The sequence below is a fragment of the Gymnoscopelus braueri genome, assembly GCF_963280865.1.
Source record: "Gymnoscopelus braueri genome assembly, chromosome: 10".
NCBI lineage: Eukaryota > Metazoa > Chordata > Actinopteri > Myctophiformes > Myctophidae > Gymnoscopelus > Gymnoscopelus braueri.
In genome coordinates, this window is record NC_137611.1 from 32,956,103 (window position 1) to 33,091,318 (window position 135,216).

General features: G+C 42.6%; 4 protein-coding genes across 11 annotated transcripts; 2 read left to right on the top strand and 2 right to left on the bottom strand.

The window, feature by feature from the left end:
• The first annotated feature begins 12,924 nt into the window (after positions 1–12,924).
• Positions 12,925–79,233, top strand: st3gal3b (ST3 beta-galactoside alpha-2,3-sialyltransferase 3b). 8 transcript variants are annotated; one of them, XM_080440894.1, is made up of 14 exons: positions 12,925–13,214; positions 16,952–17,099; positions 23,644–23,724; positions 24,190–24,240; positions 26,253–26,295; positions 30,556–30,648; positions 35,747–35,841; positions 39,593–39,656; positions 41,325–41,420; positions 43,596–43,782; positions 47,211–47,261; positions 66,748–66,894; positions 69,983–70,129; positions 74,279–79,233. In XM_080440894.1, the coding sequence occupies exons 2-14, from the start codon at positions 16,991–16,993 to the stop codon at positions 74,366–74,368; spliced, it is 1,254 nt and encodes a 417-aa protein (XP_080297020.1). In that variant the 5' UTR covers positions 12,925–13,214; positions 16,952–16,990; the 3' UTR covers positions 74,369–79,233. The 8 variants fall into 8 exon arrangements, with proteins under 8 accessions (XP_080297020.1, XP_080297021.1, XP_080297024.1 ...); XM_080440895.1 differs by lacking the exon at positions 47,211–47,261; XM_080440898.1 differs by lacking the exon at positions 41,325–41,420.
• Positions 79,234–90,792: 11,559 nt separating this feature from the next.
• On the top strand, positions 90,793–106,270 carry LOC308092734 (uncharacterized protein). The gene is made up of 4 exons (XM_080438834.1): positions 90,793–90,841; positions 104,143–104,234; positions 104,421–104,664; positions 105,411–106,270. Exons 2-4 carry the CDS (start codon positions 104,196–104,198, stop codon positions 105,926–105,928), a joined length of 801 nt encoding a protein of 266 aa, XP_080294960.1. The 5' UTR covers positions 90,793–90,841; positions 104,143–104,195; the 3' UTR covers positions 105,929–106,270.
• Positions 106,271–110,175: 3,905 nt separating this feature from the next.
• ptger4c (prostaglandin E receptor 4 (subtype EP4) c) lies at positions 110,176–112,079 on the bottom strand (the record flags this gene model as incomplete). Its single annotated transcript, XM_080439469.1, has 2 exons — positions 110,176–110,778; positions 111,225–112,079. The coding sequence occupies 2 exons, from the start codon at positions 112,077–112,079 to the stop codon at positions 110,176–110,178; spliced, it is 1,458 nt and encodes a 485-aa protein (XP_080295595.1).
• A 12,963-nt stretch (positions 112,080–125,042) lies between these two features.
• Positions 125,043–126,068, bottom strand: LOC308093520 (beta-1,3-galactosyl-O-glycosyl-glycoprotein beta-1,6-N-acetylglucosaminyltransferase 3-like; the record flags this gene model as incomplete). The annotated part of the gene is made up of 1 exon (XM_080439857.1): positions 125,043–126,068. The coding sequence occupies exon 1, from the start codon at positions 126,063–126,065 to the stop codon at positions 125,043–125,045; it is 1,023 nt and encodes a 340-aa protein (XP_080295983.1). The 5' UTR covers positions 126,066–126,068.
• Between the last annotated feature and the right edge of the window lie 9,148 nt (positions 126,069–135,216).

A 135,216-nucleotide genomic window follows, 5' to 3' on the forward strand; every position in this document is an offset into this window, starting at 1 on the left:
ATTCATAGTTTTAGCAACGGCTGTAAAATACCATTCACAATTTCATCACATATTATTCAACATGTACTCATCTCTAGTGTCATGTTTTGTCACTTGGGCAGATACCTTTTGGTGTCCACATGCTGACAACACCTTTTTCACATGCAGTGTAGAACACTTATGCTCTTTTAATAAAGGGCAAATGTTTTCTCCTCACGGAAGCATGTCACAAAACGGCCATAAAACATCTGACAACATAAAGCAAATGTCAATGAGTCCATGGTGAATAGTGAGTTGTTGTTGTTTGGCTACATTGGTCTTGAATGTGCCATTGTTTGTTATCACCCGAGTCGAGAACGTGTGGGTGTTTTCAATGGATCCTCATATTACATTTGAATAATACAGTATGCAAAATGCAATAGTGCATTCATGCGTTGAAATGGGTTATCACCAAGAATAATCTGATATGATGTTGGGGGGGGGACAGAAAGGGGTGTATGAATGAATGAGGACATTGGGGTCATGAGGAACTATTTGAGAGTTGTACCATTTTCGCTAGTAAAGAGTTCTTTAACTCATTTTGAAGTACAGCTCCTAAAAATGTAATCTAGTGTGTTATCTCATAAAATCCTCATAAAACCGCTGATAAAGTAGATAAAAGAGCTGATAAGGGTCGTAAATCCTGCTCATGGCAATTATACTGTTTTTTAGCACGCAAACTCCTCCTTTCCCTTTTACTTTGTGCCTTTACTTGCAACTCAATCTCTTAAAAGTCGTCTCTTTTATAACCTGTCTTCTTTCCCTATTCACCTCCCATATTTGTCCCCATCTGAAACCCTTTAATTTATGCTATGTGATTTACACGGCTGAGTTTCTTCGCTTTCTTTTTGTCTCTCTTTAACAGGGCAGGATGCAGACAAACAGGTGGTACATACTGTACAGTGAGCTTTTACTTCAAAGTATCCTGGACACAGACGGAGACGGATAAGCAGGCTAAATATCCTTTCTAGTCCTCTCTCTCTCTCTCTCTCTCTCTCTCTCTCTCTCTTTCTCTCTCTCTCTCTCTCTCTCACTGTCTGTGTCTCCCACCCTCTCTGCATGCCTTTCTGTTTCACCTCCCACAGCAGCTCAACCTCATGTAACCCTCTCTCCTTGGCCCTGCATCTGCCCTGGCAGCTGTGGCTCCTTGGGTTAGGAAGTCATGCTTTGTAGCACCTTCTTAAACCAAAGTTCCATTCCTAAGTTAGGAAGTCATGCTTTGTAGCACCTTCTTAAATCAAGTTTCATTCCTGCGTTAGGAAGTAATGCTTTGTAGCACCTTCTTAAACCAATGCTCCATTCATTCACAATGGGAACGTTTAAAAGGAAATGGTGCAAATATATACACAGTAAGATGCATATTATTATTATATATTATATTGTTATATAAGAATATTATAGGCTTTATGTTTGCTTTTCTTGTTGCCCTTGACAATGACTTACGTAACCGTTGATTTCCATAGTCAGACACAGCTTAAAGCCCAGTCCAACACCAATGATTCGCAATGCAACAAGTTGCCACTGCAAAATAAGACCAACACATTACAAGATAAGCTTTTTAAAAGAATCAACTGACTGTGTTTCTTATCACCAGGGGAGTTTTAAAAAAATTGGGCCACAACTGCAAAGGTTTGAATATTAGATACAGCATTTTTCCTCAAAACTAAACAGAAAGAGGCTTGGCATGGCCATGCCAATCTATGATGGGCAAACGCTAAACAAATGTTTCCAGACAGTGAGGATTGGTTGTGGTGAATCAATTACACTTGTTTCAAGATGAAAAATGGGATCAGTTTAAACCAGTGGTTTTCAACTGTGGTTCTCCTGGGAACCTCCGAGAACTGTTGGTTTTCATTCCAGCCATCAAATCACGAAAAGTCATTCCTGCTGGGACACAAAATTAAGACAACCATCTTCCTGACAGAAATGAGATGAGGACCACAAGTTTAAACGGAAAAAAGTTTAGAAAATGTTTCTTTTCTTTTTTTTTGCCTAAAATGACATGCCCAGAATAGGGACTCCAGGTTGAAAGTGGTTTGAGTTTCTGTCATCAGACACCTGTCTTGATGGCATCAAGGCTGGGTGAGTCGGATCAGTCAACTGGAGGCCATTCAGCCACTGGTCATTAATGAGGCCAGTGATCTTATACTGTAATGTCTGATGCAACTTCCTCCAGTGTCAGTACCGTTTCGTGTTCTTGTGAAAACTGGTTAACGCTGCCTATTACTGTAGAAATGGACTCGATTCCGCGTATTCGTCTAATGAGAAGAGTGGTCGGGCTATTAGAGAAGTCGATGGTGTCATGGTTAGATCATTAAGTTCCACCCTCGCCACCAGCACAACACACACTCGTACGTGCGCGAGCACGAGAACACACACACACACACACACACACACACACACACACACACACACACACACACACACACACACACACACACACACACACACACACACACACACACACACACACACACACACACACACACACACACACACACACACACACACACACATACACACACACACACCACCTTGTAATGTTGTAATATTTGTCATATTTTTCTGTCATGTTGTTGTTTTTTGTCACTTCTCTGTTCCTATGTAGAGATTATTATGTACGTGGGACCCCCTTGAAAACGAGATGGTATTTCTCAAGGAGTTTATCCTTATAACTAAATCACCCCCCCTCCCCACCACCACAAATGCAGGTGAAACACATCTCAGTGCAGCCAGAGAGCATCCTTGACCGCTCGACCTCTCTGACAGGAAAGGGTTTAACTCAGTTTCTCTCCTGTTTCCAGAAGGCCAGGCTGAAATTCAACAAAAGTTCCCTTAATTGGAGATTCTGACCCAGAAACACAGACAACCTTACATGACAATCTGGTCACTGGAAAAAGGTAGCAAACCTAATCATATCCTGGCCTCTAACTGTAGTCTTATCGGCAACGATGAACCATAATTTAAGTAACTTCAACCGCAAAGTACTGTTCAACAAGAAATGAATAAAACCTGCAACAACATCTCTTGATCTACATCTCTCCTTTGCGATATGACTGATTATGTAATTTTGACCTTGATTGTGAGCTAAGATAATTCATTGTGATAGCATGTTGATCAAAAATAATCTTCCCACATTCAGGACCGATGGGAACATGGACCACAAACTCTCATTACCTCTAACCACAGTGTGTGCTTGATACTTGCCTTGACTTGAGTTATGCTGTTGGTTTCTCACATCCTACCTCAAGGCTTGACAAACCTTCAGGGCTGCAGCCCCGCCCAACCAAAGACATAGCAGCTTCTCTGCAGCCACTCAGCTGACATCCTGTCATCGTACAGTGAATAGCAGCCCTGAAGGAACAAGTTGCACTGCGTACGTAGACATGGCAATGTGCCAATGTGTCAAGAGACACTAAGTCTATCTTCGTGCTTGTCTGTGTGTGTGTGTGTGTGTGTGTGTGTGTGTGTGTGTGTGTGTGTGTGTGTGTGTGTGTGTGTGTGTGTGTGTGTGTGTGTGTGTGCGCGCACATGCACGCATATGCAGTGGTGGAAAAAGTACTCAAATGTTTTACTTGAGGAAAAGTATCAATTCTGCAATGAAGAAATACTTTGTTACAAGTAAAAGTCCGGAATTCAAAATTTACTTGAGTAAAAGTGCAAAAGTATTGGTATCAAAATGTACTGAAAGTACCAAAAGTAGAAAGTACTAATTTTACAGAATGTCCCATTTCACAAGTTTTCAAATGTATAAAATGTATAAAAATCCTTTGAAAATAGCAGATGCGACGCATTGTGAGCTTGTAGATCGGCTATTTTCAAATGGCCGAAATGTATATAGGGCTGAAGTAGTTAATGTATGTTTTGTAATAATAATAAAAATCTACAAAGTAACTAGTAACTAAAGTTTTCAAATAATTATAGTGGAGCAAAAGTACAATATTTGCCTCTGAGATTTAATGGAGTAGAAGTAAAAGTATTGAAAATTGGAAATACTCAAGTAAAGTAAAACTACTTTAAAATTGTACATAAGTACAGTACTTGAGTAAATGTACTTCGTTACTTTACACCACTGCGCATATGTGAGCAAGAGACAGAGAGTCTGTGTGGGTTTGTGTGTAGGTATATACGACTTATAAAGGCATAAAGTGTGTGTGTGTGTGTGTGTGTGTGTGTGTGTGTGTGTGTGTGTGTGTGTGCGTGCGTGCGTGCGTGCGTGCGTGCGTGCGTGCATGCGTGCGTGCGCGCGTGCGTGCGCGCGTGCGAGTATGTGCATGTGTGTGTGCATGCGTGTGTGTGTGCATGATGTGTGAGTGTTCAAAAATACTTTTCATGTCCAGGCGCCTGTCCCTATGCACCATGCAGTGCAGCTCTTCTGTGTTTATTAGGAGGGTGGCCTCTTACACTGGTCCACATACATGTACAGTCAGCCTTCTCCTCCTCTATAGTATATTTGGGCAGGCGTATTGTATATTTCTATAATAGTATATTTCTTTTACTTGTAGTGGAGTAAATTTGACCAAGAGTACCTGTACTCTTACTCAAGTACTGGGGTCGAGTACTTGTACGTCCACTGCCATTGTAAAAGTCGATATTCCATAAGGTGGTCCCGCCACGGCCCATGATACATCAAGGGCCATGTGCAGCATGTGGCCTTGGTCGTGAGGGTCCACGTCTCTGAGTGGGACTGACCCAATCGTTGAGAGAAAGAGTGACCTTTTGTCTTGTGCTGAGGGACGACTTCCACACTTTCTTCATGCTGTGGACTGGCAGACCACGCCAGTCCAATCTGGTCCTGACCTGGGGTCCTTCTCACCGGAATTGATGTCGTATAGGCACCAAGATGTTTGAAGTTGGTCATGGTTTTTAGTGTTTTTAGCATGGTTTTGGTGTGGACAGTGGTGTTATATATGCCAGTACCTTGGTCTCACTGTGTTGAGACGCAGTCCTATCTTCAGACACTCATATGGGTGCGTTCCTGCTGTCCTTCCTCCACTGTATCTGAGACCAGGGCTATGTTATATGCAAAGTCAAGGTCAGTGATATTCACTGGAGGCACTTCCTGACTCTTGCGTGGTACCAGGTTGAAGCCTATAGCTCTCCCTCTCCCTTGCTGATGGCTCTCCTCACAGTCACACAGTCTAGCACTAGCACAGTGGTTCCCAAACTTTTTAGCTCGAGACCCAAAAGAGAAATTTGTCTCCCCGGGACCCAAACTAGTGAAAATAGCCGATATGCAAGCTCACAACGCGTCACATGAGCTTGTAGATCTGCTATTTTCACTATACTTCTTGAAGGTTTTTAAAAATGTATGGAATTTCTTAGATTTTGTTGAAATGTATTAAATTGAATATTCTTTTTCTGAAATGTTTTATTTAAAAAACAAATAAAAAGAAATAATCGTAGGAAACAAAAAGGGGATATTTACCCGCAACCCATAAAAATGGGTCTCAATCCATTGTTTGGGAAACACTGGTCAAGCACGATGACTGAAGAGGTATGGTACGAGAGTGTCGCCCTGCAGTACGCCCTATCAGAAACAGCTCGGTGGTACCAGACATGGTGACCCTGGACCGCGTGCATGCGTAGGACGCAGCCACTGTTTTCACAAGTTTCTCCCGTATCCCATAACAGTGTATCCCCTGTGGACAGAGTCGTTTTGCAGAAGTCATTAAGTTTTGGACCTCCTCTATGATTCTCTGCAGTGCAACGATTTGCTCTACATCAGACCTCTCACCAGTCACCACAAAGATAGTAAGACAAATGTATTGTCTACTGTACATTGTGACGTAGACAGAATGTGTGTGTGTGTGTGTGTGTGTGTGTGTGTGTGTGTGTGTGTGTGTGTGTGTGTGTGTGTGTGTGTGTGTGTGTGTGTGTGTGTGTGTGTGTGTGTGTGTGTGTGTGTGTGTGTGTGTGTGTGTGTGGGGGGGGGTGTGTGTGTGTGTGTGTGTGTGTGTGTGTGTGTGTGTGTGTGTGTGTGTGTGTGTGTGTGTGTGTGTGTGTGTGTGTGTGTGTGTGTGTGTGTGTGTGTGTGTGTGTGTGTGTGTGTGTGTGAGTGATAACCTTTAGGATATTGCATCACAGGCCTACAAACAATTCAGTAAAAAGCAAGGCATATCTTCCTACTTGTGTTCCATTTGTGTATTGTACATTGTCTTTTATGCTTTGCTGTAATCAACATGGGCATACTACAGAAAGATGCAGGGGCAGAAAGTACTGGCAAGCTAGCCAGATGTATGGAGGAACAAGGTGACTATAAACGCCACTGGAGGGCTGGTCCGAGGACGCACTACTGTACTTGTCCTGTAAATATATAGTTTCCCCTTTGCTGCTGACTCTCCACAAGTGGTCAATATAAAATCCTGACACCGTTTAATTATTAGTCATTATATTCTGTAGAAGGTTAAATTCGTCATTTGCCATAATGACTTCAATTTATACATCTAATTTTGTCTATATTGTGGTCCAGTTTTTTGGTTGGTGGTGGTGGTTCATGCCATGCTCTATTCTTCTGTTTCATGGTGGTGCTGATTCTTCCTGTTGTTCCCACTTCATTAGGCAGCAGACTGCAGCAGTTTAAGATAAGCCTATAGTGTTCCCCCAAGGCACCACTTCATCACATGATGAATCTAGCCCATAATCGTCTGAGCAATCTGGGTCTGCTGGCATGCAATCTCTCCCAGTCCCCAGACCCGATCATTGCTGGTGTTCTGAGGTTTGACACATGCAGACAGGTTTCCTCAACATCAAATCAAACTGGTGTGAAAAAGCCATAACAAAGTCACCAAACTGTTTGTGCGTTGGTTTGGAACTGCACAATCTGTTCCGCTCACGTGCAAGTAAAATGTTGACCTTTGACATGTCACATGTCCCAACAAAAATAACCTCAACAAAAGTAGATAGGGAAACATTATCCCAGAAGCCTTGCTCTTATACTATACTGAAAGTTTACTGAGTGTACAATAATAGCTCAAGTCCAGGATGCATACAGAAGCGTGTGTACAATTCAATACATGCTGAGCAAATAATTGAATATGTTTACTTACCACATATGTGGATGATCTATACACAAATGTACAGTAAAAACCTCCTGCTAGCAGCTAGTAGCTTGTTGTGCCTGATGTGTTTATGTATGTTGCCCATGTGTGTGCTAGTAGCTTGTTGTGCCTGATGTGTTTAAGGTGTTATGACTGGAGAGAAGATCTCTCAAGATCATAAACAGTCAAATACAATACACAGTGTTAATAAATCCATTTGTATTTCTGAGAGTTAAATTATCACTCAGGATTTGACAGTGTAAGCAACATGTGTGGAGTGAGCAGTTCTGTTAGCCAGCAGCATGCTGTACCTCCTTGCACATGCATATCTTTTATTCCTCTAAAATCTAGTCACCAGACAATTTGACCATATCCCTTTAATAGCCAAGTGTCTATCAATATTTTGTCACTCACAAAATATGAATTATGGCTTTACAGAAAATGCCAGAGCAGTGGTTTCAACTCTGAAGGATAACAGGACAAATAGATTGTTGTTCTTTTAGCCAACCTTCCCGTTACTGGTTAACCAATGTGTAGGTCACACTCACAGACAGCACTAAAGGGGACAGCCAAAATGGGCCTTTGGAATTGTCTCTCTTAGCTAGTACAGTACTCTCTTTAACAGAATCTGGTCTTTCTGGATCATACAAGGATCTGCATCCATTTATTCTCTAGACAACGTAACTGAGTGAGAAGGACAACAAAAAAGGTAAATTATATTATTATTTTTTTTAATCTCTATGCAATACTGTACAATCCAGACATCTGTGTATGTGTCTTCAATCCAAGTTTGCTTTTTCTTTTACTATAAATATTTTTTTATCTGGAAAACACAAACAAACACAAATGTATTACATTAACTACACAACTACACAAACTGAGAGTAAATATAGAGTGCATGTTGACAGTAGCCTACCATCAAATGTCTGAGCTTTGTCAAAATGAATAATCTATTAGCTTCAACCGCAACTGATCAAACCACTGTTTTACACTTGTCTGATGTCACTAAACCTCCTTGTATAATTTCCTTGTCATAGTTGACGTGCTTCATGAAATTCAAAAACAGAATTGTGTAATCTCTAAATTCAATCACAATGATGTGTCACACATTGAAAATAGAAGATCTTCAAGCTCACAATGCGTTGCGGATGCGACACGTTGTGAGCTTATAGATCGGCTATATTCAGCTCATGACTCTTTCTTCCTCCTTTTAGAAAGATGCGTAATTTCTTACATTATATCCTGCACATGTAGCCCACTGTACATTTCACAATGATGTAAGCTACACCACTGTTCCCCAAATGGTGTGACCAGGCACACTGGTGTGTGCTGTGAGACATATGTGCCTTGGGATTTTGTGACAACCACACCTTTTCCACTTTTGTTTTTACTATATCAATACATTCTGCACACTTGTTTCCCAATACAGAGGCAAATCTTCTATATACCCTAAAAATATAGATTCAAGATTTACAGGTACAAGCAGCCAAACGTTGTTGGGACTTGTCCCGCAGATTGTGCTACATACCACTTTCCACCTGGCTTCCCTATTTTGGGCATGCCATAGGCAAACCTTTAAAAAAAATAATGATTATAATTTCCCCCACACACATTTTCAAAAATAGCCAGAACAGCAGATATTCAAGCTCGTGCAATGAGCTGTGATCTTGAAGATTGTATTTATGAATACAGGTGTGCCGTGAAATTTTGACTTGCCCATTAGTGTGAAAAAACGTTTGAAAACCACTGGGCTACGCCGTAGGACTGCATGTGCTGTACAGTATGTGTGTGTACAGTATATATGTGCAGTGTTTGTCATGTCGGTTTGTGTTTTTCCTGTATCCGTTAACTTATCGCCACAATTGTTTGAGTCTTGACCATAAAACAAAACAGGAATGCTCAGGACCGTGGGACAAATATGTACCCGTGACCTTGACCGAAAACGGCTTCCTCATAAGGATAGTGTAGTAAAAACTTTCTTAAAAATGGCCTTGCAAAAAAACCAAAGAAACTCTCTGTTCTACTATGTTAAAATGGCTATTTTGGTGATAAATTAGCTATTGTATAAAAGTTAAAATCTGTGACATCTCTGTGAAAGCATGCACATCCAAAAGCTAGGTTCTGCACATAAAAGCACTATATATGGAAAGAAAGAAGCTAAGTCTGCACTCTAGAAAATGCTCCCGTATAAATTATTTATTACCACCACATCATTTCTATGGGAGAATTTGTGCAATTTGTACTTCTTTCTCAACCTGAGTACTGTGTGTTCCATTTTATATCAGGATTTCATCAGCAGGATTCATAGGCAACTTCTGAGCTGGCTTTGCATTTGACAAAATTATTGTTGACAAAATGCAAAGGTCACTGAGATGCTGATTTCAGGTTGCATAATGGTGCATGGTGCCTATGTCCATGAAAACTCATCCTTATAAAGGTTTGAGAAACACGCTATCACACTGAGAGGACCTGACCCAAATGGAAGGGAGAGTCAAAGGAATTTTGTTTCTTCTGATAGAGGCAGAGTGACGATTAGCTTCATAGGCTTTTATCCTGTCCTTGGGGAGCTACACAATAAGTGGTTGCAGTCTGGTCAGTTCCCAGTGCTATAGATGTAAATAATAGGGAAACGGAAAGTGTGCTTCATTCAAGCTTCAGTTCCGACTGTCTCCTTTCTTTCTTTTAGTGTCCCATTAGGACACGCTTATTTCCTGCCAGTGCGGTACCAAATAGTAGAATGCTTCATCTATGATTCAGATGACACTGGAATCAATTATTTATTTAGATCACTACGGTAAACCAATACTTTAGTGCTACATGTTTCCCACTGTGCTGTTATTGCATAGATATTAACATAACCTAGAGTTCAAACTTCAGAAAAGTCCATTGATACATCTGTGTTCCATGGCTCATTTATTCTGCTAACATCTGTGCAAAATTACAAAAAGATGATTTTCAAATGGTTATAACAGTAAACACAGTGTTCTAATGTCTCTTTGTCTGAATTAATCTCTATCGGTTCTGCACATTTGTTGTAGATTTGATCAGTTAGAAAATGCTATAGTGTTTAGACACAACACTCTTTTCCTAGATGGAGCTTTCCCCCCAGATTGGTATCTTATTTGCAATGCAGCCATTGGTGTGTGAAGATTTTCTTGAAGCCTCTGGGAAGGACTTCTAGAAGTCACTAAAACTCCATAATGTCAATAGTTGAGGGATTAGATACAAGCAAAGCCAAAAATAATACAAGAGTGCACCCCCCTAAGCATATTTTAACTGTCCCACCATGAAGGAAATGCTTCTCTTGTAAATTTAAGCTCCTGGAGTGAGCTTAAATGGGAGATTACACAAAGTATATGCCATGTGACTGCTTTGTGGAGATATAAAATGCAAATCCCTGTCACAGAGCAGATAGCGTCCCTGTTATTGACAGTGATTCAGAAAATCCTGAGTGAGTGAAGGATTTTCATCTTAACTTTAAAGTTTCTGTTGTCTTTAGACACCTGGCATTCAAGACACCATCATCTTGATATTTATTTTATTGCCAGTTTGAAATCAATTAAGGCAATGCACACAACAGACAGAGAGACTATGAATGGTATCCATTAGAGTATCAATACCATAAAAACAGCTTCTTAGAAAGCACAATTAAGTAACATTGGCATTCTCCCCCAGGTTAACCTCTGTGGATATGGGATGTGTGACTGTATCTTGGCAGTACATAACTTAAAAATATGTGTAGTGCTACACACAAAGTGTTTATGCTGTTAAAGGATACACCATCATAGTCATATCTACTTCAACCCTTCCTGCCAAATAACTCCATGAAAAGGAAATCTACCCACACAAGACAGAAATAACTCATGCTTTAGTTTCCTCTTGAACACCTCAAGTTGGATTAACAGGATGTCATTGTGAGTGTGAACAAAAACATCTGCAATATTTTCCCACATTATTACCTTCAACTTCAACTCAACTTAGACTTCAAGTTTATTGTCACATCGCAATTGTACAGGTGTAAAAGAGTGGGTGAAATTATTTTCCAAAAAGTACTACTGTGTGCAAAGGGCCATTCAATTGTTACCAGCTGCCAAAGAATACCAAGATTTGATTCTCATATAAGCTGACATGATGCCACTCTGTGCTAGTGTGTGTGGATGCGGATGTGTGTTTTGTGTACTCTTGTTTCTTGGCTCCTGCTAATCTTCTGACCCCAGATGGAGAACAGTAGGAGAGCAGATTGCATTTCCTGCTTGATTCATTTATAGATTGCTACGCTATGACACTACACTCACTATAATGTAAAAGAAGAGCCATTTCTTCCTGCCCTCCCCAACTTGGCATTCAGCCCATAACAGCTTATAGGATGTTAGGCCTCGCAAATATCACAATATGAGCAAGACCTTGGGTCCAAGAGGGAAATTAAATTAACAAAGCAATACGAGCAGGTGAGAGGTACAGGTCTATTGATCCACTGTTTATCCATCTGTTGTTGACAGCGAAATGGGGAACAGCACACCTATGATATGGGATGTGGCTACAATACTGGAAATATTAGAGGAAAGACCTCTGTCACTGTAGTTCTCTTATGGTTGGGTACTTTGTCTGGCAATATCTAGCCATTCATATTATATTTGGCAAGATCAGTGCGTGATGGAGACTGATCACCTGGACCTTCCAATATCACATTTCTCTCATGATGTCTCATGGTACTATGCTACAGTTTATTCAATTCATGCTCAAAGGAGATATGAAACTGTTTGTCTTGTGGCTAACACCATTACCACCGAAATAAAGGGCTTATGTTATGTATAGTGTCGAGGAATTCTGGATCAATCAGGATGTTGAGGCAAACAGTCCTTTATATTTCTGAGATAGAAGTTTAATACATGACATATATTCAGGAGGTCAAAACAAAACCTCAAGGCCAAGGGTGAACAACATGATAGCAATGGGGAATAATTCTACCACAATAAACATTGATGCAAGAAGTTCATTGGCCATGATTACAGTATAAGGAATTTGACCTGGTGCGGTTTCAAAAGAAGAAAGAAAAAATATACGGCAGAGCAGATATTAAAAAAAAGTATAGAATATAATTGTACGGTAGCCTATAAAAAGTAAATATGTAAAGGTAAGAATAGGAATAATATAATAACAATGAGTATTGGGTCGGATCACATGTGAGCTGTCAGTGTGAACAGTATTGGACATCTCATCATCATAGGGATGATACTAAGCAGTAGGCCTATTATATAAATTGTGTTTACTTTGATGGGACCTTCCAGACTACCCCAAACATATAAAACCATAGCTGGTCATGATATTTAGACTGCCGTTTGGACACGTTTGTCACACAAATATGGTCTCCTTTTGATCATGAGGGGACTTATAAATTGAGTTCATTCATTCTCAACTCCATGATGACAACATGCCATTCTGCCCATGCAACCAAGCCACAAAATAAAGTGCCAGCAGTGCATTAACTATTATGGTGCAGCTACTACTAGCATAGGCAATTGAACAAGTACTGTACATTATTACATCTCTATCATTGCTGCTGAATAAGGTTAACGACAATAGGGGGGATTTGATGGGTAAATAAAAGCATGCCGCAACATTGCACAGGCCATACAATGCAATGTAACAGCTGACGAAGAGCGAGCCACCACGTGAAGAATGAGCTGAAAAGGTGCATTCAGTTCAGTTAAAAGAGAGAGAGAGAGAGAGGGCATAGTAAATTCAACTGAAATGCCCATGTGACTCTGCTACTGACAAACTGAGCTGTAGGTCTGTGGAGGAGGAGGATGATGATGAGGGTGGTGGTGGTGATGATGATGATGAGGAGGATGATGATGATGATGATTAAATAGAAAAGGGGTGCTTGTTTCGTTGTACCGGTTTTGAGCGAGCTGAACAGGGATCAGGTTAATGGGAAACGGATAGAAAGAGAAAGCAGCCAGACAGACTGAGCTGAGAGTCTTGAGCTCACACTGCTTGCTTGGTGGAGACTTGATCGTTGGATTTCGACATGATGATGGTCGGGCAACAAGAGGGGAGAACAACACGGTCGTGTTATCGACCTTTTCAGTATTTAAACTAAGGCATATGTTTTTTCCCCTTCTCATCCAAGGACTGCAGAGCGTAAAGGGCAAGGTAAACTATTCATATTTGTTTTCCTAATCTAATCAATCAATCGAGGGGGCATTGATTACAAAACCGTCCACGTCGTCTCCCGTGTGTTTTAGTCGAAACAGCGATGGTGGTAGCGGTAGTGGAATTAGGCAAAGCAAGCGTCTGGTTGAACAGCAGCTTGTGTCGTTGTTGCTACAGTAAAAACAACAGTTGCTGTTCCGTTGCCAGGCGGAGGTGCGCAGCATGCTGTATTAAAATATAACGGTTGGTTGATGTTATCTAATGGCTCTGAAATGTTTTTGCTTTATGATACTGAACCCAAACCCCATCGCCACACTCATTTCATTGTGATGTGGTTCGTTCTGACTGCAGCAGCAGGCCCGCTGAGGACATCAGAAGACTAAACCACTCACCCCAACATCAGTCGCTTCACAAAATGACGTATTTTCAAATGGGGGGGGGGTGTACATTTGAAAATATGTCATTTTTGTTGAACAACACGGGTTCCCGCGACGAATGTAAATGAACCCCGTTTAGCCTAATACTGGCAACAACAGCAACTGTTAGCTAGGGTAACCGGAAGTCTCGCCCCAAAACACACTCGCCCCCTTTTCTTTCGCGGACCCGCTCGCCCCAGCGGTTCTTGTATTTGTTTTACTGAGGTGTTAGGAATAAGTTTAGGGCTAAGGCATAGTTTTACTGAGATTACGTTTAGGAATAATGTTAGGTTTAGGCGTAGTTTTACTGAGGTTACTTTTAGGAAATAGTTTACTGAGGTTACGTTTAGGATAATCAGGTGGCGACCCGTTCTGAGGTCACCCGGATTCGACCCGGGGCGACCGTGTTTTGGGGCGAGCGTATTGGTATTCTTAGCTACTAGCTATTAGCTGTATGTTCGTCATCCTCTCTGTAACGTTAGCCTATCAAATATAACTTGGCAGTTGGCATATCTGATGATGTAGAATAGAGTGTAGCGTTACTTCATTTGGACTGAAGCGTGGATGTCCGATGAAGATAGTGAAACTAGCGAGTTTCACAGCAGATGCAGATTTGTTGAGCTGTTGTAACATAAATACAGCTAGCACGACATTTATATGAGACCCGTTAACGTACCGTTATTTCTGTGGCTATAGCGGCTAAAGCCTAAATTAGCCAGTTAACTTCCCTGTATTTGTAAGCGAATACGATGCCACACAAGCTATATGGAAGGAAAGGGGACACGGGCACAGATTCGTTTTAACTAACATTAGAAAGGCTACTGAAATTTGATTCAAAGTCAACGGTCAAAGCGAGAGAGAAAGGTGACACTGTCGCTGTTTCCTGTTGCTTCATTGTGTCCTGTTTGTGTGTGATGTTGACGTTGTTGGCTGTTAACAATGTTTCATGTTATGTTTGATGCATGCTGTTAACAATGTTCATGTTATGTTTGTGTTGCTATACTGATGATGCGTACTATTATAATGTGACGTGTTATGTTGATGGCTGTTAAAAAGCTGTCCTGTTTGTGTTGTTGCAGTGTTGTATTCTGTTTGTGTTGTTGTAGTGTTGTTGTTGTATGTATGTATGTATGTATGATGATCAATGTGTTCTTCTGTTGTGTAGTGCAGTGGTTCTCAAAGTTGATTCCATGGACTCTCTTGGTTCCTTTGGGGGGTTCTAAATTGACTCTTAGAAGTCTGTAATTCTGACAGTATACAAATGGAACCACTTAAGGGGAGATCTTGAAATGTTAAAGTTTGAGAACCATTGGTGTATTGTTGTATAGTATAGTGTATGGCTGTTACAACAATGTGTTTTGTTTGTTGTAATGTTCTGGTGGCTGTTAAGATCCACTGAAATATGAGTAGCTAACCCCTCTAGTCAGTAATCACCAGTAAATGGATATACCTGTACATGCAACTGTCTGGCAGAGTTATGGAATTCAGCTATTCTGCATTCTTGAGTAATCTTGAAATGCCACAGGCTACTGTCAAAAGTATAGCTGGGGCTGTAGCTACAAGCCTGAGTAGTAAAGTTTCGCAATTTATTGACCACGCTGTGTTTTTATGTTCTTTTCTAGCACTGGGCAGGTGGAGTGACAAATCTATCTCTCTACTCTGTGGGTCATAATCAAGTTATGTTTCCTCCACTGTGATTTTAACCCTTTGGATTACACTTATTAGGTTTAAGCTCCTGTACCATTTGAAATGATATTGCATGAATTGATTTTGAGGCATTATAAGTGGATCTGGGATGGCTCTCAGTGCAGCTGCCAAGATTTTGCAAACCCTCATTTACACTCGCCTCCAGCTGTTCAGAAGACGAAAAACAAGCTACTACATTTTAGGTGAAATATGAAATGGGAACATTTTATTGCCTACAGATCCTGATGGCATACTGGGTTTCAACAGGTCTTCTGCAATGACACCTAAGAGACATTGTTGCTGTGTTACGTTAAACATAAATGCATGGTATAAACAATAGGGACACCTGATTCGGATGCTATCAATGCATTGAATGGGACATTATCACCTTTTATTAGACCATTGAATGGGCGAAGTAGGCGACATACTGACCTACCTGCGATTTATCAGACCATTCATTGGGTGTTATCAAGACATACTGACCTACCAACGGAGATGACTTAAATAGTTCAGTTTCGGGCAGTCTCAGGCGAACTGGAACCCTGTGAAGGACCACCGAGGGAGCTAAAGCGACCGAGTTGCCGTCCTGAACGGTGTGACGTTCGCCTGAGCCTACTCAGCCTGACTCAGCGCCGTTGGAGTTACTGTATGTACCGATAGGCACAGAATCGTAAATTATGTTGTGGGGACTGCTTCGCCTCCAAGTAGGTCAGTAGCTCCTGATTACGCCCAATGAATGGTCTGACAAATCGCGGGTAGGTCAGTATATTGCCTACTCGTCGGAGTCGTCGCCTACTCGCCCATTCAATGGTCTGATAAAACGTGATAATCTCCCATTCAATGCATTGATAGCATTCGAAGCCGGTGATAGGGAAGTGTATTTAGTGTAGATAGGTAATTTACTCTTATAGCAGACTGAGTCATAGATATTCCACACATAGATATGGGTCATGGTCTTATGTCATCTACCATAAGTGGCATGTAGGCTGGGTGTGAATCACAGCGCATAGTGGGTCATCTTTGGTCAATTTAAAAATCTCTTCGTCTACCAATGCAGTGTTTACCACCTGTTGCAGCAGTGGCTTCTATTGAATGCAGTAGATAGGACAACTAGGCAAACAAACCAATGGTTATTTTGTCTCCAGAATAAGTCATATTTAAGTAAATAAATAAATAAATACATTTAATTGATTTCTTGCTTAGCCTTCATTCTCAATGCCTTATCTCATCAAAATGCATAAGGACACTGCCCAAGCATGCCTCCTACCTTCTGACGACCTTGAATTTTGGATTGAAGGGAGACCCAATGAGAAGAAAATGCATTGAGATTAAGCCTCAATTCTACTCAAGTAAAAGATGAACTATCAAAACTCTGTCCTCATGGTCTGCGTTTTATGCCTGTAGAACTTTTATATTGGCTGACCCTTTACCTCCTTCCCTAGAGTCAACCCACCACTGCCCATCTATTCGCTCTCCTCCATGTGTATGAGTTTTCTTCAGTGCTCTCCATCTGCAATTACATTTCTGGTTACGTTTCAGGGTAATGTGTTTTTGATTGCTGCTGGAAGAGGAATCCCTCCACCACCCCCTACTTCCTGGGGGAGCTGTAAGGTGAATCTCTTATTGTCTTCTCAGGTGATGAGCCGAATGGTGCCATATCAATGACTGAAGACCATGATGCCCTTCCGCAAGCTGCTGTTCGTCCTGTGCCCCATGCTGGTCCTGGGCTTCATCTACTACTCTTCTGGGAAGCTACATCTGCATGTATGGGGCCAGAAGCCACGTGAGTGACACTTGACAGTTTTTAATGATCTTCCTGGTGGCTTTTACCTGTTTGTCTGTCCCCTTTTCTATTGCCAATCCTGTTCCATATTTCCTTTCTTTCAGTTCTGCCTGGTCATCTTGAGAGCCCTGTGTGTTTTTAGCCTGTTGTTATGGAGCAATTCCGTTTGATGCCTGTGTTTTTGTTGCTGTTGCCGTTTGCCTCTCTTGTCTTGTCAATCAGTTAATCTTTTTATGCTTCCGGTCTGTTTGCGTGTCCATCAGACAGTGTGCCACTGGCTCCTTGCTGGGTGTCTAGGCCGCACATGGGCAACATACGGCCCGGGGGCCGGACCCGGCCCTTTGACCATCTTAATCCGGCCCGCCAACAAAATGACCCCCACCAAAAATGTACATTCTAAAAGGCTGCCGTATGCTAATGGTTTTTAGAAAAAAATATGTAACTAGACTCCAATTAATAGTAATTAATATTTATCATTTGAGTACTATACCTACCTGCATTCCTCCATCCGTATGTACTCAAATGTTTTATGTTTATAATGTAACTGTGAAACAGTCAACCTTGAGTCCATATTTATGAAATAATGCAATGTTTTTGATCAGTGACCTATGGAGTGGTGCATATCAGATAAGATGCCACAAATTTAAAAGTTGATACGGCATTGACGTGGATTGTTTTATGCGTAAGTCATATAATAAGTCATCTTTTTATTGTAAGGCCACAATTCAGCACTATGTGTTTCAATTCAATTGCACAATGTGACTGTGGCCCCTCACTCACTTTATGGAAGTCGGTATGGCTCACTGGAAAGAAATCTTGCTCACATTACATTACATTACAGTCATTTAGCAGACGCTTTTATCCAAAGCGACTTACAATAAGTGCATTCAAAATAGGTAGGGAACGAAACTACTAATCACCAGAAGTCTTAAGTGCATTTCCTGCAAAAACAAGCAACCAAGAGTATACCTAGCGCTAAGGTAAAAGTGCAATATATCAGCTACCTACTTTCTTAAACAGATGAGACAAAATAGCTAAATCAACCCCTGGTCTAGGCCTGGTCTAGGCGCACTTGAGTTTTCTTCAGTTCATCTGCCAGTCCATCTTTCACTTCATCAGAGTGCCGGATGTTGTGGGAGAGCTTATCAAGGTTTCTTTTTTCATACATCCATTGCAAGGCAATATATCTCAGTTCTTTGAACTAATGTCAGTATGTTGTCATACTGACAGTATGGCATATTTTGAGCAAGTTACGTACTACGTTTTGCATTCGCACAAACTATGTCCAAGAAAACCGCAAGGCTGAATAAAATGGAATATAAACACAAGTTTGCTAACTAATTGAAACAGCTTATTGTGAAAAGCACTACACTTCCCAGTTCAACTGAAAACTGACGTAAATATTTTTTTATATCATGATTAGAATCATATTTTTGAATCTGAAGGTCAATTGATGCAGAATTAAAATTCAGCTGACATGCATCAGTGGATGATGTTCCACACAGGGAGTGAATAGCATTTTTTCTCACTTCTCCTCATTGTCTCCTTTTCTGAGGGCTGTAAATCCAGGATGGTGCAGGTTGCACCATGTGGCCAAAGTGGCCATAGCTGAATTGGTAGAAAGCCCGCCTAGGATGCAGAAGGTCCCAGGTTTGATTCCGGGCCCTGGCAAAGTGTCAAGGTGTCCTGAGCGAGACACTTAACTATGAACTGTTCCTCTGTGGGCAGCACTCAGCTGGGTGAAGCTTAAAATTAAATTCCCCCACGGGATGAAATAGGTCTAATTATTACTTAGTCTTCTGGCAATGCTAGGTGTTTTATTATCGGTATGATTTTAAGGTAGGGGTGTCAAACTCCTGGCCCGCGGGACGACTGCGGGATGATTTGGGGTAAATGGAAATTTTTAGTAAAAACATACACCAAAAATCTTTGAATTAAATAATTCTCGTTGTTGGAATCTGTGTGTGGCAGCCGCTCTCTCCTTGCTGCTACTGTGCCAGCAAAGCAGCTGTACATCAAAAACAATGGAGGCGGGTGCTGGCAGGTAACCCCCTGCTGTGTGTAAGCACCAAGCTCTTTGTACAAAATCAATAGTGGTGCAGAGTGCCAGACCTCAACAAAATGTTTCTGTACGTTTTATAGACCATCAGTCCTTCTGATAAGAGCGTAATGTGCACGCTACCCCCGAATGCACAGCGTGCATCATAGGCATACTGAAAGCAATTGGATGCTCTTGGATAATTCAGGGGGAAAGCTCCTGTATACACCTGACAATGTGTGTAATTCAAATAAAATAGTAGCCTATACCGTACATATTCCCATTTTAGTCCTGGACCTGAAATCAGTAGCATAGTAGGAATGCTATGCTACCCATAATACTTTGAAACTTTTGCCTTATGTGATCAGACAGAATACTACGACAGCATTCAGGCTTGTCAGTGTTGGGTGTGCACGCACGCACACAGGCGAAAGGTAACCTGGCCTGCATGAGGTCGCATTTTTACCAATCCGGCCGCCGACCTAAAATTTGTTTGATACCCCTTTTCTAATGCATATGTCATATTGAAAAACACAAGTTTTCTACTATTATGTCAGTTGTTGATTACATTTAGAAAGTTATCAGGTTGCTTAATGTGGCTGTGTGCTCATTTGACAAGAAAGGAAGAGGAAAAGTGACCCACGGTTGGGGTCTCTGAACCAGCCATATGAAACCAGCAGAGGGGGCTAGAAGAGTTATCTCAGAAAAGATTAACTATTCTGCTGGGGAACCAAAATGAGACGCTTTCATTGGCAAAGCCCCATTCTTGGGCATCAGTCACCCGTATGCTCCGTTCTGGTGGTATTTTCTCTGAAAACCTGTCCACAGAGCAGCTCCTGGTAACGTGAAAACAAACGTCAGTATTTTGAAAGGACTAGAAATGGCCTTTAAATAAGTGCCAACTTTCACTGTTGTTAACCCTGCTTGGATAGTGTTCTTCATGGCTGGCTGCATGTTACTTCAGGTTAGCCATGAATTGTATGTAGATGACGTAGAGAAATTACTATGGTAGAGCCTAAAGCACCCAGGAAGAGAGATGTACTGTAAGACGTGTTTTGGATGAAATTGTGAGTGGAAGAAGAGAAGCTTGATCAGGGCAAAGAAAGAAATTGGCCAAAATGAAACGATTATCTCCTCCATAGTTATTTCCGTTCTCTGCCTAGGTTGGGGCTTCACTACTCTATGGCATCATGGAGGACTGTTGTTTTGGCTGTTGTACAAATTCAAGCAGCTCCCTCAAGCTGTCATTGAGGGAGACATCTATAGATGCTAAAGGGGTACATTTCTTTGTATGCGGTTTAATCTACAGAAAACATTATCAGTCTGCCCTTGGTAGCAACAGAGAGAAATTTGTCCTTGTCTGCTTGTGACTGAAATTGAAACACAGTTTGAGTGTTTTTTTTCTTCATATGTCTGCAGCTGATTATTAATTCCCTTTGTGTGATTCATACATGGAAGGAACTGGGACTTGGATGCAGTCTAACCACTTCCATGCTGATTCCTTAACACAAAGAGTAACAAACCAGATCAGGATATTGTGGGAGAAGGGGGGGCCCTTGTACGAGAGATGTTGGGACATTCTGTGGTGCGGTGATGCCACCAGATGTTCAGATTTGGACGTCTGTTGGTGGAACGGGACAGAAGTGCATGTCTACAGTTCCTTCTTCCGTGAACCCTGGCTGGATAAGCCACAGAGTTTTTCATTGAGACGATCAAATCTGGATAATCTCTCTTCTTCACTATTTGATTTATTGTGCAGAGTAGAGTCAAAAACCAATGGCAGAGCCATGTGAATATTAATGTTTTTCCATTTCTGCGATTCTTAATTTCTTTTCTCTTTCTTTTGCCAAATAAAGTGGTCTGTGGATTGTATAGATCATGTTATTAACAGGCTTAATTTCACCATGGCCCATGTCCTCATTCGTCCCAAATGGGACGAATGAGGACATGGGCCATGCTGTAGAGAAAGTCCTTTGGCTGTTCTATAAGGAGGTTGAGTGCCCTCCCTTTTCTAAAACTTCCATACATTTAGTTGATCAAGCTGGTCCCCTGCACACTTGAGTCAATTATTGAGTGAATTATGCTCGCTAGCTACCAGTCAGACCATTTACCGTAACCTCACATTTCTGTATGTCGTCGAGGGTTTATCCGATTTCCACCGAAAATCTTGAGTCAACATTTTCGGTGTTTCTGTTCCACACTTTTGACATAGGCCTGGCACCTCAGTGTGCGAACTTCAGACTAGTAAGTTCATATGACTGTTGTCATTCCTGTGGCAAGCAGAGAGGATGTTTGACACTTTTAAGGCTGCTGCGCTGAAGGGGGCCCGTTTCAGTTTACAGTCAACAATGAGGGTCCACCTTCACTAGTTAATGCATTTTGTCCTGAGACTTAAGCACGATGGTGTAACCTATAGCACTTTTTAACATGTAAAGGAGGACAAAATGACTGACGTACAGTATACACACACACACCATGTCTATAGCATACAGGTGTTTCTCAGCACTCTCGTGTGGTCCTTTTGCATTATTACTATAATTAGTTCTGAAACTTCATGAAGCCCTGCATGGGCGAAATGTTGTTGTTTGGTTAAAATTTTGAAGAAAAGACGGGAGAGCAACCTATCATGTGCGTACATTTCCGTTTTCATTTGATATTTTTTTGGGGTCCAGCACCGTGTTTAAAGAAACTGTGGGGATGTGCATATCTTACTCCTTTTTTCATACGAGTTCTGAAACCACACATTATGGACTGACCACAAAAACACAATCTTCGAACATATTATTTTAAACTGAAAGTGTTATGTTTTCTTTTTATCTATTTAGCTAAGTATTGTGATCCTAACACATGTTTTCCCTAAATCTTCCAGCCCTTGCAGTTAGTAGGCTGTTAGATATTTGTCGTGACACCCAGCTTGAAACCGGGTCAATCCCGAACAAACCGGGACATCTGGTCACCGTAAGTTGGCACCCAGTTAGTCATTCACCTCCAGCTCTGTCACTTAGAGTGTGAGTGTACGCCGACATCCATTGTCTGCGTGCGCTGCTGTTGGTAGTGGAAATGACACCTCAGGGTGTCGCATCTCCCAGACCACGCCAGCGGGCTATGAAATTACCTGCCAACAGTCACAGCCACACCTTGTCTATTTTTCTTTTACCAGCCAGGAAGCTACACTGTTGGATGACTAGTAACATATGTGAAATATAGTTTGAGCATATTACTTGGCTTAAATATTCAACAACCTGCATGCCAAAACAATATTTAAATCCATTTAAACGTTAAGAACCGCTATGCTAATGCACAATGGTGAGGAAAGGTGTTATTACTCATGCCATGTTCAGCATTTGGCTGGTGATAGCTTACGGTACATTGGCCACCTGCTCTGAAGACACCTGTTTACATGATATGAGGGATTCTCTGTCCCTGTGCCTAGTATTGATGACGGCCTCGAGCGATCCACTTTCAGTGAGACGACAGGTCCACTGTTCACTAATTAGGGAATCCGATCCAACACATGGCTCTGACATGCTCAGCTTCTGAGGATCTGCAGTGTTTGCATTCTATTCTATATAAAGAGTACATGCTTTTACAGCGGATTACATTCATCTCTTGTCAGGATTTACGTGCTTTGCTTTTATCTACAGTGAGCAGTCTTTGTTCCTTCCTCTTTGGTTTAAAGAAAAGGCACTATAGGTTGGCTGTGCGTAATCATCAGCAGTTGGATGAAGGCATTCAACAGCTGTGTTGTGCTTATTTTGATAGTGGGAGAACATGAACCCAGATCTTCTTTATTTTGGTCCCCAAGGCCTAGTTTAGTTTGAACTCAGCCCTCTTGTTTTGCAAGGCTTCCCGCTTTTTATCTCTGTTGTACTGAAAATTAAATAGACAATTCTGCAAAGGGAAGTGGAAGGGAAATGTGCAATGTTTGCCAAAAGTTTAAACATAATAAACAATGCTTGAGGTACAATCATAGTGCACATACACCTGTTCATTAGCCATATTCCCACGGTGGCCATTTTCCTCTTACTCCACTAACCTTGAAAGACTTAGGCTACAGTTGGAAACTTCAGAGGGAGACGACATAACATGTAGGAAGGAGGTTCCGGTGGCATTTAATCCTAGGACAAGGGGGGCAAATGTCTGTTTTTGGAGGTGAACATCTTAACCACTCAATTCCCTTATTAATCTTTTGGCATTACTCTGTAATGAGCTCTGTGTCATGGGCCATCCACTGGGGTCTTCTCAGTTTAAGCTGAAGAGTATCGTGTTAGTTGACCCCCAAAAAAGACACATCAGTGCCGGCAAATGTGTGTTTTTGGAGGAAGTAAATGTGCGCTGTTTCCTGGCTCCCAATTTCTGCGTCTGTGTTTCCATTTTCATACTTAATTTATATTTGCCTCGTTTGTCCTTCTGCTCTGTCACTGCCTTCCACAGGATCAGCAGATCATGATGGTGTCTTCATCCACAACTGTGTTAACACTCCCCCCTCACCCTTTTTGTTTGCAGAAAAAGATGCAGATCCTACAATGGCAGTCCCTTTTAAAGGGACTGCCAAAGTGAAAACTACCACAGGTAGAAGAACCTCAGGTAGAAGCCCATTTACTTTGGGTGGTGGTGAAACCGGGGGTGCTTAGGTGCTCAGGTGCTCATATGGATCCTCGGTCTCTGCTACCTGGGCGATACAAGCCTTGCATTCTTTTCCTTCACTCATTTTTGCTTTATGTTTTAATTTGTTTTGCTCATTCACTCATTTTCCTCAGTGTTTTCCTGGTATTTCTCTTTTCAAAATACCTTACAGCCATAATAGCTACTAAAACAACTGCAATGGGTGCATTCAGGAGGTTGATTTGCCGCTACATCAGCCTGTTGTCTCTGATCGGAGACCCACATTATTGGTTATTAATTCAACCTGCGGGGACTAACATGACTAACCTCTCCTCTTCTTCGTCCTCCTCTGATTTATTCGTTATGGATTTGTCGGTGCTCTCAAGCTCACAACTGTTGCCTGGGCTGATGCTCCAGCAGCCTTAACTGACCCCTCTTGTCTTTCAGAGTCGGAAACGGACATTGCTCTCACCGTGGGACGTGGGATAGTAGGCTCAGGTACAAAGCTCTCACGCCACGCCCTGCCCATCCCTCTTTTCTCTCCACCTTCTGTAAGAAGCCTTCTGAAACACCTGAGACACTTCAGCGGCCATGTTTGGAGGGCTATTCAAAAAAACATTGCACTTAATATAAAAACTGTAAATGACTTTTTGGTATGTTTTTATGTCTTTCATCATAGAAAACATTGTCATCCTAGATTAGCTGTGTTAACCACAGAATCATTCCAGTCCTGCAGTATTAACGGCCGAGAACCACATTAGGCTTCAAAAGGCAAGCAGACAAACTGCAGAGCACAAAACGCTATCAGATGTTGTCTGAAAACAGATAGGACAGCTGAATAGTAATGTTTGTCTTTTCAAAGTACATTCAAGCTACAGTGGTGAAAACTTTGAACCCGGTGCCCATGACCCTTAGTTAGCACAGTCCAGACAAGGCTGTGGCCATGGCTCGTTGCCATTGGTCTGCGTCTCCTCCCAACATTGCGCCCTGCCGGACGCCTGCAAGAAACCCTAGCTCACTGCTTACCTACCTAGGCTATACAAGAGAAAGGAAAACGCAGTACTGGACATCCTTAAAATGTTACAGTTGCCAAATACATCCTCATTTTGTAATTTATGAAGAACTTTTCTCAATACTTAAATGTACAATCTATATATATAGTGCATATAGTGCCTTGTTCTCTGGTGAGTCAGCTGACTTTTATCTTGGAGAGCAGGGCATATGTTGCAAAATCATCAAATGAAGATTAGTGGTGGCTCTGGTGGGAATTACCCTCAGTCCCATTGTCTTTCTTCCCAATGTCTTAATGTGATGCAACAGTGCCCTCTGTTGTTCAAAGGTAGTGGTACAGCTCTAACTCACTGGGTTTGCACTTTGCAGCCAGGCAGACTGCAGGGGTCCTGGCATAATAAGACCGTTTCAGAGGTGAACATTTGTGCTACAGGCAGGGACCCTGCCCCTTTATTTCTGCCTAAAGCCTCGCTGCTGCTCATTTCTTTGGCTACCATGCGCCTCTTAACAGACAGACACAAATATTCTCACCCATCTCTGCTTCTATGGCTAACCAGCCATCTGCTCTCCCATACTTTTAATTTTTTCTCTTTCATTCTCTCTTTTTGTCCTCCAGCATTCCTCTGATGACAACAAATGCACCCACAGGAGAAACGTTGATTCTGTCGCTTAATCTCTTTTCTGTACTACTTCACTCATGCTTAATGTCTTTGCTGTGCTACTCCATTATTTTCTGTTAAGAAAACCACAATTATATGTGCTTCTAGCAGGCTATTCTTCGATTATTCCGAATTATTTCCAGAGATTGAATTTTCATGACTTAAAGTGAGATCTGTCACTACTGCAGTATTGTACAGTGTTCTACAATAATGTACTCGGCATACAGTACATATACAGGTACAACAGTATTACAATGATATGATTTAAGATTTTGGATAGAATTTTAAAAACTATTTCCTTTCACTTCAATGAAATGGCAGGAAGGTTTCTTGTGCTTTCTTGCTTCTATGAAAATGGCTTTGACTCTATGCTTCACTAGGCACCTATGGACCACCTCTCTACCACACCCCCTGATGCTTGTCCATAGGTGAACCGCAAATCCAATCGTTCACCGTACTTTATTTTCAGCTCAGCAGAATGTGTTTTGGCTGGCTTCTTTTCCTAATCTTTCTTGCTTAATTTTCCAACAAATGCTTTCTAACTTAACTTTTTAAGTTTTTTTTCCTCCCATTTCCATTGTTTCTTCACCTTTTCTGAAGAATGCACAGGCTGTATTTTTGTTGTTGTTGTTCTTGTTGTTTTATTTTACACAGCAACAGATGCACAACTACAGCTAATTGGCTGATAGTATCTTAGCGGTTAGGTTTTGGATACTTCCAAGTACTTGATGGTCAAATATGATGAGTGCACTACAGTCAGAATTCCTGATACCTTGACCCTGGTGTGGTAATTGGTCTGTCTCTCTCTCCTTCTCTTTCTTTCCCCCCTGCCGTTTCTAGTGTACGACAAACAGGGCTTTCTGCTGAAGCTGGACACAAAGCTGTAAGTACATCTCCACATTTCCAGTCTAAGCCCCTGTTATTTGATAGTGCTCATTTAAGCAAATGTCCAACACTTTGCCTCAAACCCCTCTGTCATTTATTGAGTGAGACCCTGGTGAGTTTCTGACTGTGGCTCGATTATGTTCACAGTTAGATAACAGAGAAATGGCTTTTAGGTCATCTTGCACGGCAGTGTTTCTCAGCCAGTGGTTGGGGTGAAGAAATGGCTCACGAAATGTTCTGACAGGTGCCAATCAATGTAAACATTGTAGTCCAGGCAAAGCCAGTTGAGAAACACTGCTCTACAGAAATAATGTTATTACATTTATGACTGCAAGAACCTCATCTTAGGACCTTTCCCTAAAATTCAGGAACCTTTCTCCTTTTGACCCCAGGAACCGAGCTCATTTTGGTTCCAGGTGCATAGTACCTGAGGGGAAAAAAAAACCTTACTCTAGAAGTAGTACCAACCCCCTTAAAACGGGTTGTGTACTAGCAGTACTGGCAATGTGCGTGCATGTGCTGTATTGTGTGTGTGTGTGTGTGTGGATTTAGTTTTGGAGAAGGCTGGTTCTAAAGTGGATGGCGCTGATATAAAATGGAATGTGGAATGGAATTTTGATATAATAGTATGTTTTGTTGCACTTAACTCATTCCCTGCCTAGAACGACTAAAACGACTTCTGTCCCATAAGCCCTGTCTGCCAAGAACGACTAAAACGACTTTAAAAAAAAAATTGTGACCCAAAGACCAAGGAGATATGATTTTTCGAAGATCTAGACTCCCATCCACTTCCTTGTTAACTTAAAACTTAAACATTTTGTATCTCTGCTCCTGAGTACTTTTTTTTTTTCAATGAAAAATTCTAGCAGTGAATGAGTTAAAATGCCTGAGCTTATGCTGCAATATAAATCTGCCCAAGGGGGACAAAGAAAATGTTGATTCTTTTTTAACCAGTAACATTGTCTCAATTACTAGGTTCCACAGTGTTTTAGAATGGTAGTACAATTAATTGTATCTAAAGGATTTTTACTTGATTATTAAAACAAAATCAGTTTTTGCTTGATAACTGGTAATTTTAGGTTGTTTAACCGAAAAGGTTAGGTTTGTTTAATATGTCCGGAATATAAACTTTCAAGCCGCAGAATCAAGGATTGTTCTCTGCAGAATCAGGATTGTTCTGCACAGAATCTATACTTTTTCTACGGAATCCTGGGGGGACTAATAAGACGGTCTTTATGACCACCAGTAAGGAGATTTCTATGGAGAGTAAAACCCTTAATGTGAAAAGGTTTACGTTCAATCGTAGTTTTTTTTGGCAGTAAATGGTGTTTATGACCAGTGAGGTGTGAGAGGAAGTGTTTTAGAATGTCCAGACTGAAAAACAGCAGCTGCAAATCACTTGCCGATGATGAGGTACTGCACAAACACTACTTCGCATAGGAGGAGATGAGACGGTAAAGCAAGATAAGAAAGTGTGTAAAAATCTGACTTCCTGATATGACTCCTGTGTTTTCTGTGTTTCATTAATTGGCTTAAAAGAGCATTAAAACACGTATTCTGTACAAATTAAATAATAAATGCTTAACTAACTAGGGTTGAGTTTCTTAAAATGACATGATTTGATGCTATTCATATCCTTGAAGGGGCACAATGTAAGTTTAAATTGTGTAGTCCAAGTATGACAAAGATATTAAACTCTCTGGTGTCCACATTTTGTTTTAAAATACAAAATGACTATCCTGTTTTGTGAGGGCTGTTATGGTAGACTTTAATGGTTTAACTAAATTTATATTTAGATCGCTGTGTATAGTACCTGATATCATTAAAAGCAATTATCATCCACACTGCAGGCAAGTACTAGATAACTAGATATGGTAATTTATAACTACAGTATAATCAGATTTTTTTTTTGCAAGTATGTTATAATTGCAATTACATGGAATTCGCCTTGGTGAAGTTGGCGCATTGTTGTGAATGACAACAAATATACAATAGAAACGATGCATAAAGGCTATGGGAGGATATGAAAATGAATAATACTGAATACTATTGAAATGTCACTGTCGTACAGCAGTAAATAAACATGTTATAGCATGTATGTTTGCTGTTTTGCAGTATTTTTCATTGCATATGCAAATAATGTGTTCTCACTGAACAGTTGCTTCATCCTAAATTACCTAATCTTCACTGCTCCTGAGGTGTGGCCAAAACTCAAACACAAATTCAATACAGGCAAGACGTTCAAAACCTCTGAGTCTGTAGTTCCTTGGTAAAAAGGTCCTTGAAATCTTTGGTCAAAAGGGAGCTTATGCTACATTTGTGACCAAAGGTGGAGACATTTTCTCTCTTTTGATTCATACGATTCAGACAGATGTTGGCCCACAAGCAGAAAATGAATGTGAAAAACCTTCTACTTATTTATCTTACTTGAATTTAAAATAAACATAATATCTCAGTGGAGCTTTAACCAAACTTGCCGACAGCTGCACATGTCAGATTTTTTAATGTTTTTGAACAGCTCTGATGGGACTAATGAAGTTTGAAGTGTGTGCGAATTGAGATGCAGCATTATTGCTTATTGTTTATTCCAAAGTAATTATGCTTTGTCAGGGTGAGAACATACATTATACTGTTAGCTGCCATCATATCAACACGTGTGTTGACGTGTGTATATTTCTCAGAATTGGTTTGACGCTCCTGTTGTTGACTGCGATGGTAAGGCCCCCCCCCCCTTCCCCGAACATACAAGTTCATAAGCATCAGCTATCAGCACCTCTGCTCTCACAGGGCATGTCTGTCTGCACTTGGCACTCACACTGTAAGCACAATGTTACACAATTTATGGTAGTTTTCTCATGGGATTGCAAGCATAACTGTGCACACTATCTAATGAGTTTCCCTTCATTATTATCTCCAGCGGTTTTCAGTCTGGTAATTGCAGCATCAGAGGTGCAAAGCGATTCATCTTAAAAGTAGCCTCAGATAACCTTGCCTGACCTTGACCGATCTTAACAATGATAACCTGTAGCCCCAAACCAATTGAAGTAGATTTACTGGTTAATAGTGACTGGTGTTTAATGGCAGAGAATTTGTTGCTTTTACCTGCTGTTGCTTAGAAAAACTTGGGTTGCTGATAATGTTCTTGCAGTTAAAGGAGAATACCGGACAAATTAAGTGTTGTCTTTGAGGTCTCGTTACTCACCGACCGACGTGAAAAGTGGCGTTCTTTTTTTCCATAGATTTCCCTGTCGTCATTTTTTAAACCCCCTCCGTTGTCAGAATGGGAGCGCGTGGGTTAGGGAGATTCGTCTATTATAACCGAGGCAAAGTTGTTTTTCTCTCTACTGCTAGTCATTGTGGAGTCTCATGATAGTCAAACATGCGTTGAAATTCGCCATTAACGGTGGCCTCGCAGGAAATTTCAACGCATGTTTGACTATCATGAGACTCCACAATGACTAGCAGTAGAGAGAAAAACAACTTTGCCTCGGTTATAATAGACGAATCTCCCTAACCCACGCGCTCCCATTCTGACAACGGAGGGGGTTTAAAAAATGACGACAGGGAAATCTATGGAAAAAAAGAACGCCACTTTTCACGTCGGTCGGTGAGTAACGAGACATCAAAGACAACACTTAATTTGTCCGGTATTCTCCTTTAATTACATTAAGCCTGGCATCTCTATTTCGGGCAAAATCTGCAAGCTCACAATACATTGCACATGTGAGCTTTTTTGTCATTCGCCAAAGTAGGGCTTTAGTGGCTAATGCCATGTCAGGTCAAATATGTGCATCTGTTTTTTTATGTAAATTTAGTATTTTTGAAAAGTGCTTTACAAATATAATCGTTATTAAATTGTGCACACCCACACCCTTGGTCAGACTGATTCCTCCCATCAACCCTGGCCCAGTGTCTCTGGTGGACAAGCCTCCCATAGTGCCTGGGCCTCTCTTCACTCTGTTTATTTACTCTGTATTCATGGCATTGAGAAGGATATTAATGATCGTGTTAGCAACAGGGAGGTTCTACTCTTTTTTTAGCTAGCACTGCGTGATTATTTGAACTAGGGCCCCCTGACTTGTCATGCCCCACACATAAGTGATGTGCTGAGCTGTTGAGTTCAACCTGTTTCCTGTATCTCCCAGGGTAATTGTTGGCCATGCTTAAAGCTCTATGGCTTTAGTAGCGGGCCCTTGTAATAGATCATCAGTTGTCACGCTGTTTCTCATTAATCTCTCTCTGTGTCATTAATCCGCAGGCCACCAGAGTTGGCGTACAAGTATGGCAACCTCAGCGAAGGAGCGTGCAAGCCGGGCTTCGCGGCAGCCAAGATGACCACCATCTATCCTAAGTGAGAAGAACCACCTCTTTGCTTCTTTGTTGTTATAGTTATTTTGGAGGGTTCTGTGGGTTGACTGTTTAGCACTCGTGTGTGTGTATGAGTTGCCTCCATGTCCTAATTTATCCTTGATCAAAAAAAGAACAAGGTCAATTCCTTCACAAGTGCCATAAGAATGTTAACCATCGACATAGGCATTCGGCAGAAGCTCCGCAGACAAATCAATTGAATCGAGTGTCAATATAAAAGGGCATTAGAGGAAAACGCTGTCACCACTTGAGCCAGCTTGGCCTCAGGGGTCAAGAGTCAGAACAGAGGAACTCCTACATTCCCACGCAACCCTCAGAGTTGTCAGTCACGTCAGAGTCATTCTCTTCCCCCCCTCACCACAAAACACAGGACTTTGTCCTTGCGAGTTCCACATCACACAAAAGAACCTCTGTCATGAGAATACAAGTGCGCCCATCTCATCCCACTCATGTCCTTGGGCCTCGGAGGCTCTCCCTGTGAGGGGCACCGAGCAACTTCCTGTCCAGCGTGCCGTGACTCATCATCAACTTCCTGGTCCCTCAACCCACACAATCCACGGAACACTCGGCGGCCCTCTATGATGTCACTGCCGCCTTTGATCTAGCTGTGGCTCCTCTTGCCACCCATCCCGCCTCAATCTATAGGACATTGTCCCATTAGCATTCTTGGAACTATAGCTAATAGAGGGGCAATTTTCCGCATTGCTGAACAATAGCCTGTGGCAGTGCTGTACAGTTCTTGACCTATTTATGGAACAAGAGCCCTGATGCCCCAATTCTCCAACCATCTTCCAAGCACAAGTCGCTCACACTAATTTATACGTTGTTCCAAGATGTACATGTACACTCACACTGAGGGACTCAAAAGCCATGCTATGACCTCTTGTACTGTATGTCAGGATGTAGGCCTTAACAATTTTCGGGGAGGGGTACATTTTGAGAGTTGAGGTTAAAACATTGAGAGTTACAGGGCCTCCTAGTCATGCTGCATAAAATATTCAATGATTGACTCTTAGAATGCCCTTTGACCTTTTGGACTCACTTACACAGACACACGCATGTGCGCACACACACAGCCAACTTCACGGACATCGCTTGTGGTAAATCTGTGGTTAAGGAGAAGGAGCATTGTGGGTTTTTCGAGAGTTGGCCTCTGCCCATCTGAGAGGCTACGTGTTAACGATGTACCCTCTCCCCTTTCGCCTAACGACTTCCTCTAATCAGCCGCACGTGTCGGATCAAAGTTGTGTACAACACAGAACCCCCAGTGGGAAACCACTGATTACTACCACCCTCACCTCAGTTTCACACAGGTCAATTAGCGCCATTCATACCTCAAAGCGACATCGTTTGTGTGTCCATCAGCAAGCATGAATGTGGGTGAACTTCTATAAATGTGTGTGTGTGTGTGTGTGTGTGTGAGAGTGAACCCATGGATATTAAATAAGGATATAAAATAAGTGTGTGTTTTGTACATGTTTGATGCTTGCCATTTGTTAATGTAAATGAAGATTATGTCTAATGTGAGGTTCTCGTGTATGTTTTGTCTACCTGTCAGGGGTTGTGTTCAGAAATGTGGTGTTTTGATTATACCAATGAGCTACTCTGGCTGTTACGGTAACCCAAATTATTAAACGTTTCTCAGATTCCTTTATTTCCCTGCTAAATGAGGCTAGCAAATTGACTAAAATGTAGACAACGTCTCTCTTTATCGGCCGTATTTCCGCTTGTCATTAACGTCCATGCTTTTTACAGTGCTAGGTGTAGCCTCAAGTTTGGCTATGCTAGAGAAATCCCTCTTAACCTCTAGCGGTGAGGTGGCCCCGTGGCCCTCCCTCTAATCATCTCCTGCTTCCTCCATGTTTGTCTTCTCCGAGGGGCCATGCCCCTCGCAATCCAATTTATTTTCAACACCTCCCCTCCACTCCGCTCTACCCAAACTGTTTGTATTGGAGCCCTAAATCATGTGTTGGCAGTGAACTTGAGCGCGGCGCGGTTATGAAAATAAGGCTCCGAGTGATAGACCTAGCTGGAGGAAATGAGCACAATGCAATCCCCGGCCTGCTGCTGTCCATTTTGGGAGCCCCATCTTTTACCTTTTTCTTCCTTTTTTTTTGCATTCTTGATTTAACGACAAGCAGCCGTCTCATCTCTGCTCTGGGATGTCTGTGACTTTCTGTCGATGTGGGCTCTGGGACTTTGGACTGGTCCCACGTTATTTATAGTCCTGTTTGGCCCCCTGAAGCTTCAAGTCTAATGAATCTCAGTTTGTTTTGGCAGGACAGGAGTCGCTGAGTGTCTGTGTGCTTCTGTCAGGTGATGTGAGGAGGAGAAAAAGGGAGCCGGACGTGACTGTTTCTCCTCCAGATCCCCTCCTCTTCCCCCTCTTCCTCTGCGACTGGGGGGTTGGGGATGGCGAGTGCATTCAAAGAGAGATTAGTAGGGGAAGAGAGGCAAGCTGGCCGCTAACCGGAGGGCCTTCCATCTGTGTTGGCCATGTTTGGTCATTGTGCATCCGAGGTCCTCTTGTATTTAATTTGTATTTGTTTGGCCAAATTTGTTTGACCACAAAGGTGCAAAGTACCCCACACTGTGTGGGCCAAGTACAACCTACAGTTACAGTATTGATGAACGGATGTGGATTGCGTTTCAAATGCATTCTCTTTCTAGCTGTTAAGTAGTGTCCGTTTGCTCATGGGCTGTGAACCATCTGTAGTGTTATTTAATTGATCTATTGCACACTGACATGAGGACAGGGACCACAAGGCACATAATTTAATGTGATTAATGATGCACTTGTTCATGCAATAGAAGGCTTAGCCAGTCTGCCAATTGCGGGAAGGCATGAGTTATTGTTGGTTTGCATAGTGTGTGTGTGTGTGTGTGTGTGTGTGTGTGTGTGTGTGTCCCTCAGTCAATTGTCGGGGTGATGTATGTTGGTATGGTCAGTGATGAAACGGGAGACCGACTTTGTTGTTGGGAAATCTCTCACTGTAAAGTACACAGAGACTATACAGTGTTGGCGCTATGCAACTCTCACCATGTGCAATGCACAGTACAATGTTTCAGTGTGATGGGGTATCGGGCTTGGCCTTGCAGTTGGCACCTGTCAAGGCTTAACACTGGTGCTGGAATAATCGTTGAATTTGGGTATATTATTCACGATCAGGAACATGCTTTGTGAATTTCTTTAAAGTGCTAGACGATGCATAGAATTGGGGTGTTGAATAAATTATAGGCTAATCATTGTGAAATGTTCTCATAAAACATCAGAGCAACGGATGAGCCTCATTCTGATCTGCACTTTATGGTGCTAAATACTAGCTGAGATGGCTTCACGGCAGGACATTTTCCACTAAGCTTTTGGTTACTTTTCTGTAACTTTATTACAATACTCATGAAATCAAAACTCTCCCATTTGTCCCAGCCTCAGCATTCAGTGACCATCTAGTATGTCGGTAGTGAAAACCATCACTGTGCGTCGTAAAATTATAGCGGCGGAGCAGCAGGCTTGTTAAAACCAGGGGGGCCCTGGCCAGCTCTCCTGTCCTGTCCCCCAGCAAGACAGCAGGTCATGAAAACACACATCCATCGCACGGCCACGCTCCCAGAAGCAGCACGTAGCCCGGGCACCCGGGGCCCAGCCCTGACCGAGGGGAAGTGGATCCTTTTGATAATGAGAGCTGTGCTTTATCAAAAGGACACACACAGGAGGAGGCAGAGCCCATGATGGAAGTCACAGTTCAATGAACATTAAAAACATAGTCGGTCACAGTGTGTTTTTGTGTGAGCCAACCTCGATTTACTTGTACCACAGTAGAAGGATTTGTTTCTCGCTGGAGGAAGCTAAGTTGTCTGTGTCATGCTGCTGACACACACTGGTACACTTTGTCTTGAATTTTTGTTGACCCAAAGAAACGCCCTGCAGTCCACATTGAATAACCTTTTTTGCTGGTACAGGACTATACACAGTATCTTCTGGCACACTGGGTCACTTTACAGAACTAATCGGTGGGGGGTGGTGGGTTAGTGGTCGTGGGGCCCAAATCATTTGAGGAAAAACATTCTGGCATCAATATATCGTCGAAGGCACGATTACCAAAACGGTGTGTCAAGTGTGATTTAGGCGTTTGTTCCCTGGGAAAAATTTGGCTGTTGACGGGTTATGTGCTGCAGGCGCCCCTGAACTCTGCTCTACTCCATTTTAACACTCTCTCTGCCTCTCGCCTCCCTTTTTGTTTCTTTACGTGTGTGTGTGTGTGTGTGTGTGTGTGTGTGTGTGTGTGTGTCAATAAGCTGGCTAACATGTGTGCGGGTCACAGTTGTATCTGGAGGAGCTGTGGTGAGGATGCAGTTTAGATTGATGACAATGGAACAAGAGTCTCCTTTTACAGCCCCCAATGTCTTTAACTTCACCTGGGACTTCTTTAACATGGATGCCCCCTGGGGTCAGAGCTGGGAAGACAGAAGGCCACAGGGTCCTTTTTTCTCTGGGGGGAAAGAGCAAAGCGGCGAAAGATACACAGACCTGTCAACTCTCAGTGTCTTATTTAGCGTCCAGAAAGTGTCAATTCGAGAGTGTGAGAGTGAGACTGTGTATGCCTTTGAGGTTTCACAGCGTTCTGTCTTGTGGCTTCTACTGGATGGTACTGTGGATGGAACTGTCACCGATGTTGGTAAAGGTCAAAAAATGCTTTGTGTGACAAGTGTCGAATGACTTATCGCAGTCAAGTAACGGAAGCGACTTCAACATCACAAAATTGTGTCACGTTGTGTGTATGAACATCGCAGAGGTGTCACGTACCTCTGGAAAAATGTAAGGTCTCATAAAATGTTGTATACTCTGATTGGTTGGGAATATGAAGTGAGCTCTGTTACCATGGAGATTCACAAGACTACATCTTACTTTATTGTTTACATTTTGTGGTGACGCTGTCGGCGAGTCGCATTTATGAATGGTCATAACTCTGAATGTGGTGACACTTGTTGTGCAGAGCATAAATTTACGGTGCCAAACTTATCTAATGAAAGTTTGTCTCTCTTCCCTCCCCTCTTTCTTTCAATTCTCTCTCACTTTGCAGGTTCATGAAACCAGCTCCTATGTTCCTTGACCGCAATTTCAAACGGCTTGCGAAAGTCAGCAATTATTTACCGCCGTTTGGCTTTAAAACGCAAGGTGAGGTTCCTGAGTGCATTTGACCTCGTAGTTGCTTGCATGATGTTGAGAGGTGGCATGTATTGAACCTTACTTGACAAAATGAATGTTTTTGAAATGCATGGTGTACTATAATCCAAATAGGAATGTCTTTGCATGTCTACAGTTCTATGATCTAAAAAGGTACAATTTAACCACCTGATGTCTTTGGCACTGTCACAGTAATGGTTTCTATTTTTATTTAAGAAATATCCACCGCACACACAAATCTTTACTGCTTTTATTTTTAAACTAAGACTGAACAATGCATTTCGCTGTGTGCTTCCTCAGGTCCGCACAATGAGCGGACCTGAAGAAACCTGTATGCTAGAAACCTGGCCCCTGGGACGCAGTAGTGAATGTTGAATAATACAGTACATTTAGACATTGTCTCAAGGTATAGGAAAGCTACATTCCTCATACAACAAGCTATTTTGTTTTGGCTATACTCTGCTCAAATTAGGTGATGACATCTAACAAGTCCTTAACCTTCTCAATAGGCAACTTTTAACTTCAGATACTGAATGTGAAATGATTAATAATCATGTGTGTTAAAAACACACTCGCGAGACCCACTAGGCAGCCATATGTCTGAAAATGATTAACATCCATCATAAAATGGTTTTGGGAAATGTAAATGTTAAAATGCTATTACTTATTTAGATTGTTTTTAAATACTTAAAGCCTATATACTTTGTTGACCGGATCTACAAGGGGTCTATACCAAATTCCCTACTTTTTTCCCTTCACTCAAATACCTCTTTGCTGAAAATAGCCGATCTACAAGGTCAAATGTCAAGAGTTGGCAGAATGCAACACGGTGCAACTTTTCGCACCATGAAACTGGAGCTTGGCCAAATTGGAAAAATACATCAAATAGTTCAAATGCACTTGATTGAGATTGCAAATGTCTGAGGGATCCTACCCACACCTCTGTTGTGTTTTGTCAGTTAAATTAGCTTTATTGTCCCCGCCAAGCAAATCCATGATACGCCTGTGTGCTGTTGCCGGGCAATGCTTATCTTAGGTGAGGGAAACCCCTGTGATCCATGTGTTGCGTCTTCACACACAGTGCCCACTTGTTTCCTAATCTTAACTTGCTCCCTGTGCACATCGAATATCAAGTAAACATGTCACGCCATGGGGATTGGAGAGATAGCGTTACTAAACAAAAGGTGGCTTCAGTGGTGTGTTCTAAAAACACTTTCCAATACTTTCCAAGTGTATGGAAAGGTACATTGAATGTTACCCTGTGTGCTCTGATCAAGTGTCTATCACACGCACACGCACACGCACACACACACACACACACACACACACACACACACACACACACACACACACACACACTCTGTCTCACACACACACACACACACACACACACACTCTGTCACACAGGGTGAAAGAAGCTCACCCGGTATGAAAGCTACACCTGGTTTCTGTTTTCTCCATGGAGTGTGTTGGTGTCGGGAGCTCTCTTTTAGTGGTGCTCATGTGGAGAGGTGATACGTGTGGTTTATGAATAGAAACACCACAAAAGATTTCAAGCAAGCACCAAGAGGGGTGAGAAGAAGAAGAAGAAGAAGAAGAAAATAACAAAGAAGGAAAAAGCACGAACATGAAAGTTTATTTTTACTTTTTATCTTCCCATGCACTATGAGGTTCACCACAACCGTGATCTACAGTTAAAACGTCCCAGACACAAAGATGGTCGCTTCGCTTTATTACCTCGTTGATGAGCCTCTGATTGTTCCAGAGTAGTTCACTTTGTCATTTGGCAATTATGCAATTTAATTCTCAGTGAGTTGATAATAAATCCAGCAAGTATTCAGTTTTCCCTGCCATGCCAATCTTCACGAAGTAAACATACCGTGACTTCAGTACAGGGCTAGCAAACGCTGTTCTCTCGTCATATGCCTCTTTACATTGTTTAGGCTGCACTCCACCCAACAATGTGTGTGTATATGTATTCAGTGACAACTTCAACCCTCCGTCTATATTTCAACTACAGATTTTCCCTCGGCCCCCTGGAAGAGCGGTGTACACTAGCCCAACGTCTTAACCCGTGGCCATTCGTCTTGGGCTGCACCTTGAGACATGCTTGTCTGAAGTGTTTACCCATCGTACTTATAACAATTAGCTCCCATGTTGTCCTCTAAAAGAGCTGCCTGTCCGTTGTGATGTTTCACTTTTCACCCTCTTGGATCCAGGTGTGGTCCGTGGGACTTGTGTGTTTATACACCGCACAGGGTGATGCTTGATGCCAGACATCGACACCACATCCAAACAATAAGCCTCTGGTCTCTTCTTCTCTCGCTGCAGTGTTAATCATTATGTTCGTTAGCCAGGGGTGAATGGGGCTGCAATATGTCTTCCAATTACTGAGAGGCCCTGTTATAAACTCACGGTGTATCACAGTGTCTTTTTCTGTCAGTGCCATCCGCCTCTTGGCATTTTTATTAGACCCACCAGTTAACATAATCATTCAATATTAGAAAAGGGCCAAGTAAGGATGAGTTGTAATTTTACGACTATGGGATGATGGTAAGGGCCAGACGTTTAGCCTGCTTCCAATGCAGTAGCACCTCACCAATCCCACTATGGCAGTCCAATGTCTGGACAGACGTAAATTCCGTATAAGTCGAGGATACTTGCGAGTTTGCATAGATGGAAGATGAGCTCAAAAAGCTCAGACGTATGAAAACCCGGGCCTAAAAAAGGTTGAGGGAAGAGGCAAATGAGTGTCTTCTTAATACAGGAAGCATGACTCCACCATAACACCCTGCGGAATATGGCAGGAATGTGCGCTATGGCTAAACAGCCCTGTTTCTCACTCCACCACCGGAGGTGTGCCTTCCTGGCCGCACGGGGAGGGCAAGCTCAACATTGCCCACTTCACCAGGAGAATGTGCTTGTTTGAAAATGGCATTCCTCTCTGAGTGCTTTTATGGGTTGTCTGCCTCTGAGTACAGACATATACCCTGACGTCTGCAGGTCTGTTTCTCCACCAAGCACAGAAACATTTTTTGGGGGGGGGTTTCTCCCCAAGCTGCTGTCACCACCTTGGTTGGCGGTCGATCGTTTGTCTCCTTATCTATAATTGAATAAACGGAGAGATGTTCTCTCCTCCACTTCTGCCTAAGACCACCTAGTCTGCCGGGTCTTTATCTGTGCTTTGAGAAGTCCTTGACAATTTGTTATTAAATGAATCCCTCTTAATCTCTTTTTCAAAGGCGAATACAGCTGAGTTTCAACTTTGAAATATCTTATTCGTATAGCCATAGGGCTATTCAATCAGGGATTACTGAACATTAACTACTGGCTCCTATAGCTAGAAACAGCGATCCAGCCTCCTCAACTTCGATGTGAAACTGGTTTACTGCTTTGTGGAGAAATAATTTGTTAACCACATAAACCCTAGCATCCCTATTCTGCGCATGTCATAATAGGCAAAATAGGCGAACATTTGGGTGACAATTGCAGATCTACAAGCTCACAGCGTGTTGCATGTAGATCATTTTAGCGAAGAGATTTGGTATAGAGGGGAGGAAAAAATAAGGTACCAGGTATAGACCCCTGGGGGACCCCAGTCAACAAAGTATATAGGGTTTTCTGTAGAAGTTTAGTCAATTTGTCAGTGAAGCATCTTCTGAACTCTCCAGAATCAGTCACTCATTTTGCTCAGCTTTACACTTCATTGATGCCTCTAACTTTTCTTGTATTTCCTCTGCAGAGCGAATTATAGATATCATTTTAACAGCCACCAAAAACTATGGGCTTGGAGAAGATCTGGACAGGTAATTACCACTATTAATTTGCTTTGTATGTTAATTTGCTCACACAAAGTGGTCTCTCTCACACCCATACTGTATATCCACACCGTTTTTAGGTTTTTCTTTTACATTTATGTATGTTTTATTTCCGTTTGTGGTCCATTAACTCTTTCACTGCCGAGTAAATAAATAAAGCCCAGACTGCGATTTTACGATTTTCTTACCTTTTCAAGTATTCACAGAATATTATGTATGATCGATCCCCTGATGGTTGCTAATCAGAAAGGGTTTCACTGTGCTTCCACGGAAAGAAATTCATCGAGACACTTTTCTTTTTGATTTCCCAAATACTTTAACCAGGAAGTGAATGGAGCAGTAAATCTTGGATCACGTTGTCTCCTGGTTCTGTGTGAGATTTTTTTTTTTAAAGTCGTCATAAGTCTTCCTTGGCAGTGGGGGTGTTTGGACGATGTCTCGTCATAAGTCGTCCTTGGTAAATTAGTTAATATAATTTGCATAATTTAAAACCAGCTCACTCGTTAGAAGCTATTAAGAAAATGACCAAGTAGAAAGATGATAGCGCAAGGAGAGAGAGTTGGGTAGGAAAGAATACTCCATGCAGATTCATAGTGCATATAGATCATACTCCTTAACTAAAACATTGGGTGGTTTATAGCAACATATATGCAGCCCAATGCAGTCGTCAGCGTCCCCTCTCGGAAGCACACAGTAAGCAAATTATTAACTAGAAAAGTGTGCTCCTCTCCGCCAGGCTGGGTTGCCTATCCAGGGCCCGCAAACTTTGGAAGGCAGTCATCGCCAATTGGAATGGGGGAAAAAACTGACTAATACATCTTGATCACATGACCCCAGCGATAATGTGTGCTGATTTGTGTGAGTTTTGGACAAAATATGAGTAGTTGCAAAATGGCAGAAAATGGCACAAACGGGGCCTATAAATTGCATCATAATCCAGGGAATTTTGTTTTTGATTGTACGACCTACGGTTCAAGAGTTATAGGCCACAGCGTTAAGTGGGCTGTTGTAGCGCCACCATGAGGAGATTTGAACAATTTGGGATGAAGGTTTTCCTTGGCTTAGTGGGAATGTGCATGCAAAGTTTCCCAGCAATCGGACGCTGCATTCATGATGTGTGGCATTTTGTGCAAAACGGCCAACCCTACAAACTTTGGAAGCAAAGCACAGCCGATTGGAATTTTAGAAATGTGACGTATGTTTTGATCACAACTACAGAGATAATGTATACCGATTTGCGTGAGGTTTGGACAAAATCTGTTGGAATAGTAACCAATAATGTGTTTCACAAAAATCTGTCTCATGATGGCGCTATAACAGGCCGATTTTGAAAAAAGAAATTGGGTGGAGATTCTTCCTTGGCCCACTGGGAGTGTGTGTGCAGGTTTCCTGCCAAGCACCTGACAGAGATAATGTGTACCAATTTGGGTGAGTTTTAGACAAAATTGGTTGGAGTAGTAGCAAAAACTCTTTTGCAAATGGAAATGGGTGTGGCTTATTTGGGGAGTTTCATAATGATCCAGGGAACCCAAGGGAAGAGTTATAGGCCAAAACGTTAAACGGCCTGTTATAGTGCCTCCATGAGTGTTACTCTTGTCTCTTCTGCTCTGTATATTCCTTGAGCCTTCTAACCTCTTGCCTTCTCCTGACTTCCAGTTTGAGTTGTAAGAGATGCATCATTGTGGGCAACGGCGGAATCCTGGCCAACAAATCTCTGGGCTCCAGAATAGATGATTATGACGTTGTAGTGAGGTGAGACCTTCTCCTCGATGCAATATAGCACCCAGAACATCTCCACCACACACACCAGCATTACAATGAGTATCCATTGTCAATACAAGTTATATAGAAAATCAGTCTGATACAGAGACCTGTACATTTCTTACAAAAACATTGCCCAGATGTGCCCAAAACGGCAACATTTTAATATATATATTTTTTGTCAAGACTCACTTCCTAAGTAAGAAGAACATTTACTGTGCCAAAAAAGTTAGCAAATTCAATGGCATCATTAACACATTGACCGCCGGGCCCGTAGTTCTACGGGCCGTTAAATCCAACGGTTAAGCGCCGATCCCGTAGCCTACGGGCTGTGGTGCAATTTTCTAGTACGGCACATTTCATTGTAACACCACCGGAAACAGAATTATTTGGGATCCGGTTTTGACGATCACGCCGGCTCCCATTCTAAAGCGCACACTGAGACGCCATTTTCTTCGATTGTAGTTTTTCTCCTCGCTGATCACTGTTTTTTTTTTCTTCTAAATTTTTATCCCGCGATTTTTGTAACCCATTTTTTTCACCCGGTGCCAATTTCCTAAGTGATCCTGGGCACTACCCCAGCCCTACACCAGTATTACACCTGTCACCCCACAGTAGGGAGGCCAGGGCCGAGCTCATGCTTCCTTCAGGCATGAGAGCCAACTGACCTTCTTGTCACCCGACAGGGGGGAGTTTCCCTGGTTGGACGTAGCGCGTGGAAGGAACACGTTATTCCAACCAGTTCCCTTCCCCTCCATCAGGCGCCCCGGCTGTCATGGGGGAGGCGGTATAGTGACCAGGATTACTACATGTTTTTGTGAGGGTATTAACTACCCTAGGAGACACGGGGAGAACATGCAAACTCCACACAGAGTAGGCCCTTTCGCCAACCCCACCTAGGGTATGGGCGCTGATGACGCGGAGGAGAAGACACGCCCCCAGTGCCCACAGCGTCCCCGGCGGGAATCGAACCCAGGACCTTCTAGCTGTGAGGCGACAGCGCTACCGACTGCGCCACCGTGCCCCTTTCGCTGATCACTGTTTAACATAAACCGTTCTAACTCAAACATGGATGCCCCGTTTGACACGTGGTTTGGACTGGTACACGCAGGGAGATGTCCGCGATGTTTACAAACAGTGCACAGATCAATCTTAAGGATTTTAACGAGGTCTATGGCGACGTGAAAAAAACAAAAAACAACAATAAAACGTTGGCACTGGTGAGTACATTATGAGATTAACCTCGGGCGGTCAATGTGTTAACGGCTTTACTCTGAATTATGAGATGCCTTTCCTCCTGGCACAAAATATGACAGATTTCACACACTCTCCTGTTCTACAGCCCCAAGCCAGGTAAATCTGGGCCTACCTAACAGAGTTGAAAGAGGAGTTTTCCCCCAGCTTTGTGAACATGAAGTCCTTGAAACCCCTGCTGGCATTTCACAGAGAATCTGTTTGCTTGTGATGTGCAAGCTACTTCACTGTATGTCACACCCAAGTTTGTCATTGAAATGGCTGTATTTGAGGACAAACTTGTAGAACTGCACAACAACATCCTCAAAGAAAGACACAAGGAGTAGAGTGTTGACACATTCTGGATGTTACGTATTCTGAATGACATGCCCCCTGCCTTAATCCAGTGTGCTCAGAATATCCTGCTTTGGCTCTACTTATCTCTGTGAAAGCAATGTTCCTGTGTAACTAACAGACATTTGGCAGACATCCTCAGAGCAAAGCTACCACTGAGCAACAACCAGATCTGAAAAGACGTGTATAAAGAATGCAGACTAGAGGGTTAGGTGCACAGGAAAGGCAATGTATTATGTATTGTTTTATTCATATTATTCATGTCTTGGCCCCGCTTATCGCTGCTTGTAGCTTTAATTCATATTATTATTATTTTCATGTTTGATGATGCAGGAAGGCAATAAAATCAATAGCAGGGCATATTAAACAGCAGTGAAGTAAAGTGAATAGAATTAAAAAATATATGTTTCAGCCCAAAGAATCTGATTAAATCTTGGTGAAAGTGGATGAGCAGTGGATAATGAGAGGTAGAAGGCAGAGAGCAGTGAAAGTGGGACAGGTCATTGTCACACAACACCGAAGCATAACTCTGGCTCGAGTGTCAATCACTTCCTACCTCTGTGCTTGTGCTTGTGACAGGCTCAATGAGGCTCCGGTGACTGGCTACGGCAGGGACGTAGGGACCAAAACCACCGTTAGGATCACCTATCCAGAAGGAGCCATCCAGAAACCTGAACGCTACGAGAAGGACTCCCTCTTTGTCTTCTCAGCGTTCAAACCCCTGGACTTCAAGTGGCTCCGGCAGATGGTCTTCAAGGAGAAGCTGGTAAGGAATAGGATGTTGTAGCTCAAGCTGTAAGGGGACAGGAAAGGTGAATGTTTTGATAATGTAGGGTTTCACAAGCATGCCCTCCTGAAAGTAAATTTATGATACCCAATCCAGATCATTGAAGTTGGGAGAGAAGTTTCCTTTATTTGTTTCTTCCTCTGCTCCTAAATGTGTTTTGCCCAGTCCGTCCGTCTGTGGACAGCTTATCTCCGATCAACGTGAAACTGTACACACACTCCCTGGATGCCAGAGCAGAACCGCTGCCCCAAATTTTCACAGCGGCCTGTTATAGCACCACCAGGAGACCGATTTTTGCAAAACGCATGTTATGATAATACCCCTACAGATTTTGTCCAAACATCATGCAAATTGGTACACAGTATCTCTATAGTCATGTAATCAAGATGTTGGTCTGATCTTTTATATTACATCCTGATTGGCTATTATTGGCTTCCAATGGGGGGGAGATGATCGCACCACAACGTGCGTTGGGGAGGCACGTGTCAGAATGTACATTGTTTGTGTTCGCGTGACCGCATGAGGATGTACCGGGGGGGGGGGGGGGGGGGGTGTGTGTGTGTGTGTGTGTGTGTGTGTGTGTGTGTGCGCGCGCGACTGCTTGCGCGTGTGTGTGTTGGCGACGGGGGACGGCTCCGGCTGTTAGATGTGTATATGCGTGGGTGTTTTCGTGTGTTCTGTGCCTCCACAACGCGGTGACGGGATGTGCGTGTGTGTACACACTACAGAGTACAAACTCACTTTCCATCTCTGATAAACTGTCTGTTCACAGCGCATAAGCCAAACTGCACACTTTGGGTGCTCATATCCCCCTACGCAACTAAATTCTGAATCCATCATGAAACTTACCTAAACACCCCTACTACAACACCAAAGAACGTCCACCCAAAGATTGTCTAACAATAACACTATAACAAGCCACTTCACATTAATCCTATTATACATTTTGCAATGGTGCGCATGCGTGGCTGACCATGCGTGGCTGTGCGTTTGCGTGTCTGTGTCGTTCATCCGGGTCCTACGCTGTACTGTCGAGTTAAAACCGTTCCTGTGCCTCTGTGTGTCTACAACGGAGAAGCCGCACAGGCCCAGGGTTGCCAGGTTTCCAGGTCGCGCGACCAACAAGCAATGCACACACAATTCGTTTGCATCTTTCCCTTTTGTTTTTTCGCCCTTTGTACTCCATTAATCTCAGAGCTAGACCACACTAGGTCTCCAGGGACCCCCAAGGGTCTCACACGAAAGTCACTTTGGCCACAAGCAAACAGCATGCACGCAAACAACCAATTACACGCTACTTCAAGAAGCGACCAAATAAGGCCAAAAACGCTTACAAAAATAAGCACACCCCTGGCAATGCAGTCTAAGCCAGTCATGTGCGAGAGATCCACAAGCTATGGGGCAGACACGCTATGCGCAGACACCGTATCTAAGGGGAGAGTCAGTGAGAGGCTGAGAGCTGAATAAATGAGGTAATGTGTCAAATGGAGTCTGTACGGCTGTCGCTAAATGAACACATGACGTCGGTGGGAGAGGAGATATTGTGTGTTTTGGACAAACAGCAGTGTGGTGTTGATGTTTGTTGTGTGAAGCTTAATGTCAGAGTGTTTGTGTTGGAGCGCCTCAGTGCGGCTGCAGAGTTCATGTGCAACCTCTTGCATGCGTGGCTATGGCTTTACAGTTTTCCGTTTTCCTTCGCCATGTCTGTGTCTGCGCGGTTCGCCATGTGTTGTCTGCCTCAGTCCAGGTTTCCAGGTCGCGCGACCAACAAGCAATGCACACACACACAATTTGTTTGCATCTTTCCCTTTTGTTTTTTCTCCTTTTGTACTCCATTAATCTCAGAGCTAGACCACACTAGGTCTCCAAGGGGGTCCGTGGACCCCCAAGGGGTCCGCAATGTTTTTTTTTATTTTTATCCCACGATTTTGTAACCCCAAAATAAGCGAGCCCTCACTAGAGCCCTGTGCGCGGCTAGGGGGCAGGGCGCCTGTAGGGCGCCCGGACCTCTAGTAACAATACAATTAACAGTAACTCGTAACTCGAACGCAAAACTATATTATATATTCCCACAAATCAACATATTGTGCAATAACTTCATCAACAGTAATCCCTCTACTTCTACAGATTCCATTCACCTATAATGACTGAATTCCGACCTTTGCTGGCTCAAAATAACCTGACCTGGCGGAGACCTGTGCTCCAAGGAGCACTTTTTACAGGTTGCCAAATCTGGCAATAAACAGACGCTGCAACTAGTCCTCACTTTCTCCTCATTGGCTGGCCTGGGTAAAAATGAGGGCTCGCCAATCGCTTCCCATGTCCGCTCAGAATATGGGATCTAAACAACTAGGCAGTAGCCGGCATATGGGATCTAAACAACTAGGCAGTAGCCGGCAGTAGAGCAGCAGAAAAAAAGGTCCGTTGGTCGCAGTTCAATAAGGTAAACAATAAACATGTGTATTGGATTGATGAATGGCCCAAGCTACAGTTTAACGAGACGACCCCCTTCCTTACCCCATCTGACGACGTTGCCAGCGGTCTGATACTAGGAGCTCTGCAGCAATTCTTTTTTTGCACAAAAAAAAAAACACATTCCCACTAGGCCAAGGAAGAAATGCCACCCTACATTTTTCAAATTGGCCTCTTTGAGGCGCTATAACGGGCCGAATCTCCACCGCATTTTTTTCGGTACACATTATCTCTAGGGTCATGTTATCAAGATGTATTAGTCCGATTTTTTAGATCCCATTCCAATTGGCTATGACTGCCTTCCAAAGTTTGCAGGCCCTGGGTAGGCAACCCGGCCTGGTGGACACCTGTGCTCCAAGGAGCACACTTTTCTAGTTAATAATTTGTTTTCTGTGTTCTGCTGACGACTGCATTGGGCTGCATATATGTTGCTATAAACCACCCAATGTTTTAGTTAAGGAGTTTGATCTGTCTGAACTATGAATCTGCATGGAGACGTTTAAATGTTATGAGTGTTCTTTCCTACCCAACTCTCTCTGTCATCACAGATGACACAACATTCATAAGATGGTGTAGCGCGCCAAAAGCGGACGTGACGTATCATATACAAACTTTATGGTGCATTCTTTGCATTGCACTGTTTCTTCAAATATTTTGTCAAAATCCTCTTCAAGTTTTGAATGTCGACATGATGTTCACATCCCTAAATATGAATCAGGCAAAAGCCTATTTGATCACATTGCTCCAGTTACATAATTCCCACTGGTTCTGACAGCTTGAGAACTTTGGATACAGTGGTTCACAGTCTTCTGCTTGGTCTTTGCTTGCCATGTATGAATATACGCAAGGGAACTACTTTTTTATTTTTAGATATTTTTATTTAGACAAACATGTCATACAAGTTTTCTTGTTTTTTTACAACAACTAAAAAACAGAACAGAGGACAAAAGACAACAAAAAAACAACAACCCACACACACATCCCAGGTACAGTACAAGTTCCATCTTAACATTCGCATGAATCAAAACATGATACAATATCCCATTTAGTTACAAGGACGAAGTGACGGTAATAAAGATATAAATTAACACCATATTTTCTCATATGTTGCTGGTTTCCTCTTTACATTGTATAATATATTTTCAGGGATACAATAGGAAGTCAATATATAGTATGGACAGCTTCACAGCATATGAAGAAAATCTCCATCAGAGACTTTGCATCTCTGGCAGTTGGGGGAATCATTATTGAATATTTTAAGTAATCTATGTGCAGTATTATTCTATTTTGGTATAATAGATAGTTCTGTTAAAAAAGTTAAACTGCATTTGTCTGTGTTTAGTGGAGATTAAGAAAGTCTGCAAACATTCAAGCATCTTATGCCAATCAATGTCATCATAGATGCACCCCAAATCAGATTCCTATTTTTGCTTTACAGGCATAATATTGTAGAGTCGTAGATTATTAACCATTATGTCATAAATGGAAAATGTCAGGCCTTTAGTAGTAGAACAGAGTTTGCTTTTAATGCTTGCGATTCTTGTCAACTTTTTCAATGACTGTGGTAGCTTCTCTTCTATTATCCTCGTTTGCAGATAAACAACCCTCCATCTCTGAGAAAGAGCAGATTTTAGTCAGCGAAGTCTAAATTCCAGCTATTTTAGTGTTGATTTGCTTTGTAATATCCTCTTTACTCTCTCGAATGGCCCTCATTATAGCGTCAAGCTTGAGGGTTTCTCCGTGCTCCGCTTCGGATGCCATCTTTGCAGGTTGAAGCGTGGTCGTTTATTCAGTCGACGACGACAAAGCAATTTTCTTGCTTCTAAGGTCTTATTGTGCCGTGCACCATTAGCAGTAACAGTGTGTATTAATGTTAGAAAACGTGGTTTTGGTCATATATTCTCAAAGTAAAGCTATCTGTTGAGGAATACCCGCGGAGCTCACGCTTGCATTTCCTTCCTCCTTGCCAGCAAACCGGAACTGTAGGCGTTGACATTTGTTTGAATCTTTAGAGGAATGTGTTTTTGTTTTTAGCTACCATGCATCGAATTATACCCATACCTTTTGTGTGAGTGTGAGGCCCCTTTTTTATTGAGGGTCTAAGAGGCCAATATGCATTTGAATGCCGACTGTATAGTGCAGATGTTTTGAATAGTTTGAATGCCTGCTGTGGGACAGTCTCACAAGGAGTGTTTAAAATAACCATCAAGGCTTGTAAAAAGACTTTTACAGGTGTTGTTCTCTCTCCATGTAGTGTCACTCATGGCACTGACTGAACTCAAATTCACCTTTTACTCATGGAGATGTATATACCGTATACTCTATATACGTATATATACTGCCACTGTGTTTGTGTGTGAATGGGGATGTTGGGGTTCATGTGGTTAATTACGCTTTCAAAGGTGATTCATTCATTTTCATTCAGTTGGATTGAAGTGTATGTTTTTTTTTTCCTTCTAAGAACTCTGACACTCCGCATTATACCCAATGAGCGCCACGCTTGAGTGACAGTGACAATTGCCCTCTTAATCGCCGAGGACTGTCCGACAGCCTGAATTGGCTTCCCCTTATCTCTTTTAAGGGACTACTGACAGCAGACATTTTAATGGTTCCTCTTGTCCTCTCAACCCACTGTCACTTGGAGAAAAAGAGCTCAGAGAGGCACTTTCCTTTCTCTCTTGTTAAACAGTCTCCTGTATCTCTATCACTCACTGTATAGAGTCCATTCAGTTCAAGGACAATGGGGGCAGACACTAAGCCAAGCCACTATTTAGAGTGAATAAAACAGCGGTAGTCTTAGTTACGGTGTTATTAAACATGTCCAACGCAGCAGAAGTGGTCCTGTTCTCGTGTGTGTGAGTGTACGCTTGTATTACTCGTGTCAAATGTCCCCACAAGTGTAGCAGAATATGACTTTTTGAGGACAATTTTCCTGTTCCACACAAGGCTTGTTTTGTTAGGCTTAAAATTAGGGAAAAGAGGTTTGGAGTTATGCCTGATTTATTTGTTTGAGTGCCGGTGTTGCTCCCTGAAAATTGTAGATCAACACGAGCAAGTATAACTGAGGCTTTAGGGGTTCAAAATGAAAAAAAAAGAAGATATAAATGGCATTTATAACATTAGCGTAAAATGTTGATGTCCTCACAGGTATAGTAATACAAACGTGTGTGTGTGTGTGTGTGTGTATGTGCACGTCTGTGTGTCTCATTGCTGGATAGAGGATTCTTCTGTCCAATCTGGCAACCCAGGGCTGGGGAAGCTGCACAGCTGTGAACCTTTCAGGGACTAGCAGCCAGCAGGAATTTTTACAGGGTTACATTTGTCATAATACTACACTCAGGAGAGGCGGGGAGGGAGAGAGAGAAAATAAAGAGAAAAGCAGCATAAAATAGAATAGAGGGTAAGGTCAGGAGATTGTTGAAGTAAAAGAAAGGGGGGCAAGGGTTGGGTTCAAGTCAGACTAAGGCAGAAGGGAGAAAAGAGGATGGAGAGTGTAAAGTGAGATGGGGAGTGTTGGACGGTAAAGAGGTAATGTGAAATGGAGGCAAATGGCTCAGTTGGCTCTGATGGCTCCTCTCAGCCTTTTGATAGGGGACAGGTTTTTTCTTCTGTTTGTGTCAGAGAGAGGGAAAGGACAGTGGAAATGACTGGTATAATTGATCTGGCCCCTGGCGACCAACACAACCCGCTTTGATCTGCTGAGGAAGGAAGAATGTCTGTCACGAGTTTCAGTCAGAAAGAGAAAAAAAGAGAAAGTCCTGTGCTCTGTGCCATGAAGACATGAGAATAAGAGACTGACACTTTTACACTGTAATTGTGAATTTGGAATGTTTACTCGTCCCTAGATTGGTGCCTCGGTTTTGACTATAATGCAGGGTGCAGCATCCATATTCATTTTCTAGGGCAAAAATGCTAATTCTAAACCGTGAGTCATGCTTTTTAAAACGATGTTATTAATGTTGAGAGTTCTCATGTTAAGAATAAAATAAAATAAAAATCGATGCACCTTGGAGGTGGTTGAAAGTATATACAAAGAAACAAATATACACTGAAAATTATTTCTGTTGCTTCCAATAGTGTTTTTCTTCTTTCTTTTTCCCTGGATATGATTATTGTTTTACATGAAGTCAAAGACCTGATGTGTCCCGATCCTAGCAGCTGTACTGAGTAGTGTGGAGCACTGTCTCTCTTGGTACTTGAATATGACCCTAGTGTGTATGTATTAAGTAGTAAGTGTATCAGGTTTAAAGTGCCTTTTTAAATGTTTGTCACATGACAAATGAGGCCCATCATTGCTGTGAATTCCTGCTGATGAAAAATGATGCCAGGGGCCCTGTTCACTTTAAGAGAACACAGACCTGTGCGCGGCTGCGCTCACACATGCACACAAACACCAGCTTGTTTACCGTTGGATGTGTTTATTCTTTTGCTGGTAAATAATAAAAAGAGCATCAAGTAGAATTTAGGAAAATCTAGTTTTGGGGGGAAGTAAAAGTGGGTGTTGTAGAGAAGGCAACCATACTTTTTCCAAACATATATGTTGCCCTGGTAACATTATGTTTACTATGGAAACTGAATGTTTAAGCCTTTTCATTAAACATCTCCAAAGAGAGACAAAGTCACGTTAAATGACGGTTATCCAAGTTTCATTGATACCTGACTTAGCATAAGCCCACTGCAGCAACATAAGTGCCCTAGACGAATGCAGTGGAAACAATTGCACTAAACGCCAACGCTCGAGACATAAGCACTTATGTGTTTTCGTCTGTGCATCTGTGTGTATGCGTTTACAGCAACCACCAGTCATCATCATTGTGCTGTCATGTTTTTGAAGCCCTTTTCACTGGGATAATACCAGTCAGCAGGTATGTACACCAATAAAGGAATGAGCCACTGTATGGAGACAATCGGCTTTACAGAATGACATGTTTACGGTTAGACTCCCGGCAGCTAATCCTCACCCCACACAGCCGCATGACCCCCCCCCTCACCCCCCATCCCAGTGCATCCCAGTAGGAGACTTAATGTAACTTTTAAAACAGTCGCCCCCACAGGAGCTTTGATGTCTGCTGTTCCAGTGGGAAGTTAGCTATTGTAAAGCCTGCACGCTTACAGGTGGAAGGAATGCTGGGCCTTTTCAGGATGCCCATCTCTCTCTGCTCCCCATCAGCAGCTGGTATACAAGGGAAGGTGTGTTATTATTTTTTTACCTGCCGCTTCTTGAAAATGTGGGTGGCGAGCCTACTCTGGGATTAATGCGTCCGGCCGTGACTCATTTCGTTTGCAGTCAGTGTCCTGGATTATCCTGGCCCTTTAGACTGATGTGTTGGTAGAAGAAAAACAAACTGATTGCTGGAGTACAGTCCAGTCTTGGACGGGTGAGCAGAATACAAATGAGCAAGGCAGTTTCCCCCAGAACTGTTAGTATTTTGTACACACTAGCAAACATGCGCACATGCCCTTTGACTCACTCCATCTCCCTCTCACATGCACATCTCATAATCCTCCCATGCCGGAGATCCAGTACAGACCTATGCTGGATTTTATAACTTGATCTCAGTTCTTGGGCTCCCAAAACATCGCTCAAAGTCACATTTGTGGCTCTGTCATGACATCTACCACTTTGAAAATGGAACCGAATGGACCGCAAGGGTCCATTTGGTTCCATTTATACATTCTTCGTAGTAAAGTTAAGTGTGGATTGTACAGTGTACAGAGAAATCACGCTTACAGCTTCTATAATCCCTCATGACCCCCAGGCCATGTTTTTGTCACCCTGACTTGAAAGTGTGACCGCACATGCAGTACAACTGTTTTGATTCATTGCCCAGTTAGATGATGTTTACACATGTACCCAGACATGATGTTAGTGATTGGGTTTAGTTTTTTGCCTTCCCATATCTGCTCGATTTAAATGTTCATCCTCATGCACTGCACATGCCCGAGGCACACTCACACACAGTTGTTTGTATATATGTGGATATTTTCAAACAGCGCCAGTGAAGGGTATACAGCTAGTGATAAACAGAGTCTGAAGGTGGAGCGATGGTGTTCTATCTCTGCTGTTTGTTTACTGGAGCTCTCACTGCTCTCCACAGCCTAGACAGACTCGGTAGATGGAGAGCGAGGCTACTCAACTCTGAGACGCTGACCCGGAAATAGCTGCTCTGTGAAACAAAATGGCATTCAAATATTGTGAAGAAATCAATATTGAGACTAATTCATCCATGTTAAATATAGGCCAGATGGCTTCCCAGTTCCCACTGCAACAAATTCATTGCTGTCAATCTAGAAATAGCAGCAGATTGGGTGTGTGGGGCATAACGTTCTGTAGCCAAGTCAGTAGAGGTTGGAGAGTTACTCTGGGACAAAGATTTTTTTAATGATGTTAGGAGGCATTTCTAATAAAAATCAAATTAGAACCTAGTTAAAGTTGTATAAATGTATTTGCTTTACTATCTATAGCTGAAGTTGTAGCCCAATGCTCCATTGTAACCTGATTGCTGAGGACAGAAATAGCATCTATATGGCTCGTTGTCAGCTAAACATCTGTGGTGAAACCCAAAGTAGCATGCATACGTGCGTTCATAAACATTTACATACTTGTAAACACAGATTTGGAACATGAACCGAGTGACTAACAGAGAGTCCGGATGTCACTGATTACCATCAGTGTCGTTTTTCATCAATGAGTCACAGGAGAGAGCCAACTGTGATTAACAATCAAACCTATACACTGGTCTTACTTCTGCAGTTGTCCATAGCAGTACTATACGAACCACTGCCAATAGCATTCTATGTATATTATCTATATATACATGTGTTCTGAACCCAACCCCATTTACACACTAGTTGGTACTTTTTGAAGGTATTCCTCAGACCAAAGATCTTCTCTTTGGTCTGGTCTTATCAATAAGGTAATGTCACCCCAGTCCCTGTTGATGTGAAGGCCCTCAGCTTTGTGATCTTCCCGGACGTCTTCTCTGAAAGGTCGGTAGCCATGTCTTGTATACAAGTCCTTCTCAGGGTCAGAAAGTTCCAAGTGCTCCTATTGTCTTCACTGTTTGCCGTCATGGGAGTGTGAAGACACAGGTTTCACAGACTGGATAACCTCGAAGAGGTGAGGGGGAAAGAAAACCGCTGTGACCCCACCAGGGTCATAGGTCATGGTGGTGTGTCAAGAAAAGCAAAGTTTAATTGGCGAATGCTTCAGATTCCTCTCGGGAAAACAAAAAGAAAATGAAGCATCAAAGTCATCACAGAATGAAGAGAATCACAGTAACCAAGAATCTGTTTGTCTCCCCCTCTTTTCAAACATTCTTAGTGAAACCTTTCCTGCTCTATGGAGCGCTTTTGTGGTGAGACGCTGCGCCCTGTAAACTCTTTAAAGTCCAACATATACAGTGCTAATGACCTCCAGAAAACCTTAATTGCGGATTGTTAGCAGCTCAGTGCTGCCGTTTTCGTTTCTAAATTGTCTAAAGTCTACCTTCCGGAATCCAGTCGACCTTTATTTGGTTACCCTGTCATGTCCACTCCATAAACATCAAACAAAACCACATCCTTAGATAGCATTTCCAGGTCTGAAGAAACTAGATAGCACCAAGGTGTACGATTAGCTGCATATCGGAAAGGGAAGCCTTTTTCTCTGAAGTCCATGACACCATCGCATCCACCTACAGCACAAAACATTTGTTTAGAATCTGGGGGAAACCCAAGATTAGGCAAAAGGTTGTTTTGAATTGGCCATATGTCTTCTCCTGGCACAGTGTTGTGGCTGAGGAAGGCCAAAGCGTGTTTGTGTTTGTTTGCACTGAGGGTCTTTATAACCACCAGTACAAGGCCTACAGATGGGGAACATGTTGTTGTTGTTCTCTCTCTCCCTTACTTTCATCCCTCCAGTCTTCTCTCAGATTTTCTCTATCTCTGTCCATCTCTTCTGGCTGTGAAAGTGTGAAAGCCAAGCTATCTCCTACATTTCTCCTGCGTGCTTTCTTCGGGTCCATTGACACATGCTTTATGCCTACTTGAATCCAAACCACATCTAAAAACAATAAAGCCATGCTTTATAACTCCAGGCTCTAACATCAAGCTGTTCCTCATTTAGGCTTTTCCATTTGTGCAGCAAAGTGCAACTGAGGTGGCTTCTATTCTGCTGTGGGCATCATACTGTACTATATAGCATAGATGGAATGCATGTCATGTTTATGCTCAGTCTGATTCCTAGACAGTGGTCTACGAGTATGGTGTTTTTAGGAGTCCAGCGCATCCCTTCTTATCTTAGATGTTTTGAATAGAGATAAGTTGGGTGGAGGCCTTGGCTGGTCATCGTAGCGATTACACATTGGTTAGGAATGTACAGCCCTGTAAGTGAGCTAATCAGACATATTTCTGGTGCATGGGTGCCTCTCTTGTCCCCAGCCATAGATTGTCTTTAACCCCCTTATTTCTTCAGTTTACATAACTTTTTCCATGGAAGAAAATGATCCCATACACCTTTTTGCTGCACAATGTGTCCATACTTCTTCACCTTTCAAAATGGTCTTGTTTTAATCCTCCTTTTTAAGCCCTTGTTGTGGTTCATCCTCAATGGTTAAAGTATCATTCATAGTCGGACGTAAGGAGACGTAACAAGCGCCAGCGCTCCTTGCGTTGTCGTTTTTGTCTCCCCCTCCGTCACTTACGGCTCCAGGATTTCCGTCCGTGCAGTCGACATTCACCGTCAGGCTGACGTACGTTCGTTTGTACGTTGGCTGTAGTACCAGTGGAGACCGTTGGCAGTATAAGGAAAAAAAGTTTTCCTCGGGCCCTCTTTCTCCAAAAAAAAAGACCCACGTTGGTTGGTGGAAGTACTTGAGTAAATGTACTTAAGCACTTAGACCCGTCGATCCCTATGGTCGATCCACGGTCTGTGACAATATATAGCATATATAGCACAGTGCAGTAGGGGTCGAAACTCACGTTTTGTAGACAACCATTGTTTTTGTCTAGTTTGTGTCTTTTATTGCGTTGTTTTGGCTAGATGCTACAATGGTAGCTTCATGTTGTTAGCTGCAGCTGGCTGTGTTGCCAGGTTTTGTGAGAGAAATAAGCAACCATGTCTATGAAAACAAGCCCAAAAGAATCGACTAAGATATAGCAGATCTACAATATATATGTTTGAGAATCACTGGTTTAAATAATAATTGGCCCAAATAAGCAACTACACTTTAGAAACAAGCCCAAATAAAACCGCAACCACCAATACAAAATTGCTTGTTTGTTTACAAGCAACTTTACAGAAAAATAAGCCCAAAGTCGCTTATAGTAAGCAGACATGGCAACATTATAGGTACCGGTACATACTCTCGCAATTGCCATCTGGTGGATGAATAGGTGTATTACGCCTGTACACTTTAAAAATAAATAAAAGAACCCCTAAATAACGTGAGCGACTATGCATGCGTCTGTAAAGAACGGACGGAATCCCTCACCCCCTGACGCACGTTTTAGACCCATCTAGGGACTATGAACGGGCCTTTACCTGTGTTTTCCTACTGCTTTTCAAATACACTCAACATGTCCAGAAGTTCTGTTGTACTTTGCCCCAACTTCTGACTTGGGGAGATTGTTAATATTTTCATGATATTAGTCTAATCTGAGATGTACATAAACAGCGATCTCTGCTATTCTAGGATCATTGGGAGTATTTAAGACGACGCACTTGACTTTTTTATCCCAGTATTTTCGAATTGGATCTAAGTAGGGTCTGTGTTATTGCTCGGAAGAGGGCTCTTTAGGACTCAGCGGTGTTGACAATCTGTACACACATCCTCTGACATTTTGGATGCGTGCATACAGACCGACACACACCCAGCGTCTTTTGCTCTGTGTGAGAACCCATGTTTACTTCAGCTACTTCTCGGTATGTCCTGCACCTGTTTTGTAGAATTTGACCAGCGGCCAGTTGGATTTGAAGGAGCTCCAGTGGAAATTACACAAGTGTGTCCTTCCCTCCATCACGAAAGCCCCTCTGCTCTGGCCTTAACTTATTTTACCTCGACATCTTACAGGCTAATTACCCCTCTAGTCCTGTGAGAGCTGTCTGGAGTGATTTGATACCAAGATGGTGTGGAGGCTTTTTTTATTGGTTCATTGAATTTAGTGACCCGCAGAGTGTGGGAGTTTTATACGCTTTTGAAAGGACCTAACCACCACCTCCATGCTGTGGTATAGTCTCAGTTACACATCCCACTGTGAGGCAAGGGACCGTGGCCATTGTTACCTTGACTCTCACGGTGCACCAGGTCCAGTCATCCATCAAGATACATTTACCTCCATGTCAAATGTGGTCTCACAGGCACAGTGGAGAACTCTCATGCTTGAAAAGATGTGGCACTGGGCATGTAAAACCACAGGACAATAATAGAGCCATATTACTCCAGAAGCTTTTGGACCCCTCCAGCTTGGTGGCCCCTCAATCACCTCCACCTTTATCCTTGACTTGCTGGGCTCTTGATGTGAGAATGAAATGCCGAATTAACATTGCCAAAAACCTGGCCACGTGCCAAGCAGAGCACACGGCTGAAGAAAGTGTTAGAAAATATTGCCAGTGCTACCAACAAAATAGACTGTAACATATACAATATATAGTATATGTTACAGTGTATTTTGTGTGTGTATATATATATATATATACACACACACACACACACACACACACACACACACACACACACACACACACACACACACACACACACACACACACACACTCTTTCAAAAATATTGTAGCTTCTCCTTAACTTACTGCCTGTTTAGGCTCATTACTACGAGCATGTTGAGATTCTAGGCTCTGAACAGCAGTTTCGGTCTAGTTTGGCTGCCTTATTTTAAGATCAGAATCACAGGCTGTTTATTTATTCATTATTTTGTAATATTGAGCATATCGTTGCTGTCCAGCAGAAACCAGCTAACTCCATTTTTCCTCTTTTGCATTTTTCCCCATAAATCATTGCTATTGAACACCCTTTACGTCTGTGTGTTGATTCAAAAAATATTGAACCAATGAAAAGTATTAAAAAGTGCTTCTGACAAAACCAGCTAACTCCATTGGATCCTCAAACTTTCTGCTAAACCAGCTAAGTCCAGCAAAGGGGGTGGAGTTAGCTGGTTTTGCTGACTCCAGGCTCCACCCTCTTTTGACCTCCAACCTCATTGTGAGCATGGATGTCCATTTAGCTGTTCTTATCAATGATGAACAAAACCTCCTAACTCCACGTTTTTATAGTTTTTGTCATTTCCTGAAAAATTAACATTTTGGAGTTAGCTGGTTGCGGCCGGACAGCAGAGATATACAATAGAGTATATGTTTTGTCTCATTGCTCTGTGTCTCTTAAGTGCTGAAAGGTTGTTGTCTTTCATAGCCAAGGTCAACACAGGTGGAATTACAATTGAGTTGGAAAGACCCCAGCTTTTAGGATCTCTTTCTGCAGGACGAAGCCGTACCTCAATACCATTTGGTCTCCTAGCTATGCAAACAATTATCCTTCCCAATTAAAGGTTGTTTTAACAGGTGCTTTATTGGAAGGCACAGCCTTGTGCACTCACTTAAATCTAATAATCCAGACCAATTTAACCATAAAACTGTCGCAAGAGAAGGGAAACAGTCATTTCCTCTCCGACCACAGCCCAGCGACGCCTCAAACCAGCCCAACTACTTACTCCCATTCGCTCTTTGCGTGCACGCGCATGTGTTTATGTGAGAGTGAGAGAGAGTGTGAGTGGTACATGACCACACTCTTCACCTTCCTGTTCTGTCTGTATTCACATGGTCTGTCAAAGGCACAGCAGTGCTTCTCCTGACACAGAGACACATTGTGTGTGTTTGTGGTCAACCCACTGCGGAAACCACATACTGTCCCCTAGGGGCATGTTGCAGGAACATTGGGCCTCATTCACGAAAACATAGATTTGATCGTAAAGTATACTTACAAATAATTCCATGAACAAAGTGGCATCCATCATTCTGTTTCTGAAATTGATTTGATCTTTCGTACGCTCAAAATGTACATGTTTGGAAACTTGCAGAAAGGTACAATGCTAACTTGGATTCTATTTAGAAGCCTTACTTCAAAGGCAAAATTACAGTATTGCTGAACTTTACAGAGCCATGTGCACACTTGCTCCTTGCACACATTTTGTACCATCGACATGCGAGAGTCTGTTAAATATGCTTGACATTGTGGGTAGAAAGCTCCTGTACTCAAAGTATTTAAATTAAATAAATAGTATAGTCTAAGCATTCCCCTTTTAACGGTACAGTATGTCTAAATCAGTAGCCTAGGAATGCTACCCTTTGCATGTTTTGTGTAATTTCATATAATACATTCTTTTCCATCTGCTATACTACTGGAGATGTGGAAGCCCATTTCCACCAATGTGATAGGGGAATAACATTTTGAGAAACCTTCTTGTAATGATGACTCAGTGTTTCTAAATAATGAGAAACCTTATTGACTCAGTATTTTAAAAAGTCATTTTGAGAAAGTGTCATTATTTTTTAGATACTAAGTCATTATTTCGATAACGTTTCTCATTGTAATAGCTTAGACAGTGGATCTTTTTTCCCCATCACATTGGTGGAAATGGTAGAGACCCTACAGTACAGTCTCACCAATTAAGTTTTTTGAATGTAAATTTTAATACACCCTTCGCTAAGCTCCCTAATATTTCACAACCGTTGCTAACCGCCATCTTGTCCAACAAATAGCCGACACATTAAGAGTTAACGTAAACTAGCATACATATACAAAATACATAGCAACATTAATAATATTATAAAAACACTATGATGAAACAGTGATTCTGGGGGACCTGCAACAGCAATTCCAGATTTATCCCTTTCCGCAAGCCGAAATCTGCTCTCGACAAGTGCAGGCTGTGGATCAGGCCTTGGTGCCGGCCCCACACACAGCATACATCATTAAAACTTGTTTTAAGGTAAGCTATTTAATGTTATATGTTTAACTATTGTGTACTAAGAAAATGGAAGCTGTGTAGTAAGAAAATGGAAGCTGGCATTAATATAATGTGTTTTGGTTGCAGGTAAGGTTAATATAAGCCATTGATGAAAACATTAACATTACTAGTTTGACCTTATCCTTAAGCATACTGTCTGTTAACTTACCGTAACTTCACGAATGTCAGTTAACACATTGTCATAGGTTCTAACTTCATAGTGCTAGTATATTGTTATCTAACGACGTCAGCGGATGTTAGTTCAGAAGTGGGAATAGCAAACTAATTAATTTGACATTAAAGTTAATCAATGATGTTTTTGTTTTTTTTGCACTTTGTTGGTGAAAAGCCAACAGAATTACAACAACATCAGGTTGATGTGCACATATAAACCATCTCCAAAAAAAGGTTAAAAAGGTTATGTTTTAATGTTGAAGGTGATTTAAAGCTTAAGGTTTCATGTCAGCTAAGTATTCAGTATGTACAACACCGGCATGGTGACTAGTGTGTTGCATTTATGTTTTCTTGTTTATGAACTATTGCATTATGGGAGAGTAAAAGATGCCTTTCTACATTGAGTGGAGATTAAGTCAGTGTGACAGTAGGTGCATGGTCCTGATATGTCAGAAGGCCAGTGTGTTCCTAATGCCAGAAAAGCTTGCAGCTTAACTCTTTTATTGCCAAAAACGGGAATTCCCGTCCGATGGCTCTATGGCTCTCATGGCCACGGACGGAAATGACAAAATTATTTTAATTTTTTTTTTTTTTTTTTTTTTTTTTTTTTTTCTGTCTTGTTTTTTTGGTCTTTTTTTTTTTTTTTATCTCAAAGGAACTAGGAGATAACGCTATCCAAAAAAATGCTGCTCCATTCACTTCAATGTTAAAAAACAAACGGAGGAAAAATGCACATTTTTCGTGGCACTGGGACGACACAGTCTGAAATAAGTGTGGCAATGAAAGAGTTAAAATGAGAAACCAAATATACACAGGCAAGACGTCCTTGAACATTTTACATTTTAACCACATCAGGTGGTCTAGAGGAGTAATGTTTAGTCCTTAGACAATTGAAAAACAGAAAAGTATAAGTAGAATCGTGGCACTGCGTCTTTAAAATTATTACAATTATCAAAATACTCCAGTATATTTACACCACACAAAAGCCACTCAGCCTAAACTCGGCAACAGAAAAATACAGTGTAACAACATAGCATCTCATTTCTTGCCAGTGAAATGTTTCACATGGAATTTGTGGAGCTGCACAATCATAAGATTGAGAAATGATATGTCCCTGTGCAATGGCTCATTGAACATGTCTCTAAAGTCACAGAATTCAAGGCCACTCAGTAGCAGGTATTCGGCCTTGAATCTGGTAATAGCATTGGTGAGTTTTAGAGATGGTGAAGATCTCTCCCTCTTCTACAGTGTAAACATTTTAATGTTTTTGCTGCTTTGGCCACGTCTATGTCCCTTGCAGCACAGGGACACTTAACCTCAAGCAACCCACTGCCACCGCTGCCATCGCCATAGGCAGCTTTGGCTGCAACAAAAGGCCACAGTTATGCAGGTGCCTTTCAGGAAATTGTGCAATATAATTTTGCTTGGTCAAAGAGTCATTGTGCGATCCATAATTAGTTGCTGTAGATTTGAATGCCCTTAGGATAATATATACCCTGCACAAAAACCTCTGTAATTTTTTTCCCCCCCATTTGTTCACTAGTTTGAATTGTGAGGCTGTGATTCTATCCTCCCACAAGTGATGCCACTTTAGACACAAAGTTTGCCCTTTTGTGCTTTCTTAGGTTTGACGGGCATCTTCCAAACTGAAGCTGGTGTTTTGGTCTGCTATGCAAACATCAGTGGGAGTGGGCAAGGGAAGGTTGGTCTAACCACATGAGGAAGATGTGTAGCTTGTGTATAAGGCAATGGCTCTGTTTCTTTGCAGGCCAAGATTGGGAGCTGAGAGATAATAAAAAAATATAATTACAAACAACACTCAACAGCAATGAAAACACAACTAAGATATTGCATTCAAATATTTACGTTATTTCAATTACCAGGTTACCATGCATAGATGGTTGGACAACCCCAGGACAGTCAACCCCAAGACAGTCAGAAGGCTGAACTTCTCAAATAAATTGAACAGTTAAAAATAACTACTATGAGTGTCCAGAGGCAGACCCTGAAAAATAGATTAATAGATTTGAAATGTTTATTGAAATAGGTGTAAATGCAATAAAATAGATACACACATAAATCAAAAGGATATAAACACAATAAAGCCCGAAGGCTTATTTCCATTGTGGTCCCTTGGTGCATTGATGCAGATAGGCACCAAGGGACCACAATGTAAATTCAAATTAGCCTTCAGGCTTTGTGTTTATCCTTTTGATTTAATCCATTCCAGAAACAATTCAGTTCAGTACCATTGCACATTTCTTCATGTATAATACAGGGTTTACCTATGAGCTGTTTAATAACACATGCACAGTATTCAGCCTTCCTACTTGTGAATCAGCTCAGCTGTAAATGGTACCCCTAATTTACAAAAGAGATGACTAGCAAATTCTTCTCATGCTCCTGCATCAGCAGCTCCTTCTACAGTAAGTTGTTCTCTTGAGAAAGTTTCTCATTTTCAGAATTCTAATTTATTACTTTGAAATACTAAGTAATTTTGAGAACGTGTCTCATAATCACTTACAGAATCTAGTATGCTGACATTTTGATCCGAAGGAGCTCGCATTCAAGTTTAACATTAGTGTTCAAAGTGTAAGCTCTTGAATTGATTATAAGTTCACCACACTCGGGCAACTTCCTGCATGGCCCCACAGAGATATAATCACAGAGCAAATGCCACCCACATGCCATTCGGAATTTCCTACCACATTTGCATTTGGTCTGCACAGTGATGAAACCAAGCTTGTTGGCGCTATAGTGCCAAAGCTTTTCAATGTACAAATCTACCAGAACACTCAAATCATTGATTGCTGTTGACCCCTCTTTACAGGTTGTATGTCAGACGGGGAGAAATTCGGACGGTGTGAAATGATACCGCTACTGAGAAATCAGATGGGCTGATGGCAGATAAAGGTTTCCTAATTGAGCAAGATGATTCCTCCCTTCATCTGATCAAACTGCCAGATGCCAGCATGTGATGTCAGCAAAACCAAGACCATTGCACACCATAGAATTCATGTTGATAGGAATATCACAATAATACAAAAATGGAAATGTTCTCTGGCAGAATCCCCAGCTCCCAGTTAGGCAACATAAATGAGATTTGGTACACTGTGAACATGCTCCCCAACTTCCAACCACTGACACTGAAAAATAGGACCTGTGATAGGCAACAATGGAGTAACAAATTACTGTATTGATATTACTGTTTTCACTGTTAGTCACCATTGTCACGTCTTTACATTGAATTGCATTGCAATTAATGCAATTCAAAATAATTGTGTCGTATACGGCGTGAACACATCTACAGAGTCAATTTGTACTCATCAGAGGCTATTGAGATAATGACATGTTCAATGAAAGGAACAGGTGTGTCAATCAAAACTCACTCTGGGAGTGAATTCTGGATGTGTGGATTTTCCTGTCTGACTAATGAACTGTGTGTGTGTGTGTGTGTGTGTGTGTGTGTGTCATTTATGATAAATTGTCTGCATACTAACTGAGCTTTGTTTAGTTGTACTTATATTGTTAAATACATGCAGGTAAATGTGTAAACATTAAAACAAATGTTTTAAAGTATAAAAAGCATTGTTTCCTCACACTCATTTACCTAGTAGCACAGCCTATGTCGTACATTTCCTCACCAATAGGTGTTATCAGGATTTTCTGGAAAATGTAGCTGATTAGTGTGTTTGTCCATTTTCTCCCTGACTGTATTTTTAGGTTTCCTCAGGCACCAAAGAATACTATTTCTAGTTGATGTGTGTATTTTATTGCCTGTTGCTTGTGTGAGTAATAAATACTGGCTTCCTTTTACGACTCAGTTTAGTCTTAGCCACGACAGCAGTAGCGACAGGCTGTCTCTTGGTTTTGTGCCATTGTTGTGATAGGCTGGTTGGGCAAACCGCCACCTCACCACTCAGGAGGGCCAGGGTGTGAAATTAACCTACACTGTGGGAGCAGTAACCCTCTGCTCTGAATAATTATATTGAGAGAAGATGCATTTTAAATAAGCCACAGTGATTGTGCTGAACTGTGTTTCAACTTTAACATTGCATGTTTATTCACTGTACTGAAATCTTGTTCACTGTAAATTCAAATCCTAGAGGTTAACTGTTTGGGTTTGTAGTACTCACCCAGGTAATGATGACAATAATGGTAATGGTTTTTAATTAGGATCACATGCACACGTACAGTTTCTAATGTTTATATTTTGATAGAGTATTGTGACCTCCATAACAGTGCATGCATAATTGTTTTGTAATTTACGTACTTCTTCTAGTCTTACTTATACTGCGGCACATGAACACTCATGTCTGGTGATCATTTTGCTAACTTCACTGTTACAATTACATGCGGTTTCTCATTTTTGGGAGTGGTAAACCTTTGCTTTTATGTTGAAATAGTCATGTCATTGAAAAACAATTAAATCATAAAAATAAAGTCATGCACATGTAATGTCATGCACATATTTTTCCAGTGCATATTGCAGGCCTTGTTGGTCAGATTTGGGGGATTTTGGAGCTCTGGGTCAAAAAATGTGCAATCATTTTAAATGTGGTAAATCTTTTGTCTACAGTATGTGCAAACCACTTGCCATCATAGGAAAAGCACATGTGCACTCGTCAAAACGAGAGTTGTTTGTCATACCAATGAACAGTAACGGGGGGGGGGGGGGGGGGTGGTAGCACCGCTGCTTATAACTAAAGACAGCATTAGTAATTTCTTGCCATGCTTCCGTTTCTGTTTGTCACTCCACTGCTTTTGAATATTACATATTTTTTTCAGCCACATATGACAATAATAACATTTCTAATCACCATGGCTTTTTGCCCACATCCTGCGTGCCTTTTTTGGTGTTGACAGGGGAGCACGTGCATCTAGATTAGGAACAATTGTCATTCATCATCTGGTACACGCCTGCGGCACAAAATCTAAGGATCTTGGTTCATCCTTTGATTTACTCAAGAACAAAAGTCAGAAGAATTTAATACATTTTGGGAATGAGAATGAGGCCTAGTGAGTGAATTCTCTAAGAAAACATTCTAGAAACTGTTATTTAACTGAACTTTACCATACATAATCATTGAGGTCCACAATTCTCTAAATGAGCCATGGATTAATTGGCCTACTACATACTTGGATTGCTGATGAGTATTGGAGAACCCTCAAATCTTTTGAAAGGATAAGGATTTTTTATCAGCAACACCATGGCATACCTCACATTCATACATTCAGAGATGAGAACTTTACAGCACCATCATACTGTATTAAATACCTTGCTCAAGGGCATCTTGGCGGTTGTTGCTGATGAGCATTACCCATCACTTACTGTACAGTGCCAATCCAAGCTGCTCTGAACATTCAAACCAGCCAAATCTTCACCTGCTAATTGTTTTCTTACATTTCTCAGAGCCACCTGTGCTTTGTCTTCCATTTGTTTGTGCCTCTTCAAAGTGATCCCCACCACTCCTTAAGACATACCGATATTGTCTCTGTGTACATGTCAAGTCATTCAATTTAAAGTGAGGGCGTGTGTATCATTACCGTCCCTTCCAAGGGGGAAAAAAAACATGCATTACTCTATTTACTTGACACACATGGCATACTCCCTTATAGAGAGAGAGGGAGAGACACACACACACACACACACACACACACACACACACACACACACACACACACACACACACACACACACACACACACACACACACACACACACACACACACACACAGCAATGTAGCATTGGCAAATAGGCTGCTGGCAAACACAAGCTGTGTTGACAGGAGAGATGAGCTGTAGTTCCTGTCCTGGCTTGCCAGGGCCACAGAGCATTTCCCTGGTTCAAAACACCACCGCCACAGTCGTAAAGCCAACACACTCGGCTACGACAGCCTCTGCCAAGACACACAGACACGCACACGCAGAAATACACACATGTGCACACACTCAGGCATTGCTGTATCAAAGGCGGCAGGGGTGGGTGCCTGACTATTTGAACAGGTGATTCCCATTCTGCATCTGCTGACCCCTTTGCCTATGTGCCTTTTATGAAGTCACTCTCTGTCAGGCGTGCCTTTTAAAGCCGTTTGTGGCAGACGCTGTTTGTTTACAGCATCACTCATGCGCTACAGGCATGTTGTGCATCTTGTTTCAGTTTAAGTGATTAGTCCTATTTGACTGGGCTCCGACACAATGCTGCAACTCGGACTTGTTTGCTGAAGCAGTATTGGAATTCGCTACCAGCGGTTCGTTCATATTGCATGTAGGCGCACAATTTTAGGTCTTACCATTCTGTAGCTGTAAGGATGGGCTGGGTTATATAACTTCATTAACCGCGATTACGGTTAATGAACTTTTTTTTTGTAATGGCTATTTTTGTACGCCACGCACCATTATACAACGAAGACTATTTGATTTAGTTGATTATAAAAAAATCTATTAGAATATGTTCATGTCGATTCGTTAATAATTGCCCAGCCATACTCGACGTGCAACTATTCAAAGTATGGGTTCATGTTCTTGAGTTAAACTAAGTTGCAGTTGAATAAGTGCATTGCTTAATTTCAATAATTCCATTCAGGTGTGTGTTGGTGTGTGCATTGCTTGCCTGTCTGTGTTCACCCTGGCGACTGATGATGATGATTGCTGTGTGAGTGTGTGTGTGTGTGTGTGTGTGTCTGTGTGTGTGTCTGTGTGGACCTGAGGTCTCCCAGAACCCCTCTCAGAGGTCATTGTGTGATTTATACTACTTCCTGTGGCACTTCCCGGTCTCCCCTCGGGGTGCATAGGGTAACCTTGACGGGCATACATGGATGGCCTGGTCTTGGGTCAGTTTTGCAATCTTCCCACTAACTGTGAAGTTTTGAAAACAGGGGCCCAGGAAACTGGCACCTTGTCAGCTGCTTAAGGGCAAATTCTCCCCCTGGCTGACTTCTTGGCTTCTTCTGCCGCTACTGTGGTGGCAATTACCCATGTCCTCAGAGTCACCCCCCCCTTCCCCCCTTGAGCCATTAAACGACCAAGAGCCATTTCACTAATCAGCGGTGGTAGCGGCCTGGCGTCACAGGCCTCTGTGTTCAATGTCAAAGTTCCGGAAGGTAGTGAGTGTCTCTTTGATGTTCAGCCAGTGAAAGGCTGAGGGCCTAACTGTCATCACATGGTTGTCAGTTTTGTTTTGCGTACCTTGTTCTGGCAATGCAGTGATGGAAAAATAAAGAAGCTAGGCATTATTTAAAAGCTGGGTTGTTACTTACTGTATGCTTCTCTCTTTCTTTTCTCTTTCTCTGTGATAGCGGGGTACAGAGGGGTTCTGGAAGTCTGTGGCCCACTACGTTCCCAGGGAGCCCACCGAGATGAGGATCCTGAACCCCTACTTTATCCAGGAGGCTGCCTTCCTATTCATAGGTCTGCCTCTCAACAACGGCCTCATGGGCAAAGGAGTGAGTCCAGAATACACACACACACACACACACACAGACACACACACACACACACACACACACACACACACACACACACACACAGAAGCATCTATACATACTGTATATGTAGCCAAGTATATACTGATCATAACCATCCATATCCAAAGTGTGTTTGACAAAATGCATGGCCAACCTCCGACCGGCCATTTTCCACTAACCCTAGTGACATGACACCTAACTCATGCCATCTCAGGAAATGAAACATTTCATGCCGTTTCCGCCACCTCAGCAGAGATGAAAAGATGGGATTTCACCAGAGAAAATGGAAAACCTTGTCAAGAGCTTATTAGCTGGCTTGCATTTAAGAGTCAGGATGACGGAACGTGGAGTGTGATCAGTTATACGTATTCTAGAAACGGGGACAATTTTATCTCCCATTAGAGAGGTAGAGTCGAACCTCCAAGAACAATAAATCCTGGGGGAGGGGAGTGGGTGTACCTGGAAACATTTAATCACTGGTAGTTGTGTGCTTGTTTTTGTGGACTGTTAAAATATATTAAAATGACACCAGATGACGAGAGAAAGCTCCATCTTCTGCTGTCTTGGAAACTGACCTCGATTATTCATTTGTTACATCAATCGCCAGTGACTGTTAGATCAGAGGAATAAATTGGATAAAAGCTGATGCATTGGCCACTGTTGCCATACATGGAATCAAAATGCACTCCAAGCCCTGTGGCTGAAACTGAACAGTGATACAGTACAGTGCCGGGTTTTTCCTCCAAAGAGGTTTTTGCTAGCCCCAAAGGAAAATCGCCAGCGCCAAAGTCATAGGAATTGAGAATGAAATGGCAATTAAATTATCATTGCATGTTTAATAGCTTGTTTCAAGTTAAGCCCATTCAACGCCTCTTTCTTCCGTAGTTTGGAGACAGGTTATCAGTATCTTAAACATTTTGGCTCCATATCTACGAACATCTACACACAGTGATCAATTTAGGGAAACAAAGTTATGGGTTTTGCTACCCCACTCTTTGTTTTCATCGCCACCAGGAGGCCGGAACGGCCGAAGGAGAGGGATAATGTTTTCGCTCCTGTCTGTCTGTCTGTGACCAGTCCTTAATCTCCGCTAATCTCCAAGTGAAAACAAAATCTGTGGCAGTTGTAATTCAATAGTTGTAATGCAGCAAGCCGCTTACCAAACCTAACGTATGAAAAGCTTTACCGTTTAAATCAGTGTCTTTGAAGTTTGTTTGACGTTGATGTGAGCATTGCAATGCTTTCTTCAAGCTGTACGAAAGTAAGTGTTTGACTTCTGGTTGGCGGACTTCAAAATAAAAGCAGCGTTGACTTGTAATATGGTACAGGGTTTTTGAAAACATTATGATCAATCATTGTAGAACCCATCTGGAATATTATTACAATAATCAATTGTAATCAAATTATTTCAGTTTTGTTAAAAGAGGTTCAATTTACAATTTAGGCATTTAGCTGGCATTCAGCTGGGTTTCATTTATTCAAGCATAATAGACATTTTTATCTCTCAAATAAATGGATTTAATGTTGCTCATAGTCACAATGTGGACCGACCATGCTGCTTACTGCCGTGCGTACGCACCCCGAGGAAAAACCCTGCAGTGTGTGTATGTTTGTGCCAAGGGTAGAGTTAAGCACTATAACTATAATGATAACTATATCGTTCACCATTGTCTTTCTTATAGTTGTGGTGTGGACTGTGCCATCCACATGAGTTGGAATGATTTTTAAAAGTATATCTTTATTGTTATAGTCCTTGGTGTAAATGGCCCTTTAAGGGTTGGTGGGGATGTGATCAGTGGAAATCAATTAACATCTCTCAAGTAAAACCTGCATGTGTGTGTGCGAATGAGCACTTTGTATTTCTGTGTGTGTGTCAAGGGGATGTTGTTAGAGAATTGGAGGGGACATGAGTGGATCACCCTAATTCTGCCCTCTGGGGCCACCACCACAACACCCCTACTTGAACTCTGCTCTGCAGCATGTGTTCAACATGTGGGCAGTTCCTCCTGTGTGTATGTGCATGTATGTGTACTTGCGTGTGTGTATGAATGTGTGGCTGTGTGTGTGGGGCAGGGGTGCTGTCTCATATAATGCCGGCTGTAGCGGTATATAACCTGACACATTTTTCATCTGACATGCACTCCCGTCTTACATCCGTTCTTGTGTAGGTGCATGCGAGTTGGTGCACACACCCGATCCTGTGTGTGTGTGTGCGCACGCACGCACGCACGCACGCACGCACGCACGCACGCACGCACGCGCGCACGCACGCACGCATGTGTAAGTGTGTGTACTGGGCAACCCAGTAGGGGGTTATAGCAGCTTGCTAGTTCAGTTCCAGCTGCCCCGAGGGCTCCAAATCAGCCTAATGATTTAAATGGGGCCTCCCTGCCTGTTCACCCGTTTCATCCCTCCTCCTCTTCACTTGCCTGCACCTACCAGTACACAGATTCCCTCTACACCTCCTCCACCACCCTCCACCCCGCCTCTCCACCACACACACACACACACACACACACACACACACACACACACGCACAGAGCCTCTGTTCGCAAAGACCCCTGGGCAGCCCAGGGTGGTGAGGAAATGGAGGTCTGCCCTGTCCAATTGCTGTGTCATAGTGAGGGGGGGTTCAGGGGGGCTGGCGCCCTCTCAGGGCCGGTAGTTAATCACCAACAGCTCAGCATCAGTTGGCCGCCTTGGACCACAACCAGCACACAGGTACAAGGAGGGAGGGTGGAAAAGGGGGGTGTAGAGAGAAAGAATGAAGAATAAGGTGAAAAAGGAGGGAGAGTAAGGAGGAAAAATGAATAGGGGGGGCATGGCTCTGTTGTAAAACGTGCCTGGTACCAAACTTGTTAGCAAATAATCTACCTGCTTTTAACAGCACTACAGGCTTTATGCAACTACTGGAATTTTTTGAAAATACTTAAATTTGAAGGCGTTACTTTTTAAGGTCGGGATGTGCAGTTTTTTTCTATGAGAAGTGCTGGAATATGTTGGTGGTCATTGTGCCATGCCTTTTGAATCGTAACAACATTTCAATGTCCTCTCTCTTTGCTGCAGAACATTCCAACCTTGGGGACGGTCGCCATAACGATGGCATTGCATAACTGTGACGAGGTGGCAGTGGCAGGTTTTGGCTATGACATGAACCAGCCCCATGCTCCCCTGCACTACTACGAGACCGTCAAGATGTCCGCCATCAAAGAGGTGGGTGGACAGTGTGCATGCTGTTGCATTCATGGGTTCACATCAGGATGGTACCGAATGCATCTTTCATGATAATAGAAATGGATTCAAATATTACTGGTTTTAAAGCAATGATTATACAAATCATGCTGATTGAATTTTCAAAATCGGGGTGTATATACTGTAGAATTTTGGACAATATGCTTACAGGAAATAATACAATATACACATGAGTACATACTACATACATGCATACATACAGGGTTGCACAATTGATTGAACGTAATCAAAACATTTGATTGTGAGGTTTTATATTTGTCATTGAAACTTTTAAACTTGGTCAGATATTGCACCTTGCCCTCGTCTCCTCACCACTACACAAGGTTTAATGGAACATAACATTTTACAAGCCATCTCTCCATCCATCAGGCTCACAGTAGCACTATAAAATCTGAGATCTTTTCATACTATGGGACCAAAAATATGGCACTGATAAAGCATTGAGCAACTAGAAAAGTCTGGAGCTACCCTCACCAGATGATGAGGGTGAGCTCCATTGTCCAGTGTCTTAGAAACTGATGTAGATGATTAATTTGTCACTGCAATCAACAGTGACTATTAGATCAGAGGATCAAATTGGATAAAAGCTGATTCGTTGGCCACTGTTGCCATACATGGAAACAAAAAGCACTTTAAGTCCTATGGCTGAAACTAGACTTAAGGTTACTTAAACACTTAGCTCAATGTATACTTCCAAAACTTGTCAAAGTACATATAATCCTGTCTGAGTGTCTTCTTCCACTTATAATACCCAATAAACCTGTGACCCCTGTGCCTGCAATTTAAACCTTTACCTAAAAGCCATACCTACCTGCAGTACCCCTCTCCCCTATCCTCACAGTTCCCTATAATAATAAACATGTTGCCCGCTCTGGGATAGCTTATTAAGTTTGCCAAGCTGATGACAAAAATAAATCCTCTACAAATCATGCTGTAGGTCAAACGTGGCATAGAAAGTTGTTGTGCATTCAAGTGTTGACACAATGTCACAGATTTGAATCTGGCTTGTAATCCCTGACACTGATCGTCACCTCTGTCTGTTTGCTGTGCTGTCTGTTAAAATCCTGATGAAAATAAGTGAATCGTAGCAATATTCTAATCATGCATACTCCAGGAATTGTGATATTCAGCACATATTGGGAGCTGTTGGCTTACTCTCAGCCCCAATTGAATCTGTACCATTCTTTCAACGACGCCTGTAGGGAAACGTCAACATGCTAACCGTTATCACGTCCTTCCAGCGATGACTTTATGAGCGCCCTGACGACAGATTCCATTTCCCCCTCAGCAGTCCAGCATTCCCCCCCGGTGTTTACAGCCAAGCTGCAGCAGAATCAGAGATGTCACTCCATCGGCTGACATGTAAACCATGAGCTCAGTGCGTTGATAACCTTCCATCTAAACTCTTTGTGACCCCCTGGCATTTGTCATTATCAGTGTCATCATTAACGACATTGTCTTCAGCTGTGAACAGCTAATGAATGGAAACTGGGTTTTAGCCATGTTGTTTGGAACGTTTAACCACAGTCAGCCACCAAGCAGTGTGTTTGATCTGACAGGCTGAAACTACGCGGCCGGTTTTCTGTTGAAGCAGTTTTGTACACATTTCTTACTGAACTGTAGTGATTGACAGCTGGCTGACATGCCATGGCAACCATGTCGCAGTGGAATTCAGGCAAGAAAGATTTCATGTTACAGTATGTTAACTAAATACTACAAAATATGTTGGGTGGATGCAGATTACAGGATAATCAGGCTCATTTTGGGCCCTGTTTGCCCATCCCAACAATCACAGGGGCATCCCGATTTGAGACAGATCTGAATCCTGTGTGCGATTTTACCTTGCAACAAAAACCTGCAATAGCCACATCAGAAACATAGCCACCAATACAGTAATCTCTCAAGAACAGATTCTGCTCTGCGTTGGAATCTGTCGTGAAGGTTCGTCATAACGTGTACACACTGGGCTACAAGTGGGCGTGCCTTCAGATCCGGAAGCAGGCCGCGCTTTACCCAATCAAATGTAGTGGGCAGGATTTACGTGTCCGCCGATCATTCCCCACTCGAAACCAACCGAAACTAATTTAACAATAGCGTCCGCGGAGCAGACAAAACCACGAAAAGATTTTCACATTTTAACTTGCTCTTTTATCATAGAAACAGGCTTATAACCAAAACGATCCATGTTCTCTGGGAGAAGTGGTGTTAGTGTTCCGTGTAGACATATTGTTAGTGGGAATGAAAACATAGTCGCACCACCGGAAGTGAAACGCTGAAGGCAGACCAAAACCCCGGTTTCCTTGCGCACGGGTGCAACGTCGTCATTGTCCCAGAGCCAAGTAAGATAGTACAAACAGCAGAGGGCGCTGTTTTTCCTTCTCATTTGGTTCTGGGTTCCCAGATTGCCAATACAGAGAGGACCTCTACTGTCTTCTGAGTCAGGTGAACCAGAGTGCCTGCTGTAGTTTGAAGTCGATCAGTTAAGTGATTCTCGAGATACGCGTAGGACAGATACTCACTCACACACTTTTCGTGAATATTTGGCAAAAATAGGTGAACATTAACACATTGCGTGCCAATCGCGTAGTTCTACGCTAACCTAAATAATTGCGCAGCGTGCCAGTCGTTTTTTTCTCACAGTGACACATTTCATTGTAGGCCTCCCTCGCAGTGACACATTTCATTGTAGCACACCGGAAACGGAAATAGAATGTCAATCGAAGATTTTCGTTCCCACCCGCCGCCGCTCTAAAGCTTCCCCTAATCCGCCATTATCTCCGGTGTTGTTTTTCTCCGCGGTGAACGCTTTTTAATAGAAACTGCGACTACTGCAAAATGGACGATCGCCGATTGAAAATGTCTTCTCTGGGCCACTCACACAACTACCCTGTGTGTCTACAAACCGTTGAACGCGCGATCTTAAGGTATTTAGCGAGGTCTGTGGCGAGGTGAAAAAAACTAAAAAACAACAATAAATCGCTGGCACTGGTGAGTACATTATGATATTAAACTCTGGCGTGGAATGTGTTAAGCAAAATAGATCTACAAGGTCACAACAAGGCAAAACGCCTTTGTCAGGGTGTGATCATGTACTCTAATTTGATCCATTCCGCTCATCCTTGTCCACAGTTAAAAATATTTTCTTAAATACTTGTTTTGTCGTAATAAGATAGGACTCTGAAATCACAGGCGTTCATGGCCTGTGTACACTCACGTGCACACAGCTCAGTCTGCTCCCAGTTTTAGCTCCCTATCTTAAGTCCCAGTGAAAGCCTTTCTTACAACCCTGTGAGGTTATGGTCGATAGTGTGATCCGTCACAGTTGGCCAAACCAGACAGGCCCGCGGCCCTCTTGAGACTTCTGGACCAGCTGTGGGGCCTGGAGAGCTCTCTACACTTTTTCCTGAGTAATTATTTTTCTCCACTCATGTCTGTCTTGTCTCTCTCCCTCTCTTTGTGCTTTCATTTATCCTCCTCTCTCTCTAACTTCTGTGACTCCATCCCAAAGGACCGCACAGGAACCATAGGTTCTGGTTACATCCAGGCCCACTGGACTGAGCCAGTAGCACAGCAGATATGAAACCCAGACATATGCACAGTGCACTCTTGTACATGACTGCATACAGTATAGTCTTATCATAATGCAGAAATGTGTGGCTGGGTATTGTAATCGCTCCTCTCGAATTTCATGACACTTGGTGGGAATGGAATTAGGATGACCCGAAAAGATGATTAACTAAAAGTCAAGATTACAATCAACTTTGTGTGTTTATGTAGTCTTGTATGTTATATCCACGTGATCTCTTTTTGTATAATATGCTATACATTTGTCTGTGTATGTAACATAAAAACTGTAAAATAAAGTTGTAAAAAGAAAAAAAATCAAGGGCAAAACTACATAATTGGTCATATCAGTACATTTTATTAAGGCTCGCAGTTGAAAACATTTATAATAATAAACCTTATGCTACTGTTCTTGATTTTGGTAGTCGTACATAATCATCACATTGTTACAGTTTAAGTGTTTGTCATGCTATGGGCATTGTATCCAAGATTTCTCATATCTCTGACATTGTCCTTGTGTCCTCTCCCCCTCTCTCTTTCTGGCAGTCATGGACACACAACATATCCAAGGAGAAGGAGTTTCTCCGCAAGCTGGTGAAAGCCAATGTCATCAGTGACCTGACGAACGGGATATGAGTTTACACCCACCCAAGTGGGTTCCTTCTGCCTTTGCTGCCCCCCCCCCCCCCTACTACAAAAGACACTGGGACAACTGTGGGGGAGGGCGGGGACGGAAGAAGGACCCGTAGAAACCGTGGTGGTCCCCACACTGCCTGAGTTTTTATATCAAAGGAGATTATCAAAATGAATAACTATAAAGAAAAGCGGAAAAATCTAGGGGAGGGTTTCTGTGGAGAGACGCACACACGTGCCTTCTGAACCAAAGGCTCCTGCTGTCTGCAGTAGGAGGGACACTGGGAGGGAAAGAGGGTCTGACCATTGACAGTCACAGGAAGATCCGATTTTCCCCTCACCGCCCCCACATACCCCTTCTTAGCCCATCCCTTCTACTCCCTCAAATCCCTCTCCCGGGGGTCAGCAGAACCCTCGGTTAAAGGGCAGAGGAGTACGACAGCACGGCCGACAGGGGGACCACCTGAAAGACTGATTCATATGAAAAGACAAGACGGAGAGCGTAGGGACGCAGTGCCAAACGTACCTCGTAGAGAGGGGAGAGACATTCACCCACCCTCCCCCTCCACTCCCCTCTCTCTATCTAACTGCCTGAATGTATTCTCACTTTCCACAGTGTAAATATCAAAGATTTTAGCGTGCTTTTTAACAAGCTGCAGCGACAACCCACCCCTCTCTCCCTGAACTGACCAGAAACCTCTGATTGGTTCATTATTTCTGTCAGGCCGAAGGCCGGGGATGGAGTTTTTGCCTGTCTGTCTGTTTGTTTGAATCCGGAGCGAATCTCGCAGACCGCTGGACCAATCGGCGTCAAAAGTTTTGTGCACACTGCCAGTAGACCAAGGAAGACAATGCACGCCAAATCTTTCAAATTGGCCTCATGGTGGCGCTATACTAGCCCGCTTTACATTTTTGCTTATAACTTTTGAAACTTGGGTCATACAATCAGAATTTAATTATGACATATTGTTCAGAAAACACGTTTTGCTACTACTCCTACACATCTCTGGAGTCATGTGATGAATGCATCTTCCAGATTTTTCATATTCCATTCCGATTGGCTATAATTGCCTTACAAAGTTTGCTCGAGGGCCCTATTTTGACACGACTCGGGAGTCATGTGACAATGAACGTAATGTTTGCTTGTAATTGGCTTAAAAAATTGTGGGAGGGGCCTATTTCTTTACAAACAATGCTAAACATCATGACATGAATGTAACATCCAATCAACGCCTAATTGGAATGTCTTGTTGACTGGCCTCTGTGGAGTGCACCTTCAAAAGCGCTCTCACTTCTGCCCATAGGGGGTGCCACAAATGCAAAAATTTGAACCATATGTCATAGAAACACTATTTAACTCCGCAGCTTCCTCGGGTCCTGATGGCTGCAATTACACAGCCCTGGGTAGGCCATCTGGCCTGGCGGAGAAATGTCCTCCGCGGAACGCCCCTTTCTAGTTAAATTAATTCCTCATTGGTCCCTTCATTTCTCTTCTCTTCCACCTCCTGCTTGTTCTTCACTATATATCCTGTCCTGTTCTCACGCACACTTTCTCTTGCACCGTCTGTCATGTTTAGTGACAGTACTGTTTTTATTGCCTGTGATTCGCCCCAGACTGCGTCACACGCAGCCATGTCCTGCTGCAAGATAAAATCCCAAATTGGATGGGATGACCTTTTCATAATATACACATCAAATAATCTCCACATGAAATGAAATCATTTCTTATTTTTTAACCTGTCAGAGTTCAAGATAACCAGTTTGTTGATACTTAAGCCTCCAAATGATAGTCTTTTATTTACAGAGCTGTTTTTGTTGATTTTATTTTTTTAAGGTCTATTTTAATTATTTATATTGCTACAAGTTCTATGGTCCCAATGTTATGGTCACAGGCAGGCCTGCTATTTTGTGTTCTTGTTTAGATACGTCGCACAAATGTGTGTTTCTTCCAAATTTGCCACAATGTGCTTCCTTAAGACTAGCAGTATTGGTAGAAGTTTTGGTAGAAGCAGTGTTAAAAGCAGTGTTAAAAAATACACCTGTCCCATCCTCCAGATATGGTAGATTAATTTTAAGTATTAAAGGTGCTGTGTGTTTTATTATTTATTTGCACATTTAAAAACAACACATTTTTAGCAACAGCCTAATATTGTGTTGGATGTGCAGGTGAGATTTAGAAAACCCTTTCGGGTTTATAAGGTTAATCTCACCTCACTTAACACATTGGGTGCCAGCATTTTTTCATAACAACTTACGTTGGGTGCCAGCATTCTCCCCATTGACTGCGCTTTGCTGTTTAAAGCTCTAGACTCCACGAGGAGCAAATCCATGTAAAAAAAAACATCCATTCATGTTGCGCGATGACCCTGGCTACAGCCTGGAACGATAACATTTCACTCGCGAGTTACAATGGGGGGGGATCGCGCATCGCGCATGACCGGTTTTCCCCACCGGAAACAGATTCGGAGATATAGGTGTTTTAAAGAAGGAAATAGACAGGAAGTGGATGGCAGCCATGTTTTTGTTTTTCCGGTGATCTATCTGGCCTATCCTTCTCAAGATCACAATGGGTACTCCCAGAGCTGCTCTAGCCCCGCCCGTGTGGAGAAAAACGAAAAAAACAAAAAGACATATTTCACGGTCTGGACCGTGTTCGGCACCGGACCGCTACTCTGCGCAAACACGGTTCAGACCGTGTTTGGCACCCGATGTGTTAAGAAATACAAGAAAGAAATACTTTATTTAAAATTGTCATAACACCAACAACCAGCTATCGGTAATTCCTGTTGTGAGAGACAGTGCAGCATCTGAATTATTCCTTTTCTCTGTATTTGGGCCCTCTGAAATCTCGCCCCTCACCGTATCTCTCGACCAATCAGGGGAGCTCTACGAACAAAATGTACCTGCCTCAGGTGGAATCTGGTAAGGGTGCATACCACATAAAACCTAGTCCGGTTTGAATCCAACCCGAGGCTCTTTGCTGCAAGTCATCACGTTCCCTGACCCCCCCCCCCCCTCCCCCCCTCTCTCTCTTGGTCTGTCTCTCTCTCTGTGTCTCTCTCTCTCTCTCTCTCTCTCTCTCTCTCTGAAAAAATGTTCTTAAAAGAAAATCTGCAGTAGCCTGGGCTAATTCCTCCAAAGTTGCCTTCTGCACCTTAATACAGAAATTCTATTCTACCACCATATTTTACAGCTATTAAGTACTTCTTGATTGCTGCCAATAGATACATAAAGGTAATTTGATGAAATAACTGGCAGTGCGGCAAGTGACAAAATTAAAATGATCTGGTGAGCATTCATTTCCTGTTAATCTCTAGGCTCAGTTTCAATGTAATGTAAAATTATATTTTTCTTGCACTTTAAAAGAAAAAAAAAGTTCTTAAGAGACAGAAATTAGGGAGGTGTGCTTGATTGTTCCACATGAGAGGCCCTCCGACAACAAAAGTTACATCTGCTGCAGCAGTATTTCAACATTGCTTCTGTGTAGCAATGGTTCAGTATTAAGCCTGAGTTATACTTAGTTGCGTGCAGGTGTTTCACGCTGGAAAAAAGCTGATCTACAAGCTCACAACGTGCCACAGTGTGGCGTGTTGTGAGCTTCTAGATCTCAAGCTTCTAGATTCAAGACACTGGCGCAACCAAGTACAATTCAAGTATTATGCAGTACAACCTTCTGCTTCTCCCTCTGCTAATCCAACCAAACTAAAACATGTCATGTTAGGTCTACTTTCTACATTTTTATTACACCGATAATCAGATGTGTACAGTGAGGGTGCATTATGTTCTTTGTAAAGTCTGCTTTACCAAAGCAGGGTTTTTGTTCTGGTTTCAGGGTTCTGTTGTTTCAATGACAAATGTTTTGTGTGTTTGATGTGTGGGTGTTTTTTTGTTTTAGTTTTTTTTGGGTGGGGGACTACTCTATAGGTGAATGATCTGTTTTTACTGCTTTGTTGGAAGTGCATACTCACTGTACTCTGTACAAAAATATACGTTTTCTTCTTCCTTGCAAGCGATAGGTTACATTTGTTACGCAGCAGCAGTCTCTCTGTCTCACTCGCGCTCTCTCTCTCCAGCAGGGTTCGGTATCCCACATGTGCTCCTTTTCCCAAGAAAAAGAACACATGGCATTGTGATCTGTCCATTAAGACCAGTTGGAATCCACCTGGGTTTTGAGGGAAGAGATCAGTTTTTGAGGAACCTTGTTGGAGCCTTTCAGAGCTAAGGTACAGGGAATAGCTCAGACATTGCACTATCTATCGGCAAGACGCGATCAGCGCCACCCATCATACTGTAGAGAGGGTCTGACCCAGTGAGGTGTGAACCAGGACTCTTCCTGTTACTATGGGTCACTTGTTCATTTGCTAAGCAGGATTTGGGCTCAGTCCGTTTCAGGTCCAGAAAAAGAAGAGGGCTTCTGTAATTCCAGTTGGTAGTGAGTCAACTCTTAAAGCAGACATTTAAGAGTTGAGACCAAGTTTGTGATAAGCCCTGATCTTTTTCTGAGTTTTTTTTTCTTTTTTTCCCCTTGAACTGAATTTTCTGAATGCTGGACTGTAAGGACTTGAGACGCACCGGGACCACCTGCTTTGCTATCATCACCCCCACCTGCTCATCATAAAGCAGAATGTATTATATTGGTATTAGGGTAGTAATGGATATTTAAAGATTTTTTATTTTTTTTAATTTAAACATTGCAACTCACCTCAATTCATAACATGATCAATCAATCACCACACTGTCTGACCTCTAGGCACATCATTATCACCGGGAGGCCATGAACACGATCAAGTGTTATCATTTCTTTTTTATATACAGGTATAAATGACTGTCCTTTCTGCAACTTGTTAATAAATACGTTTGTAAGTGGATATTCTGCCAGTGCGTTAATGCTTCTCTCCTGCCGATCAAATCTGTTGTGCAGTTATCTATATATTACCAAACAGCAGCAACAGTTTTTCTGATTATGTTAATTTATAGCATATTATGAGTATAGTAAATTCTTAAATGTCTGAGTCTACATTGCTGTTGTGTATGCACAGAGTCAATTTAATTATGTCTAAAGCAATGTATCTCAATCACATGGTGGTCACAGGCAAATCACAGCTTTTTAAACACTTAAATCCTAGATATGTGTGGACTGCTATCCTAGGCTGTGTGTTTTCCACTTCCTGTCGATTTGATCCAATGAAATCCAATGAAACTGGTCAGATGACCAATGATATCCAATGAAATCGACAGGAAGTGGAAAACACACAGCCTAGGAAACGGGTGAATACTTGGTCCCCTATTCACCTTATTCCTGGAAACACCCACCGTGGGCGTGGCCAGGTTGGCGGCGTGGAGAGCCCCATATCAAGGGGTTTCCTGTTTACCAGTGTTGCCATGTCTGCTTATAATAAGCGACGTCGGGTTTGTGTAGTTGCTTATTTGAGCTTGCTTCCTAATGTTTTTTTAAACCAGTGAGTCCCACGTGTTTTTCATGTCAAGGACCCCCAGATTAATATGTATTTGTCAGATCCCCATCTGAAAATATTTTGTGCCAGGAACCCCCATACAAGATTTGTGTTAAAATGTTTCAAAAATGTTCAAAATGGTTTAAATGTTTTCCCAATATTATTTGAAAATGGCAAATGTACGATGTGACGTGTTGTGATCTTGTAGATCTGTTATTTTAAAATAGCCGATATAAAGTGGTAAAACTTAGCCTAGTTGCTTCTTTTTTATATATTTTTGGCTTTTTCTGCCTTTATTGATAGAATACAGTAGACTGGCAGGAAATGAGGAGAGAGAGATGGGGAATGACACGCAGCAAAGATCGCCGGGATGGGGAGTCGAACCCGCGACACGCAGTCAGACTGCATTAGCAGCCTACAGGTGCTACGCCAGCCGTCCTGGCCCTAGTTGCTGCTTTTGGGCTTGTTTCTCTGACTAAATCTGGCAACACACTGCATTACACCTGCAGCCTACTAGGGAGGAAGTGCCCAGATATCGAATGAAGCAGCCGAAAAGGGCAATGGCGCCGCCCTGGAAAAAGATCAAGAATAAGGTGAATACTTGGTCCACACCAGATCTCTTCCCTGAAATTAATATCTTCATGCCCACAACGCATTGCAATGTGATTTATGCAGTCGCTTGTACTTGTAGATCTGCTATTATCAGCGAAAGTTCTCCTATTATGCCCAGAATAGGGACGCTGTGTTTCTTGTGATTAATAGAGAAATACCATATCAGATATATGACTTCCTGTAGGTCCTGACTTCATGGTGAAATTCTGGTCTCAGTGCTAAAACCCTTGCGGGTGGTCTGCACTCTTTGCAGGAGGCCCATCAAGACGGGACGTATGGCCTTCACAGGGAGCAACACTAGAATGATCGTATTCAGAGGCCCCACGCCTCATCTAGCCTCATCTTATTCAGGTCCCATATGTACAGTGCTCTATTATTGCTGTCCGTGTGTCCATTAGTCTGCCGAACAGGTTACGAACCCCAGGAAACTAACAGCCGAGATGAAGGAGGGATGGAACAGGGGACCGTGGAGAGTAGGATTTCCTCTCCTCCACTCTGTGCGCTGTCTTCTACCTGCAGAGACAGAGGAAATCATTTTTCAAGTCCCACGGTACACCGGACTTCCTCTCTAATGGACTCTCCTTTTCTCCTGTGTGTTTATGTCTATCCCACTCTGTCCCATGCTGCATCCTCTCTCTCTGCTACGCTCACTTTCTCTGTCCTTCCTTCTAAAGCCTCCCCTCCCTCCCTCCTTCTGTTTTTTCTGTCTGTTCCATGTGTTAGCCCCTTGCATTTGTTTCCCTTCACTTGCCAAGCCCTTATGTGGGATCTAGTTTCATTGCGGTAGCCCTGAGGGACCCATCCAAGACCTAACTTACACACACACACACACACACACACACACACACACACACACACACACACACACACTACTCAGCTGCAGTAACCCTGATGTGTGTTCACACACCCCAACGTTAACTATGAACACACAGAGGAGTGGTGCTGAGAAAAGCGAGCCGGGGTTCGCTCCAGCTGGTAGAACCGAGGTGAGGTGGAGGAGGGTGGGCACCGAGGGGCTCTTAAAGCGCCCCCTGGTGAACCATTCAAATCCCGCCGTTAACGGGGTGCCAGAAACACCTCCGTGGCCTCCGGAGTCACGCTTCACTGACCCACCAACACCCCTCACCCTGGCTTCTCTTGACTCAACAAGACTTCACGATCCCCGCGGGAGAGACCCCGGTGATCCTTTCTCCGTCTCATTCTCTCGCACGCCCTCTCTTTCCCCTTTCTCTCTCTCTCTCTCTCTCTTTGGCCTCTCTCTACAGAGGGAGGATATTTACCACCTGGGAGCTCCTGAGGCAGCTGGCTGGGGGCGGCCGTTGCTGTTTTGTCCTCGGTGTTCCTGCACCCCTTCAGCTGACGGGCCTTTTATTCCCGGCGACAGCTCCTGGACCCCGCCTCCTCTCGCCGGAGCAGGAACGGAGGAGCCTGCAGCCCCCGGGCCGAAACCTAAACTCCCTCATAAAAATGGGCTGGAAAAAGAGAAGGAATACACACACACATACAGGGACTCGCACAACACGGACAACATCCGCTTTTTGCTCTGTTTACTTTAGACTGGGTCATCTGAGCTGAAGGAAAACACCCTCTGTCCCCCCCCCCACACCAACTCAATCCCTGTCACGTTTCCACCTTCTAGCTGACCTTTGTCTCTCTGAATGTGGCGCACCTGGTACATCGCTGTCATTTACATGAGCCGTTAGATGGAACTGGATCTACCCCCCCACACCCTAACCCACCTTGTCAGCTTTTGAAGACACCCCTGCTTGTCTTAAAGATTTTCAATGAACTGTCACCTAATCTAATGTACAAAGCTTTCCATAGAATGCTGCGCTAAAACCTCTTCCAAGAAGACGTACTAAGTTGTCTTAGTAGACGTACTCTTAAAAGATGAGCCGAACATTTTTGATTCTCCCAGTGCCCCTCTTTATGGACAGCAGAGGCAAAACAGCCATTCAGAGATACATCTGCGAGTTCCTCCAGATTACAGGCACAGCCTATCCTCCTAAGTATGAAGCCTAATGTATATTTGGTCATACAACTGTGTCACTCGCCAAACAACAGATTTTCAAGTTAAAAACATGACGTATCGTGTCTCAATCTCCTTGCTCATGGTGATGGCACTGTACCTCGATTTATTGCCAGCTGTGACAATGCCTTTTCCACCCTCCTCAGCCATGCTAATATCTTTTTTTTTCCATTTCACGCTAGTGGAGAAAGAATATTTTAAGACTAGGAAGCCTCTTTTTTTTATTTCAGAGGAAAAGTGGGACCAGAACAACATCTGGAAGTTTCTTCTCTTCTGTCGAAACCGAGCAACCAACATTCACTAAGTGCCATGCTGTGGTCTAAGCTGAACATTGGGTATATGACCTTAAAAACAACTTAATGGGCCTTTTGGAAAAACAGACATTAAGAGTGACAGGATTAGCTATGGCCCTTCCACCCACCATCCACCCATCCCCTCACATTATGAACGCCTGTAATCAAGGCATGTGTCAGAGGTTTGCTTTATGCTCTGTGGATATAAACAGTGACAAGCTTGGAAAGAGAATATATTATGCCTTTCGTGGAAGCTGCAGGAAACCAGGGCTGAAATACAACTGATGAACTCTGCAGGGCGTCTAGGGGGTTAAAGCAACTGTCACGTAATGGAAAAGTCCCAACTTTGATCCATGCTGCAGTCATGTGCCCTTGACTGTTTGGCCAAAACAATCAAGCCCTACCTGCTCTCTCAGTGAAAGTTACTCTGGAAAAAATGTAAACTGTACATTCCTGCAGATCAGACTGTTACACGTTTTTATGCTGTTTTTGCGTCATGAATTGATTTGAAAAACACTGCGTTGTGGATTCGCCCTGACTTTGACTTTGTCCTCCAGACATTGGATGAGTTGGGGTTTCAGGCAGATGTGGTTTCCCGAATGTAAAGGAAAACAAACTTGGGAAAAATTTGGGAGGCTGGACAGGACCCAAAGGGCAGGCTGCACAGGACCCAAAGGGCAGAGTCACCTTTGGAGGCAAAGAGAAACAAAGAGAAGGGAGGAATGCGGAGTGTGTGCAGTGAGAGGAACTACGCATTAAGGATAAACTGGAGGGAGATGAGCGCTCTTAAAATCTGTCCTTCACATGCTTCTTCCGTCCCTCCTCTCTCTCTCTCTATACCCTCCTAGGAATATATTCATACCTTTCATCCTGGGATTGGAGCCTAATTTATTCTTTGTACGGAAGTGTCGCTCATTGAAATTTTTGGATTTTAAGTTAGTGGCATGGTTGTTTGACAAAGCCCTCAACCAATTAACCCCATCCCACCCCCATCCCACCCCCATCCCACCCACCACCTTCATGCCTTCACGGCTTGCGGTCGACCCTAGACCGCCTCCACCAGCCCAGCCCCACAGCCTGTAACCATGGAAACCAAACTACTGTGCATCCCCAGAACGGCAGCGTCACTTTCTAGAACAAAACCAGAGCTGGTTTTCAAACCAGACATTTTTCTAAGAACAGATTATATACCTCATCCAAAAACCGTAAAGGTCTTTATTTTTTGCCTCTTTTTCAGCCAAGTGGCATTTGATGTCTGAACCATGTTTTATTTTTATACGGGACATGAAGGGATTGTGAAAAGTCCTTGTAGCTTTAGCATTACCTGCACTTGCTGGCTAATGAGAGGTCTGCAGGCCTACTTCTGCGAGCAATTTCCTTCAGGCATTCCAACACAGTAGAAAGGTTGCCCTCAAACTGGGCACATGCTGTTCACAGTGTGTCACGGAGGCAGGAAACACTAGAGCAAATATGCTTTTTAATGGGACAGTGTCCAGTTACCCTAGCATGAGCTTATAGTGCAGTACATGACAATATATATATATGTTATTTTTTTCTTTGTTTACAATGCACTTACAACAATACACACAGCAATTGGTTGAGAGGTTCTCGATATATGCAGAGGTACACAGAAATGTATGGAATTTATAGAGATGGTTTGACTGGTGATTAACCAGCCGGATGACATCTCCAGTAATGGAGGTTTAATCGACTATGTTCCATCTCACAGAAATTGTACACCTAGTGAAGGGTTAAGATCAAGCAAAAAGTTTACAAAAGCATGCACATCCATGATACAATACCAGGTGCTGTACAGGAGAACATGTGAAAACAGGAATAATAGTCTGCACATTGCTCCCATGACGCTTCAAACATCAGTTAAGTAAAATATCCATGGGAGCATGATCCAGTATGTGAACTCTGTTTTTCTGTTGTCAAGGATTAAAGCGGTAATCCATAAGGTTTATGTCCCGCTTTGCGAGGGGGAGATATTGCACTTATAAGCTTGAGGCAGTACTAATCCCGGTAAGACACTAGGATTTCTCAATGGAAGAGTATAGGGAGACCACCTCCAACCACAGTGCAGATGTGCTAGTTAGATTGTAATAACAAAATCTTCCATACAGATTGGTTAAAATAAAATCTTTTACATTTAAATAAGTCGACATAGTATCCTTATTCATCACATCCATGTAAGTTATCCTCTGTGCACCTATGTGGCTTTACCATGCATGGGTTCTCATAGGAGTAGGACACGTTTTGAAGCGATGTGGTCAGGATGGTGCATACATTCATTGGCTAGACACTGAGCCTCAGTCTCCTTTGACGTGTCTTTGTGGTCAAGACCATGGTTTTATTTTCAGCTGAAGTCCCACTCTTTGGCATTCCATTTCAACTGCCAGCTAGAGCTGATAAATACAGTCAAGTAAAACTTGACTTGTCATAGCCTCAGAGCCAAACCCCCATTCCGCATTTTGGGTATTTTTTGTCACTATACATTTTAACATACATGAAATTCTTCCCCTGCATTTATTTACCCATCCTAAATATTAGAAACAGTGGGCACTATTAATACAGCACCCAGGGTACAGTTAGGGGGTTAAGCGTCCTGCTCAGGGACACTTCGACACATAAATAGACTTGGGTGGGCAGGGGGGTGAACCTGGGACCTTCTGATTCCCAGATGGCCTCTACCCATTCAGCTGTGGCCGCCCCGGTCTTTGCTACACAATGCCACACCCTGGTCTTTTCCAGACTGCTGATTTCTGACCATAAGATTTGCCCCCATGGTACCTGAAATCACATACTGCTAGACATGGAGACTTGAAGTACTTGCAAATTAGGTGCCAAACAAAAACAAAGTGCATTACAATAACAAAGCATTATAAGTTACAGTAGCGTTTCCCAGTTGGTTTCACACTGGGACCCAATTTGTGTTGATTGTGAACTCGGGACCAGTATATTAATATTTCTCTATTGGCTTTTAGTCTGCGACCCTGCCAAAACATCAAGCGACCCATTTCTGGGTCACAACCCACAGATTGAGAAACATCGCTCTTAAACAGTGACACAGATCAAATAATAGGTTAATTTTGTTGACTGTTCTACTTGTGTGTGCGTGTGTTTGTTGGTACTGAACACATACGGTACCAGCATGTGAGCATGTGTACTTGTGGTTCTGATTCATATATGTGTTGCCGTTATGCTTGCACAGGGCTTAACTCTGGGTGTACAAACAATGACATGCTCCAAAGCTTCTTACCATAGTGAACAGGACATCATCATCCATCAAAGTTACTGTTTAGGCTCTCTGCCATACAGAACCTGGGACTGCTCCCAACCTGTGTTATATCAACACGCATCTTAGAGCTGGCCCAGCCATATTTATAACATTGATATTCCATATGTTTCGATTGTCATCACATTTTCTCCAAACTTCCCTAATTGCCCAGTTCCGTATGTACTCAGTGTCTGAATAACAAGGCAACAACAAAGAGAGGAGGGGATTTTGGTGAATTATTTTCATTTCCATTTCATCGCTTTTGGGCAGAAACCTTTTATCTTCATATTTCATCTCGTTTTTTAAAATAAATTAATGGCCTATTTTATACTTTGTCATATGACAGCATCGCGCAAAAGTAGTGAAAATAACTGATTTACAAGCTGTCATCTACACGTGTCACCATGTATTGGGTAGATCTGCAATTTTTACTACTTTAGAACCTTTTCACTTCCAATGACATGCCCAAAATAGGGACGCAAGGTTGAAAGTGGTTAAGTCTCTGTTTTAATTTAACCATTAATAAAAAATATTAACAACAGCTTGTGACTAATAACTACATTGGATCCAGTGGAACACAGGTCCTTTTTTTCCATTTCCTGAAAAGTAATTGTTTTGGACATGCACGGTTTCCGCCTGATAGCAACGATTTTACAACTCCAGTGTTAACAATATTTTTTATGTCTTGATGTTGAATTTCAGTCTGTCATGCTGAAGAACTAGATCTATTCCCCAGCCTCAACACATGTATCTGGAAAACATGAATTGTATTGCGATGCAACCAGTTGAAACACTCATCACACTTACTGCCTTTATTTACGTAGTGATTTATCAGATTTCTTTTTTTTGTTTTTTGCTTTTGATATGAAAATATGATACCTGTATTTTGAGTCATGATTGAGTTTAGTTACAGTATATTTTATTTATCCCTGGGGGAACTTCGACCCATTTGAACCATCCTAAATGTTAGAAGCAGTGGGCAGCCACTGAGCAGTGCCCGTGATCAGCTTCAGCTGCCTTAGAGGGCACTGCCAGGAGTAAGCTCCTAACGTGTGTCTTTTGGTGTGGGAAGAGACTGGAGTACCCAAGGACACCCAACGTGAACATCATGCAAACTCACACACAGAAAGGCCGCAGTCAGGTCAGGTTCTTGATGTGAGGCAAGAGTGCTAACCCACTGAGCCACCGATGCATTCACACATGTCCACCAAAAACAGACATATTCTCTGCCCTATTTCCATCTACACCAAATCTCTAAGCCGAAAATAGCCGATCTACAAGCTCTTGGATACACGTAGATCTGTTATTTTCACTGAATGCTCGCCCCCAGAATAGGGACCCTAGGGTTCATGTAATTAACAGGCAACTCATTCTAACTTCCTTGTCATTCTCTCGCACCCTTTCTTTTTCTCCTTCCCTCCCTCTCACTCCCCCACTTTCCCCAGTGTTATTGAGCTCATCCCAATCGTTTGATGGTACATGCTCATTGCTGGCACGTCGTACACCTCGGCTGTGTACATTACTGCCCTGCTGGACTGGCTTGCATATTATTTTTAGCTCAGCGGCAGAGAGTGAGGGATCCTCCCTGGGTTTTGTCTGTGCCGCAGTGTAGGAGAGTGCCTGCCGAGGAGAGGGAGAGCAGCTGTTTGCCCAGTCTTTTGTCCTCCGCAGGGCCCCAGTGTTTGCCCTGCAGGGAGTGCCTCAGCTGGAGGGCCCTTCTGTGTGTTGCGGAGGCTGGTTGCTGGGGTTGCCAGGGTAGGTGGGTGGAGTGGTTAGTTGGAGGCAGTACGCAGTAAAATCCGGAGTGTTCGTTTAACTCTGAGAGTGTAGGAATTGACCCATAAGAGTCAGACGAAAACTCTCCAGATTTGCCATTTGTGCCGGGCTCCCTGCAGAGTTGAGGAATCCCCTTCTAACTCATGCATCATTTTGACAGCTGACTTGGTGACACGGTTGGTCCGTGAGAGAGAGGCAAGGGCATGAGTGTGCAAACATCAAAGAGGGTATAGCAAACATGCAATGTGTATACAGTATTTTTGCATTTGCAGGTCTGTCTGAGTGCATGCATGGTTATGCATTTTTGCATAAGTGTGTGTTTAGTGCAAGTGCCCTTGCCTGTGTGTGTGTGTGTGTGTGTGTGTGTGTGTGTGTGTGTGTGTGTGTGTGTGTGTGTGTGTGTGTGTGTGTGTGTGTGTGTGTGTGTGTGTGTGTGTGTGTGTGTGTGTGTGTGTGTGTGTGTGTGTGTGTGTGTGTGTGTGTGTGTGTGTGTGTGTGTGTGTGTGTGTGTGTGTGCGTGCGTGCGTGCGTGTGCGCGTGCGTGTGTGTGTGTAAATGTCTGCTTGTGTTTGCCTACATGTGGAATGCAGTTAAAGAAAATCCAAATTTATGAGAAGTGGATGTGTAAACAACAGTGAGAGGGATGTTACCACATTCTATAAAGCATGACTGGATCATCTGCGCATTTACACAGCGGGCGAACACAGAAAGCCCCACCAAATGACTGTCCTATATTCACAGTGGTTCTCAACCAGTGGTCCGGGGACCACCAGTGGTCCTTGAGGGGGTTCCAGGTGGTCCCCAGCTAAATGATGGAGAGTTGGTATCCAAATGGACCCTTATTGGGTAGATCTCTAACTCTACGCTCTCAAGAGTTAAATGATTGTTAAACATCTGCATTACTTAATTTACAAGAAGTCTACACAATTAGAGAATGTAGAAGAATTGTTATTTTGATCAACGTTTGCCTATTGGCTCTCCTATGGCACCTCATCAATACAGCATGGAATTGTGGACAAAATCTTATCCAACAACAAAATATTTTAAGTCTTTGGGTCTGAGAGGCTAAATCTCATCAAATGCCGAATAAATAATGGACCTTGGTATGAAAAGGGTTGAAAACCACTGCTATATGACAATATGCTGTGTGTGCCCTTCCTCCCTCCGGAGGAACAAAAAGACATTGGAGCTCAGCTATGTGGATGGATATGGATGGAACGAACAGAAAGAATCTCAGTGCGCGCTCTGGTTTCAGTGTCTTTGACAGACAGAGAGCGGCGTGGTGTTCTTCTTACGCATAGTATAGCCTCCAGTCCTATGAGGTGTTGTTGGTTGACTCCCGAGAAGAGAAGACCCCGGGAGAGGTCTCTGATCACTGGATATGTTGGTCCAAAGAACGTCACTTTTCACCACAATAAGAGGACACTTTGGAGACGCGGACTATAACTGCGCAAAGTTGTGACGCACGGAGTTGTGATGTTCCTTTTGACCGGCGGAACGTTGGCTTTTCTTTTTTAACATCTAGAACCTCAAATCAACGACCTGGAGGACATAATACGAAAGGGAAAAAAAACAAACGAACAAAAAAAAATCATTACTGTGATGTTTGATTTATGAAATAAGCAAACAGTGGACCATTATTATTACCCATCTCTCTTGTGAGCTCTTGATATTCTGCTCTCAAGCGTGGAATAACTTGATCCGGAACGAAAGTTTATGATAAGTCAGGACTCGTTTATCCATTTAGTCTAATTATGCCATTTGCTCGCGGCAAGACTGAACATGTTTGTGGAGGTAAGATAATGGAACGTCATGCCTGAGAAACTGGCTTGATTGCATTCTATATGGTTAGAATATGAATCACACAATGTAAACACGTGTGTCACAAACATTGTGTGTAGTGAAGCTTAGTTTCATAGCCTCGCTTTCTCTCTCACTGATCGCTCTCATTCACCTTTTTATGTCGTTGATGTAATCCGAAATATAAAACACCCTAAAAATAGATAGCCAACTTATGCAATTAGTACAACTTATGAAATGCGTGACCCGAATAGCTTTGTTCACACGCAAAGATGAACATGTTGACATGTACCACAATGTTGGTTATTAATTTAACAGTGGTGGAAAAAGTAGGCTACTCTCATGTTTTACTGTAGTAAAAGTGTAAATGCTGCCATATAGAAATACTCTGTTTCAAGTAAAAGTCCGGAATTCAAAATTTACTTGAATAAAAGTAGCCTACAAAAGTATTGGTGTCAAAATGTAGCCTACTTCAAGTAAGCAGCCTACTCATTATGCAGAATGGCCCATTTCACAAGTTCAATATGAAAATATTTTAGCAAATAGCAGATCTACAAGCTCACAATGCCTTGCATGACTTGTGAGCTTGTAGATCGGCTATTTTCAAATAGCCGAAGTATATATAAAGCTAAAGTGGTTATGTTTTGTAATAATAATTCAAATCTACAAAGTAACTAGTAACTAAAGTTTTCAAATAATTGTAGTGGAGTAAAAGTATAATATTTGACTCTGAGATGTATTGGAGTGGAGAAGAAGTAAAAAAAAGTACAGAAAATTGGAAATAGCCTACTCCAGTGAAGTAAAAAATAACACAAATTGTACTGCAGTACCTACTTGAGTAAATGTACTTCGTTACTTTACACCATTGGTAATTAACCTACGCATTCTCTGTGTTTGTGCAGGGTGCTGATATTTCGCACCGAGCCAAGAGAAGACAGGAGGCTTTTCTGGAGAGAGAAAGGATCCTGGCCGCCAAATAGAGGGAGGAGGCGCTTTATTTCGCGGTGAATAGAACTACAAGTCTTTCTGTAGGGTGTTTTTTTTTTTTTTTTTTTTTTTGCCGTTGAACCAAAGAGGATACAGATTCCCCCGAGAATCTGGACGTGTTGGAATGATGTTTCTTTAAAAGGATTGCTACAGAGACGTGCCGCCCTGCAGCCCAGCACAAACCACCACGCTGCTCTCTGGACGCGCGCTCAGACGGGACCGCCGCTGCTGCGCACGGGACAACAGGTAACACACACACACACAGCGATTATTATGGATTATTCAACTATGTCTTTTAGATCCACTCAATGCGATAACGAAAGGAAAGCACCTTTCACTGACTCACTCACATCACATGCTACTACAGCAGTGGGTTTCAATCCTTTTCATACCAAGGTCCATTATTTATTCGGCATTTGAGCCACGGATTCATCGTTTGATGAGATTTAGCCTGGCTCTCAGGCCCAAGACTTGGAATATTTTGTTATCGTTTGATACGATTTTGTCCACAATTCCATGCTGTATTGATGTTGGTACCAATGCCATAGGAGAGATAACAGGCAGACGTTGATCAAAATAACAATTCTTCTACATTCTCCAATTGTGTAGACTTCTTGTAAATTAAGTAATGCAGATGGTTAACAATAATTTAACAATTTGAAAGCGTAAAATGAAATTTTACTCTCTCAAGAGTTAAAGATCTATAAGGGTCCATCCATTTGGTTACCAACTCTCCCATCATTTAGCTGGGGACCACCTGGAGCCCCCTCAAGGACCACTGGTGGTCCCCGGACCACTGGTTGAGAACCACTGTAGGCTACTACAGTATAATGGAAGATGAAATACAAATAAGCTGCGTCTAGTTTTGGTGACATGGTGACCCTGCTTTCCTCTCTTCCTTGTGCGTAATTGTACCAGGTTGCCATGACTAAGCAACAGCTCTGAGTTGTCATTAGTCATGACTTGTCTTTAGTGTTTGCCAACAATCCAGGGGACCATTGATGAATTATTTTCACATAAGCAGCTTTTGACCAGCTCTAAAGCTCTTTGCTCTCCTTAAGCCGGCTGCTCTCAGGTGTGCTTGTCTGTTTGGGTCAGTCAGTGTGACAAAGATTTGTCATAGGTGCTCTAACGTGTGTATTTACAGTAGGCAGTTGTATTGGGTGTCTGATAATTGTTATATTTTATTTTTCACTTCTGCATATTTCATGCTTTCTCCTTTTTGCTTAAAAAAGTTCAACTGTGTCTAAAATAATAGCCTATAACATCTGAAAATGTAATTCAAAATTAGAAACGTGTGTGTGTGTGTGTGTGTGTGTGTGTGTGTGTGTGTGTGTGTGTGTGTGTGTGTGTGTGTGTGTGTGTGTCCTCATTACTGAAAAAGAAACTTAGCAGAGGTATGACCTCTGCTCCGGTGGGCTGCAAATCTAGATATCAAAGTCTTCATGAACATAGGCCTACCACACACACACACACACACTCTCTCTCTCTCTCTCTCTCTCTCTCTCTCTCTCTCTCTCTCTTTTTCTCTGGGGGGATTCGGGCCGATTAAGCATTTTAAGTGGTCTATAATGATATAATTTCAATGTTTATGATACGTTTAGATATACATTTTATGGGGAGATATATCAACAAGTAGACTTTTACTCATTCAATTTTGTCTGGGTTGTATCTGAGATCTGGATGGCAGACTCATTATGGGTCAGTTTTTACACTTTCAGAGTAAAATGAACACTCAGAAGCAGTTGACTGTGAAGGGTCTCTGTGCACTGTCAATGACACAACGTGTCACTAATTGACTCATGCTTTCACTCACTCACTGACTCACTCCCTCACATGCTTCTTCACTCACTCACTCACTCACTCACTCACTCACTCACTCACTCACTCACTCACTCACTTCACTCCACTTTCTTGGCTCGCATATGCACAATATCTCACACACGCTTGGACATAATTGCAGCAATATATTCATGGGTTTAAGACTATACTTTGATGTACGACCACGTTCCCCGTTAACTGATTTTCAACTCTAAATTCAGAGAGTCCAGTTTCTTGTCTCTTCATTGTATCTCAAATGTTAGTTTTGGTGCTTTTTCTGAGATATCTTTCATGTTTCCACCAAGCCATATATTTACTGAACACCCGCTAAGGGCCTAAAATGTAATCAAATCCTCAGCTCTCCAGCTGGCATTCATATTGATATCACCTGATGTATAATGGAGATATACGTCTTTCAGGAACTCAGTTAGTGGTCAGAGGTTGAACATGAGAGCAGGCGCTTTTACCTTTGGTATCTCACACCCCGCTGCCAGGCTGCCACTACTTTCACTTTCTTCGGTCAGAGGTCACAGGGTCAGTGGGCCTGTCAGGGGTCAGGTACACTGGACCAGCATGCTCTCCTTCACAGCAGCCTCCCAATGTGTGGTCTGGTTTTGTTTTAAAAGGCATGTGGCTTTTATGAGAAGGTGTTATTTGGGCTAAGGTCTTTTTTTGTGCTTGGATTGTTTTTATGACCTTTTTGTATCTATTATTCCTCATCATTAGTCGTATTTACTTGAACTCACCCAGTCTTTGTGTTATGATGCCAAGACTTCAAATTACATACTTTAAATAAATGGCTTTACAAACTCATTTCACAAGTCACTATATGAGTCTCTAGTTCCAGATACAGTGGGTGCAGGTGGGTGGTCAGTATGTAGCAGCTGTACAGTAGATATAACTAGTCGATCCAAAACAAGATAAGATGGCTCGACAAATACGAATCCATTCCTCCTAATGGTTTCTGTCTACTTTCAAAGCTGCATGTTGAGGTGCAGCATTCAGTGACCTGGTCACCTTGTCATTTAACACTGTCTCCAATCTTAAGTCACTATCCTTGCTATATGAGACATCTTATGAATGAAGACCCTGATCTCTGGAGAGTCCCTTCCCAAGGCATTCCTTCAGTCCCATCCAAGATGACACACATACGGGACAAACTTCAATTTCTTGATCTGCTTAACCACATTAACCCTGGTGTCTCTGTTTTGAAAGAAAGAAGAAAATTATTATTATTATTATTATTATTATTATTATTATTATTATTATTGTTGTTCAAAAAAAGTAAAAATTGCAGATCTCCAAGCTCAACATCTGTCACGATGGAAGCTTGTAGGTCGGCTATTCACTATTCGTCATGCATCGTAGAGGGCTCAAGGGGTTAAGCCCCTGGTACTGCAAATTTTCTGTAATGTTCTCTGAGAGGTCGTCTGTGACAAAGACAAAGTGTGACTATGCTTTCCTTGTAAATTTGGGTGACACAGCCTAATTTAGGCTAAACGCTAGTGAAAACTTTCATAACATGCGTCTGTCTAGACTGTCTTTGTGGAAGGTGCTGTAACAGTGCATGGATTGTATTGTCTCAGAGACTCTGCTTGACAGTAGCCTCGGACTTCGACTTTGTAACGTCACTCTGATTGTTTCGTATAAGGCCCTAATGGTGAGTATGCGGTGAGAGAGATTGATTATGCAACGTGGAGTGCCACAGGGCTAAGTTCAATCTGGAAGTGCTTAAAATACGCGGTGAGCCACGCTGATCCCTCCAGGGCAAATTGGGGGAGGCATGATCTGACAAAAAGGAATTTCAAATTTGTTAGATGTATTTTTTTAGGCAAATGCTTCCCATGCCCATTCTCTCTAGTTTTTCTTTCTTCTTAAGTATATTGCTTTGTAGTACTGTGGAGACAATTCCGTGTGAGTGTGCCAAATGGAATTATTATTCTGGCGGTAAACGTCTTGTCTTAATTTGTTTGTTGTCGGGGAGCACTTTGCCTCACTTGGAATTCAAAGAGCTAAATTTAGAACAAAGGGCTTGTTAATACTTAAAACCACTGATGAAACATAAAGTGAACTCCTGTCCTTATCACAAGATCTCCCTCTTCTAAAAAACACAAGTAAAAACTTTTTGCTCTCCAAATACAGAAGAATGTTAACTAGCCTTTCTTGTAGTTTAACATTTGTGTCTGTGGGAACTATTCTTTTGATACAATAAGCTGTATTCTTCGAAAATTAGCGACTCAGATCCATTAATCATGGCCTCGGGGGCCTGCTTTGAACTATTGGGCCAGGTCATTAGACTGGGCCGGTCTGGACCACAGACGGGCGACGCGGAAACACTTTGGAGGGCGCTGGTTCATCCAGACACAAGACACACTAATGGCCTGTGTGTGTGTGTGTGTGTGTGTGTGTGTGTGTGTGTGTGTGTGTGTGTGTGTGTGTGTGTGTGTGTGTGTGTGTGTGTGTGTGTGTGTGTGTGTGTGTGTGTGTGTGTGTGTGTGTGTGTGTGTGTGTGTGTGTGTGTGTGTGTGTGTGTGTGTGTGTGTGTGTGTGTGTGTGTGTGTGTGATGACCAGCTTTCCTTAGTTTGAAGACATAACATGGGAACAGAGCAAAGAAACGTTGAGATGATGAGAGGATAGAGATGTGTGTTTATATATACATCATTTGTGTGCGTGTGTGCGTGTCTGTGTGTGAGGGGTGGGGGGAGGCTAACCTCTGCAGGGGAAGAAAGACAGCAGAGAGGTGTGTGTGTGTGTGTGTGTGTGTGTGTGTGTGTGTGTGTGTGTGTGTACGTGTGTACACAATCACATTTTAGCTTTTCTTTTTAATTGTTTCTCTCCCACTCTGTACACACGTCTGCTCCATTCTGTTTGGAAGCTTACTAAAGGGTTGCCGTCGTAGAGAGACACCCTGACCCCTCTGCTCAGCACAATGTGTTCCCATTTAAGGTGAGGCTCACCCACACGCTCTGTGTGTGTGTGTCTCACTCTTCAAACCAAGTTAATCAGCCTGGAATTTGCCTCATTATAGTCACAGACACTGGAACAAAGTGAAGACGGAGTGAAACGGTGAGAACGTGCAGACAAGACCGGTAGTGTTTGCAGGGTCGTTCGTTAACCCACAGCAGGTGAGGGGCGATTATGGCTAATTTATATTCTTTGACTTATGGCCACGTAGCCCACCGAAAAGGGTACATTTTAAACAAAAAAACGTGATGTACGAATTATGAAAATCTGTAATTTTAGGTGAGGTAGGTGGCCGTACAATCAAGTATGAATTGCTCTTAAGATCTGGGCCTTTCCCCAGTGAACCAACCGGCAAAGATGATCCTAGAAGCTAAGATGGTCATGGGAAACGACCCGGTACAGTTGGATAATGTTGTCCTATCTAATTTCCTTGAATGGGTCACAAGACAACCTCATAATACTGTGAATGATGGCTCTGCGATAATTGGTGCCAGGTTCACATCACCCAAACTTTCCAGTGACCCCCACGGCCTTAATCTTGTAGAGTCCATTGTGCGTTGTGCGTGTTACAGCTCATGTGGAAAATCCTACCGCAATTATGTTTCTTTACCATCCTAGAACAAGGGGATGTTCAGACGTGGCCAAAGGTATCCCTGGCTCTCTTTCTGTCTCCTTCTGTCAGCATCACTTTGGTATTAGTGCAAGGTTAAGGCTGCAAGGCATCAGTCATAGATTAAACTGTTATGTCTCTCTAAAAGGCATATTTTATCGTACCTTTTACCTTTTTTCCTTGACCTTACGAGCCCAAGGATCTAATGGCTCATGGTAACACACCACAGAACCCTGTGCAGGAGAGATAATTCAAAGCCTCATGTGTAAAGGTGTTAATCCAGGGCTTTTAAACTTCAAACAATTACCCCACTGAAAGTATATCCTTTATCCTGCTAAAGAGCCATTAGCTGGACCTGGTCTCTTTGGTGTCAGTAGTGTAGTTCATTATCACGTTTATCACCAAGCAACTGTGCTTTGCTCTAGCAGGCGTTTATGACACACACTTCAAACTACACCTCGTTCCAGTATGTGCTAATCTAGCATCAGGCACCATGCTTCTACTCCATTGCTAGTTGACTCCACTGGATATTTAATATAGTGTGTAAATGAAATAAAAATACAATAAAAACGGATTTATTTTTTATATTGCAATCTATATAGTAAAAACATATTTTTCACGTCATAAGAGAAGAGACAGATGGGTAGTGTCTGTGAGGTTTACAGTTAGGATAAAATATTTTCCTTTTCTCTATCTTGATTTTGACCGGGCAGTGATTCTTCTAAACATCATAATACAATGTTTACTTTGGAATAAAAAAATACAGCCTTGTGGAATTTGAAAATTACAGTAATCCAGAATGCCATCATAATTTTTCTGTACATAATTGTGCAGCTCTAAAATTACCATCCCATGATCTAGGTTATAAATAATGTATACGATTTGGTGTGTGGAATTCGAGCTAGATTCGATCAAAACTAAATCCCAACCAGATTTTGGGGTCAGATGCCAATCCTGATTTTGAGTCCTGGATCAGTGGTTCTCAAACGTTTTTTCATGTCAAGGACTCCCAAATTGATATATATTTTTATTGTCGTTGACCCCATCTCAATTAATTTTTTGCCATGGACCCCCATAATTTTGTTTACAAAATTAAATATTCACATTTTTCATGATTTTCAAACAAATTAAAAAATTGCAGATCTACAATCTCACGATGCATCGTGACGTGTTGTGACCTTGCAGATTGGCAATTTTCGAATAGCTGAAGTATAAAATAGGGTTAAAATGGTTAAACTGATTTATATGCTTACTAACACATTTTACTTGGGACCCCTTGGAACCTTAGCCTTGTAAACCACCACGGTCTGCTGAAATCAAATGAAATGTGATTTCCGCGACCGGGGTGGTTTACTAGGCTACTGGAACCCCCTCAGGGACCCCTCAGGGACCCCTGAGGGTCCGACACCACTGTCCTAGAGATGACCAATGTACAATCTATATAACGCGAAGCAACACGTGAGCTTGTAGGACAGCTATTTTTGAACAACTCTGATTATTATTTTGTTTTCCTTTTGAAAATTTTCGTCTTTAATGACATGCCCAAAATAGGGACACCAGGGTGAATGGAAGTGGTTAAAAATCAAACCATCGGCTTCATAACTGCCAATATCAATGTCATCAAAAAGCCGTATAACGGCCGACATATCGGTCAGGCTCTAATCCAAGGCTTTGGGTTCTGCCCTCAGACTTCACTGAGGTTTGAAATATTTCTCACCCACATAGAAAGTCTCCTTGGAACTACATATTATTGAAACCGAACATCCAGCTAGCACCTGTCTCATACCAACCGCAGTTTTTTTTTTTAAGCAACAACATTTCAAAATCAAACCCAGCCCATTAGTCATGTTGCCTTTTGCTATTCAAACACTGTATCGTGTCTAACGTGGTTGATGTTGCGTGCTACAGTATATTCTCCTGGTATGGAGACACTCCTTAGATAAAATACCCCCACTCTGACACATCTCAGCTGATGGAATGTTTTACATCCAGCACATTCAACCCTCAGGCCCCTGTTGGAACCGCTCAACATGAATGGCCATGTAATAACCATGTAATAGCCATGACCAGTTACAGCTCCTCTCTTCCTGGCATTAGGGTTAGGCTTCCACGCCTATATATTTGATTCTCCCTGGAGTAATCCAGCCACCTACACTGTGGATAAGGTCATCCAGACCTCCTCCTCTCCTCTCCTCTCCTCCTCTCCGCTCCATCTCTCTCTCCTCTCCTCTCCTCTCATCCTCCTCTCCTCTCCATCTCCATCTCCTTCAGGGGCTGTGGTGTCCACACCTCTGATTACTCCTGATCCCTGTGTGCGTATGTCTACCTCTGCACGTGTTAGAGAGTAAAAGAGAGGTGTGTGTGTGTGTGTGTGTGTGTGTGTGTGTGTGTGTGTGTGTGTGTGTGTGTGTGTGTGTGTGTGTGTGTGTGTGTGTGTGTGTGTGTGTGTGTGTGTGTGTGTGTGTGTGTGTTAGCGCTTGCTTGCGTACTCATCATTGCTGTGGGGCCTAGCTATGCCTCTATCTGAACTGAGACGTGGGACTGGCTATCTGTTTCTCATTTTCGAGTTCTCAGTTGGGCTGGTTTTCCAGCACTGACAGGCCTCCTAAAGAGTGGAAACTGGCATTAACGACCAATTACATCCTGCCTGCCTGCCAGGGATTAGGGGATTACAGACAGGCTGAGGTCCCCCCCGCCCTGGCCCTTCTCTCTCTCTTTCTCTCTCCATCACTTTCTTCCTCTCTCTTTCACTCTCTTCCTCTCTCTCTCCCCCTCTCTCTCACACACACTCTTTGTTAATTGCAACAATTCACTATCTATTCTCATTCACTCGTTCACTGTCTTTGTGTCTGTTGCACTTTTGCATCCTCTGCCCTATAACACCTCTCTCATTCTCATGTTCTCATTTTATACATTCTTTGCCCTGTCTTGTTTTCATTCTCCCTCCGCTTTTTCCTCTCTCTCTCTCTCTCTCTCTCTCTCTCTCTCTCTCTCTCTCTCTCTCTCTCTCTCTCTCTCTCTCTCTCTCTCTCTCTCTCTCTCTCTCTCTCCCTCTCTCGTATTCTCTTGGCTATCGTTCACCATTCTTATATAATATATTATATTACATTATTCTTATAGGCTATATTCTTCCTCTTCAGTTTTCAATGAGAACCCATGGACAATACAATATGATTTAAATTACATTTCAATCATAATCACAATATGTGGGCTTGTGAGACTTGCTACATGATATCACGTTTAAACCACTTGCAACACCACCCACACTCCACAAATGTAACATGAGACAGTTTGAGGTTGTCAATGGCATAAAGGACCATACCCCGTCAGTACATCATTGTATTCACAGTTAAGCCATATATCATACATAAATAGACCATTATTTGTTTACATTTTCTCCATAGTCAGTGAAATGTCACAGAACTTACTGAATGGTTGAGTCAATGTTGACTAAACATCATTACACGGTTAATAAGTCATGGATGTTTGAATTTAGTACATCAATCTATTAACGATGTCAGCAGACATTTCAAATAAATGTGTGCTTTGAAATGTATTAAAACATAACAAATCATCTGCTGCTATGCTGCTCACGCACCTTTATGTCTTACCTCAGGTACTTACCGCACCAGATACTGTAGATATCCGGAACCATGTGTATATATGTAGATAATTTGTCCCCCCATTGCCCCCCGTTTTTTCTTCTTCCTTTTCTCTTATGGAAATAACCAAAACGATGGAGCGTGCACAAAAAACGAATTTCACCCAATGTGACAATAAAGTACTATAATTTACGGTTGGATTGCCCACTGTTATGTATATCAAGCAAGTCTCTGCGAGTTGATTTTCAGACCATACTGAAATGAAAGGAGTCCCGTGGCTTTAACTATGTAAGCTTTGACCACTTAAAACGAATTTACTTCAGTTGACTGGGGTCCCACAGGGGTCTATACATGGTCCCCTCCTTTTTTACCATCTGCTATTTTAGCTAAATATTTGCCTATTACGACATGCCAAGAATAGGGACGCAAGGATTCATGTGGTTAAGACAGCTTTTTACGGAAGCCCATTTCCGCCACTGAATAACATTTTAAAGGCCTGAATTGTGAGCGTTTCTGACTCACAATTTTGACTTTATATCTCAGAGTTGTTTTTTTTCCACAGTTGTCTATCTCACATTGTGAGAAGAATATCAGAAATTCAGAATGTTGACACACACACACACACACACACACACACACACACACACACACACACACACACACACACACACACACACACACACACACACACACACACACACACACACACACACACACACACACACACACACACACACACAGTATAGAGCCCATGGGGTGAAACCATGTGAGGTATATATATCACCATCACAGTTCTTCCTGGGTTTCTTTCCAGTGTCTGGTAGTGATCAGCAGGGCTCTGTTTTCTACCTCTCTCTCCTGCATCTCCTCTTTCAGCACAGGTGTCTTTTATTGAGCCAGTGGTGATTTAGTGGACTGCTGCAATCAGGCTGTGTGGTAGTGACAGGTAAAGGCTGGGGGTCACAACACCTCACATCCACGCACACATAGACACACATAGACACACACGCACGCACGCACGCACCAACACATGCAGTACATGTACTTGTGCATACATACACACATACATACACACAGTCACAGATTCATGCGCTTGTGCGTGCATGTACTGAAACACACAATATATACACATAATTGTGTGCACAGACTGTGCACTCATATACACACACACATAGGGCCTACATGCAAAAAAGCAACACACGCACGCACGCACACCGCACACGCACGCACACACACACACACACACACACACACACACACACACACACACACACACACACACACACACACACACACACACACACACACACACATACATGCTAGAGAACAGAACACCTCTAATGGGAGGCCATTATCACAGAGCGTTCTGCACAGATTGGCTCTTAGAGAGCGGGGAGCTCAGACTTACAGTATATGTGAGAGGTTTCATTCAGACAGGGCTATAGGGCCAAAGCTGTAGTCTGGGGATGTAACCCTATAGCCATCTGAGTCACTGCCAATAATCAGAAACACATTCACGTTCATCTGGATAGATCCCTATCTTAGTGGTTTGTCTCCATTGGAAATAGTTCTGATAATGTGTTAGGGTGGAGTACATGTTCAGAATAAATGTCAAGAGAATTACCTCCTCGTTGTAGGGCGATGGGTGATGGGTCCAATGACGGCTACTCTATTTGTCTCTGAGTTGAAACTGGACAATACTTAGGTCTGGTAGGATGAGGTTTTATATTTCATATCAGCAAACCCACAAATGCTACTAAAAATATCATACAAACCCCTGGAAATCAAATTTGAAGTACTGTAAATTTTCTCAGTTTCATTACGCACTGTTTTACTGTTTTATGTATTTTGCCTCATAACAGTTTTTAACCCCATATACTTGGTTGAATGGGGTCCCCCAGGGTGCTATAGTAAGTCCGCTCCTTTTTACCCTAAACACCAAATCTCTTCCCCGGAAATAGCTGATCTACAAGCTCACAACGGGTTGTGTCACAACGCGTTGTGAGCTTGTAGATCTGCTTCTTTTGGCCAATGTTCGCCCCCAGAATAGGGACTCTATGGGTTCAAGTGTTCCAAGGCTTATGGCTTGTTGTTGTACACAGTAAGATCCTGAGCAGCAGCAGCAGCAGGAGAACATGCTGAGGAGACAGGAGTCTGGCTCCTGCCCTCTGTCTGGTAGAGGGGCTTACTTTGTTAACTAACTGCAAACAGCAAGGAGAGTGTACAGTACCAACAACACAAATGGAGGGCGACAAGAAGTCCTGTTGCAGACATCCACGTTGATGAGCAAGCCAAAGTCTTTAATCAGCAGAGTAAGGAACAAATAAATGCTTGCCGCTCTAAACGCACACAGACACTTACAGGCACACACACACACACACACACACACACACACACACACACACACACACACACACACACACACACACACACACACACACACACACACACACACACACACACACACACACACACACACACACACACAGATGCACGTGCATGCACACACCACTGCTCTTGAGGTCTGGAGGTCCTCAAGAACCATGAGCTAGTCTGCTAGCCCACCTCCACCTCCACCTCCACCTCCATCAGTCCCTCCCCATCCACCCTCCAGACTCTCTTTCTCTCCACATATTCCATTCTTTCTCTCCTCCATCCACCCCTCCACTCCTCCCCACTCTGCTGCAGGCGGGTTGCAGGCGTTGAGGCTGTAAACAGCTTCAGAGCAGTGGGGTGAAATGAGCCAGCAGACAGAGCCGTTGTAGACACCCAGCGGACAGGGCTAAAGAAGGGCTAAACATTCCCAGCTGTGGCATTATGGGGCTCGCAACAACATCCCTCCTGGGACCCAGAGAGGGGATCTGTGTTGGAGGAAGGCCTGCCCGCCTGCTGCAGGCCCACCACCTTTCTAGATCACTGCAAAACACCCTTTTGCTGTAGCTCACACTGGGATTTGGTTTTAAATCAGGTTAAAGACGCATAGAGTGAGAGTGCAGCGGCAGTGAATAATACTGTCAATCTAGATTATATAGTTCTTCCTGATTTCTCATTTTCTCTCTCTCTCTCTCAATTACACACACACACAAACACATTTTGATTCCATTATTACACTGTCGGGGTTACAGACCCATAAGGGCTGATTTGGATCCTAACCTTCAATAATTTCACTGGGGACCCCCTGGAACCCTCTCAATGACCCATGGGGGTCCCCAGACCCCACATTGAGAGCCACTGGGTTATGTGATTGTGGTACTGTACCTGGCATACCTATCAGGCAAATGAATATGTCCATGTTTAAGTTTACATACCTCACTGTGGACATTCAGACTCTGGCTGTTCTGCATCAAGACTATCTCCAGTATCTTAACGAGATGACAGATGACTGTTTATGTAACTGTTATGTTTGTTTTCTCATTGGCACTACCTTTATTCTATACTGTGTTGCATGTCATGTTCCAGAGATTTCTTGGTATCTGTAATGCAATGCTTCGCTTCGTCGATGTTTTGCGAAACTATGTTGTGTTTTCATGGCAGCTGAACTGGAATAGGTTTTTGTGACACTTTGTGCCGGGAGACTCATTCTTTATACTGTGTGATTTCTTTTGCGTTTATGGGGCATGCGTTTCAACATGTGTCAACCTGTGCAAGACATATCTTGATGTATTGATTATAGTATATGATCATTCAAATTCTAGGGCCGGACAAATGTACAGACATTGCACAAGTCACTCTTTGAACATTGCATAGTTTCACACCAGTTTGAAATCGTTTGAAGAAGTTCTGTGCTATCAGCCATGCAGCCATCAGCAGGATGGCTGCATGGCTGCTGGGGAACATCAGCGATGGTTATTGCTGTAATATACATACATGCACATAATTGACCTGATAGTACCTGATGTTATGACCTGCAGCAACCTTCACGTCTTGGGTGCCTGGGAAAGAACTTTTTGACCTCAGGCTACGGGGACGTGTGGCACACTGCACGTATATAAACATCTCCATCCATAACACGTCTTATCAGCGCTCCTGCATCTCTGTGGTTTTTGTCCCTTGGACCTCCATGAAGTGCTCTCGCAATGCCTGGTTGCCCTTCCCTCCACCTCCGCCACAGAAATAGCCCAAAAGAATGCCTTTGACAGGTATATCCCAGAGGCTGCCTTTTGTAACCGCGCCACGGCTGTTGTTCGGATGTATGAAACCGACAAGCTGACACTGGCCACACTAACTGGCAGCAAACACTGGCCTTTTTTACTGAAGCAACAAACACGCCGTCCTCGGGCATGGTGGACGTGATTTATGTGACGGCTTGTTTAGGGGCCCCGGAGGGCTGTTTTTTTTTTACATTATATGGACTATTGTGAATGTATAGATATCATATCACCCGCATTTTGTGCTTTTTAGTTTATGTTATCCTTTTCAGAGTCAGTTCTGGGAAGGGGACAATTGACACAGTGAGGCCTTGTTCACTTTATTCTTAATCCGCTCTTTCTCTGTCTCTGACTGTGTGTGTGTGTGTGTGTGACGTGTGTGTCTCTCTCTCTCTCTCCAGGTGGGCCCAGGAGGAGGGTCAGAAGGCGGTATAGACAGGGAGCCACCGCTGTGATGTCAGCAAGGGCTCTGCGCCACATCAGAAACTGGAAGGTGAGCAGGCCGCTGGAATCATCACTACACATTCAAATCCTGAGTATTACTTTAACTCTGAGAGTATAAAAGATGGACTTGTCTTCACAGACCCCCTGAGCGACCCTATAAACCTCCATCTTCTCTTGACTGTTGTTTTTGACAAGCATTCAGTTGGCTCACATGTACAAATGCCATATCCTACAGGTGCTGCTGTGGGTGGTTGTCTCTCTGCTGCCCCTGGTGGAAGGAGCTCGTATGGGAAGCAGCAGCAGCAGTAGTATCAGCAGCATGGGCTTAGGACCGGCTTCAGGCCATGCTGTGGGTCTGCTGGGAGGCCAGGCAGAGGAGAGGCAGCTCCCTGACACACTGCCAGAGGTGGAGGAGGAACAAGATGAAGAGGAGCAAGAGGAAGATAATGACCCTTACTCCCCGTGGCATGCTGTTTATGGTAAATACTATTGGAGGGGAATTGTTGTGGGACATACATCCTTGCACTGTTACACTAACCCATTCCCCAACATCTAACTCTAACCTTTCCCAAAACCATTTTCAACCTGGTGTCTCTGTTTTAGGCATGTCATTGGCAACGATTTTCAAAAAATTACAAAAGTTGTCCAAATAATATTTTTTTTGTCACACTCACAATGTGACATGATACGATGAGTTATGAGCTTGTAAATGAGCAAGTTCCACTATTTGTCATACGACAAAGTATAGAGGGCTTTAGCCCTAAGCTTAACATAACTGTGACTCCAACTCTGAACCCAAAACTCATGTCCCACTCCCATCCCCAAAACAGCCTCGTGTTAAGAAAGAGAAAATGTCCTCACTTTCTGTAATCTTCCTTATCCGACTATCTGAAGACATTTGGTTCTCACAAAGATAGCAGTACAACTACACAATCTCACACACACACACACACACACACACACACGCACACGCACACGCACACATACACACACACAATGAGCCACAAAACTCACAACTTTTTAACAATGAATGTTTGGATGGCTGACCGAGTAATACTGTATGTAGACAGAATTCATTCTGTAGATATAATTTTTAAATATATAAGTATGAAGGAAAAGCACCAGGGCTTCAGCAAAAGAAACAACATAATTTATCTCCATCTTTACTCCCATCATTTTCTTCTTCTGATTTCCGTCATTGTTCCCTCCGTCCTCTGCCCTCCAGAGCCGTATGTGATGGACGAGGCAGACGATCACCCGGGTGGTCGGTGGGCGGGGCGCTCCCCGCGCTCCTCTGACCCGTCCGAACCCCAACTCGAGGGCTTGCCAAAGAAGAAGAAGAAGAGGAAGAAAAAAGAAAAGGAGGGGGAGAAAGAGAGAGGAGGAGAAGGCAGGAGGGGCAGGGGTAATGGCGGCAGAGGCCTGCCCAAGCAGAGCAGCAAGGACTGCCGCGTGGAGAAGAAGGAGATGAGGGTCCGCGACCTGGGACTGGGCTTCGACTCGGACGAGATCGTCCTCTTTAAGTTCTGCGTGGGCTCCTGTCAGTCCTCCAGGACCAATTACGACCTGGCCCTCAAGGCCCTGCTGGAGAACGGCTCGCTGCCCCGGCGCACCGCCCGGAAGGTCAGCGGCCACCCCTGCTGCCGGCCCGACCGCTATGAACCCGTCTCCTTTATGGACGCCCAGACCACCTGGAGGACCATCCAGTCCCTGTCTGCTGCCAGCTGCATGTGTAAGGGCTGAACAGGTCAACGAAGGAGAGAAGGGGGGAGGATGACGGGGGCTAGGCTGGCTGTCACTCATCCCCCACGCAGAGAAGAGCGAGGCAGGAAGGCTCAGTGCTGAAGCCGTGTTCAAAAACCCCTGCATGGGAAGGTCAGAGGTCCGGGGACGCCCAAAACACAGGTCAGGCCCCTCGGAGAGAACGAGACAGGGAACGGAGAGCCTTTAAGGAAGAATCCGTAGAGGAAGGGTGATGGAGGACCGCTTACTCACTTCCTGTTGTTGAGAGGGAAGTGGGATGGGTTGCACTGGCTGATTAAGGGCAAAGGTCAAAGATGACAGACTGCGAGGGAGGTCGCCAGGGAGTCGTGGTTTGGATGTGTTTTTGCTTCTTCAGAGATGAATTGTTTTCAGCTGAATCTATGGTGACGAGCATACACCAGCTAGAGGTATTACTCATAAAAGAAACAGGGAATCGGACTACACTGAATGGGCAAAACCCCTGTCTAAAATGGTTTGTGTTCCTGCTTTATAAACACCTGAGGATGCAACTGTTTAAGGACTTGCCTACCCGTGTGTGTGTGTGCGTGCGTGTGTGTTTGTGTTTGTGTGTGTGTGTGTGTGTGTGTGTGTGTGTGTGTGTGTGTGTGTGTGTGTGTGTGTGTGTGTGTGTGTGTGTGTGTGTGTGTGTGTGTGTGTGTGTGTGTGTGTGTGTGTGTGTGTGTGTGTGTGTGTGTGTGGTGGGTATGACTCAGACGACTCAAACAAAAGAGAATTGTTTAATTTCTGTAAAATAAAACTGTGATTGATGTTTTGTACTACGATTAATGGGAAACAGACTCTTTCTGTATGTTTAATGTTCGTTCTTTTCACGTCACACGAAAAAAACAAAACAGGGATATAAAACAGGGATAATAATAATATATCATTGTTCCATTTTCATGTTCAGGTGAACTTTACCCAAGTGGATGCCATGTATCCTCGTGTATTGCTGTATGATAAGAATATATTTATTTCTGATAAATTATTTATTTATTATTGCTTCATATGAGAGCTGTTTTCATGAACTATATTGTAGATGGATATCTATTTATTGTCCAGACCACACCTGTTTTCAGTCTTCATGTCATTGATTGTTTGCTCTTATGCTTTTGTAGAATAACCTGAGATGTACAAAGGATGTGCAGCTGTTTTGGGGCAGACTTGGGTATAATTTATATTTCAGTTACAGCCAATTACTTTTCTTGTGATTGATTGAACATGCCTGTCACAATGGAACCTATTAAATGAAGGGTCCAACTGGTGCTCTTACTGTACACCAAACAAAAGATAAAAATGTTTAAACTCATTAGAAGGATTGCATGACACTGCCTCATGCTGCTGGTAGGATTGTGTGAGTTACAGGTCTGTAACTCTGAGACTTATGGGGGTCCTTGAAATTAAAAGTTTGAGAATCACACACACTGTTGATGTAGATGATGCTTGATATCAGCTGACCTGAAGCTTGATATAAAGTAGAGAATCGGTTGCACAACCCTAAATTGTATGCAAAGCAGACAGAGCTTATGGATCTCCCGTTCAGGTTGAAAAATCAAACATGGTTTGTATTGCCAGGGTCTCATATTCAGTATTCCAGGACAATATCTATTATTATTATTATTGCTGTTATTATCAATATTATTATGCAGAATTTCCTTTATTTTTGTATATCCTTTAGGGGAATAAAGTTTTCAAAAAATACGGGAAGTTTTGTTTTATTTCAAGTGGAAACTTTTTCATGCCCATTTTCAATTCTCTTTATAAAGGAACATAGATTATATCCTCTGTAAATATTAACAAGAAGAAAATATGTTGATATGGTCTTTGGCCAATAACCCAATTGTTCAATTTTGAATGTTATTTTTGTACAGGCTATAGTGTAACCTATCATTTGGATTATGGACTGATTCAATTTGGTCTTTCTTCTGTGTGTGTTAATGGAAGGAATACTAAAACGGAAAGCCATTGAAAACAACACATCAACAAAATCACATTTTGTGTGCATATACTTCGGCTATTTGAAAATAGCCGATCCACAATACATTTTGAACACTTGTTCTGCATAGTGAATACTTTTACTTTTGGTACTTTACAGTACATTTTGATGCCAATACTTTTGTACTTTTACTCTGTACATTTTGAATACTAGACTTTTACTTGTAACAGAGTACTTCTGGCGTTGCAATATTGATACTTTTACTTAAGTAAAGAATTTTAGAAACATTTTTGATTTTTCACCACTGACAGCTGCAAAAAAAAGTGCAATGTGATTAACACTCAGACATGATTGGCAACACCTGTGGTGGGGAGGTGTCGGGTAGGCTCACATCAAGCAGAGGTGATCCCCAGCAGGTAGGCTACAATATTGAGAGGGAAAACGTAAAGGGCAAGAGCGGAGATAATTGAGTTAAAGACAATCGTGTGACCTGATGTATTGGGGGTTTACGCTTAGAATAACTGATGCATTCAACAGCACATCCACACAAAAACTGGTAAAACTGGTTGTATGTTTTTTAGCAGTGTTAACAGGTGATAGTCATTATAGTTTTCTTTACCTAGGCTATTACTAAAACAATGAAATAGTAATAGGCTGCGTTATGCAGTGTTGTAGTGCCACCTGTTGGGCGTAACCAAAAACAACAAGCTGCTGCCTGCCCTGCTGCACCCTTATTAACATGCTGAAGAGGGCGCCGGTCTCCTACTCAAGCGCTTATAATACAGCTCGTTTGAGTGAGTGGATGGACTCAGTTGTTGTTGTTGACCCGCAGAAGTGAATGAATTTGCAATAGACATAAACAGTTTGCTTAAAGGAGCACGTCACCCATTTTCAACCTTATCTTCACATAACATAAGTAGTCCAACTCCTCACTAATTCTCATTAGGCTATAAGATGGTGCAATTTCTGTCTATTCACTTGCATCTCATTGGTGGGCTATTAACAGTTCAGAAACCTGCCTACCTGTTGATGGGGACTCCAAGCTAATAGAAACTACAGACTTTCTCTTCCAATTAAAGATAGCACACTGAAATAATAGCTCAATGTTTTTGCATTAATAAAAGCAAAACCAAAAAGTTTGAAATCTCGTTTTTAATGACCAATGATGTCATTGATAGGCACGTTTCTGAAGTGTCCACAGGCCTCCTCTGAGACACAGAGTAGACATTGAAATGGTCCCATCTTATAAAGAGCATTAGTAGCATAATTATATGAAGATGGGTTGAAAATAGGTGAAGTGGTCCTTTAACTAGTGTAATTTCACTGTTTAACTAAGAACGTCACGGAGGGAACATGGTGTTACTGTCTCCAGTGTCATCTTTATTAGGCTACTGTTACTCACAGACTCACCAACACAACCGCAAATCACAGATAACAGCTTAATACAAAGAACAACCCCATTGTTATATTTTTTCATTAAGTGATTTGTTCACTTTGGCACTATTACTTACAAAATGTAAGAGGTACAAAATCTTAATACAGCATCCATTAATGGTACTTTGAGTTTTCCCTGTATCATGCAACACTGGCAAATGGCACTGAGTGAACTATTATAGCAGCATGTAGACAAATATCACCACGGTGAATCCAGTGCAATATATCGAGTTATGCATGAAATAACAAAATTGTCTAAACATGACTATGAGATGTTTATAGGGATCCACTTGGTGGATATGTTTGGCAGGCTACCCATTGGGTATAAAAAAATATTGTTAGGCAAACTAGTTGCCCAACATAAGAAGTGCAAACATGGTTTTCGTATACAAGAAGAGTGGGCACTAAGGAAGAGTGGGCACCTTGATCTAAAATTGGCTATTTTGTCCAAATGTTTTTTTTTAAATGTCTGAAGTATGCATCATTTGAACATGAACGGTACATCATTATCAGACCTAAATGTATCCTTCAATTTCAAAGGTATGCCCAAAATGATTGGATATACAGGTGTTGTAGCAATTTGTTGCAATTGTAGAAATATTAGGCCTTAATTGGCGAATGTTCTAATCATGTATACTTTACATTAGGCTACTTAAGGCAATTTTACAAATATTTTATTTTTTAACATTTTGGGGAAAATAGCCAATTTTACATCCAGGTGCCCCACTCTTCCTGTTACCTGGTTTTCTTATCTCGCGAAATTGTCACTGGAAGTTTGGTCTCTCTTCAGACCTGTACAAATACGCTCCCAGTTATGGTATATATTTCGTCACACTTTTTTGTCCATGTCCATGATCCATCAGAGGCACTTCTCTGACAGATGGGAGCTCGGTGTGCTGAAGTTGCATGTGACAATGTCCATCTTTGTGACACGTGAAGTATACAGCGCCGTTGTTGCGGGCTGCTGCGCGTCGCTGTGCCCCGCCAACAGCCCCACCGCGGCGGGGTTGGAAGCAGCCGCGATGTCCGTATCGAGGATCGCGGTATGGTTGATGCTGAACGGGTGGAAGTTGACCCGTGCGGTGTCGTAGTCCCAGGCTTGCCTCATGGCGAAGTCGGCGAAGGATTTAGTCCTGGCGGAACCGTGGTTCTCCACGTCGTTGGTCGTCGTGCGTAATGACGCGTAGCTGGTCTCGTTGCTGTGCTCGAACGACGGGGGTGAATGTCGACCTTCGACCCAGCCTATGGTGTGACCGTGGCCTTCACTGACACGGCCAGCGGCTCTCTTCAGCCTCTCGCAGCCCTTCACCAGCAGGTTCTTCCGACACAGAATGTACACCCACGGGTCTAAGATCGGGTTGAATGAGGCGAAGCGGATGGCCAACAGATCACTGCGGTAGTCAGGCGTCCCTCCAGCAGAAATATAAGCAGGATCATACAGCTGGTTAACGAAGATGCGGACCTATCGAAAGGAGAATGAATAAATAGCTGTCAGACTCTTACATGCATATAGGATACAGGTTAACACCAAGATTGTTTCATCACCGTTTAGTTTGTCATGTAAAACATAGACATGGTATAGGCTATAGGCCAGTGGTTCTCAAAGTGGATTCTAGCCCAGGGACTCTCAGGGTTCCTTGACCTTTATGGGGTTCTAAATTGACCCTGAGCCTACAAGTCTGTAACTCTGACAGTGTACAATTGTGACGTTGTGGAACGAAGTTGCCTTCTCTTGACACTGAGTGGAATTTCTTTTTCAAATAGTTCCATTTGTACACTGTCAGAGTTAAGGGGAGACCTTGCAATGTAAAAGTTTGAGAACCATTGGTATATTAGGCTACAGTTTCTGCCAAAGTAACATGATAGAATAGCAGGTGCATCTTATACGCAAGTGCACATTTGTCTTACCACTAACGGAATGGAGCAGACCAGGAAAACAATGGTCATGAAGATCAGTAGCCAGAACATCTGGATCTCAGCTGCGGATGTGACGGTTGGCAACCGCGGGAAACGGCGCCGATGCCCGCCGTGGACGCAGACCTCCGCCCTCACCGTCTTGGTCCTCTGGTTCATCCCCAGCAGAGAGCGACACACGGCCACGTTACACATGACAGTCACTGCGATCAGCACCACCATCACGCCGCCGTACAGAAAAGAGTACGAGGCGCCGACGGGGTCCTTCGCCCTCCAGTCCAGGAAACACCACGTCCCACGTCCTTGTTTAACGTGCTGCCCGAAGCCAAAACTGGGCATGATGCACAACACTATGTTAGCCAGGTATGCGCCGAGGAGCGCAAAGCGCGCCATGGTCCGGTCTATGTACTGGGAATAGAAGTACGCGTGGTTGATCGCCAGGTAACGCTCAACTGCCATTGCGCACAAGATGGACATCCCTGCTGAGCCGAAAAAAAGCATGGAGAAGGAGAAGAAATGGCAGAGCAGATCTCCACCGGGGAAACCTTTCAAAACATAGGTAGCGATCACCACTGGGCTAGTGAAACAAGTGCCTAGTAGATCCGTGATGGCCATTCCGCAGACCAGTGTATAGAAAGTGGTTTCTTTCTGTTCTTTCTTAGATATGCACAACACAACTATGGCTATGAGGTTTCCCAGGACCCCCACGGCGAACATGGTGGCAGAAGTTACCAGAGATTTGGACTCCAGCGTCAGAGAAGGAGGGGGAGCACTTTGGTTGTGGATGAGAGAAAGAGGCTCTGAAACGTTAATGTCAAATTCGCCAACCAAAACAGTGTCGTTGATCATCATTGGAAGAAAAAGAAATTCCACGCAGTGTCAAGAGAAGGCAACTTCGTTCCACAACGTCGCAAAATTAAGGCAACTTCCAATTTCCAGTATAGGGTTTACTAACAATGATGTACTAATTTATAAACCCTTCTAGCCCTCCTAAAAAGTAATGAGCAACAAGTAAAACAAGTCTTGATATATCACTGTGATGTAGCCTAAAGTTCCCACTTCCCACTACACTTCCCTCTGCTTTGTTTCCGAACAGGGTGTTCTGTGTGATCTGTTGCGCCCATATGAAGGTGTGTCTCTGTGTGTTTATACCGTGGCTGTGGCTGTGCTGATATTTAAGCGGCCAGCCAGAGTAGCCTACAGCTGCTGATGTCAAGAGGAGAGTGACGTCAGGAATCAGGATCGACGCGATCCGTGCCATGGATTCCGTGGCCGGTGGCCAAGATCGCAAGTTTCTTTTCAAATGTGACTTATTACTTTTGGGAAGTGAAGGAATATTGAGCACTTTTATTGACCGCAATGCATTGTTCATCTGCTTCATCAGACGAATTAAGTGTCAAACAGAAGGTTGGCTATAGCTTACTACTATAGAGCTGAGCTCAGTTGTCTCTGGTAGCCTATTTTATTTCACTAATGCATTTTGTTTCTGTAAGCATTTACGTTTCCCAGAAATATCAGCACCATGGACAGTCACAGAACAGGACCGTTCCCAAATCTGAGTTTCAATTAAATAGCACCAAGGACAGCGCAGGCTAGATCACTGCCTAAGAACTTGATCACTGCTGGTTTTAAGCTATGCACATTTGTGGAATTGATTTAGAATGCAGTCCTTGATTTATTGCTTTATAGTCTAAATTACACTGATGGTGATGGTATTACTACATCCATATGAATTGGTCCATGGAATGTGAAGTAAATATTATTAGTACTATTAGTAGTAGTAGTAGTATTAATAATCATAATAATATTTCTCAATTATAGCTTGTCTGAATGATATCATCACCATCTGATTGACTTTATTAACCACTTCAATGTTGTAAAATGATGTATTTGACCCAGAACGTAAAACCTTTGCCACTTCAGATGTGTGAGTGGTAATCCAGAAGTTAATAAACTTTTTTTTTTTTTAAAGTATTCATAGGTCTGATAATCAGGTGACTGTAAGCAGCTGTAACTGTATAATGTGAACACACCTAGGCTATCTATTCCACTAAGCAAATGACGATTCTTTTTGTACATGGACGAGAAATATCAGCACCATGGATAGCAAATCTGGAAACCCATGAGGTTTTTGCCTCCTTTTTAGTTTTAAACAGGAACTCTAGTTTGACTCCTCCCTTTTCCAGTCCACTTCCTTCCAGGCGCTTCTGTGTTTATTCCAACTAACAACAACATTACATGTTTAAGGCAGTAGCGCGGTCTTTTTTTTTTATCCCACGATTTTTGTAACCCAGTTTTTTCACCCAGTGCCAATTGCCTAAACTGTAATCCTGGGCGCTACTCTCCCTCTGCCAGCCTGGGGAGAGCCCCGAACTGAGCTCATGCTTTCTTCAATGCATGAGGAGTGAGCAGGCCGCTTCTTATCACCTGACAGTGGGGAGTTTCCCCAGTAGGACGTTGTGCGTGGAAAGAACACGTTTTTCCAACCAGTTCCTTTCCCCCCCCCCCCATCAGGCTTTTAATCAGGATTACTGCATGTTTTTTGTGAGGGTACCTACCCTAGGGGACACGAGGAGAACATGCAAACTCCACACAGAAAGGCCAACCCCACCTAGGGTATGGGCCCACCGCGGCCCAACTGCGGAAATCGAACCCAGGACCTTCTAGCTGTGAGGTGACAGCGCTATACCGACTGCACCACCGTGCCCCCTGCAGTGGCGCTGTCTTGAGAGATTACATAGTAACACAGAGCAGACCCATAATCCAACACTACTCTGCCGAGGACAGTACCCAAAACAGATTTACATTAACCACTTTAGTCTCCTATAGTAAACTAATACTTAGTCGGTTCTGTACTTAGTCCACAGTTTTTTCCCTCTACACCAAATCTATTCACAGAAAATAGACGATCCTCAATCTCCACCAAAGGCACCAAAGGCTATTTCTTAAGAACGTAGTCATTCATTCATTAATTCAACCTGTAGTAGTAGTAGTAGTAGTAGTACTACTACAATATTTGAGGCGTTGTCTCTCATTTCTAAAGTTTTCAAGATTACAGGCATTTTAAAACAAGAAAAATAACTAACTTATCAATCACAGAACAATATATTACATTAAAACAGTTACGCTCAGTTAACAGTGAAGAAAGGAATAAAGTTTACACACAGCTGTAGCTCAGAATAATGTTTTACTTTGCAATCAGGTACAGCTGTGTGCAGACTTTATTCCTTTCTTCACTGTTACTCGTTTTGTCTGGCACAGCATAGAACTTTGAACTTCACTCTCAGGTAAGCCTTTCACCCCAGCAGTGTATGTGTTGTGCAACACAAACAAGACATAAATCTTAACAATATCATTTTATCTCACTATCCAACCCTGGCTTAAAATCCAGGGGCTGCTGCTGTGAGAATGCATTGCTCACACCTGCCCGCACACTCTCTTGCTCACCCGAAGGGACGAATGCTGTGTGATGTGGCTAGACCAACCAGTTGTCCAATCCTGCAACTCTTAAACTTCACTTTAGTTTAAAAGTGATGATCCAAGTACCTTTACAAACTATCACTATGTATCCATTTGACATGAATTACATTTATACATTTGATCAACTTTGTACATTTTATTTTCTTTGCTGATAATACCAATATGATGTTACCATATAGTATGTGTGTAAGTCAATATATATACTGACTTACACATTACACATTATAGTCAGTATATATACTGACTTACACACAAATAATACAAAGGAGGAATTGTATTGGCGAATTGGCGAATGTTACAAAATAGTCTCAACTCAATAAGCTCTCAGTAATTGTTTAACAGTCATGTACGGGAAGACACAGTGTCAGTAAATGGGGAATGCATTTCCCAAGTCTCTCACTCTCATTTATTAGGCAATTTAGTAGTTGAGACATTAAATTGGAAAACACATAAATGTTATTTATAACAAAACTGAAGTCACTGGGGATCATCTAGTCTAGTTTCTCTACCGTCATCATTTAGCTTAAAAGTTTAATTCCCAAATTCATTCATATAAGACAGGCTGATCATCTTCACTTTCCTATTACTGTACTACTATCTACTGTATATAATTTTTCCTCTTATTGCTTTGTATTTCTTGGTTTTTATTGGATTGTTTTCTACTATAGTTTTTTTACTGTGTGCAACTTGTTTTATTTTACTGGTACTTGTTTTATTTTTATTCCTAAATTATGTTAGCGTTGTTATATTTGAGCAAATTATTAGTTTTTTCTCCCTAAGTTGAAAGGAGGTCTGTTGTATAAGCCTCGGCTTCTTTTTTTATCAAACACATGCACGCACGAACGCATGCGCGCACGCGCGAGCACACGAGCACACACACACACACACACACACACACACACACACACACACACACACACACACACACACACACACACACACACACACACACACACACACACACACACACACACACACACACACACAGGGTTGTGTAATCTAATAGACAGAAATGAAATAATTCATCTTACTGTATACAATGGAGAGGTCTATCTCATGGCAAACTGTGGTGGAGATGGCTGGGGTTGTCTGTCTCTGCCTGTGTAAGTGGATTCCTCTCCACTTGTTGTGGCTCATGATTGGACGGATGGCCCCTGGGTATGTGTTTTTGTTGGTTGTGTGCGCAGGCTGTCGTAGACACTGCAGTCACCTTAGGCCCTCAGAGTCAGACGTCAGTGGCTCTCTTACCCCCGCACACACGCACACGCACACACACACACACATGCACGCACGCACGCGCGCACACACACACACACACACACACACACACACACACACACACACACACACACACACACACACACACACACACACACACACACACACACACACACACACACACACACACACACACACACACACACAAACATGGTATCGAATGTGTATTTGTGTATACGTATGTGTGTACACACTCAGGATTTTAACACTCAGTATTTGACAGTGTAAGTAAGTAGTAAGTAGGTCGGAGAGGCTTTTTGTCGGTATCAGCCAGGGAGTCTATCCCCGTTTCGGAGTACACTACTAGACCCCTATATTGACAGTGTATGTGTACAGTAAAAGGGAGAAAATCACTCATATATGGAATGAGGATATTGATTCTCCATGTGCGTACGCTCGGATGGCACAGTGTTAAAGTACCTGCCCGCCACCTGGAGTCTAGGGGTTAGAATCCACCGCGGTGCATCTGGCTTTGTCTATACAAACACAATTGGCCCGTGTTCGGGGGTGGGGAGGGTGGTATTTGTCACTGCACATACTCCCAGGGCTGGAGCGGCACCGTCAGCTGGGAGTGTTGGGCGGGAGGAGGTGCTACGTCCACCCGGTGGGGGCTCCTTACTGGCAGGTGAGCAAGTAGGGTACAACGGCAGTGACAACACAGTAGTGTGTGGGGAGGAATTAATTGGCATAATTACTAAATTGGCTACGGTATGTGTGTCAAAATTCTCCCACACACCACATAATCACTTGTTGAGAAATCACCTTCAAAGTCTTTCATTTCCTGTCTGTCACCTTGGAGCTCCAAATTAAGTATGGATTGAATGAATCCTTGTGGGGATATCCTGAGGTACCGTATGGTGACATGCGGTGATCTATACATTCATTAGGTTGGCTGCACTGGGAGTGGTGTGATTATATACACGTTGGATATCATCTTCACTGGCTGTTATTGGTTTGAGTGGGTGTGTGAGTGAAGAACCAGCAATTCAACCCCCTGTAGAACATTCTTAGATTTATTTTATTTCACAAATATCTGGTTTCATTTTAGTGGTCCCAAGTTGGCTCGCCGATCCGAATGGCACGTATTTCTAGTTAAAAATTCAAAGACTGCAATTATGGTGAGAGAGACAACTTGATGAAAATCAACAATGACGTGAACAGCTGCACTCTATGGTTTGGTGCAAATAGCAAACATACAGTAATGAGGGAAAGACCGTCCGGCCATGAAAGCCAAAGCAAACAGCAGAATAACAGGTGGGTTTGCTTGATATCAGAGAAACACTCAACCTACCCATACAGTTTACATCAAATGTTTACCAGTGATTCTCAATCTCTTTCATTTCAAGGACCCCCAGTTTGATATGCATTAGGCCACAGACCCCCACATTGCGAAAGTGTTTTATACAATATGGAATGTAATAAAGGCCAGGTGCTGGATAACAAGGCAGGAATCAAAGAGAAGTTAAAATATCTGCAGACTTACTTTAAGCTTCCAAAGAAATTATTTTGTCTGTTGTTCATCAGCCAAATGTTTCTTTGACAAACAAAGGAACATATTTATACCAAAGCCATTTGCTAATGACAATGTATGACAGCCAGAAGAAGCAACCTAGAAAACAATCCAATCACACAAATCAAAGTTTGTGTCTCTCCACCCCACAGAGGAGTATTCAATGCCTGGGCAGAAAATAGATTATTAGATAATCAATGACAAAACTATTTGCCTGATGAAGACTGACATGGTCGAAAGGTTGCATTTTAAATACATTTGTTTGGGAGATTTAACCTACTTTACAGATATTTTAACTTCTCTTCGAAAGGCTGAACAGTGAAATAAATAAAATGCAAAATGCAAATAAAATTGCAACAATTAGATTATGCTTTTTCTTCCAAGGGTGTATTAATTCATAATGGCAGATCCTGGGTTTAAAAGTATGTAATATAAAGGTATGTAAAGTATGTAATTGTCTGGGCCTTCTGCAGAAAATATTTTGCCAAGTTAATGCACCCGACTAAGAATGGATGAAGCCTCTCATTAGTCTTGGTAGACTTGTTAATTAATCCTCATTGGTCATCTCTTTGTACACACTACACAGTAAAATCCTGAGTGTTATAGTTTAATTTGTGGAAGTGTAAAATCTGACCCTTAACTTTCAAAGTGAAATTAAAACCATGTACAAGCATCTCAAGAACCCCCCCCCTCTTGTCTTTATATTCCCCTCTTTATTCCCCCCCTCTCTTTTTCTCTCTGTCTCTCTCTGTCTCTGTCTCTCTCTCTCTCTCTCTCTCTCTCTCTCTCTCTCTCTGTCTGTCTCTCTGTCTCTCTCTCTGCATTGCAAATGCAAGTTGTCTTTTGACAAATTATGTTCGCAAGAATCAAAAATACATTCCTCACAAGCAAGTTATGTTCACTTGGTAATGGATACCTTATGCTGTGAAAGTGAAATGTGTTCTATTGCTGTGCGTGTTTGTTTGCTGCAAATGTACCAAATAAAGATGCATCTAAACTAGAGGATATTGAGGGATACAAGGCTTTGCCTTACCTCTGTTAAAGGAGAGATGGATGCTATTGAGACGATGGGGGGGACAATGTAGAGGAGAGCTGGGGAGAAACATACAGGATCCACTTAGACATAGCACACTCTCTTCTCATCTTTCACTTTCACACAGAAACATTCGATCCATCTTTCATGCCGTACTCACTCCCTTGTAGCAGCTGCTTCATACCTGGCTGGCTTGCAGCTATTACCAGTTGTTAGCAACGTCACAATCGCTCTCTAACCAGGACGGCCAACTCTGGTCCTGTATCGGTGACATCACTAGCGACGTTATGAAACTATGGCAATGCGTCACACAAGCCTGGGATGTTTGTGTGCATGCATGCGCACACACACGTATATGCAAGTGTGTGTTGTGGAGGATGCTGCAGCCGTGTGAAGGCATTAGAAGCAGCCAGCTCATTCTCCTCCTCCTCCTCCTCCTCCTCCTCCTCCTCCTTGTCCTCCTGCGGCTGAAGGGAAAACCTCTCTCTGCACAGACCTGCTTATACAGCTGCCTCCTCTACAGCCCACCAAGCTCATTACATTACAGGGCCTGTGGCTCATTTGTTTTCTCTCTCTTCCCTTCCCTCTTGCTCTCTTCTCCCTCTCCTCCTTTGATTCTTATGTCCCTCCCTTCGATCTTTGCTCCCTTCGCTCTCTTTCCATCCCTTTCTCCTTTTTCCTTCTTTCGCTCTCTCTCTTTCATGGGATTTCATGGGATTTTAACCACCCTATTAGTCACTATAAGTGCTGTCCTCTTTGCTGAAAATAGATAATCTACAAGCGCACAACACGTCATGTTGCGACATGTTGTGAGCTTGTAGATCTATTTTGGACAAATGTTCGCCCCCAGATTAGGGAAGCTATATGGCTCAAAGTGGTTGCTAGCCATGGGGTCCACCCCCTCCCTCACTTTGGCCAGTATATCTGTGACAATTGGCCCCTCACTCTGCCTCTGCACTCTGTCTGCTTCTCTTTCTGCAGGAGGTTGATAGATGAGCTGGTGATGCTGAACTGGTGCATCACTTGAATTCTGACTTCTTTTTACGGCGTGGCTTCTAGGGCATGAGCCTTCTAGATCAACCACTAAAGCCCTATATACTTCATAATACGACAAATAGTAGAAATAGCTGATCAACAAGCTCACAATGCATCACATTACATGTTGTGAGCCAGTAGATCTGTCATTTTAGCTATTTTTTAAACTTTTTTTATATATACAAAAAAGAAAATCCGTCCCGGACCGTAGGCCTAGCGATCCGGGACGGATTTTTTTGGGTAAGGCAAGATAGGGCCCTAAAAATGTCTTAGATCTGCTATTTTCACTTTTTCATAATTGGGACGGAGGGTATGTGGTTAAGAGAGAACATAGAGACAGGAAACTGAGGCTAGTAATGTAATGCCGTACAGGTTTCCGGACAGAATCGAACCGGGGATCTTGCAATGATGGTTGACGCACTATCCACTCAGCTACCAGCATTGCCGCAAGACTGAGTATTTAATATTTTCTCGCTTCCCACGTTTGTTATTTTTGTAATTCTGTTCTCTGGTCCCAAGGAACCAAATTACAGTCAGTTTCCTCTTCAAACTTGATTTCTTTCACCTGGTGTCCCAGCAAGGTTTAAATGAGATCTCTTGTTTGACGGCCAGTAGGAAAACCTGCAGTAGTCTGAGTTCCCAAGCCTGGATATACCACGGACCCCCATCTGAAAAGAAGAGATAAGAGAATAGAAGATTTGTGTAAAAAAAAAGTAAATCCCAATTTTCCAAATGCTTTCAAGATTTAAAAAAAAATGCTCAAAAGATGTGACGAGGAGACGAGCTGTGAGCTTCTACATCTGCTATTTTTGAATAGCCAACGTATAAAGCATGACTAAAACCCCCCTGCAGGACCCCACTTTGAGAACCACTGCCCTAACAGGTCATTTCTACTACACAACGAGGGTGAAATGAACACCAAGGGTTTTACTGTGTACTGTGGGTAGATGGTTGGGTCCGTGTTAGTCATGTAAATCGTACTGTACAGTGTGGTACCTGCAGGTGCATTGTGGGAGGACGACACTCGGTTTTGAGGTCAAATAGTTATCTCTAACTACTGAGCATTTTGCGTGCATCTTACTTATGCCTCAGGGCTACACACACTAATTGCTGGACATTGTTGCATGTCTGAGATGTGTTATGGCCTGAAACCCTTTATATACAGTCTTGCTGTATAGCACGTAACATTCAATCCCACACATCTTCACCCTTCTGCTGCCCACATCAACTTGATTCATTCTGTATATGTGTGTGTGTGTGTGTGTGTGTGTGTGTGTGTGTGTGTGTGTGTGTGTGTGTGTGTGTGTGTGTGTGTGTGTGTGTGTGTGTGTGTGTGTGTGTGTGTGTGTGTGTGTGTGTGTGTGTGTGTGTGTGTGTGTGTGTGTGTGCGTGCGCATGCGTGCGTGCGTATGCCACTCATCTCTACCTTTCTGCTCACCACATCCTCTGGTGCTTGAAACCACCAGCTGCCTCCTCCCTCACTAAGCTGAGAATATATACAGCAGCACACAGAAAAAAGTGGTTTGACACTATTATGCAATGTCACCACTTTGGCTAAGACCAGTTACAAGTTACAATCACTTAAGTTCAATGACAGTGCCACCACTCAAACTGAGTTAACCTCAACGAACGGTGTTTGTGGGGTTGGTGGTTGATGGGTGGTGGTGGTGGTGGTGGTGTTGATGGGTGGATCCAACAACCGTGGCCCAGAAAGACTTAAGTATCTGCAATCTCGCTTGATACTCTAGTCAGGATGCAGGCAAAACGACTTCCTAAACACTAAAAACAGCCAGCAGCATTATAAGCACACTATAACCATGTGAAAACAGGTCTGCTTCTTCCATCATCCATATTCAAAGCCAGCAGCAAATAAAGCAAGCTGAAAAATTTGTATATTGTCTTTTCACAAAATTGAGCATAATATGCAAAATTTTGTGAAAAGAAGTTGCTTATAGAGACTTGGTGTGGACCATATATATATGGTCCACACCAAGTATTGCCTGAGCAACGAGTCGTCAGCCAGAGATGCTGTGGTGCTGTAGTTAATGTGTTCCATATAGACACAGTGTTGTGAATAAAGTCATTTTCTTGATGAAATAAGCCAATTTTCTCTATGTCTTCATTGATTCTTCCAGCTTCGTACAGACCTGTTTTCAGATGATAAGTGTGTTTACTTTCATGCTTCTGGCTGTCTGGCTTTTTTATTTTTCTTGTTTTATAAATGGTGTATTTCCTGCATCAGACCTTAGTATTACAGATATTAAAGTCTGTCCAGCTTAAGAGGAAATCATTCCCTCTTATACTCTTCTAATGGGTACAGGAGAGCAATATTGAAGGAACAATAATAATAAACCAAATTTATGATTCGCAACCTTGTCTCAGCATGTGTGTATTTACAGCAACAACAATGTTCCAAAACGTAGGCTATTATAGTGGATCATTCCATTTGGCGCGATAATGATAGATGAAATAATTTGAATGGAAGGGAATTACTTCATTAAACTTAAAGCCACAATTGGCAACAACAGCTGATGTCACTGACTGCTGCGGGATCAGATCAACCTTTTTTTTGAGAATCCAAACGAGGTGTGCCAAAAACGGTTATAACCGTTTTGGGGGGGAAAAGAATAATAATAAAAAAAAATCTTCACAGCACCAGGAGAAGATTTAGACTTTAATCCACTTCCTGGTTAACTTATGACTTCAAAAGCCTGTATCTCGGCTCCTGTGTACTTTTTTGGGCGGTGAAACCGCCCCTATATGTGAGGTTTGGATATTTGTACAGCAAATCCTGCGCTGTGATTGGCCAAAAATGTACCCCGCCTAACCCTGCACCGTGATTGGCCAATCACAGTCTATTCAGGACTGTGATTGGCCAGTGTCACATGACACATGTGCATAGCCCTATATAAGAAACCATAACTTTAAAAAAAACATACAATTGTTTTTTTTAAGTTATGGTTTCTTCCATCACTTTCATCGGAATATGACTTTCATGACTTTCATAAAGAGTGTTTCAATAAATGTATTTATTTATTGTACATGATTGGTTGACTCCATTCAGTATTGTGATTAGCTAGCAAGACACCGCCCACTTCACACAGGGTGTGATTTTTGATTTTTTTACACTCTATGTGTGTAATGAGGGGATCACCGTGAGGACGGTGATCACTGAAAATATTTTGTGACTACTTGAAAAAGGTTCAAAAATGGTTAAAAAGCCAGGCACTGACTGTACCCTGTTTTAAAAAAAACCCTGGCACTCAATGTGTTAAAAGGAATAAAGTCAGTGGTTATTGCATTGAGACTTTTCAGACCTCATTGCCATCATCCTCTATTCTCCTCTTAGGGTCATAGAGGTGTTGATAATTCGAAGAATCACAGCTGGTAAAAGGCAGAGCAATGGTTTTGGAACCAGCCTCGCAGCAATAACTTCCTTTGGCATGTTTGTATTTGGAAAATCATCAGTGTTAATCTGATGGTAGAAGTCTGGGGGGACATCCCATTCTCTGAGTTCATATAAATTTGAATGTTCTTGCTCTCCCTCGGGTGCCACTCCACAGACAGCCTTGTGTACAACTCTGTTCTCTCAACTGTGACAAACACTGCCATTATCGTCCTCCTCTTCTCACTTAGAAAAACTCATTTTGGAACACTCTCTTGCTCTTCCATACCTCGGTTCCCTCTCTTTCTCTCTCCCTCCCTTTCTTTCTCCAGTTTGCACCTGGTTTATGTATCTTTCCTCACTCTTTCTGTTAGAGTCCAACATGCTTCTGTTATATGTTAGGGCTGGGCAATTAACCAAAAATATATCAAAATAGATTTTTAGATTCAATAACCGACTTAAAATATAATAATCGAGAAGCGGGTTTTTGGGCGGTGAAACCGCCCCTATATGTGAGGTTTGGACATTGCACCCCCCCAACCCTGCGCTGTGATTGGCCACCAGTGTACCCCCCTAACCCTGCACCGTGATTGGCCAATCACAGTCTATTCAGGACTGTGATTGGCTAGTGAAACATGACACATGTGCATAGCCCTATAAATAGGACTATGCACTTAAAAAAACCACATTTATGGGTTTTTTTAAGTTAGGGGTGTACAGTGGTTGGTCCACAATATTACTTTTCTTTAAGTGAACTTCCATCACTGTGATGACCACTGTGACCACACCGCCCACCTCACACTGGGTGTGATTTTTGGGCGGTGAAACCGCCCCTATATGTGAGGTTTGGATATTTGCACCCCCAATTCTGCGCTGTGATTGGCCACCAGTGTACCCCCCTAACCCTGCACCGTGATTGGCCAATCATAGTCTATTCAGGACTGTGATTGGCTAGTGAAACATGACAATTGTGCATAGCCCTATAAATAGGACTATCTATGCACTTAAAAAAAACACATTTATGTTTTTTTAAGTTAGGGGTGTTGGTCCACAATATTACTTTTCTTTAAGTGAACTTCCATCACTGTGATGACCACTGTGACCACACCGCCCACTTCACACTGGGTGTGATTTTTGGGCGGTGAAACCGCCCCTATATGTGAGGTTTGTATGTGGGGAGAGGGGAGGGATGTGGGGGGGTTGTATGTATGTATACTTTGTGAAAAATACTTTGGTAAATATGAACTTTTGCCCCAAACTTTAAGTCTATATTCCATATGTCCACGTCCGTGTGTAGCAGCCTTGTTTACCTTGTGTGTGCACTAACGTAGGCTTTACGTCGTCAAGCAAGCGGCCACAGAAGTCTGTTTCCTTTCAAAGCGATGTGCATTTCAATTTTTTTTTAAATCTATACTTGAAAAGTGTTATAATTCAACACGTTTTATTTTGAAATACTACTGGAAATAGAAGTAGCCAGGTAGCCCTGCCTGGAGTGCAGGGCTGGTCTGGGACCAAAATTCAGCCCTGGCACTTTGGTCCGGACCAAACGTAACTAATAATTTGGCCACGCGACCCGGAAATGACCGTAATAATCCTAAAACGGGAGCGAAAATATTTTTCCACAAAAAAAATAAATATATATATATATTTTTTTTTTTTTTTTTTTGACAATCTGAAGAGCGTTCCCACACGTGTTCACAGCGTTCCCCCGCAACGGTTGCCATGGGAACGCCGTTCCCATGCGTGCAACGCCATTTCCACCACTGAATCAACAACACGGCCGCAAAGCATGCCGTTAAAGGGACATAGCACTAATAACAGTGAAGCTCCGTCGCCAGTCTTAACTGTAGGCAAGGTTAGGCGACCGCCTGGGGCCCCAAAAGTCAGGAGGCCTCATGAGATTTACCCAAATTATTATTTATTAAATATAAATAAACTGTTTTTCATTCCATTTGAAGCCCCTCAAAAATCCTGCGTGAAAATGCCACAACAAGACCGCTTATTTAAAACAAGTGGTCTTGTCGTGGCATTTTCACGCCGACCACCTCCCCAGGGGCCTCATTCTATGCTTCGCCTAGGGCCTCCAGATCCTTAAATCCGCCCCTGTCCGTCGCTACAATATTGTGCCATTGCGCTGCAGGGCTCGATACATCTAATAGCATTGTCATCAACTTCTGGATCAAACTTGTTCGCCATGAGGTGATGCTGTTGAAACATCCACTGGAGCTCACCAATCCCATACACACATACCTCTCTTCTAACCGTCGAAGTGCATGGAGGGTACGCGGCGCCTTCTGTTACATCACCAGCAAGTTTACTCCATTGCACCAGGCGAACGATGGCATTCATGTCAGACAGGTCGTACATCCTGTGCGCAGGCAGTGACCCTGGTACAGAGCTCATCCTGTTCAGACTGGCCCACAGATGTTCATCAGGGGTATAGGTGTCACGAACCCACTCCATAATCTTCTGAACCTCTTTGTTCTCCAGCACGTGTTCTACAAAGTCTCTGGTGACCACAAAGTAAGCGCTGCCTGAGAACATGGGGATTGGTGGGAGTGTTTTCCTGATTCCCGTATTGCTCATAGTATCAATATGAGTGTGATCAGTATCGGTGACTTTCCAGACGTACTGCCAGCGGGCCTTCTTACTTTCTATCACTTCCTCAGACACCATCATGTTCTTTCCGTTGAGCCTCTTCAGGGCCTGAACCATTTCTGCATTGGTCTTGATGGGGAGGTCTGTGCCGCAAGTGTTGAGCAGGTACCTCCACTGGACAGGATGATGCAGAAGGTCTTTCATACAGTTTAAATCCGCTTGCACTCTTGACCAGGATGCGTAAACCACTCTTTCTAGTTTGCTCGCTATGAACACGTTAGGGAAACAAGAAACGATTGCATTCACAGCTTTATGGAATATCTCTGGGGATTTCTTGTCCACGTGCACACAATAGACGTTCTGAGGGTTGTATACTGCACGCAGGAGTCTTTCAAACATCTCGACATCTGCGTGAATGACCATGGAGTATGCAATGGGAAAGTCACTCTCCTCCTCAATGAGCGGCTCTGTGACGAACCCTCTGTTGTCTATGAAAGCTTTACAGTCCTTTGTCATGCTAAGGTATGACTCCTCTGAGATTCTCTGCTTAGACCCCATAAGCTGAGCAATCTCATATTTATTTCCGACCATCTCTCCCTTGATAATGGCAGAGCAGAGCATGTATTCTTGTGGTACCCCCAGGTCGGTCACTGGGCGGAATGGCCGCCATCCAGAGATATTCAGTAGGAATGGGAGGATTATTAGATATAGCACCCCTAATAGAAAGGCATAGCGTTTCTTATTAAGACATTTACAGTTCATCTTCATCCGATATAGCTGTTCTAATTTGAAAATTAACCAGAGCTTCTTTTAATAGCTTCTTTCACACAATTCCACACGAAGCACAGTCTCATTTATATTATATTGTGATGTCATCTATATGATGTCAGTACAGTAGCGTCAGGCATCTCCATATCTGGGTGCAGTGTCATTCCAAGCCACCTGGCCATTGACCCCTATGGGTCCACTTGGTTACATTTTGTACACACCAGAGGGCAAGATATTTCATGATGTTTTTTGGGTGGTGAAACCGCCCCTATATGTGAGGTTTGGATATTTGCACACCAAATCCTGCGCTGTGATTGGCCACCAGTGTACCCCCCTAACCCTGCACCGTGATTGGCCAATCACAGTCTATTCAGGACTGTGATTGGCTAGGGAAACATGACACATGTGCATAGCCCTATAAATAGGACTATGCACTTAAAAAAAACACATTTATGTTTTTTTTTAAGTGAATCACACATTGTTGACTCCATTCAGTATTGTGATTAGCTAGCAAGACACCGCCCACTTCACACTGGGTGTGATTTTTTTTATATATAGGCTATATTTTTGGGCGGTGAAACCGCCCCTATATGTGAGGTTTGGATATTTGCACACCAAATCCTGCGCTGTGATTGGCCACAAATGTACCCCCCTAACCCTGCACCGTGATTGGCCAATCACAGTCTATTCAGGACTGTGATTGGCTAGGGAAACATGACACATGTGCATAGCCCTATAAATAGGACCATAACTTAAAAAAAAACATACATTTGTTTTTTTAAAGTTATGGTTTCTTCCATCACTTCTTCCATCACTTCTTCCATCACTTCTTCCATCACTGTGATGACCACTGTGACCACACCGCCCACTTCACACTGGGTGTGATTTTTCTTCTCCTCATAACAAATTGACACACAAAATTGTTGTAGAATTTTTATAATCGACTAAACTGATTAGTCTGATTAACCACTTAACCTTGTATTATAAGTAGTACAATGGTGGCATACAGAAATTGTGAAAATAACCGATCTACAAGATCGCAATGCGTCACATCGCATCGCATAGAGAGACATGGGTCCTGTCATGTGATAACGATGCTTCATGCTGCTTCTCCTCACAAAACTATGATGCCTGGTGGCCACAACATAATGAAACTGACATGTTTTGTTTGGCTAAGGATTCATACATCAAATCTGCACTCCGGAACCTATTTGAATTAATAAAATGTTATTTTAACCAATCAGTATGGCAGTGTGTTAATACAATATAACTAGCATATGTGCAGTGGTTGGAGGTGGTCTTCCTTGTGATGATAATGCCTAAAGAAGTTTATGACCCATAAAGATAACTCAAAGAATGGCCATTCCCCCCAACAATCTAAAGCTGATTCTCTACAGTCTTGCTGTCTGGAATGAAGGCTTAGTCAATATCCATTGCATTAGTGTGGCTGAATGTATTCAATTTCAGCTAATCTGAAAGGTTCTTTGTTTAATACTGCTGTAGCAAGAGGAACACTATACAAAACAATCAAGTTATGCCCACAATTTTAACAAGCTGAATATCATATCACACAACTTAATAAAGTGATTTTAAGACAGTGACTGGAGAGGGTGGATATTGGGTTTCTCATAACAGGATCAATGCCAACTGTTAAAGTCACTCTTCATCTGGCGGAAAGAAAATGGGATTAACTTCCTGAATTAGGATTTCAGCAAGCGTTGTGAAAGCAATTCAGGAAATAATGATACAAGGTCACAGTTGAGTACAATAAAGACATTATTAAGACAGTGCAATGAGATAGAGAGAGAGAGGGAGGGAGATGGTGTAGAGAGAGAGAGAGAGCGAGAGAGAGAGAGAGAGAGAGAGAGAGAGAGAGAGAGAGAGAGAGAGAGAGAAGGAGTGGGGAATGACAGCACAAGTGTAACTACATTTAAATGAGCATAGGTCCTCTAAAAGGGAGGGATAATGACAGTATTATGACAGTCACAGTTCAGATATTAGAGGGTATTACACAGGGATGTGGTACCCAGGGAAGAGCAAGACCATTAAAATTGATATGAAGTCAGACAATGGGGTGTTCCATAGGCTTTCACCATCAGATGAATGCTGATGATGTTGCAAATTATACAGACTAGAGGTTTGGGCCCTCACATCTAGATGTTAAAAAATAAATAATAGCTCCTCTCCTCTCCTCTCCTCTCCTCTCCTCTCCTCTCCTCTCCTCTCCTCTCCTCTCCTCTCCTCTCCTCTCCTCTCCCTCTCCTCTCCTCTCCTCTCCTCTCCTCTCCTCTCCTCTCCTCTCTTCCCCCTCTCCTCCCCTCCCCTCTCCTCTCTTCCCCCTCTCCTCCCCTCCCCTCTCCTCTCCCCCCTCCTCTCCTCTCCTCACCTCCCCCTCCTCTCCTCTCCTCCTCTCCTCTCCTCTCCTCTCCTCTTCCTCTCCTCTCCTCTCCTCTCCTCTCCTCTCCTCTCCTCTCCTCTCGACTCCTCTCCTCTATTCCCCCTCTCCTCTCCTCCCCCTCATCTCCTCTCCTCACCTCCCCCTCCTCTCCTCTCCTCTCCTCTCCTCTCCTCTTCCTCTCCTCTCCTCTCCTCTCCTCTCCTCTCCTCTCCTCTCCTCTCCTCTCCTCTCCTCTCTCTATATCTAACGTTTTAATCATTATTATTCCCACTTCATTGTGACATCTTCACCTCCAAATATAATTCAAAATGTAAAAAGTGCAGTTTTATCTGGGATGGTATGGAAAATATTTAAGTTCTTTGTTGCATCTAGATTTCACCCTATAGTCTTCATATTTTCACCTAGAATCACTCACTTTCTTTTTTACTCCATCATGTTCGGTGAAAGCAGTGCCCGCTGGATGTTGATGTTTTAATGTTGCATATCAATATATTCAGATGCAGACCATGTCCACTCAATAGATTTCCAAATGAATTACTGAGTGGAATTCTGAAATAGATGTGTATCATTAAAGAGTTGAGGCTACAAATATTGTTACAGATAGGGATTATATGTAAAGAAAAATATAAATTATTTTATTTTACTATTATACAATTATTATTATGAGTTCACCTATAGCAAAACTGATGGTAGGATGGCTCAGTGGTTCAAGCCCATCATTAGCTTGTGATGTCCTGTACAAGTGTCCTTGACAATGTTATAGCATAAATGTACTGGTAAATTCATTTTTAACCAGGTTAAATTAATTTGATTAATGTATAGTTATTTGTTGTTTTGGCGCTCTGTGCTAGCCAGATGTTTACTAGAAGTATTACTCAAACTTTCAGTATGTTGTTGTTCCAGCACATTATTTAGAATAATAAAAGCGCTAGAACAGATGAGTTCAGACAGGTGTATTGAGTCATCTGCCAAATGATGCTCCAGCCGGTCTGCTCTCTGTATTTCAGTGTTGTGTGCTATGTCCTCAGGCATTGCCAGCTGTTTGTTTTCTAATTAACTTTTTCTAAATGCCTTTGGCTCAACTGAGTGAACTGCCCACATACCTGCACTGAAAATTAGAACATTCAAAATATTCAGAACGTTTTAAACAAGCAACATATGGCATGCAGGGACTTTACTGGACTGTGTTGACTGTGTAAATGGACTGACACTTTACTTTATACTGTAGGTCTCATTCATCCAGTTATATTCAATTATACAACTTCCTAATTGGTATAATAAACAAGGTGAGTTCAGCCACAGCCAAGCAATTAAAATCAGCAAAAGACAGAAAATTATAGATCCAGCAATACCTCTCTGAGAGAGAGAGAGAGAGAGAGAGAGAGAGAGAGAGAGAGAGAGAGAGAGAGAGAGAGAGAGAGAGAGAGAGAGAGAGAGAGAGAGAGAGAGAGAGAGAGAGAGAGAGAGAGAGAGAGAGAGAGAGAGAGAGAGAGAGAGAGACAGACAGACAGACAGACAGACAGACAGACAGACAGACAGACAGACAGACAGACAGACAGACAGACAGACAGACAGACAGACAGACAGAGACAGACAGACAGACAGACAGACAGAGTGAGAGAAGCTATCAAAGTTTTTGATTGATTGATTGAATATATTAAAAACTGTAAAACAGCACAATTACAGTACCAAACAGCACCAAACAGTTCAAAATCATCACAAAAATACAGAAAAAAACAACACTATATGTACAGAGTCAAGTCAGACTATTGGCAGTGCTGTAGAAGGAGAATTTACCCATGTTTGTTTTATGGGTGGGAGGTATACCAGATTGTTGTTTTCGCTCCCTCTAGTACTGTGGGTGTCGCTAACTTTTTAGTCAGATATGCAGGTATTGAGGGCATTGAGGGCAAATTTGCATTGACGATTTTGACAATTGTCTTCTACCCTGAGCCATCCTAGACGCGGAAAATGTGTGGGAAAAAGGTGGGTCAAGGGCCCCAGGCCGAGAAGTAATCGAATCAGTTTGTTTTGGGAGGTTTGAAGCTCAGTCTTTAGTGACATTGAGATGTTGGAGTACCAGGAGGTGCAAGCATATTCAAAAAGGTGAATCAAGGTCTTGAAAGGGTTCTGAGAGCACTTGACAAAAGCTGCTCTCAAGAGGAAATTCTGCCCAGAAATCTGGTTCTCTGATTTACTCTTTTGATAACCTTTGTTGCCATGCTTTCACCTGTCAGGTATTTGTCAAGAATACAGCCCAAATAGGTAATCTCTTCATTGCTAGAGATTACTGTGTGATCAACTTTGACCTTGAAATCATTTGCATTCATCTTACTGAGGGAATGTGTGGTCCCAAACCCAAAGAGAAAGATATTCTGTTTTACCAAGATGTAGTGACAGTTTGTTATCGGTAAGCCAAGTACGGATTTTGGGTTCAGAGCTGAGAGCTTCCTCAACTTGCAACTTGTCCTCACCCGAGGTCAGGAGTGCTGAGTCATCAGCAAACAGGAGCAATTTGCAGTTACAGGCAGCATTCATGTCGTTAATGTATAAAAGGAACAGTAACTAGAATGCTACCTTGAGGAACCCCGCAGCTCACCGGGAGGGACGAGGACATGGTTCCGTTGATATCAACTACTTGTTCTCTTCCCTCCAGGTAAGATCTCATCCAGTTTAGTGAAGTGCTATCAAAACCAATTGCCCTCAGCTTATCAAGTATAATTGAATGGTTTACAGTGTCAAACGCCTTTTGGAGGTCCACATCACGTTTGATGTAGTCGGTCAAATACAGTAGGCATGTGTGGAGTGGAGTAGGATGTTTTGAAGCCCGATTGGAATTCAAACAACAGTTTACGCTCACTGAGGTAGCTGTTGATTTGTTCTTGAATTAATCGCTCCACGACCTTTGAGATGGAACAAAGGATGGAAACAGGCCTGTAGTTGCCAGGATCTAGTTTGCTTCCTTTTTTATATAGAGGGATTACTCTCGCCAACTTGAATTCTTGTGGGACGTGACACTGACTGATGGATAAGTTTGTAATGTGGGCTACTATGGGAGCAATAGAGACCGCTGCGTCTCTGAGGAATCTGGTGGGAATGTTGTCAAGGCCGGTGGCCTTGTTTGGCTGGAGGGCGAAGAGTTTGTTTTGCACATCTTCAGTTTTTACAGGTTTGAATGTGAAAAAATCTTTCTTAGCCCCTAGTTTCTCATAGTGAGCTTGGATGTGGTCAGAGCCATACAGACTTGAATGCTGGGGGAGTTTGCTTACCAACAAGGTTGCAATGGTGGTGAAAAAACTGTTTGAACAGTTCGCCACAACAAGTTTGTTGGTAATGAGCGAGCCACTTGAAATAATGCAGATGTTTGTAGATTTGGTTTGAATTTTGTTGTTGCAGCCTAATTGCTTTAGTGCCTCCCACAGTTTTTGCGGGTTGCCTTTCTTTGCCTCAATGTTCTCATTTATGTACATACATATATACAGAATGCTGTGTTTGTGATCATGCATGTGCCCTCAAAGCCATTTCACTAATCAATGCTGACTGTGAAACCCAATTCCCAATAGAGAACTGGCACTTTAATGAAACTCACAACAGAGCAAATTGCCAGTTTCATGTGTGTACCCAGGCGAACAAATTAAGTAGAACAAAAGTATTATAACATCACATTATTAAGCATTATACTGCACCGAGGGAATTTTATTATTATTATCAACTTCCTTCTTCCAAATGTGAATCTTAATTTATTTTTCATTCCTTCTGGGAATCCCTGACAGTGTGGGGAGGGAGAGAGTTGCCAGTCATAGCCTTGGACCATGTGCCATTGTGAGAACCATTGAAGGTCGCTGTTTTCCGCTCTGTGTTTTGGTTCCCCTTTGGGTCCTTTAAACTCCAGTATATGTCCTCAGCTGTGAATTATACAAATCCATACACAGCAAGTGTTTGGAAGCTGAGCTTTGTCCATATTTGTCATATAACGTTAAGCTACTACTAGTTCCTTATAGTAGCAAGGTCGCTTGTGGTGCCAGTTCAACACTCGTGGAACTTTAGCTGTGCTGATTGAGTTTTTATTTGTATTTGTATTTTGGGGGTCATTGTCAGGGGTCAATTACAAAAAGTTCAGAAAAGGTATTGTGTAATAAAACAATAACATGTATTCACTGTTAAAAATAGGTTCCTAAATACACTAATGTTCATATTATAGCTGTAGTAAATGAGTCACATTTGAGTGAAGGATGGTAAGTGTGTGTTCTGTTTTTCAAATGCCTTGTATTATCCAGGGTAGCAAGCTTTCATGTAAACAGTGTAACAAATTGCTCATCATATCAGCACCTTAGCACCTATATACAGTATGTACAGACTTTTATACATTTGAATGAATGGCTTTAAGAAGGAACCCAATTCAAGAACCTCTAGTTCTCAACCATTTTTGTATTTGCCTTGTCAGAACATTTTGCTAACCACATTTGGTTACTGTTCTAATGTCATTCTGTGTTTTAATATAAGGCAGTGAAGCTAATTAGACTAAATTCATTTAGACTCCAATACTGTAGCTTGTCTAACAGAAGCCATGCAAAGCTCTTCTTGTGTTGCCATGGCATCAGGACAATGGCTTGTTTGGAATTGGAGATAGAAACATCAGTGGGGAGACCGCTATAATACAAAAAATGAACATAAAAAAATAACCTTGGAACCTCAGCAGACAGTAACCCACCGTTTTATGTTTTAAAAGCTGTTTACAACCTTCTGTGTCTGTGTGCATGTTCATTCAAGTACATCACATCTCTTGTTAATTACTCTCTGATAACCCATTAAATGCATTTGCAGGATCAAAGCAACTAAGAATCAGTATACAATGTTTAACACATCAAGATCAGATCAGATCAGATCAGATCAGATCAGATCGTTTAAGATAAGTTATTGACCCCTGGAGCGAAATTAAGGTGTCATAGCAGCAACAGCGGAGAGAGGTAAAAGCCAATAACCAAATCAAGATACTTTCAATAATAATAGAATATTAATAAGAGAAATTAATACAAAACTAATAATACATTATTAAATTAAATTAAAGGTAGGGTAAATGATTTACTTTGGTTAAAATAAGTGTTAAATAGCTCTATTCTGATAGTACTCATTGCTATAGAGTGTTTGTTCAGTAAAAGGAGTCTCCCATGTCTCTCCAGCTCTTTATTAAAACAGAAAATGCATTTTCAGTACTCTCTGCTGATTGGCTTAAATGTAGTCACTTAGATGAAAATGTACGTATATTCTGTTTACTAAAGAGCTGGAGAGACCCCTGTGACCGAACAAACACTCTGTAGCAATGATTACTATCAAAATATAATACTTTAACCTTTTAGCAAAAACAAAAAAATTGTTTTACCTTTAAATAGAATAAAATAATGAGATTAGATTCTGGCACTAGATATCTGCCAGGTCACTTTTGTGGAGTGCCGAGGAGGGGTAAGTTTAGTGGGCGTGTAATGTTGTTGTTGTCCCTGAACCTGAACTTTCAGGGAATGCGACGTTCCCTTCAAACACTGTTGTTACTAGTAACACAAAGTTAAAGTGCCTGCTGACGTCTATTGGGAGATAAGGACAGGTTATTAGAATAACAGTCTGCATGGCTGTTTTCAGCACACAGGAAATTCAGACGTCCACAGTTCATAATCAAGTGCATCTTTGCACTGCTCAATACTGTCTACCTCATATTTCTTCCACTATCTCTATATACTCTCTTGATGATATTTTGTCTCCGTCTCCAACCAGAGCACCTTTTTGAGAGGGGAATTTGTATTATTATTATTATATAAATATACATATAATATAAATATAAATAAATGTATTAATCAATATGTATATATATATATATATATATATATATATATATATATATATATATATATATATATATATATATATATATATATATATATATATATATATATATATATATATATATATATATATATATATATATATATATATATATATATGATATATGAAAATGATTCTGGTCTCGGCCTTGACTAGCGGCCGGTCATTTTAGGTGGACTTACAGTACTGTGAATACAGTACTACTTTGGGACTCTCTTGTCATTCTTGTCACATCTTTCATCTTTAAAGGATAGAGACCTTGGGAGAGTGGAGGAGACAGCTCAATGTCACAATCCTGGCGGCACTGTTCAATCTTATTGAGATCCAGACACAGTAGAGTGAGTCATATTGTTCATAAAGGGCCACTTATTTCCTGTGAGATGGATGTGGTGTGGATCTACTTTGTGCTACAGTACAATGAAACAGAGCAGTTGACTTCAGTGCATAGGGGAAAAGGAAGTAAGCTGTAGTATAAATCAATGCACAGTAGTACATATAGTTGCTGTCGGGCAGAAACCTCCTATCTCCATATTTTAACTCTTTTTTTTGTTGTAAATTAATGCCCTACTTGACCATACTACAGTGTCATACAATAGTAGCAAAAGTAGCAGATCCACAAGCTCAAAA

What these genes read in the sequence shown, in the direction of transcription:
- st3gal3b (XM_080440894.1), top strand. Translation starts at nt 16,991, where the DNA reads ATGATGCCCTTCCGCAAGCTGCTGTTCGTCCTGTGCCCCATGCTGGTC. An exon ending in ACGTGGGATAGTAGGCTCAG is followed by an intron (nt 24,241 to 26,252) that starts GTACAAAGCTCT and finishes TGCCGTTTCTAG; the next exon opens with TGTACGACAAACAGGGCTTT. An exon ending in ATGACCACCATCTATCCTAA is followed by an intron (nt 30,649 to 35,746) that starts GTGAGAAGAACC and finishes CTCACTTTGCAG; the next exon opens with GTTCATGAAACCAGCTCCTA.
- LOC308092734 (XM_080438834.1), top strand. Translation starts at nt 104,196, where the DNA reads ATGTCAGCAAGGGCTCTGCGCCACATCAGAAACTGGAAG. An exon ending in GCCACATCAGAAACTGGAAG is followed by an intron (nt 104,235 to 104,420) that starts GTGAGCAGGCCG and finishes CATATCCTACAG; the next exon opens with GTGCTGCTGTGGGTGGTTGT. An exon ending in CCCGTGGCATGCTGTTTATG is followed by an intron (nt 104,665 to 105,410) that starts GTAAATACTATT and finishes TCTGCCCTCCAG; the next exon opens with AGCCGTATGTGATGGACGAG.